General features: G+C 55.8%; 2 protein-coding genes across 2 annotated transcripts; both read left to right on the forward strand.

Moving 5' to 3' along the window:
• Nucleotides 1-30,202: 30,202 nt before the first annotated feature.
• CASQ1 (calsequestrin 1) lies at nucleotides 30,203-61,332 on the forward strand. The gene is made up of 11 exons (XM_065420191.1): nucleotides 30,203-30,790; nucleotides 41,835-41,919; nucleotides 44,214-44,314; nucleotides 44,900-45,011; nucleotides 48,224-48,297; nucleotides 48,785-48,915; nucleotides 52,588-52,633; nucleotides 55,954-56,008; nucleotides 56,670-56,770; nucleotides 60,419-60,493; nucleotides 61,177-61,332. The coding sequence occupies exons 1-11, from the start codon at nucleotides 30,203-30,205 to the stop codon at nucleotides 61,330-61,332; spliced, it is 1,524 nt and encodes a 507-aa protein (XP_065276263.1).
• Nucleotides 61,333-71,868: 10,536 nt separating this feature from the next.
• On the forward strand, nucleotides 71,869-112,011 carry PEA15 (proliferation and apoptosis adaptor protein 15). The gene is given in 5 exon segments (XM_065420533.1): nucleotides 71,869-72,006; nucleotides 72,008-72,104; nucleotides 106,438-106,611; nucleotides 109,874-110,029; nucleotides 111,947-112,011. Coding segments are annotated over 5 exon segments (630 nt in total).
• Nucleotides 112,012-121,549: the final 9,538 nt, after the last annotated feature.

A 121,549-nucleotide genomic window follows, 5' to 3' on the forward strand; every position in this document is an offset into this window, starting at 1 on the left:
TTGGGGTGTGGCCCCAGCTCTGCCTGCTTTCCTAAGCAGCCCGGGGTTTTCCTTACAGCCCCAGCCCTCTCCCAGGGCTGGCCTTAACCTTGTCAGGGCTGAAGCGGGTAACCACCCCGCTACAGTTGGATATTAGGAAACACTATTTCACTAGGAGGGTGGTGAACCACTGGAATGGGTTACCTAGGGAGGTGGTGGAATCTCCATCCTTAGAGGTTTTTAAGGTCAGGCTTGACAAAGCCCTGGCTGGGATGATTTAGTTGGTGTTGGTCCTGCTTTGAGCAGGGGATTGGACTAGATGATCTCCTGAGGTCTCTTCCAACCCTAATATTCTATGATTCTATGATCACCTGTTCTGTTAATTTCCTCTGAAGCACCTGGCATTGGCCACTACTGGGAGACAGGATATTGGGCTAGATGGACCATTGGTCTGACCCCAGTCTGGCTGTTCTTATATTCTTAGCAGGGCAGTAGGCTGTGGGTATCAGTAGTGACGTGCAATATGAGGGTGTCTGTGGATTAATGATGGGCAGGGGAAGATACAGGTGTAGGTGGTATCCTGTGTTCTGGTGTGAAGGTGTTGTAAAAGGGGATGAAGAGGTTGTTAAATGCTACGAGGGTGGGACTCTGTCAGGGAAGTAGGCTCAGTATTCGATCGCAGGGCACATACAGGTAGCAGCTGCCCGTTACAATGACAAGGAGAGGGGGAGTGTGTGTTACTGGCGTATTTGAGCGTCATTCGAAGAGGGCAGAGTTACAGTTACGTGGGCTTTTACCTTCATGCTGTATTTCCTGGTTCTCAGGAGTCTGAGTTTTGCTGCACGTGCCACTCAGGAAGGGCACGAGCTATCACCAGGCACCCTTAACTCTGCGTTAACAAAGTTTTTTGACATTTAATTCCCTACTTCTTTAAAAAGAAAAAGAAATGTTTGTTGCAGGAGTTAGTGTCATTTAGACAGTTGTAGTTCTCATCCGGGTTTGCAGTTCATATGACTTCTATGGCTAGGTAATAATCAAAAGACCTGACTTTTATATAGTGCTTTTCATCAGTAGAAGAAATTCACAAAGAATTTTACATCTTTATCCCCATTTTACAGGTTGGAATCTGAGACACAGAGAGGTGAAGAGACTTGCCCAAGGTCACCCAGCGGCAGAGCCAGGAATAGTCCCAGTCCAGTGGTCTTTCCACTAGGCCACACAGTGGCTCTATGATTCCTCAGGGCTCTCCCCGCATACAACTTGTTAGAGTGGACGAGGCATAGTGGCCGTGCTTTGAAATGTTTGCAGTACACAGCTGCTAACAGGGCTAGTGAGAGAAATCTCATCCATGGGCCATGTCCCAAAACCTCGACAGTTTTATTACATGGTGGTTACAGTAACTTTAAGCGTGTGAGAGAAGCCTGGTGTGTCTCCCTCCTTCTGCACCTCCTGCCCCACCATTCCCTGCAACATGTAGGCCCCCACCAACATTTCCAGCTCCCCCTCCCCTTCCTGTCCTGTTAAGCCATTAGCTGGCCCTGTAGAAGCCATTAGCATGGAAGATGTTGCTCCTGGCTGCCTCCAGCCCCATGCGGCTATGCACATGTCTCACAGGCAGCAGCTTGCTGGAGGGCCACATGCTGCTTTGGTTAATAGCTAGAGCTGCCCACTGAGCTGGGCCTCCCGCTCCCACTACCCACCCCCAGCTGGGGCTGCTGCCCTGCTTCATCCAGGCTTCCCCAGCCACCCCAAGGTTTTCCCAGTCCACCCTTCCTCCAAACCAGGCCCTTCACCCACATTCTGGCCAGCCCCCACGCCCCACAGGGGTGACGTGTATCTTTGCTATTCATTTGCTGGATTTCAGTTGTTTAAATGTGCTTTTCCTTTGTTCCCCCCACCCCAGATCCCAGCTCACATGGGGGGGCAGGGAGAGGGGCTCAGACACTCACAAGGAGCAGGGTTCCCCAGATCCCAGAACACACAGGGAAGGGGAGAATTTGCGTCTGACATCCCCCTAAAACACCCTAATTTCTGCTACCTCTCACATTCCCCATCCCCTCCCATCTCCTCATCTCCCACTCTCCCTAATCCCTACTCCCTTCTTCTACCACCCATTTACCCCCTCCCCTTAATAACCCCATCCCTAGCTACAGACCCAAACTTCTCTTCCCCATTACCACATACTCTAGCACCCCGATCACCCCTCCCTTTCCAGGGAGCATTCACCTGTGTCGTTTATTTTCTTTTCAACAATATTCAAAAATTCAGCGCCCCAAATCCTGAATATTCTTCTGTGCTCAGAAAAACAAACCCACACAACTTGACCGCGGCTGATCATCCCTAACTGTTCACAGTTCATCCTCAGATTCCTGCCCAACTTCACAGTTGCTAGAATCTGTGAACTTAACAAAGAACATAATGGTTCCCCCCCACAATCGTGGGGGGGGGGGGGGGCTGCAGCAAGGGAGGTCTAGGTTGGACATTAGGAAAAAGTTCCTAACTGTCAGGGTGGTTAAACACTGGAATAAATTGCCTAGGGAGGTTGTGGAATCTCCATCTCTGGAGATATTTAAGAATAGGTTAGATAAATGTCTATCAGGGATGGTCTAGACAGTATTTGGTCCTGCCATGCGGGCAGGGGACTGGACTCGATGACCTCTCGAGGTCCCTTCCAGTCCTAGAATCTATGAACTTGAGAACCTCCTGCCCGACGGACCCCACATTTGGATCATGACACTAACTTCCGCATATACTCCCATCCGGCATAGAAAAATTCAAGCCAATCAATGTAAGCAAGCAGATTTTAGAGCACAAAGGGTACATCTACACTGCAATACACAGCGCCCAGGCTCAGAGCCCGGGTCCATTGGCTCAGCCTTGCAGGGCTCAGGCTGCGGGGCTAATAATAGCAGTGCGGATGTTAGGGCTCAGGCTGAGATTTGCTGGGAGGCGTCTTGGCTCTAGTCATTGTCCCCTTTCTGGTCACCCCAATAACCTGCTATTAAGGTAACCTAGCACAGTCATCCAGTGATGCCCCTGACAGCAACCAGACAGACACGGAAACGATCACAGAACAGCCCCACGTGCTGCCCAGCTGTGACTGGCTGCTGTTCCCCAGGAGGCCAGAAAGAGTTGCTGGACAGGCCTGGAAATTGATAACAACCCCTACTTAGCCCCTCCACCTACTTCCTGAACCACAGTGTCCCTTACTGAGCCCCCACCCCTCTACCTACAGCACAGCGCCCCCTACTGAGCCCCCACCCCTCTACCTACAGCACAGCGCCCCCTACTGAACCCTGCACCACTCCTTGCAGCACAGCGCTCCCTACCATGCCACCACCCTGCCCCCTGCAGCACCGTGCCCCCTACCGAGCCCCCACCCCGCCCCCTGCTTCGCAGAGCCCCCTGCTGAGCCCCGGCCCTGCTCCCTACAGCACAGCGCCCCCTGCTGAATTCTCACCCAATCCCTACAGCACAGCTCCCCCTACTGAGCCCCCGCACCCTGCAGTACAACGCCCCCTACTGAGCCCACAGCACCCCTCCCTGCAGCACAGTGCTCTACTATGTCCCCACCTCGCCCCCTGCGGCACAGCACCCCCTATTCCTCCCTGTCCTGCTCCCTGCAGTGCAGCACCTCCTAGCACCATGCTGGGGCATGTGGGGTCAGTACTTGATCATTACCTGTTAGGTTCACTCCCTCTGGGGCACCTGGCATCGGCCACTGTCGGTAGACAGGATACTGGGCTAGATGGACCTTTGGTCTGACCCAGTATGGCCGTTCTTCTGTTCTTATGTAGTCTTATGTTCTTATGTTCTACTGACTGTGAGGGGAAAGCGCCCCCTTCTGGTTCACACACTGCCTGCATCACCCAGACGTTCCTGGGGGGCCCAAATCTGTTTGTCCCAGGTGGTCAGGGAGGATCCCAGCGCAGGGCAACCCAGCCCGAGAATCAGTGGGGTGGGGACCCCAGAGATCACAGCTGTGAGTCCCACTTGAACCTGACCTGTGGCCCCTAAAAGACCCCTTGGCCATGGGGGATGGAGGTGGGCCGACACGCTCCAGACCCAGCGATATTTCCCGGCCATGGAACCACCTGGGATGACTCCGCCCGGCAGCCAGCTGGCTCCTTGGCATAGAGCAGAGTGGTGAGATCAGAGCTGCCATACAGGGCCTGCGACCAGGCAGCGGGGGGGCTGAGTTTGGGTGGGGGGCTTCACCCTCCCTCATCAGTCACCTAACAGAGTCCCCCACCTGGCTGGTGGGGATAGGGGGCTGGGAAGGGGATCAGGATTATAAATCCCTGTGGGGGTGGGGGGAAGAGGCTGATGCCACCAGCTCCCCTCCCTGCTGCACATCTCCTTCCCTACTAAGTATATATATGTGTGTGTGTGGGGGGGGGGGGGGTTTCATGGCAAAATAACTGGGGACCCTTAGGAGTGAGATCATGCCTGGCTCAGGAGAAACAGCTGTGTCTAATGGCTATTGCAGAGGGCCGGGAGCCAGGATGCTTGGGTTCTGTTTCTGGCTCTGGGTGTGAAGTGAGGTCTTGTGGGCGGGGGGCTGGGAGTCAGGACTCCTGGGTTCTATTTCCAGGCTGTGAAGGGCCTGACGAGTTGCTCACAGACCCTCTGGCTTCTGCCTCCAGCTGGGGCTGAGGGCTGCAGAATGGAGGAATTTCTCTCGCTTGGGGGGAGCTATGCAACCCCCCCGCTGTAGACAGGTTGCTTGGCTCTGGTTCCTTCCCCTCCCAGCATTCCAGCTGCGCAGACTGGGGGCTGCTGACTCCAGCAAACCCAAAATAGAGAGTCAGAGAGAGAGAGGGAGGCGGGGGAGGGCCTCCTAAGGAGGCTGAGAGGTTTGGCGCACTGCTCGGGTTTCACTTGCAGGAGGGGTGGGGTGGTTAAATATCCACCATGGTTTAAAAATAAGGAGGCCCAGACTCAGGGTCATTCGAAACCAGGGCCAGCACCTCAGGGCTGGGCGGTGGGGTGGGTGTGCTGCCAGGGGCCTGGGAGGAAGGATTGAGGTGTTAAGGAGCAGTTGCCAGGCTGGAGGGAGTAATAGGGACACCCCCCATCCCTCTCTCTGGGGGACCCTGTCCAGCTTCGAACAGATTAAATGCTCATCCCCAAACAGACTCCTCCCACTCCAATGCCCCCCCATCACAATTCCTTGTGACTCTCCCCATCCAGCACCCCAACCCTCCCCCAATCCCCTTGTGGCTCCCCACATCCCTCCTGATTCCTCTGGCCACCTCCAAAACAAAGTTCACTTATCACACATGTGGTTCTGGCCACGCGTGGCCTCGGTGTGGACCATGGGTGCTTTTTACAGCTTGGCTCACACAATCTCAGAGCAACACGTGCCGACTGCATGCAGGACACACCCCGAAGTCACACATGTAATCGCATGCAATGGCATGTAAATGACGGGAGGCACCGATGAACCACGTGCGACCCTTGCCGAGGTCACGTGTCCCATCAACGGCACAAACATGCAACGTGAGCCGTGTACGTGAATCCCCATGAGACACATGAGTGCCACTTTTCAAAGCTGTCACTGACCCACCATACATGTCCCATCTGCAGGAACCTCACGTGTGGCACATCATTGCCATGCATCCGACACATGAGCCACACGTGAATCCTGGAGGAGCCACACCAAGGCCAGGCTGGCCCATGGGGCCCAAATGTTAAACAACGAGGTGGCTGCAGAACACGTCCAACCACCACTGGGGTCATACGTGTGACGTCAGGGGCCTCATCTTCATTGCTTCACAGAGGTTAAAGCAGATGGGACGTTAGATCATCCAGCCTGGCCTCCTGCATCACACAGGCTAGAAAACGTCCCTCAGGTATGTCTGGACTGAGCCCAACAGAGGCGCCCTCCGTACCCTCCGACCGGAGGGGGCCCCGCAAGGAAGGGAGCCCCTAAAAGTGGCAAAATAAATACCGCATTCCAGTTTCTGCATTGTAAGGGGCCCCGCCCGGACGTATGTTCGGAGGGGGCCACCGTTCGGAGGGGGCCACGTTCTTTGTTGCTACGGCCCTGGAGCCCAATAACCTGTGTCTGGCTACAGCATCTCCCAGAACAGCCTCCAGGTGGGACAGGAAGCCATCAAGACATATGGATCCACCACTTACTTCCTGGGGGCATCTGTTGCCATGGTTACCCACCTTCACTGTTCTATATTTGGGCCTAATTTCCAACTGGAATTTGTCCAGCTTCAGCTTCCAGCTATTGGGTCATGGGCTGGCCTTACCATGAGGCGAACTGAGGCAGCCACCTCAGGTGCCAGACTGGGGGGGGGGGGGGGGGGGGGGCGGCGCCACTAGGACCCAGAGTGTAGAAAATTGTGTCTGCTGCTGGTGCATATGTATTCTCTATGCTCTAGATGCACAGAGATGGTGGAGTGCTGTGCTGGAGGAAGGAGGGCACAAGAGACATAACAGGCAGGCAGGAGAAAAGGTGAGAGGGAATAACAGAAAGCAGCAGGAGCTGCAGGGAGAGAGAGAGGGAGGAGCCTCTTATGTACCTCTCTAGCACCCCCAGGAACCTGGACTGATTAACACCAGCTTCTCAGGGAGCTTCCTGTTTCCTTCTGCTTCCCTGAACCCACTTGAGGAGAACAGGCAGTCAACTGAAGTAGTAGGAGCTAGTTAGGCCCTTAAGACGCTGATATCTTCCCTCACTCAGGCCCTGCTGCCAGCCTGCTTATTTGTCCCCTTCAACTGAGTGTTGTGAGCCACTGTAGCTGGCACAGAACAGCAGTCATGAGTGAAAGAAGAAAATGCCCCTAGTCTGGGGCAGCATTCAGGAAAAGAAAGAAAGCAAAGGAAGCTTTTCTATCTAAGCAGAAAGGAGCTCTCCTGAGATACATAGACACAAATGTTCACGGTGAGCCTTCCGGCCCCAGTGAGGATGTGAGTGGTGAGGAGATGCCTGATCTTCCAGTTAGTCAGAGTGCAGGTGACCTGGCAGCTACTGCAGCATCCATATCTCCATCTCAAATGGATGTAACCATGCACATTCCTGAAGAAAAGTGTAGATCAGAGAAGAGTGTGGTGGAAGCATAAGAAACAGCTGCTGCTGAGTTTAGTTCCTTAAGCAGGGCTGGCTCCAGGCACCAGCTTGTCAAGCAGGTGCTTGGGGCGGCCACTCCGGAGAGGGGCGGCACGTCCAGCTATTCGGCGGCAATTCGGTGGGAGGTCCTTCGCTCTGAGCCAGAGTGAGATCGCGGCTTTTTTTTTTTTTTTTTTTTTGTGTGTGTGGCTGCTTGGGGCGGCCAAAACCCTGGAGCCGGCCCTGTCCTTAAGTCTAGATGATCCAGGACTGTGGACCCACTTGAGCAGTAGCCTGAGGGACTTCCTTGTACTGCATGGCCACAGCAAGTGAAAAACTTCATGTTCCCCAAAGACAATGAAAATAGAAGTTTCCATCCAACACATTACTGGCATGAAATCCCCAATGGTGACAAAGTGGAGAGGCCATAGCTTATGTACTCAAAAACCCAGAATGCTGCATACTGTTTTTGTTGCAAACTCTTCCAGTCTAATGTTCCAGCCACATTGGGTTCTACAGGAACAAAGGACTGGAAGAATCTGGCTAGAAATCTGGTATGCCATGAGAAGGCAGCAAATCACCAGAGAGCATTCCATAGGTGGAAAGAGCTTGAGATGAGACTATGGTTAAAGGCCACCATAGATGATCAGCATCAAGAGAAGATTGCATCAGTCTCTTTACTGGCAAAATGTTCTGAAAAGGCTCATTGCCATTGTGAGAATGCTTGCTACCCAAAACCTAGCACTGCGTGGCACTTCAGATCAGCTGTATGTGCCAAAGAATGGAAACTTCCTTAAAATTGTGGAGCTGATGGCTGAGTTTGATGCTGTACTCCAGGAGCATCTAAGAAGAGTCACCACCCAAGAAATGTACACACACCACTACCTTGGAAAAACAATTCAAAATGAGATCATACAGTTACTGGCAACAAAAGTCAAACAGAAGATTGTGGCAGATCTGAAGTCAGCAAGATATTACTCTGTTATTCTGGACTGCACACCTGACATCAGCCATAAAGAACAAATGACTTTAATGGTGCATTTTGTAACAACAACAGAACCTAGTGAAAATGTCCCTGCAATGGTGACTGTCAGGGAGCATTTTCTAGAATGTATTGACATTGATGATACTACAGGAGCTGGTATGACAAATGTGCTTCTTAAAAAGCTGGAAGATACGGGCATTGCGATAGCTGACATGAGAGGTCAGGGCTACGATAATGGTGCCAACATGAGAGGAAGGAACAGAGGAGTGCAGACACGGATCCGAGAGTTAAACCCTGGAGCTTTTTTTGTCCCATGCAGTTCTCATTCATTGAACTTGGTGGTCAATGATGCAGCATCAGCTTCTAGTGAGGCTGCTGAATTTTTTAATGTAATTCAAAGCATTTATGCATTTTTCTCTGCATCAACTCATCGATGGCAAATTTTGAAGCAACATCTGGGAACATCCTCTCTGACACTGAAACCACTGAGTGCCACACGATGGGAAAGTTGAGTGAGGCAATAAAGCCTATCAACCACCAAATTGGGAAGATAGATGATGCCATAGTTGCCATTATGGAGGATAATGCTATGACAGGAACTGTTCGTGGGAGAACAGTGGCAGGGGGAAATAGAATCACCAGAAACATTCATAACTTCAAATGTCTGTGTGGCTTAGTGTTGTGGCATGACATTCTGTTTGAAATAAATGTTGTAAGCAAGAGACTCCAAGGATTTTGACCTTGATATATCTGGAGCAGTGGAAAAACTGGACAAAGCAAAGTCATACCTACAGTCTTACCGCTCAGATGAGGGATTTCAAAACGTTCTGAAGAGTGCACAGAAGTTGGCAGAGGAACTTCACACTGAAGCTATTTTCTCACCCATTCAAGAATACAAGAGTCACCAAAGAAAAAGGCATTTTGATTATGAGGCACAGGATAATCCCATAAGAGACCCCAAACAGCAATTCAAAGTTGAATTCTTTAACCAGGTGCTAGATTGTGCAATACAGTCAGTTGAAGAACATTTCATGCAGCTCAAGGAACACAGCAGTATATTTGGGATGTTGTATGATATCCCAAAACTCCTCACTATACCTGAAGAAGACCTACACCAGCAATGCAGGGCACTAGCGACAGTGTTGACACATGATGACATGCGCAATATTGATGCAAGTGATTTAGGTGATGAACTGAAAGCCCTTTCAAGATACATTTCAGCAGGATCAACTCCAAAGGCTGTTCTGGAATATATGGGCACAAATAAGATGACCACCCTCTTTCCAAATGCTTTTGTTGCTCTGCGCATACTTCTAACACTTCCTGTAACAGTTGCCAGTGGAGAACGCAGCTTCTCCAAGCTGAAGTTAATAAAAACATATCTACGCTCCATAATGACACAGGAGAGGCTGGTCGGCCTTGCAACCATCTCAATAGAGCATGAGCTGGCCCAGACTGTGGACCTTCAGGAAGCAGTTCAAATCTTTGCAACCAAGAAGGCACTGAAAGCACCACTTTGATTATTCAAACAGATAAAAATGCCAGTGTTTACTATGCAGACAAGAAAAGTTACATTTGCTGTTCAGGCGTTTGAAAGTTAAGTGTTACTTAAAATTTTTGAACAAGGCATTTTAAGTTGTTAGTTCTCCTTTATTGGGGTAGGTAGCAGAGCCGTACCATGAGAGGAGTAGAACAGGAAGAAGGCAGAATTGAGACCTTTCGAAGTTTTGGCCCAAGCGAGGGGGCATGGGGGCGTCATTTGAGCTCCCCGCCTCAGGTGCCAAAATGTTGTGGGCCGGCCCTGCGTGTTCTTCTGCCTTTCTCCACTCAATCAAAGAGCCCCTCCGGATCTGCTGGTTTCTCCCTGTGAGGGCGCTTGTATACGGCGATCAAGTCCCCTCTCAATCTGCTGTTTGATGGACCAGTGGTTCTCAACCCGGGGTACGTTGTAACTCGGGGGGTACACAGAGGTCTTCCAGGGGGCACGTCAACTCATCTAGCTATTTGCCTAGTTTTACAACAGGCGACATAAAAAGCACCAGCAAAGTCAGTACAAACCACAATTTCATACAGACAAAATGCAAACGTCAGCAATTGTTCAGTAACAGTGCGACTGTGACACTTGTGTACTTTTATGTCTGATTTTCTAGGCAAGTCATTTTTAAATGAGCTAAAACTTGGGGGTACGCAGGACAAATCAGCCTCCTGAAGGGGGTACACTAGTCTGGAAAGGTTGAGAGCCACTGAGCTGGAGTAGTGATACTCAGACCTCAGTGGTTCAGGAACCAAATTAGCAATCAGCATTACCCAACAGAGCCAGGGGAGTGTGAATTCATTGTTTCCTTTACTTTCTCTCTCTATATGTTATACTGTATATATTATTCTCACAGCAAAATGACTGAACAAGTATTATTATTTTATCAACTCCGATTAGTTACTAACATAGTAAAAGCATCCTGATTGGTTAATAACTTAGATTGGTTACCAGTCACATCACACAGAGTTTTCATATCATGTGCTGGAAAGAGCTGCAGGCGCCATGTTAAAGAGCCACGTGCGGCTCACGATTCTCCGTCCAAGTGTCACGGAGCTATACCGATTGAGTCCCTCGAGATGGGGAGAAGGGCAGGAGCCCTGGGCGGTTCTGTGCCCTGGGATCTCAGGGCGCCCGGCCGCCTCAGGCCGTCTCCCTCTGCACAGGGGAAAGAGATGAGACTGGGGGGCTTCCAGAGGGGGAAACCCAGAGCAGGCTGGAGTGGCCAGCAGGAGCTGTGGGAGCCAGGGCAGGCAGAGGTTCAAGTAAGGGGCTGCAGGGGGGATGCAGCTGAGAGTGGGCGAGGATGGGTAAGCAGCTCATTCACACACCCCCACACACACACTCCTCCTATTGGGTGGTGCTGTGCACACTCCCCCTCTCGCTTCACCTCTGGCACCCCATGTGTTGCCCAGCAGAGCAGAACATCCAGGACACATTGGGGGAGATGGGGGGAGGGCAGGCCCCAGGAGTTTCCCACTAGAGGGCAAGAGCAGCCCCCTCCCCACAGGCCCTGGCTCTGTCCAGGCTCCTCCATCTACTGCAAACTGGCACTGCCCCTCCCTCTCCCTGCCGGCCTGCCCTTCACTCACATACCCATGCACCCTGCCTGCTAGCGCGGCAGAGGAAGGGGGCAGGACTAGCTTTACTCCTTTTCCCAGCCACAGGCTCCAAGCAAAATCACACTGTGACTCAGTGGCAGAACTGGGACTAGAACTACTCCTGAGGGCATTCGGCACCAAAAAAATCTGTGCACAATATTTTAAAATTCTGCAAATTTTATTTGTCAGATAAATGTGGAGGCTCCAGCATGGCATTGGGGAGCACAGGCCACTGGCTGCGCAGAGGTGGGAGATCACTCTGCAGCTCCACGCACCCCCCAAGACACAGACTCAGCAGTAAGGCTGAACCTAACCCTGACAGCCCAAGGACCAGGCCTGCCTCAGAAACACCCTATGGCCTCGCCCCTCCATGCCAGGTGCACCAGGTGTGGGCAGGCAGGTTCAGCAAGGCAGGAGCCAAGTGTGGAGGGACTTCGTGTGGGGGGATCCAGATGTTGTTTGAGAGGGTTCTGTGTGGGGCAATCTTGATGCAAGTGGCTCAGTGGGGGATCCGAGTGCGGGGAGGATCTGGATGCTCAGGGGCTTGTTGGGGGGTTCTGGGTGCAATGGGAATGGGACTCTGCGGGGGGGTCCAGGTGAAGATGGTTGGGGCTCACCCGGGGGGGGGGCTGGGTGTGGAGGGTTCAGTGGGAGGGCCCAGATGCTGGGGAAGTGGGGCTCAGTGGGGTGGGGATCCAGGTGCAGGTGGCTCGTTGAGGTGGTGCAGGGAAAGTGGGACTCGTCTGGGGGTTTTCTGGGTGCAGGGAGGGGGGTGAGGCTCGGCGGAAGAGTCTAGGTATGAGGGGGTCTGGATGCACAGGGGTTAGGCGGATAGGGGAGCAGATCCCCGTACAGTGATCCCTCCCCCTGCAGCTGAGGAGCGATGGGTGCAGGAAGCGGGCAGGGAGGGGGGAATTTTCAGAGCTTCCTTCAGCCTGGGGAGAAATCTGGGCGTGGGTCTGACCCAGCCCTGGATGCAGTGCAGGGGAAGAGGAAGTCCCGTCCTCCCCAGCCCAGCCAGGACTAGCAGCTGAGCCCGGGGCAGGGTAGGAGCCACCAGCCGGGTCTTCCCCAGTCCTGCCTCCTGCCCCACAGTGATTTACCTCTCTGCCAGCTGCCCAGGGCACCCAAAACATTCTGCTGGGGACAGTCGCATGACTGCTCTTGTGGCTTCCCTTTGCTTCTCTGTCAGAAAGTCATTTTTCTGTGGGGAAGCAAATAAATCTGCGGGGAACATGAATTCTGCACATCTGCAATGGCGCAGAATTCCCCCAGGAGTATAGAACCCAGGAGTCCTGACTCTCAGCCCCTCCCCCTGTTCTATCCACTAGACCTCACTCCCATCTCAGAGCTGGGAATAGAACCCAGGAGTCCTAATGTCCACCCCCCCGATGTAACCACTAGACCCCACTCCCCTCCCAGAGCCAGAACCCAGGAGTCCTGATTCCCCACCCCTTGCTCCTCTAAAGGTTTAAACAGCACAGACTCAGTTGGACAGCAGTAGTGCGCTGCTGCGGGAGACAAAAATCTTCATAAAACCCTGAGCAATAAAAATGAGAATCTGAGACTGTTCAGCCTTGGCCCCATACAGCAGTCACTGCCCCTCTGTCTCTGCTCTGTTCTGGGTGTGTGGGGGTGGGGCAGGCCAGCACGACGCCTGAGAGGCAGGAGCCTGGAGCACATAGCAGCACTGTCAGCACACGGCACAGCCTTGGCTCTCAGCACCTGCGAGATCCGGGCTGGTCATACAGCAGGAGGCACAGGCTGGTCCTCGGGGAGCAGACGTGGGTCCCAAAGACTGGGTCTGGTGCCTCACTTTACAGGGGCATGCTCACCTTCACAGCTCATCCTGGGGGCAAAGCCACAGACAGACAGATAGAGGGGTGTGTATGGGGATAGGGGACATGTAACCCCCTTAGGAGTCTGCCAGCTCTTGGAAAGCTTGGGCCGTTCCACGGGGAGGGCGCTACAGATAGCTAGATAGATGCATACTAAAGATGGATGGATGGATGGATGGATAGAGGGCCAGACAGGGATACTAGGAGTGGATGGATGGATGGCCAGACAGGGATACCAGGGGTGGATGGATGGATGGCCAGATAGGGATACCAGGGTTGGATGGATGGATGGCCAGACAGGGATACCAGGGGTGGATGGATGGATGGCTAGTCAGAAGGGTTGTTAGATGTTCGTCTGCGTGTATGTGTTCTCCCTGTGTGCTGCCCCAGCTCTGCGCAGACAGCCGGCACAGCCGACCTTGAGCAAAACGCCCAATGACCACAAGATCCATTAAGGTACGAAGGCACCAGGCCAGGTTTATTGTCAATGGAGCACGTCCTCTATGAGGATACTAAGGCCTGGTCTACACTACGAGTTTAGGTCGACTTTAGCAGCGTTAAATCGAATTAAGCCTGGACACGTTCACACGACGAAACCCTTTCTTTCGACTTAAAGGGCCCTTTAAACCGGTTTCTTTACTCCACCTCCGACGAGGGGATTAGTGCTAAAATCGGCCTTAGCGGGTCGGAATTGGGGTAGTGTGAACGGAATTCAACGTTATTGGCCTCCGGGAGCTATCCCACAGTGCTTCATTGTGACTGCTCTAGACAGCACTCTCAACTCAGATGCACTGACCAGGTAGACAGGAAAAGCCCCATGAACGTTTGAATTTCATTTCCTGTTTGCTCAGCGTGGAGAGCACAGGTGACCACACAGAGCTCATCAGCACAGGTAACCGTGATGGAGTCCCAGGATTGCAAAAGAGCTCCATCATGGACCGAACGGGAGGTACAGGATCTGCTCGCCATATGGGGAGATGAATCAGTGCTAGCTGAACTCCGTAGCAGTAAACGAAATGGCAAAATATTAGAAAAGGTCTCCAAGGCCATGAAGGACAGAGGCCATAACAGGGACGCACAGCAGTGCCGCGTGAAAATTAAGGAGCTAAGGCAAGCCTACCACAAAGCCAGAGAAGCAAACGGAAGGTCCGGGGCAGAGCCGCAAATATGCCGCTTCTACGCGGAGCTGCATACCATTCTAGGGGGTGCAGCCACCACTACCCCAACCGTGTGCTATGACTCCTTCGCTGGAGAAACACACAGGGAAGCGGGTTCGGGGTACGAGGAAGATGAGGATGGAGATAATGTAGATAGCTCACAGCAGCAAGGAAGCGGAGAAACCGGTTTCCCCAACAGCCAGGATATGTTTATCACCCTGGACCTGGAACCAGTAACCCCCGAACTCACCCAAGGCGTGCTCCCAGACCCTGAGGGCACACAGGGGACCTCTGGTGAGTGTACCTTTGTAAATATTACACATGGTTTAAAAGCAAGCGTGTTTAATGATTAAACATTAATTTGCCCTGGCAATCGCGGCCAGTACAGCTACTGGAAAAGTCTGTTAACGTGTATGGGGATGGAGCGGAAATCCTCCAGGGACATCTCCAGAAAGCTCTCCTTCATGTACTCCCAAAGCCTTTGCAAAAGGTTTCTGGGGAGGGCTGCCTTATCCCGTCCGCCATGGTAGGACACTTTACCACGCCAGGCCAGTAGCACGTAGTCTGGAATCATTGCATAACAAAGCATGGCAGCGTATGGTCCCGGTGTTTGCTGGCATGCAGACAACATCCATTCCTTATCGCCCTTTGCTATCCTCAGGAGAGTGATATCATTCACGGTCACCTGGTTGAAATGGGGTGATTTTATTAAGGGGACATTCAGAGGTGCCCGTTCCTGCTCTGATGAACAGAAATGTTCCCCGCTGTTAGCCATGCGGTGGGGGGGAGGGGTGAAGTGATCATCCCCGAGAATTGGGTGTGGGAGGGAAGGGGAGTTAGTTGGGTTTGTGCTGCATGTTAACCCGGAAACTGCAGCCCCTCCTTTTACATTGCAAACCCATTTTAAATGGCCAACCCAACGGGTGCTTGGTATGGGAAATGAGGGCGCTACTGTTTGAAACCATTCCCACATGTTAAGAAGGTTAAAAAAGCCAAAAGACTGTGGCTTACCATGGCTGCCTGCAAGCCGAAATCTGTTGCCTGGAACTGCGTGAGTGATCTCTCACACCAAACCGGCAGGCCCTCAATATAAGAGGAAAAATGCGACATTGTAACGAAAGCACATGTGCTGTGTAATGTGAACAGCAAAATTTAACGTGAAAGAGTGTACCCATTGTTCTCTAAAATGTGTCTTTTTTAACCACCTCTCCCTTCTCCTCCACCAGCTGCAAATGTTTCTCCTTCACAGAGGCTAGTGAAGATTAGAAAGAGAAAACAGAGGATGCGGGACGATATGTTCACGGAACTCCAGATGTCCTCCCACGCTGACAGAGCACAGCAGAATGCGTGGAGGCAGTCAATGTCAGACTACAGAAAAGCACAATATGAACGAGAGGAGAGGTGGCGGGCTGAATCGAGGGATGAACAGAGCAAGTGGCGGGCTGAAGATGATAGGTGGCATCAGCTTGCAGACAGAAGGCAAGAGTCAATGCTCCGGCTGCTGGAGCATCAAACTGATATGCTCCAGTGTATGGTTGAGCTGCAGGAAAGGCAGCAGGAGCAGAGACCGCCGCTACAGCCCCTGTGTAACCAACAGCCCTCCTCCCCAAGTTCCATAGCCTCCTCACCCAGACGCCTAAGAACACGGTGGGGGGGGCCTCCGGCCACCCAGTCACTCCACCCCAGATGATTGCCCGAGCATCAGAAGGCTGGCCTTCAATAAGAGTTAAAGTTTTAAACTGCAGTGTGTCCTTTTCCTTCCCTCCTCCCGCACCCATCCCGGGCTACCTTGGCAATTATCCCCCTAGTTGTGTGATGAATTAATAAAGAATGAATGAATGTGAAGTAACAATGACTTTATTGCCTCTGCAAGCGGTGCTCGAGGGGGGGAGGGGAGGGTGGGGTGGTTGGTTTACAGGGAAGTAGAGTGAACCGGGTTGGGGGGGGCAGAGTGTTCATCAAGGAGAAACAAACAGAAGTTTCACACCATAGCCTGGCCAGTCACAAAACTCGTTTTCAAAGCTTCTCTGATGCGCACCGCGCCCTGCTGTGCTCTTCTAACCGCCCTGGTGTCTGGCTGCGCGTAATCAGCAGGCAGGCGATTTGCCTCAACCTCCCACCCCGCCATAAATGTCTCCCCCTTACTCTCACAGATATTGTGGAGCGCACAGCAAGCAGCAATAACAATGGGGATATTCTTTTCGCTGAGGTCTGAGCGAGTCAGTAAGCTGCGCCAGCGCGCTTTTAAACGTCCAAATGCACATTCCACCACCATTCGGCACTTGCTCAGCCTGTAGTTGAACAGGTCCTGACTCCTGTCCAGGCTGCCTGTGTATGGCTTCATGAGCCATGGCATTAAGGGGTAGGCTGGGTCCCCAAGGATCACGATAGGCATTTCAACATCCCCAACGGTTATTTTCTGGTCCGGGAAGAAAGTCCCTTCCTCCAGCTTTCGAAACAGACCAGAGTGCCTGAAGACGCGAGCATCATGTACCTTTCCCGGCCATCCCACGTTGATGTTGGTGAAATGTCCCTTGTGATCCACCAGGGCTTGCAGCAGCATTGAAAAGTACCCCTTGCGGTTTATGTACTCGGTGGCTTGGTGCTCCGGTGACAAGATAGGGATATGGGTTCCATCTATCGCCCCACCACAGTTTGGGAATCCCATTGCAGCAAAGCCATCCACTATGGCCTGCACGTTTCCCAGAGTCACTACCCTTGATATCACCAGGTCTTTCATTGCCCTGGCAACTTGGATCACAGCAGCCCCCACAGTAGATTTGCCCACTCCAAATTGATTCCCGACTGACCGGTAGCTGTCTGGCGTTGCAAGCTTCCACAGGGCTATCGCCACTCGCTTCTCAACTGTGAGGGCTGCTCTCATCCTGGTATTCTGGTGCTTCAGGGCAGGGGAAAGCAAGTCACAAAGTTCCATGAAAGTGCCCTTACGCATGCGAAAGTTTCGCAGCCACTGGGAATCATCCCACACCTGCAACACGATGCGGTCCCACCAGTCTGTGCTTGTTTCCCGGGCCCAGAATCGGCGTTCCATGGCATGAACCTGCCCCAGTAACACCATGATTTGCACATTGCTGGGGCCTGTGCCTTGTGTGAGGTCTATGTCCATGTCAATTTCCTCATCACTCTCGTCGCCGCGCTGCAATCGCCTCCTCGGCTGGTCCTGGTTTTGCTTTGGCATGTCCTGGCTCTGCATATACTCCAGGACAATGCGCGTGGTGTTCATAGTGCTCATAATTGCCGCGGTGATCTGAGCGGGCTCCATGATCCCAGTGCTATGGCGTCTGGTCTGAAAAAAGGCGCGAAACTAGTATCTGACGGACGGAGGGAGGGAGGGAGGGGCGAGTGACGACATGGCGTACAGGTACAGGGAATTAAAATCAACAAAGGTGGCTGTGCATCAGGGAGAAACACAAACAACTGTCACACAGAATGGCCCCCCCAAAGATTGAACTCAAAACCCTGGGTTTAGCAGGCCGTTGATTTCACGGAGGGAGGGGGAAGCAAATGAATACAGAACAAATCTATTTTTTACATCTTAAGCTGGCAGACGACGGTGCAGCATGACTGATAGCCCTCGGCATCTTCTGGGTGCTTGGCAGAAAATACTGGGCGCTTGGCAGAAAATAGCATACTACGACTGATAGCCATCATCGTCATTGGGAAGGCAGTACGACGACGACAGATACCAGTCGTAATATACCATCTTCTACCAAAAGGCAAGGGGCTGCTGCTGTGTAGCAATGTAGCCCCACGTCTGCCAGCCCCACGTCTGCCAGCACCCAGATCGCTGATGAAGGCTACCAGTCGTACTGCACCGTCCACTGCCAATAGGCAATTAGCTGCTGCTGTGTAGCAATGCAGTACCACGTCTGCCGGCACCCAGATGACATATGGTGACGGTGAGCTGAGCTGAGTTGAGCGGGCTCCATGCTTGGCGTGGTATGTTGTCTGCACAGGTAACCCAGGTAAAAAGGCGCGAATCGATTGTCTGCCGTTGCTCTGATGGAGGGGGAGGGGCCTGACGACATGTACCCAGAACCCCCCGCGACACTGTTTTGCATCATTCAGGCATTGGGATCTCAACCCAGAATTCCAATGGGCGGCGGAGACTGCGGGAACTGTGGGATAGCTACCCATAGTGCAACGCTCCAGAAGTCGACGCTAGCCTCGGTACTGTGGACGCGGTCCGCCGACTTAATGCACTTAGAGCATTTTATGTGGGGACACACACAATCGGCTGTATACAACCGATTTCTATAAAACCGGCTTCTATAAATTCGAGTAAATTCTAATTTTGTAGTGTAGACATATAAGACATGTATGCCCATGACAATGGACGCAGCTCAGTGAATGGCAGGACTTTCCATTCCCCCCTCGGCTGGACAAAGATACTTCCTCTGAGATACATCTTTATACCCTGATACAGACAAGTTACATACTGCCTCTGACATAGTCACTGCCCTCTGGACATGGCTAGTTATCACCCATCTCCTTGTACATGTTGGTTTGATCAAAACATTTCTATTTATTACACTGTCATCCTGACCTTACCTTTTAGGAGGGGTCAGTGTGTTCCTGTTATCCCTGGGAAATGTTTTTGTACCATTCTTAATATCAGGATGTTCTGGTACCACTCTTCTGAAATGTGTTTGCGTGAGTGCTCTGTGACTAGCACTCCTTAGGAAGATCTGCAAGATCGGCCCTGTGCTTGCCAGGTTCTGTGAACTTGCACGCAGGCAGAGCCTGACGTTTGCTCACAGCCTGACTTTTGCTAACTTTGCTTTATATCAGCAGAGCTCGACCACTACTTTAGCTCAGGCCTCATACCAGACCTCTGATACAAGGGCTTATATCTCAGGCTCTCTTCCGACTACAAGGGGTATGATGGATGGATGGCCAGACAGGAATACCAGGGTGGATGGATTGATGGCCAGACAGAATACAAGGGGTGGATGGATGGCCAGACAGGGATAGCAGGGGTGGATGGATGGATGGCTAGACAGAATACCAGGGGAGGGCGGATAGATGGCCAGACAGGGATAGCAGGGGTGGATGGATGGATGGCCAGACAGAATACCAGGGGTGGATGAATGGCCAGACAGGGATAGCAGGGGTGGATGGACGGCCAGACAGGGATACCAGGAGTGGACGGATGGATGGCCAGTCTGCACTTGGGGACGGGCCCAGGGTCTTGTCTGCACTGGTCTTTGCTAGGAATCTGCCATGACTGTTCTTGCTAGCAATGGCAGGAGCTCTCGGAGTGGTGTGGGCTGGGGTCTATTCCTGGCTCTGCCCCTGCCCTGCAGCAAGTTCCTTCCCTGTTCTGTGCCTCAGTTTCCCCTCTCACCCTATGTTTATTTACATGTGAGCTCTATGGGGGCAGGGCCTGTGTGTTTGTGCAGGGCCCTGGGGGCTCTAGGTGTTATCGAAATACACCGAATAATCACAGTAACAGAGACAGCCCCCCAGTCAGGTTGACTCCAGTGTCCAGCACTGCATTTCTATTGGGCTTCTTCAATTGTGGGATCCAATCACATGCCACCAGCCTCCCAGTGCTACCCATCAGGGCTCTGCCCGGCCGCAAGGACTCGGCAGCGCTACTCTGCCCCACCCGTGTCTTGATGCCTCTGGGCCTCCTCACACTTTGGGTTTCTCTAGCACTGGGGACCCCAAAGTGCCTCGCAGCCATCAATGAGCAAAATAAGCAGCCACCAGCCCTTCCACCCCTAGCTCTCTGAGTGTTTTACAGGAGGGGGTGAGTGTGATCAACCCCCTAAAATGCACAGCCCCCCTTCCCCAACAGGAAGTGACTGGCCTAAGATCATGCAGCCAATTAGGGAAAAGAACCCAGGAGTCCTGATGTGCAGCTCACCCTCGTTCTAACCACTAGGCCACAGTCCCTCCTGGACCTTTGAATAGAACCTACAAATTGTGACCCCCACTCCCCCACCCCCAAACCTGGAAACAGAACCCCAAAGTCCTGACTCCTACACCCCATTCCCTCCACATGCCTCCCTAGACTGTGTCCAAGATGGGCTGCTTGTAGCTGAGTGGGAGAGTGCCCTGGGGTCTCCCCTCCCTCGGGCGGTCCGGCTGCTGCCCATTTGACCCCCGAGGTGTCCCTCCCCTGGCTGGCCCGGCAGTCAGACAACACCGCTGCTCACGTAGCGGGGCGGGCGGCTGAGGCTCAGCCGAGTTCCTGAATTAGGCCTGTGATTTATGGCTTCTCCCCTGGCTGCGGGGCTGCTGCCGCTGTGGGGACGGAGCCAGCGGGGGCTGCATCACCAGCCCGGCTGTCACGGCAGGGCCCGCCGCCCACCACACGCACTGCACAGCCTCTGCCAGGGGATGGCAACTGGGGCGGGAGCAGGCGTAATATCTCAGCGCCGCCCTGCGCCTCCAGCCAGAGGGCAGAGACATCACCTGTGAGGCCCAGGGAGACGCAGATCAGCTCTGCTTCAGAACCCAGCCACCAGCCCCTCTATCCTCCCCAGAGAAGTGGGGGCAGGGATGAGACAGCTTCAGCCAGGTTTCCTCTGGGGGAAGCTTCTGGACCCCTCTACAAAGGCTCCCCCTCACCCCCCCCCCACCCGAAACAATTAATCTAATAATCATCAGAAGTCACAGCAGCTTCCATCCCTCTGCCCTTGGCAAATGGAACATTAGCATGGCTTAGCCCAGCACTGAAATGCAGCCACTTCTGGGGTGGAGCACAGCAGCTGTTTAACAGCCATGCTGCACAATGGTTTGGGAGAATACTGAGTCCAACCGCCGGGGGCCTTGGAGGTGGAGTTTGGCCAGGACATTCGCGTGACCAGCCCTCACTCTTGGGAAAAGAACCATGGGATCTTCACTGAACCCCAGGAGGCCGGATCTCACATTCATAGCTCACGTGGGAGATGGTAGCACAGCCCCCACCCCTGCAAGGGCTCTGAGTCAGTGCTGAGATGGAAAAGCATCACCCTGGGCCAGCAAGCACAGCCTGCAGCGTCCCTACTGTCTATTTTCCTTGGAGCTCTCCCATGCAGCCCACAGCCCAACCTGGGCCTGCATAGCTTATCGCCCAGCACCTGGTGCCAGGGCAGCAGAACCCGAGCCAGGGCAGGACTGGGCCCCAGCAGGGCCTCTCAGGTCAGGATCTCAAAGCACATGGCAGACGTTCTCCTGCCTCCCCCGCCAGGGTGACCCCATGGCCCTGATACCATAAGAGTCCGGCTTCCACCTCCAAACTGGACCGGCCTCCCTTTGTGGGAGGGGGCACCATGCCCGCGCAGGGGCACAGGGCTACCCACACCCACACAGCCAGGGAACAGAGCACTGTAACGCCAAGGGAAGGAGCGGGGTCTCTGCCAGCCCCACACCGGAGCGAGCCCGCGAGATCTCTGCACTGCAAGCCCCTGCAGTCCCTCTCGGAATGCCTGACCACCGATCCCCATCTAATCTGCAGGGCGATCCGGTTACTCCCTCCCTCTGGCATGTGCTGACCTCCTCAGAAGCAGAGCAGATTTTCATTGACTCCCCGGAGCTTTTCCAAGGGGCAGGGGGGTCCAAGAAACCTTCCCAGGCCCCTGGCCAGCCACAAGCAGCCCAGCCTGGATAAAGGCATCAGCACTGTGGGGAGGGAGGGGAGTGGGGGCCAGTGGTTAGAACAGGGGAGCTGAGAGTCAGGATTCCTGCATCCTATCTGCAGCTTTGGTCCTTTCCTAGGGCCAGATCCTTGACTGGTGTAAATCGATGTCACCCGGCTGACTTCAGCAAAGCTGCCCTGGCTGATGCCAGCTTAGTGTCTGGCCCTGTTGATAGTGTTCTCTGGGGTATGGAGACACCCTGCTTCCCAGGCCGTGCAAACCACAGCAGGATTCTTGCTTCCCTGTGATCCCCAGGGGGCAGACCCACTCCCAGGAGGGCCAGAGCCTGTACAAGTCCCACTGAAGTCAGTGGAGTCCTGGGCCATGAGCGCTTCCCGGGATCAGATGGGACCAGAGAGTTCAGAGAAGCATCCAAGCCTCTGGGTGCTCCCACCCACCAGAGCTTCTGAGATTGCCCATGTCTCTCGGCTGGGCCAGCAGCCCAGAGAAGATGGGGATGGGTGCTCTAGGACGCCCTGGGATGGAGAGGTGGCCTGGTGGTCTCATGAAATCTGTGGACTCTATGAAATATTTTGACTCCTGGTGGGCTCAGCTAGGCCTGCAGTCTTGTGGAGGAGCCATGCTGAGCGCTGCGGAGATGGCTCTGAGTGGCCCTTCCAGGCCAGACGTCAGCTTCCCGGGCTCCCTGTGGCCACAGGTTGTCCTGTGGCTGTTGCCACCTCCTGTCTCCACCCCTCGGGCAGCTCCATTGTGCCCTGTGAATCGGTGATAAGCCCTGAACTTTCCTCCCAAAACATGATCTGAGCCGGGATCCCCCATCCCCACACTCTAACCCCCCTGAATCTTCACCCAACCTTCCAGCCAGGCTCTGACCCCTGATCCCCCAAACTGAACCCCCAAACCTTCATCCAAAATTCTACACAGCCCACTGGCTGCCACCCCAGATCTCCCCTTCCCATCTGGCCAGAGCATTCACCCCAAACTTTGAACATCACCCTGTCACCCTTAACCTCCTCCCTCCGGCCCCCCAAGTTTAGCCTGCCTCTGAAGGAAGAGTCAGGATGGCAGATTTGGATTCTTAACCCTGGAGGCTGGAGTCCTGGGGAAACCTGGGGGCAGCCCTGCCCTGGAGGGACCCCTGGGATGGGAGCTCAGTGTCCGTGGCCCGCTCAGTGGCCTCTCTATCCACGATTACACTTTGGAAAACACAGACCCACACGGAGGCCTGAGACCTGCCCAACTCATGACACTCCAGCTCCCAAGCAGCCATCAAGTGGGAACAATGGTTGGTCCCCACCCTGGGGCTGGATCCAAGCAGTGCCAGGCTTCATCTCCCATTACTAATCCCGTGAGTGATACTGGGCCAGCTGCCCCCTGCCCTGCCCTGCCCCCCAGCGATGGCCTGGTTTGAGTTACGTGAATCACTTTGCCTTTGACCCTGATTACTTTTTTTTGTCAGCAATCCCAGCTGTTATGTGATACGGATGGGACGTATGTGTCAAAATATTCTAACCCCCCATCCCGACACACACACACCTCACTCCTTCCCCTCCCGCCCCGGCCCCATTCTTGCTGGCTCTGCAAGGACACAGCTCGGTGGCTGGACTCAGAGCGAGGACTGGGACTGTTTGAACTGCCCCAGGCTCATCAGTCAACCGGCCAGAGAAGCAGCCAGAGTTTTTCCACTCAGAACTAGCCCCTGCCCCAGAGGCACATGCAGGCAGCCTGGAGGGGCTGCTGCTGGCTGTCCCCAGGCCACGGGGTCACCTTGTCAAACTTGAGGCATCAGATTGGGACGTAGATGCGCAGAACCCCAGTGCAAGATGGCCTGCGCCGGACGCTTAACCATTTTAAAGATGGTGGGTCAGTTTCTGATCTTGTTTAACCGGGGTCAATCCAGAGACACCCACTGACTGCAATGGGGTCAGGGCTGGATTCTGATCTCGGTTACACCAGTCAATCCGGAGACACCCACTGACTGCAATGGGGTCAGGGCCAGATTCAGATCTCGGTTACACCAGTCAATCCGGAGACACCCACTGACTGCAATGGGGTCAGGGCCAGATTCAGATCTCGGTTACACCAGTCAATCCGGAGACACCCACTGACTGCAATGGGGTCAGGGCCAGATTCTGATCTCGGTTACACCAGGGTCAATCCGGAGACACCCACTGACTGCAATGGGGTCAGGGCCAGATTCTGATCTCGGTTACACCAGGGTCAATCCGGAGACACCCACTGACTGCAATGGGTCAGGGCCGGATTCTGATCTCGGTTACACCAGGGTCAATCCGGAGACACTCACTGACTGCAATGGGGCCAGGGCCGGATTCAGATCTCGGTTACACCAGGGACAATCTGGGGTCACCCCAGATATACACTGACCAGAGCTGGGCCTGATGAATTACAGTCAGCTTCCCATCCCCTGCTTTCCTTGGTGGGCAGCGCCTCAACCGTTGTTCTCCCTCCCTCACCCTTAGGTTTCTTTGCCCCCATCCTATGGGCCAACCCTTCTGAGGTGAGGGCTGGGGGTTGCTGTTGACTTTAGCGGGAGCAGGACTTGCCCACAAACCCCCCCTCTCCCCTCCACTCCTCTGGCTCCCTCTGCTCTAACTCCATATTGGCCACACTCCCCGAGCTCCGGGTTCTTTGCACACAGGTCTCTAGGCCCCATTGCAGACTAGGGGCTGGCTCCAATGTTCAGATCCAATTCTGAGCATCCCCAGAGGGTGAAACCCTCCCCTTGGGGCTGAGCGTCAGGGCCGGTGCTACCATTTAGGCAAACTAGGCAGTTGCCTAGGGCGCCAAGATTTGGGGGCGCCAAAAAGCGGTGCCCCCAATTTTTTTTACAGCGTTCCTACGCCCCCTCCCCGAGCGTGCGGTCACCGCTCCACTTCTCCCGCCTCCCAGGCTTGCAGTGCCAATCAGCTGTTTGGCGCCGCAAGCCTGGGAGGGGAGGAGAATTAGAGCGGGGGCGGCGTGCTCGGGGAGGAGGAGCAGCAGAGGTGAGCTGGGGTGGGGAGCTGCCGCACGGCTCCCCGGGCCGGGGGGGGGGGCTGCCGCGGGGGTGCCTCAGGGAGGGGGGGGGAGCTGCCGCAGGGCTCCCCATCCCAGCTCACCTCTGCTCCACCTCCTCCCCGAGCACTCCGTCACTGCTCCACTTCTCCCACCTCCCAGGCTTGCGGCACCAATCAGCTGTTTGGCGCCGCAAGCCTGGGAGGGGAGGAGAATTAGAGCGGGAGCGGCGTGCTCGGGGAGGAGGTGGAGCAGAGGTGAGCTGGGGTGAGGAGCTGCCGCACGGCTCCTCGGGGGGGAGCTGCCGTGGGGGGGGGGTGCCTCAGAGCAGGGGGGGAGCTGCCATGGAGGGGGGCACCTCAGGGCTGGGGGGGGGTGCGCAAGGTGGAAGCATCTCTTTAAGTGGCATGAAAAAAGCGTGTTGTATTATACACACCCAAACTGGGAAACGACTGCCCAGGAAGGAGTCCTGCGGAAAGGGAGCTGGGGGTCAGAGTGGATCACAAGCTAAAAATGAGTCAACAGTGTAACACTGTTGCAAAAAGAGCAAACATCCTTCTGGGATGTATTAGCAGGAGTGTTGTAAGCAAGACACGAGTAGTAATTCTTCCGCTCTGCTCCATGCTGATTGGGCCTCAATTGGAGAATTGTGTCCAGTTCTGGGAGCCACATTTCAGGAAAGATGTGGCCAAATTGGAGAAAGTCCAGAGAAGAGCGACAAAATGATGAAAGGTCTAAGAAACATGACCTATGAGGGAAGATTGAAAAAATTGGGTTTGTTTATTCTGGAGAAGAGAAGACTGAGAGGGGACATGATCACAGTTTTCAAGTACATAAAAGGTTGTTACAAGGAGGAGGGAGAAAAATTGTTTTTCTTAACCTCTGAGGCTAGGACAAGAAGCAATGGGCTTAAATTGCAGCAAGGGAGGTTTAGGTTGGACATTAGGAAAAACTTCCTAACTGTCAGGGTGGTTAAGCACTGGAATAAATTGTCTAGGGAGGTGGTGGAATCTCCAGCATTGGAGATTTTTAAGAGCAGGTTAGACAAACACCTGTCAGGGATGGATAATAGTCCTGCCATGAGTGCAGGGGACTGGACTAGATGACCTCTCGAGGTCCCTTCCAGTCCTGTGAGTCTATGAACCGGGGTGCGTTCCTAATTCAGGTTATTTCTCTGACACAGACCATCTCCAGTGGATGTTAGCCAGGACCATGGTGCAAGAGGCCCCTAGGCAGTGGGTGCAGAGCCAATGTCACCCTCAAATCCCCCGGCGATTCCTACCGCTAACTGGGAGGAGCTGTGTGCTGTGATAGTGGGTTGAGGCTGCTGGCTGTGGCTGCTGTACATATTCCATTCAAAACGTCCTGTGCTAAAAGAACATCCAGGTGGCAAAGTCAAGCGCTCCAAAGCTAGAAAATTCACTAAGGTGGCCTATGCCACCTTAATTCCGCCCCCTTGTGCGAATGCATTATGAGACAGTCATTAATTACAGGATCACCTGCTAGTTTGGCCACAGGACCCCTGCCTCGTTCAGTGTGCTGCACGGACGGTGCTCATTGAATGGGTAGCTGTTCAATCATTCTTTTTAGCCTCCCCGTGCCGTGTGGCTCGAAATATTCTTTCCCGCACACCATCCCAACCCTGCTCTGAATACAGACTCATTCATTTCCTCCGGTGTTTTGCCGTGGCACGCTCATCATTGCATCTTAGCGCCTTACAAACATTGACAATTTCAGATTCACAACACGCCCGTGAGAAGAGGGGGGTCTTATTTTCCTCATTTGACACCTGGAGAACGGACACAGAGAGAAATTAAGATCCTAACCGTCCACTAAAATTTGAGGGCTCAGTGTGGGCTGCCCAGGGCCCGCTTCTTCAGGGCACTTAGCATTTATGCTGCCCTTTATACGCTCAAAGCTCAGCTCCCCACGGCTTCCGCCTGGCACTTCTGCACATCAGACCCCAGGGTCTCAAGACAGGCAGCCAGGAAATGGGCAACACACCATTAGTGACCACCTGGGAGAAGTTTAGTTTAAGTGACTTGCCCAGCGTCCTACAGGGACAGAATCCAATTCTCCAGGGCAGCCTCAACACACCTCCCAACATCTGCGAGAAATGAGGCAGGGATCCTACAGACAACAGCCTCCTTCACTGCAATGCCCTGCTCCATCCCCACAGTGCTGCCTCTCCTTCTCCACAGACCCCCCCCCACCACATTTGTGCCCCTTCTGAGTTCAAGTCTGGCTGTCCCTCCTCCCGCTCCAGCTGCCTGGATGCTAGCATGGAGAGACAAGTTCCCTGCTCTCCAATCCTGTGTCTGTCTCGCCAGTGTCCCCCAGCAGAGGGAAGAGCAATTGCAGGGGAAATCCCGCTTGACCCCACAGCCCCACGGTGGAGCGCACTCATTCGCTCTTTAGGGGTAGCATGTGCAGTCTGGTTGGGACATAGGAGCTGTGAGGGGCTGGAGAAAGCTCAGTGAAGATGGAATCTTTGGAGAATTTAGTTGCCAAATTCTAACAAGTCTCTACTGAGCATGTGCAAACTGAGCTGTTTCAGAGGCTTATCACTGAGCCAAATGTGGGTGGATTTTCAGGGCAATGTCAAAAGGCAGATCCCCGACCCCAAGGCGACCGCCGGGAAAGATGTCAAGTCCTTGCTCCAAAGTGTGTGGGGGATGCTAGAAATGTCACCACTATTTTTTACCATGGGCAAAACAACATATTTCCCCCCAACCTCGTTCTCGGAAACGTCTGAACCTTTTTATCTGAAATAGTCAAAGGAAATCATTAAATGATCAACATGAGGCAGGCACCTGACATGGAAAAATTCAGCCCAAACAGTTACAGTTTGGCGAAGTTAGTGGCAACTGAAAACAAGGTCTTATAATGGGATGTGTGGACAACCCTCAGCCACCTATGATATTGTAGGGAGCACTAGTAGTGACCCTATAGTTAGGCAGCCTCACACTTTCCAATATAAAGGCCTGTTGCAACCTTCTGGGTTTTTTTTTTTTTTTTTTTTTTTTTTGAGAATACACCTCTACCCCGATATAACGCTGTCCTCGGGAGCCAAAAAATCTTACCGCGTTATAGGTGAAACCGCGTTATATCGAACCTGCTTTGATCCGCCGGAGTGTGCAGCGCCACCCCCCCGGAGCACTGCTTTACCGCGTTATAACTGAATTCGTGTTATATCGGGTCGCGTTATATCGGGGTAGAGGTGTACTTGAATAGTGCGTGCAGATGTGTCGCCCCATCTCAAAAAAGATCTATTGGAATTGGAAAAGGTTCAGGAAAGGTCAACAAAATGATTAGGGCTTCCGTATGAGGAGAGATTAATGAGACTGGGACTTTTCAGCTTGGAAAAGAGACAACTAAGGGGGGGATATGATAGAGGTCTATAAAATCATGACTGGTGTAGAGAAAGTAAATAAGGAAGTGTTATTTACTCCTTCTCATAACACAAGAACTAGGGGTCACTAAATGAAATTAATAGGCAGCAGGTTTAAAACAAGCAAAAGGAAGTATTTCTTCACATAACGCGCAGTCAACATGTGGAACTCCTTGCCAGAGGATGTTGTGAAGGCCAAGACTATAACAGGGTTCAAAAAAGAACTAGATAAGTCTGTGGAGGATAGGTCCATCAATGGCTATTAGCCAGGATGGGCAGGGATGGTGTCCCTAGCCTCTGTTTGCCAGAAGCTGGGAATGAGTGACAGGGGATGGATCACTTGATGATTGCCTGTTCTGTTCATTCCCTCTGGGGCACCTGGCATTGGCCGCTGTCAGAAGACAGGACACTGGGCTATATGGACCTTTGGTCTAACCCAATATGGCTGTTCTTATGTTCTTATTAAGATCCCGCACCTCCATTTTTGCAGCAGGCCTTTGATATCTGGCAGAGAGAAGGCCCTGGGGTTGGGGAAGTGCTTTTCCTTTGTCCCATGAAATTCTGTTCAGCTTTTGCTGACAAATAAACTGTTAAAAATCACCATTTCCCATCACTTGCCTTCCTCTGGGAAATGCTGGAAGCAACCAAAATAACAACTGAGCAGCGACTACCTTTGGGTTCATTTTAAACTATCACAGTGTCACAGAACTGTGCATCAGAGGCCTATTCTAAATTTCCCGACCTATTCTGTCCTGGTTCAGTTCCCCTGCCCATCACCATGGTATCTGGTCACCTAGATTGTGCGCATCCAAGCCCGCTGAGGGACCAGGATTGCTGGAATCTTTCCAAGTAAAGCAACTTTTTTTTAACATGCAAAATGGCTTTCAAAACAGCTTCAAAAATTGATCCCCAAATGTATACAGTGTTTATATACAGAGGTCTCCCCTGGCAGCCAGTCCTCCTGTCCCACTTCCTATAGTGCCTCTTGCTGGGAGAGGCTTGGACTGGAGTAGCCAGGAGCTTCCCCCCACAGCCAGAGCTCCCACCCCACTCCCCACAGCGCCCCCTGCTGGGAGAGGCTGGGGCAGCTGGGAACTCCCCCCAGAACCAGGGCTCCACTCCACTTCCTGCAGCGCCCCCTGCTGGGAGAGGCTGGCCGATTAGTGGCTGGACCTGAGCTCCCTTCCATACAGATCCTAGCTAGAGCCAGCTGCCCTTGAGCGGGCTCTGAGCTCTCCTGCAGCCTATCCCACACGGACACTGCCCGTGCAGTCAATCCCCAGGCTGGCGGGCTCGTTTGAAAACGCTCATGCTCTTGAATGGGCAGAATCCCTTTCCAGCGCGATCCAGAGCCCACGGCCTGGGAATCTGGCAGTGACGGCTCAGTGTCTCCGTTACCACCGCCTGGATGTCGCACGCAGCGAGGATGAGGGGCCCGGGCGGGTGCTGGAGACAATGAACGGAAATGATCAGAGTCCAATCCCCACCCACGTCCACCCCACCCTCTCCCCCATGTAACTCAAGAGCCCCCGAGATTCTCCAGTCTGGGCCATGCAGCATTTCCCCCCTCCTTGGCCCCTCCCTCCTGCTCTCTCTAATTACCCACCATCCGCACAAGCCCATCTTCATTTACCTCCGACTCATCTTATCTTATTTTTAGCCTCCCCTTCTTCCCTCACCCCCCCCCCCCCAGCCTCCCAGTCTTGTCTCCTTTTTCCTTTCTTAATATGGTGATCAAGATGCCATCAAGTTGGACTGGAGGAGGAAAGGGGGCTGGGTGGGAGAAGAGAGGGAGAGAGAGAGAGAGAAGGATCAAAAGGAGAAACTCTATCCACCCCCCCTTTTTTTTTGCTGCATTAAAGTGGGTCTTTGGGGGTGGGGTTGGCGATGGAGGCATGAAACCATTGCCTGTATATAAGGCTATACGTCTGCCATATACATATATAGTCAGGGAGTGACGCAGGTGGGGCCAGGCTGCGTGGGATATGACAGCCCTCCCCCCCAGGCCCTCCCCCCACCAGCCTTTTTTATGCCCTGCCTGTCTCTTTTCTTCTTTGCTTTTGAGGCTCCGTGCCCCTCAGTGCAGCTGTCGCCACCCCAGCGCTGCCCCTCGGACGCCGCCAGCCTGTGCCAGCTGACAGCCAAGGCAGCCTCCCACCCTGGTTCCCCGCCCACCTCCCACCATAAAGAGAGCCGGACAGCAGGCCAGAGGAGCAAGGGGACAAGACAGGAGGGAAAGAAAGAGAGAGGAGGGGAGCTCCAGGGCAACTTCTTTTTTCCCGCGTGGGGGGAGGGGGCAGGAAAGACGACCGTTTCCCCCACTGGGAACTGCGACCCGAGCGTCTTTCCTTCTCCGCCGGACCTGCCCCGCATCGGGATGAAGTGGTTCGGGCTGCTGCTGGCGCTGCTGCTGGCTGCGGCGGGCCCCGGGGCCCGGGGCCAGGAAGGGCTGGATTTCCCCGAGTACGACGGCATCGACCGCGTCGTCGACGTCAACGCCAAGAACTACAAGTCGGTGCTGAAAAAGTTCAGCGTGCTGGCGCTGCTCTACCACGAGCCGGTGGGCGACGACAAGGCCTCGCAGAAGCAGTTCGAGCTGGAGGAGCTGATTTTAGAGGTAACGTTGGGGGCTCGGTGGGGCGGGGAGAGAGGACGGATGGGGAGAAGGGACGAAAGAATGAAAGGTTGATGCTTCCCAATGCTAGAGCCCTTTGAAATGGACCCAGCACCTTTGATCCATAACTGGATCAAGCTCTGGACCATACATGCATGAGCCAGTCCTGCCCTGGCTGCCTATATAGGATCTGATGGGCTTTTTCTATATGTAGACCACTCTGCCTGCCTCTGAAATGCAGCTGCCTCTGGGGTGGAAGGTGGCAACTGGAAGCAGGGCGGGGGGGAGAAGCTGCTGGAGCTGGAGGTGGAATTTAGGGAGGCCAATGAAAGTAATTATTCCCCTGGCTGGAATGTGGCCCGGGACTCTCGCATCTTGTCTGCACTTGGGAGAAAGAGCCCTGGGATTGTAAATGGCCAGATGGCGTTAGGTTCAAATACGTGGGGGTGAGAGCTGGGAAAGTGACACCTGCCAGTTAACAAAGCTACCAATGAGGGTAATTATAAGTGAGCTTTTGTGTCGAAAGCCCCTTGAAATACATGTCACAATGTGAGGTTTCCACCCCAGAACTGCCTCCGGCCATACTATAAAGGGTCCTCATCCCCCCTCCTCTCTCTCTCACACACACACAAACAATTGCCCCCATAGCTGGCCCAGGACCCCGGCTCATGCTGGCAGACCCGGCCTATGGTGCGCCTACTCAGTTAGCAGACCTTCTGTCTGTATTTGTGCCTGGCTTTTCTTCAAGCGCAAGTCTTGTGCTCTCTGGGGGCACCGAGATTCACTTTAACCCAGTGACATTTATTTCCCTTTTAACTTGATTGATGCTGACAGGGCAAGCGATTTGGAAAGAAATGTGAAAGGAAGTGAGACCCCGGATTCTGAAACATCTGGAGAGAGTAGAAATGTCTGGTGCAGTCAAGTTATGCAAAAAGAACAGGAGTACTTGTTAGTCTCTAAGGTGCCACAAGTACTCCTGTTCTTTTTGCGGATACAGACTAACACGGCTGCTGCTCTGAAACCTGTCAAGTTATGCGTCACCCTTATAAAATATTTGAAAGCAAGGCCTGAAATGCTAGTGTTACTGCAACGTTACTGCAGTGATACCACTGTTTTATTACAATATTATTGCAGTGTCACTATAATGTTACTACAGTGTAATTAGAATGTTACCACAGTCTTATTACAGTATTACTACAACGTTACTACAGTGTTACTAGCATTTTGTTACTATATTATTGCAGCGTTACTACAATGTCATTATAATGTCGCTACAGTGTTACTAGTTTTATTACAATATTACTGAAGTGTTGCTAAAGCGTCACTATAGCATTATTACAGTGTTAGCAGTGTCACTATAATATCATTGCAAGGGTATTACAGTATTTTGGAGACCTTTACTGTAATATTTTTATAGGGGCTAATAGGGACATTGGGTGCCCAGTGCAGAAGAAGGCCCCTCCCAAGTGCGTGTGAAAGGACAGCAGTATCTGCACATTATGTACCGAACCAGAAGGGGGCGTTCTCCTAGGGAGGGTTGGGTTTCACTGGCTGGCGTTCCTGCCTGGGGCTCAGCTGTGGGTGCCTCTCTGGGTCTATGAACCATTCCCAGAAGAAGGCTCTAAATTTGCAGCTTCCATACTTGGGATGGGTGCAGGAATGAGGCACAGCCTGGCCACCCCCCCGTCCCCTGCCCTGGAAGGCTTGTCTCCTGGAATAGTGTCCCGCTGGATCCTGAGACTGGGAGGATGTGTGACTGCTGTCGCGTCTGGCCAGCAGCCTGCCCTGAAACAGAATCCAGGCAAGAGTTGGTTCAAGAGATGATGCACAGTTAGGTGCAATGTTTTGTGCGTTCCTCTCATGCATCCGGCATCTGCCATGTTGTAGATGGGTCTAGCTGAACCATGGGTCTGAACCACTAAGACAGGAGTCAGCTGATGGATTGCGAGGCTGTTAGGGTGTATGGCATGAGACCCGATATCAAACAAGATGGACCATTGGCCTCTTCCAATAGGCCAAGAGCTGGGATACTTTACTAAATGGATCCCTGATGCATTTCAATATGGCAAGAGTGGGGCTACCAGGCTAAGAGGGGCCACTGTTCTCTGCAGATGTGGCCAGTGCAATGTGCTTGTGAATGGGAGAGAACAGCTGGTGGTAGGGAAACTCTGGGTGCCTCTGAGCCCCAATACTCTATCCCATAGAGCCCAGCGTGATCGGGTTCTTCTCCCCAGAGTGAGATGTAGCAGATCCATCCTGCTCTGGGGTGCCCTGGGGAGACTCGGCGCCAGGGGACCCCTGACAGAGCACCCACAGACACCCAGGGGAATCCCCCAGGACTCAGTGCCAGGACCTTGGCTACCAGCTTCTCTTCAGATGCTGAGCATCTCTGGTGCAAATTTCTGGGGATCTGCAGTGGTGAGACATTGAAGGGTTCAGTGCCTAGATTAGAGAGATAGAGAGATAGACAGATGGGGTGTATGGGGATAGATAGATAGATAGATGTAACCCACACATCTATTTGCTCTACAACCTTAGCTAACAGTCAACTGGCTTATAGCTCATGTGGTAGAGGCGCATGCACTAAGCTCCAGAAGTCCTAGGTTCAATCCTGCCGATGACCGGGGTCTGTTGGCGTTACAGATAGATAGATGGGGGGTGTATGGGGATAGATAGATGTGTTTAGGGGAGAGTCATGTACAAGGGCCTTCTCTGTGGGGAAGGGGTGATCAGAAGAGCTTGAGGTTTCTGCATCCAGCCTTGCACCCAACCAGAGGAAACTGCCTTCAGCTGTGGCCCAGAAGGGCAGGTGACGGGCAACCTGCTGCCCCAGAGACTGGGGAGGGAGGAGACAAGAGGCAGTGCTGGCTCCCTCCAGCATCAATTCTCTGCTTGCTGTGCCAAGGGCCCATCTCTGATCCACAGGAGGATGGGACAACTTGAGGGACTCGTTATGGGGGCCTGGAACCTTTCTCCTCTAGGTCACTCAGCCCAAGGTGGCACTGACTGAATGGAGCTTCCTGTTGGCTGGTGTGAAATGGGACTATTTCCAGGTGTCCACAGCACAAAATCCCGGCCCCAGCCCAGCGGAGAGGCGGGATGAGCTAGCGAATAGGGAACAAGGCTGGGAGCTGCCAAACCTGGGTGCTATTCCTGTGCGATGTCACACACACACCCCTCTCTTTTCACTCCCTCCCTTTGTCAGTCTGTGAGCTCTGTGGGGCAGGGACTGTCTCTCACTCTGTCGATGGGCTCCACCCTGCACACTGGGGCGCTGACCTTCGCTGGCGGCTCTAGGTGCTACCATAATGGCCCTGTATATTGGACTCCTCCAAGTGATGGGTAGGGCCCTGTGGCAGAGCCGTGGGGGCAAAGCTGCCCATGCTGTCCTTGACGTGTGGGGAGACACAGGCCTCAGCCCCCCACGGCTGCCAATCTAATGCCTTCTATGAGCACCCTCTTCTGTACAGTCTTGCATCAACTCTGCAATGTATTTATATCTCTGAACTGACCACAGGTCTAATTATATCCTGCTCTTTAACTGCACGAGTCCCTGGCACTAGTAGGTTTGCAGCATGTGTTGTGAGCCGAGTGGTTTCCTGTGAAGCCCTGCGGCTGGACGGTAATTAGCTCAGTGGTTGTTCGCTCTGGGAGGGAGGGGTTTCGTACAGTTTGGAGGCTGTTGCCATGTTTTGGAGACATGTTATGGAGGTATCGTGTCGGGTGGAGAGGTTCTGAGGAGGAATCAGCTGTTGCCATGGGCTTAGCAAGGGTCTGATGGGTCTTGCAGGACCGGGCCAACAAGATACTTGCTCGTGGGAGATTGGGATGGAGGGTTGTGGGGGATTGGGATGGAGTTAGTGCCTGGGACCTGCTGCAGAGATGTCACATCGCCCAGGGCCACCGCAGGGAGGAGGGACCACTCTAGGGGCAGGCAACAGCAATGGCTGCTGGAGGGGAGCCCCAAAATGGCAGAGATGGGAGCTGAGTCCTGGCCATCCATCTCCAGAGTGCACTTCTGTCCTGCAAAGCTCTCACTGGAGCCACTTTGGCTATGTGCCCTCCCCTCTGGACGGATCCAGCTGACCCCTTGGTGCTCAGCTTTCCTGGCTCTCTCTGAATGATCCTAGCTATGAGTGAGACCAGAGAACACTTGGAAGATCTAGCTGAGATGAGGACCTGGTGCAGCTTATGCGCTGCCCAAATCTCTCCGGCTGCAAACCTCTTGCCAGTGCAGGGTCTCTCGCGGGACCTTCAGTGCCTCCTGCTTCTGGCCTGTGGGAAGGACTGAATGGGCCACAGAGACCCAACTCCCCTGCCATCCCTCCAGGGCAGGTCTGAGGCAGACGGTATGGCTCGGAGGTTAGCTATCAGACCTTTCCCTCTGACTACGCCCCAGCCATGGGGCCTTGTCTCCTGCTTCTGGGTCAAAGTTCTGAGGCAGCAGCACAGTGCAAAGGACATCAGCCCTACCCCCCTTCCCTGCCCCCAGGGTCTGCAGCCCAGGGCTGTTCTCCTTCGCATGTCGCTGAGACTCGAATTCACAGGGCATAAGTAATGTTTGCGTAGGGCTGCATGGCTGCTTGGATTGGGGCGCTGGAGACAGGCAGGGTGGATTTCCAGGAACACTCAACATTCTCCTAATGCTGCTTCCATTGACATCAACAGGGAGATTTACCAATGGGATGTCAAGGGAGCGGGGTCGGGCCAACACCGTTGACGTCACTGGGAGTGGGAACGGGCCGACGCCGTTGACGACACTGGGAGCAGGGTCGGGCCGACGCCATTGACGTCACTGGGAGTGGGGTCGGGCCGACGCCGTTGACGACACTGGGAGCGGAAGCGGGCCGACGCCGTTGACGTCACTAGGAGCGGGCTCGGGCCGACGCCGTTGACGACACTGGGAGCGGGCTCGGGCCGACGCCGTTGACGACACTGGGAGCGGGGTCGGGCCGACGCCGTTGACGTCACTGGGAGGGGGAGCGGGCCGACGCCATTGACGACACTGGGAGCGGGGTCGGGCCGACGCCGTTGGCGTCACTGGGAGCGGGGTCGGGCCGACGCCGTTGACATCACTGGGAGGGAGGTTGGGCCGACGCCGTTGACGACACTGGGAGCGGGAGCGGGCCGACGCCGTTGACGTCACTGGGAGCGGGGTCGGGCCGGCACTGAGGGCTTCTGAAAATCCCCCCCATAAATGATGCTGTACAGATGGGCCTGGTTCTCCTAGGTCAGCTCCAGAGCCCCTTCATGTTTGGACGAGTTACTGGTTCGATCCTGGATTTTGGTCCAGCCCGTTCTATCGTTACAGACAAAGCGCAGAATCAGGATTCCAATCCGGGCTCAGATTCCAGCTCCTCCCCCCACCCCACCCCCACCATGTTTGGGCCACTCGGACTCAGGCACCTGATGGCAGCATCCCGCTGATGCTGTGCCTTGAAATTCCTGCCTCACCTCCAACATTATAGGCCCGATTCAGTGACAGCACTGGGAAGGCCCTTTGGTTCAACAGACTTTGCAAAAAAACTTCTAAGAAAATGACCGAGCCATTCTTGAAACGCAACTGTAGCATTATCCTCTCAGACACCCAGCAGCAGGGAGTACCAAAGGTTATCTCCATGCTATGTCAATTTCCACAGGCTGACCTCTACCAGCCTTTTAATTTCACAACACACCCTGCTCGATCTCCTATAATGGGCCATTTTAAACCGATCGTTCTTCACTACACTCTGTATGACAATACACTCACTTTATTGGATAGAACACCGGAGCTGTGGAAAATTATTTTGTCGGCAGACTTCAAGGGGAAAATGTGTCACTTCACATACTGGAAACGTTGTCATATTTCGCAGGGTTTCCCTGCTGTGGCTGTTTTGACCTCAAAAGCATGGGGGGTGGGGGGTTCTGAACAGGATCAAATGGGTTTTTGTCAAAATATGAGAAATTGTCATTTCCAAATTTCAGTGGGTTGTTTTTTGGCATGAGTAGCACCAGTTTTGACTGAAATGTTTGTATCTATGTGCGTGTATATGTGTGTGTGTGTTTGTGTGAATGTGTCTTGTGTCTATGTAAGTATGAGTGGACTCAAGTGACTTGGGCATGTTGTGTGTCTATGTGTGTGTGTTGTGTGTGGTGGGGTAAATGTATTGTGTGTTTGTGTGGGTGAGTGTGTGTTGTGTGTCTATGTGCGTGTTGTGTGTCTGTGTTGGTTAGTGTGTGGTTTGTGTGGGTGAGCATGTGTTGTGTTTGTGTGTGTGTGTGTGTATTCTGTGTTTGTGTGGGTGAGCATGCATTGTATGTCTGTGTGTGTATTGTGTGTTTGTGTGGATGAGCATGTGTTGTATGTCTATGTGCGTGTTGTCTGTTGTCTGTTTGTGTGGGTGAGAGTGTGTTGTATATCTATTTGCATGTTGTGTGTCTGTGTGTCGGTGAGTGTGTTGTTTGTGTGGGTGAGCATGCGTTGTTTCTCTGTGTGTGGCGTGTGTCTGTGGGCGTGTTGTATATCAGTGAGTGTATTGTGTGTTTGTGTGGGTAAGCATGTCTTGTGTTTCTATGTGTAGGCGGCAGGTGTGTTGGGTGTGACAATCTCATAGAGCGAAAGCTCAGTCAAAGTCCTCTGCTCTAATCACTAGTCCTTGCGACCTCCCCTGTCCCCTGCATTGTGCTGTGCGGTTCACTGCTCACCCCAGTGCACGGGCTGCCTGGCATAGCTGTGAATAGTCACCTGGGCAGGGCTCACCCAGCTGCAGCAGATGCTTGACTCAACCCTGGCAGCTCAAAGCACAGTGTATCTGATCCCTCAGTGAGCAGTCAGACACCTGTGAGATCCTGGGTGCCAGTTATCCATTGACCCAATGCACCAGTGTGCTGCTAGGGGGCGCTCTCCCCTCTGGCTCCATCCTGGCCACAGTTACCTAACACATTGTTAGGGGGCGCTCTCCCCTCTGGGTCTGTCCTAGCCCCAGTTCCCTAGCACAGTGCTAGGGGGCGCTCTCCCCTCTGGCTCCATCCTGGCCACAGTTCCCTAGCACACTGCTAGGGGGCGCTCTCCCCTCTGGGTCTGTCCTAGCCCCAGTTCCCAGCACAGTGCTAGGGGGCGCTCTCCCCTCTGGCTCCATCCTGGCCACAGTTCCCTAGCACAGTGCTAGGGGGCGCGCTCCCCTCTGGCTCCATCCTGGCCACAGTTCCCTAACACAGTGCTAGGGGGCGCTCTCCCCTCTGGCTCCATCCTGGCCACAGTTCCCTAACACAGTGCTAGGGGGCGCTCTCCCCTCTGGGTCTGTCCTAGCCCCAGTTCCCTGGCACAATGCTAGGGGGCGCTCTCCTCTCTGGGTCCATCCCGGCCCCAGTTCCCTGGCACAGTGCTACCTACGGGTACTGTGCTGCAAGGAGAAGAGTGGGTGACTCAGCAGGGAGCGCTTGGATTCACTAATGACCCAATGTGCCCATGCCACACTAGTGGGCGCTGTGCTGCAGGGAGGTCCCAGCTTTGGGATGAGACAAAACCACAGTGCTCAGTACAGAGCCTGTGGCATTGATCCCTGGAGTCAGTGTTAGTCCTAGTGTCCTGGCCAAATTATTTAGGGATAAACACAGTCCACCTTTGTAAACTTACCCTCCAGTTTCGGCAGAATAGGGATTTTTCTTCCCTCCCCGTCCCCGACAGCAGGGTAAGGCTGTTCTGTGCTGGTGTTAAATAGCAGCTCTGTTACTCCCCACTCCCCAGTGGCTGTATTTCAGAGCAGGTGAAATGACACATACAGTTCTACAGCCCTTTAGGTTTGTTTCGACATAAAAGCCAAATCAAAGTAGGATAACGAGACTCTGCATCCCGCAGATATCCCCCCATCCACTGTGTATGGCCCAGATTGCGGAGTCGATTCTGACAGTAAAATCGAACCACTGGCAGGAATGATGCAGGGTTTAAAGTGGGTGAAACGTTCAGTGGTGGCTAAGTCGGGCTCTCACCACTAGAGGGCACTGTGATCTCTCTCTCTCTCACACACACACACACCTAATAGCCTGCTCCACACATTTGCACTGCTGGACCCCTTTGCTCCCTTCTTCTTTTGGCCTCTGAGTTCATAAGCAGAAGATGCAGTTGTTGTTCCCTATTCTAGCCGCCCTGCTCCCCCTTGCACAGCATAGCCACCTCACAGATGATTGGAGTTCTGGTTCCCAGCAAAGGTTGGGGACCACACTAGTTTCTGCGTTAATAATGTAACCCTTCTGCTTGGCGTAGTCGGCAGTGCCAAGGGCTGGGTTCAATATGTATTTTAACAATACAACACAAAACTGGCTCAAGCCGCCACCCAGTTCACCTCCCGCCCTGGGGGGAAAAGGCACCTCGGCCGCTCACTAAGCCATCAGCCGCTCGCTCTGCCCCTGCCTTCTCTACTGTAACCTCTGGGATGGCTTGAGGTCCCATCACTTAACACAGCTCTCAGTGATTTCAGGTGGTAGCAGGGCACCCTCAGTGCAGACTGGGCAGTCTCTTTCACCAGAGACAATGCCCCATAGCAGGTCTAATGCTTAGACCTGATTATCAGTGATTTCAGCTGTAGTGATCCACAGCAAAAGACTCTTAATTGAGCCTTAATCAGCTCTGTCATTACACAGTGGAGAGGAAGAGAGTCACAGGATGTCTAGACAAAACCCAACCCAACCGCCAAGTAGAAACACCTTACTCCCCTGGGCTTATGCACCCCTACTCCCTGCTTAGCGAGTGCAGTTCAGTTGAGGGTGAACACCTCAATCAGGGCATGCCATGCACAGTTCTGCTCTCCTTCATTCACACAACCAGGATAATACTTTAAGACAACTAAGGGGGGATATGATAGAGGTCTATAAAATCATGACTGGCGTGGAGAAAGTAAATGAGGAACTGTTATTTACTCCTTCTCATAACACAAGAACTAGGGGTCACTAAATGAAATTAATAGGCAGCAGGTTTAAAACAAACAAAAGGAAGTATTTTTTCACACAGTGCACAGTCAACTTGTGGAACTCCTTGCCAGAGGACGTTGTGAAGGCCAAGACTATAACAGGGTTCAAAAAAGAACTAGATAAGTTCATGGAGGATCAAAAAAGAACTAGATAAGTTGATGAAGGATAGGTCCATCAATGGCTATTAGCCAGGTTGGGCAGGGATGGTGTCCCTAGCCTCTGTTTGCCAGAATCTGGGGATGGATCACTTGATCATTACCTGATCTGTTCATTCCCTCTGGGGAACCTGGCATTGTCCACTGTCAGGAGACAAGATACTGGGCTAGATGGATCTTTGGTCTGACCCAGTCTGGCTGTTCTTATGGTCTTATGTTCTTATTACCCCTGCACCCAGTGCCAAAGTGACTTGCAATCCAACCCCAGCCAAAAGTGATCATTTGGGCAAAGCAGCTCCGTCATGCTGCGCCCCTAGCAGAGTGGGTGTGTCTATGCAAACAAGGTCAGTTCCTGAAGTCTTCTCCCCCAGCTCATCACTAGTTGTCAGGGGAGAGCTCATTTAGACCCTGCTTACAATTATTATTAGTAGTATTATGGTCGGGCCTTAGGGTCCTTGTCATAGATGAAGAGCCCATGGTGCTAGGCCCTGTACAAACACAGAATCAAACGATGGTCCCTGTCCCCATGAGTTTACAATCTAAATGCAAGAGACAACAGATGGCTACAGGCAGACAGATGTTGCACAAGGAAACAATGAGACAGTACTGCTCAACATAAGAGACAGTGCTCTGAGATCCCAATCAACGACAGGCGCTGACTTTCCAAAGTGTCAGGGGGTGCTCGAGCCTCGGCTCTGCCCCAGGCCCCACCCCCCACTCCACCCCTTCCCCCAAGGCCCCACCCCACCTCTTCCCGCCCCCGCTCCACCCCCGCCCCACCTCTTCCAACCTAGTTCTGCCCCCTCCCCCGAGCGCACCATGTCCTCACTTCTCCCCCCTCCCCCCAGAGCCTCCTGAATGCCACAAAACAGCTGATTGCGGCGGGCGGGAGGCGCAGGGAGGGAGGTGACGGCGCTGATCCAGGAGGTGCTGGAGGGAGCTGATAGGGGGGCTGCTGGTGGGTGCTCAGCACCCACCATTTTTTCCCCATGGGTGCTCCAGCCCCGCAGCACCCACAGAGTCGGTGCCTATGCAATCAATGGTCTAGGAATGGATTCTAGGCTGGAGGTCAGGGCAAGGTTCTAGCTTTGGGTTTGAGGTGATGGTTCTTGGTGCAAAATCTAGATGAAGGTTCAGTGGGTTCAAGTTCCAGGTGAAGTTTTGGGGCGTCTGGAGTCTGAATTCTAGATGATGGTTCTGGAATTTCTGGTGGTGCTGGGTTTGGGTTCTTGGCAACAGTGTTGCAGTCCTGGCTTTGGGTTGGTGGTGACTCTGGTCTGGGTTTGGGTTGTTGGTGCTGGTTCTGGTGATGCTGGGTTTTAGTTGTTGGTATTGGTTCTGGCAGTTCTGGGTTCAGGTTGTTAGCACTGGGTCAGGGTTTGGTTTGCTGGTGCTGGTTGGGGTGGGTGGCTCCTGTCGCTTGTCCCTGTCTCACCCGCAGCTGGGTAATGACCCCACAGCCAGACTCGGTTTGCAGCCTCAGAAATGCCCCCCCACAAGCTCGCTGGGGCTGGTACCTTTAGAGCCAGGGCTCCCTGGTCCTCATTCCTGACCCCATGCACTGGGAGCCTTCACTGGGTGGGGGAATGGAAAACCCAGGGCACGGCCTGGCCCCCCCCAAGCCCTGGCATAGGGTGTGCATAGATGATCCACTAGCTGATCGGTGGCAAAGGGCCCAGCTGCGGGCACCTCGAGGGGAGCTGGGGGCTCCTACAGCCCCCTCCAGTCTCTTCTTGCAAAGGCATCAACTGCCTATTATGCCTTTGTCACTCCCGCCTCCAAGATCTGACCCCATCCTTACCCAGCCTGGGGGGAAGGGGGTGAGAAAGTCCAGCCCTGATCCCCACGCCCAGAGTCTGACCCAGTCTGGCTGCCCCACCCCCGACCTTACCCCTCTCTGAAAGCCTCTCCCTCTCTCTCTTCTCTGTCTCTGCTCTTCTTCCTAGTTAGCAGCCCAAGTCCTGGAGGAGAAGGGAGTGGGGTTTGGCCTGGTGGATTCGGAGAAGGACGCAGCAGTGGCCAAGAAGCTAGGTAAGGACTGAGCGGGGACCCCTGGGGGAGAGAACCCAGGGCCCACAACTCAGCCCCTCCTGATGGCCTCCCAGCCCATCCCAGGGCCCCTGGCTCACATCAGGACAGATCTGGTAGCTTCCTTCCTGCTTCTGATGCCACACAGGGGACTCGGGTGGAGCTGATGCCACATGGGGCGCTCGGTCCCTGTGCCTGCCCCACCCCGGCCCCAGGTACGAAACAGCTGGATACACACCCAGGGAGGCAGAGTAGGGGTCTCTCCCTCCCCCTCTCCTCGGCCCTGTCCCCGCCTACGGCCTAGCATGGAGGCTTCAGGGTCCCTGAGCTCCAGGTTTTGAGGAGGCGAAGCCCCCTTGAAGTTTTGCCCCTTGCTGGGACCCAGAGAGTCTAGCTCAGCGGTGGGACATTTGACTGCAGATCACCCGGTCGCTGGTTCAGATCAACCCATCCCCTGAGCTGTTGCTTTTTCAGCCACAAGCCACTGAGCAGCTGCAGCAATCCCCAGGGGAGGGTCTGCAGCTCGGACCGGATGGGCCCAGTCCCTTGTGCCCTTAACATCGTGGGAAGGTCCTGGGGAACGTGCAGGGCCAGGAGCCTTCATTCAGTCCCACTCAAAACTCTCCTTTGTTCAGATCTGGGAACCTGCTGGCTTCCTCCCTGTTCGATTCGGGGGGAGAGGGAAGGTTTCCAGGCTAGGCCTGGCCTCTGCCGGCACCTCTGTGTAGGCTTCAGTGGAGGTCGGAGGGTTTCCCAACGTCTGGGTGCATGTCTGAACCAGCCCCAAGTCCCCATGGCTGGGGAAACGCAGGGGCGAGCTGTGGGTTGTGTTCCCCATCAGCTGCTCCCTGGGGTGCAGCGGGCAGCCTCACCGAAGGGTGTTCAGGCCAGGGGAAGCAGTGGGGGCGTCTGGGCTGTGGCTGCGCAGGGCCTGATGGTGGGTCCAGGCTCAGCCGGACAGCGCCCCATGGAGGGAGGGTGCCCAGACAGGCCAAGGTTTCTGCAGGGAAGTTTGCCTCCGACGAGATCAGCTGTTCACCCAAGGAGGAGCGTGCAGTGCGGGGAGAGGGAGCCCAGAGTCCAGCCTGCACTGAGGGGGCTCCACAGCCTCTTTCATATTATCCCCCGTGCCCCTGGAGAGCCCCTCAGGGCACAGGGGGCCAGAACCAGCCAGGAAGCAAAGGGGCTGAGCCTGCTTGCTGCTCTGCTCAGCAGCCACCAGAGGGCGCAGGGAGCTCACGGATGGGCACAGGGCAGGTGATGCCACAGTAAGGGCAGCTGGGAGCATCAGTGGGGGCTAGTCAGGCCTCTGGCTCCCCCTGCCCCTGTTCTCCACAGGCACAAACCCCAGAGGACCCCTGTTCCTCCTGCCCTCACCCCACAGATCCCCTTCTCCCCTGACCCAGACACCACAGACCCTCCCCCAACCCCATAGACACCCCCCTGTTCCTCCTGCCCTCACCCCACAGATCCCCTTCTCCCCTGACCCTGACACCACAGACACACACCCCCGCTCTCCCAACCCCATAGACACCCCCCGTTCCCCTCCCCTGGACCCCCTGCTCCCCCAACACTGACACCACCAAGATGCTCTCCTCCTGTCCCAGTGTGAGGCGCACACACACACACACACACACACACACACACACACACACACACACACACACGATTCCCTCCAGCAGGGGGAGCTGAGCACACACACACACACACAATTCCCTCCAGCAGGGGGAGCTGAGCACACACACACACACACACAATTCCCTCCAGCAGGGGGAGCTGAGCGCACACACACACACACACACACACACACACACACACACACACGATTCCCTCCAGCAGGGGGAGCTGAGCACACACACTCACACACAATTCCCTCCAGCAGGGGGAGCTGAGCGCACACACACACACACACACACACACACACACACACACACGATTCCCCCCAGCAGGGGAAGCTGAGCGCACACACACACACACACACACACACACACACACACACATGATTCTCCCCAGCAGGGGGAGCTGAGCACACACACACATACACACACACACACACACACACACACACACACACACACACACAATTCCCTCCAGCAGGGGGAGCTGAGCACACACACACACACACACACACACACACACACACACACACACACAATTCCCCCAGCAGGGGGAGCTGAGCACACACACACACACGTTGCAGTGCCCCAGCCCTGGGGCGATTCCCCGGCGGCTCAGGGGGGTCGGGAGCTGTAACGCCCCCGCGTCCGTGGCCCCTCTCACCGCTGTTTCCCTGGCAGGGCTGACGGAGGAGGACAGCGTGTACGTGTTCAAGGAGGATGAGATGATCGAGTACGACGGGGAGTTTGCGGCCGACACCCTGGTGGAGTTTCTCCTGGATGTGAGTGGCGTCCCCCGGTCCCTCGCCCTGCCCCCCTTCACTGACCGGCCCAGAGACACTGCCTGGGGGGGTTGGGGGAGACACGGCTCCCTGCCTCTGGAGGTGCTGCCCAGGCGCTTTTCCCTTACGCTGCATATCACAGCCAGCATGCTCAGGGCCTCTCGCCAGCCTGACAAACCCCTCCCACCCCCCGGGTCGGCCTGTATCACTGTCTCCATTTACAGGGGAGAAACTGAGGCAGGGTCACATGGTGAGTGAATGGTGGAGCTGGGAATAGAACCCAGGAGTCCTGGCTCCATGTCCTCTGCTCTAACCACTAGCCACCACTCCCTCCCAGTGCTGAAACTAGAACCCAGGAGCCCTGACTTCCATGCCTGGGCCTTCCCCACTAGCGCATGCTGGGTCCCCTCCTTTGGCCTGGACGGCAGAAGAATGCAGGCTGTGCACGACCCACAGGCCTTGTCCCGTGTCCCCAGAGGTGGGACTTGCCACGCCCCACCCTCCCCTCCTGCAGAGCCGGCTCCCTGGGTGTGGGGAGTGGGTTTCCCAGGGTCGGGTGCTGAGCTCCCTCTGCCCCCCTTGCAGGTGCTGGAAGACCCGGTGGAGTTCATCGAGGGAGACCGTGAGCTCCAGGCCTTCGATAACATTGAAGACGAGCCCAAACTCATCGGCTACTTCAAGAACGAGGAATCAGAACGTACGTAGGCGGCGACTGGGGTCCCTCCGCCGGTGGGACTCCCCCCTCCCCGGGCCCAGCTCCCCAGCCCAAGCTGCGCTGTTGCTATCGGCTGCAGAGGGCTGTGAGCTTCCTCCAAGCAGTGCCGGGGGAGTCATTAGCAGGCTGGCTAAGGGCTGCTGGGGAAGTGTGAGTGGTTGGATAAAAGCGGCCCAATGGCAAACCTCCACGGCAGGGCAGCAGGAGCCACAGCGGGTCTAGGAGTTTCTTCCGGGGCGGGGAGCTGGTTCCTGTGCTCCCAGTGTCAACTACAGGAAAATCTCTCATCGCTGCCAGGGGCAGGGCTTGCCCCCTCTGCAGCCACTAGGAGGTGACGTAACCAGACACAGCCGCTGAGGAGGTGGGGCTGATAATACAGTAGGGGGTGCTCTTCTCTCTGACTCAGTGCTGTCCTCAGTGCCCCAGTGAGTTGCTAGGGGGCGCTGTGCAGCTGGGAGTGGTGTGGGTGACTCAGGAGGGGGTGCTCTCTCCTCTGAGGCTGACCCAAATGCCCCAGCATGGGGCTAGGGGTTGCTGTGCTGTGCTGATGGAGGTGCTGCCTGATGCCAAATACAAACTGGGGCCCTGACCACGTGTAAGTCATTTAAGATTCCCTGGCCCTTTTTGTAAGAGCTGAGCTGTCATTCCTTGTGTCCAGGCCAAACCCCAGCCAGGTGATTCCACGGTCCCACCTCCATCACCCCAATCTCCTGCAGCTTCACTTCCTGCACTGAACTGTGGTGTAGCGTTTTGTGTGGCTGTTAAACAGCTGCCACATCCCACCCCAGAGGTGGCTGCATTGCAGTGCTGGGTGAGCGATCCCTGTGCAGCGTTGCTGTGCGCTGTTAAACAGATGCCACATCCCACCCCAGAGGTGGCTGCATTGCAGTGCTGGGTGAGCGATCCCTGTGCAGCGTTGCTGTGCGCTGTTAAACAGATGCCATGCTCTACCCCTGAAGCAGGAACTCACCCTTCTTTGTAAGCTCCTTGTGAACTTTCTGGAGACAAAATGCTATGGAAAAGTCTCCCCTGTTGGAGCCAGTCCCTGAGCTCTTCCTGGTGCAGCCCCAGTGCAGTGACAGCAGGGCCAATTTCGTCCCATCCAACAACCCAGCCAGGAGGTGACCGAGAGCAAATTCTCGTCGCTGCCGTTTTGAATTCAGACATGTTGTGAGCTAACAGCCCAGCAGCCTCTTGCCAAGCTCCGGTTAGGGCCTGCCGTCTCGCCAGCATTAAGTGAGCGTAACCCGTCAGCCCCGCGGCTGTCACAGCTCCGCTCACCCGGCACCGAGTGAGGTGCCCGGCCCCAGAGCTATGGTGCCTGTGACCATTCCAGGCACAGTTCCCCTCCTGGTCGGACAAGTTGCATCACCGAGGATGGGGGGATCTGCCTGCCCGCTCTAGATTAACCCTCGCTTCAGATCCCGCACCCCCTACCCTGCCAGCCTCAGCAGTTCCATTACTTTCCAGCCCACATGCTCCTCTCTCTCTCCTACGGGCTCCCAGCCCGATTCTCCCCATCCCCTCCAGAGGCCCAGGCCCAGTCTCCTTTATGGCTAGCTTCACCGCTGCTCAGCTAAGAACTGAGCCAGATGTGCACCCCAAATCTAACGAGTCTGAAAGAGTCGACACATTTAAAACAGAGGAAACCCAGGTCATGCCTGGACGCGGCACATGGTTCACCCATGGAACTCATTGCCACATGGTTTCATTGAGGTCAGCGGTTATCAGGATTGAAATAAAGGGTTGGGCATTGATATGGGAGGAAAATAAAGAGGGGATCGACAATGAACTCTCCTGCTTCACTGACGGTGCTGGGGCAAGGGTAAGTTACTCCATAAATTATCCCCTGGGTGGGGTCTCTTACTCCTTCCTGCAAGGCAGCTGGGACCGGCCATTGTTGCAGATGCTCTGACGCGGTTGGAGTGCTCTGAGCTGTGGCACGGAGGCTGTAATGACGACGAGCGCTCGGGGTCTCATTAGAATGTCCCATCTGTTCCGGCAGGGGGCCCACCCTGACTGAGAGGGGGAGAACGCCTCCCTCTGCCATTGCCACCACTTCCCATCCAGTCCTGGCTGCTTCTCTGGGCATCTCCCAGACACAAGGGGCCCAGCACCAGGCCGTGAGCAGAGTCCGGTCCCCCCCGTGCTGGTGCTGCTTCAGAGGGGCTCTGGCAGGGTGAGCAGAACGCACACGTGTAGCCGGCTAATAAGGTCAGGGGAGGCTAAACCCAGCCACACCATTGTCCAGACGGCAGAGCAGCGGGCCACCCAGCTTCCCTAACTGGGGCAACCCAGCAGCTGGGGTGTGAGCCCAGCAGGGGGATCCCGGAGTGCCCAAAGTGGGACAGATTTCCCCCGTCAGTGCCTTGGAGGGCTGGAGGGAATGGCTGAGCAGAGATCTGTCCCGGGCAGCCAGGGAGACCCTGCAAATTAGGCATCAGGCATGGGGAGCAGGCGCTAGAAATACTCAGAAATCTACCAGTCACCACTCTGGGCAGGAGAGGGGTCTAGCCAGAGTCTGGCCTCCTGCGTTCTCTGTGCAGAGTATGAATTGGTGGCTGGGGTCAGGGCGGGGAGGCAAGGCTGGTGAGTTCTGTCCCCGTCTCTGGGAAGAAAGTGTGGTCATAAAAGTGGAACCCGGTGCTCTTGGGCTTCTTCCCCTCTGTGTGACCTTAGACAAGTCCCTGCCCAGCTCTGTGCCTCGGTTTCCCTCATGGGTGAGGTCTCAATGGAGGATGTGGGAGCCAGGAGTACTGCGTAATTCAGAAGAAGTTTTACGGATGAATTCATGGGTTGATCTTTGAGACGTGTAGGTGGGAGACGCAGCAGAAGTAGGTGTTGTTATGTTTAATAATCAGTAATTAATGAATTGGCTAATCAATCAACACATGCGAAGCATGCCAGTCCTGAGAGGAGAGGAGGCATAGAGAGAGGAAGGGATGTTATGACTGGAGTGCCCCCCACGTTAGGAGTGAGCAGGCCTTTGTCCCCTCTAGTGGCTGACATCTGGCAGGAGATAAGAGTCTACTACAGCTGCTTGTTAAGAGTTGCTGGAGGCTCACGCTGTTAGTACAGAAGGTCCTGAGTTCAGGCCTGGGTGATGACCCTAGTTTGGGGCGGTTGCTGGTCCAGCCCTGGCCGTGGGTGTTCACAGCCCTATAACCATGACCCCATGGCTCTGGCTCTTTCAGATTTCAAGGCCTTTGTGGATGCCGCTGAGGAGTTCCACCCATACATCCCTTTCTTTGCAACCTTTGACGGCAAGGTAGGCGCAAGGGGGAGCGTCCAGCTAGTGATGGGGCAGGGCCAAGGGATGTCAAATGGGGAAGGGGAAGCCTGTGTAACCCTCAGGAAGCAAAAGACCCTCATTTGGAGGGAGGGGATCCTTCCTTCTCCCTCTGCCTATCTCCAAGCTCTATGGACAGCTGCTGCCAAAGCGAATGGGCCTGGAATAACCCTGTTGGTTACTGGGGTGAGGCAGGGCAGAATCAGGCATGATTCCCCTGCTGCCAAGCACAAACTGCTCCGGCTGCGATGGGGGGAAGGGGGATTAGAGCCAACAGACCCATCCCACGCCAGCTCCTTGGCAGATCAGCCTCAGGGTCAGGCCCCATCTCTCCCGCCCCTTCCGCAGCAGCAAGGGAAGGAGCCTGTGGGGCTGAGGCGATTGCTGGGGGGGTGTTCTGTGGGTCATGGTAACCGAGCCATGGACACCCCTTGCTCACTGGCCACCTGCCCTCGCCCCATCGCAGGTGGCCAAGAAGCTGACCCTGAAGCTGAACGAGATCGATTACTACGAGCCATTCATGGACAAGCCCGTCACCATCCCTGACAAGCCCAACAGCGAGGAGGAGATCGTGCAGTTCATCGAGGAGCACAAGAGGTAGGGGGCTGCCAGCCGCGGGATGGGTCGGAGCCCCAGTAAGGCAGGAGGGTGGTCTAGTGCTTCAGACGCTGGGCTGGGACTCCGGACGCCTGGCTTCCAGTCCGACTCCCTGTGAGATCTTGGGAGAGCCACTCAGGCCTACGTTTTCCGGCATGACTGGTGATTTGGGGAATCTCCACTGCTGCTAGACACCCGCCCCTTGGAAACCAGACCCCAATACAGTGTCCAAATGCCTGAAGTCACCAGGCTTTAGAAAATTGCCATCTTAAGCACTACGTGCCTCAGTTTCCCCACCTGTCACCTGGGGAAACTTTTCCTGAAGGGCAAAGAGGCCCGAAGCTCCCCTACACCGGGGCTCCTGTAGGCAGCCAGGGCTGGGGAAAGTGGGCAGAGTTGGCTGAAGGGGCGCACAGCTAGGGAGACATAATCATTAAACTTCCCAGCTGGGAAGCTAAGGAAACCACGTCCGCGCTCGTGGTGGGGGCAGCACGTCTCCAGGGGCGAATGCCACCCTGGCAGGGGTGGGTCTGGCTGTGAGGAGTTTGCTGCTGGGTGTGGCAGGGACGAGCCGGTTCCATAGACAGAGAATACAGGTTGTACCCCTCAGCCCCTTGGGCCGCAGTGCTGGTCTGGAACAGGCTGGCTGCTGGGATCCCTCCGAGAAGGGTCTCGGGGGGGGGGGGGGGGGGGTTCTGGCCTGGAACCAGGAAGCAAAGCAATCAGCAAAAAAAATAACTTAAAGCACGGGCCCACTTCTGCCAACTGGGCTGGGTGGGTGGGGCTTACTGGCGACGGGGGGAGGGGGGAGGGTATAGGGCAACACCTGGCGATGGGGGTAGGTGGGCCAGGTGGGAGCTTGTGATGGGGGACAGCTCTCAGGGGGGTGAGGTTCCTCGGACAGAGAGAGAAGTGATTGGGTGTGGAAGGGCACAGTCGGTCGTGCCATGGAGCCAGTCAGTCACTAGGGGGAGTTACAGTCAGGCACAGTAAGGAGCTGCAGTGGCTCATGACAGGGAGCTACAGTTCATTTTGACCTACAGCTACAGTCGGTCACCTTGGGGAGCTGCATTCAGTTGTAACAGGGAGCTACAGTCGGTCATGAGGGTCACCATGAGAAGCTACAGCCAGTTAGGATTTCGAGCTGCAGTTGAACTTGATGAGGAGGGAGCTACCACTGGCTACCATGGGGCATTGGGCAGCTGCCCCGAGGAGTCAGTTGCCATGGGGAGTTAGTTGCCATGGAGAATTAGTTGCCGTGGGGAGTTAGGGTTGATGGTGAGAGGGAGCGATCCCAATGGGGAGATACCACGGCTGGCTTGCCATGGGGGGCAGAGCTGCCCGGCACAGCCTGGCACAGACGCTGGTTTCCCCATTGGATGCCTGTGGCTAGGGATGGAATAAAACGTTTGCCCAGCCTGACAACAGCTCCGTTTCTATGGCTGCGGCAGAGCAAGGAAATTCTCCTGCTGCCATAGAAACATGGCACTGGGTTGGCGCAGAGTCTGTCTCCCAGGAGGGGGCTCAGCTCCTGGTTACTTCTGGGGGCTCCATGGAGCGAGAGCCCCCTCCTCCCCCTAAAGGACCCTCCTCCCGCAAAGGCAGTGATGTGATCCACACCCAGCCACTAGCCCGTCATGACCAGATCCACTCCTGCTGGGGGATTTGCCCCGAGACACCTCCTGCCCCTGCCCTCCACTAGGGGGAGCTGCTGTGATTTTCAGGGGGTGGGGCCATTGGAGCTTAATTATTGTCTTCCCCAGGTGCCTAAGCCACGCCCCCTCCTCAGACAGCTCCGCCCATTTTTTCCCAGCCCAGGCTGCCCCTGGGGTCCTGGTGGGAGAGGGGGTTTCAGCTGCTTTGTCCTTCTGTGGCCTCCCCCATGACAGACTTTCCTGGAGCCAGTCCTATTGTCCTCCTCCATGTCCCCTCTAAAGCCGTCTCTGCTGAGATTCAACTCCAAGGCTCTGACCACTTGTCACTAAATATCCTGTGGCACTTACGCAAGGAGTGGGGATGTTACTCTAGGGTCCTGGCCTAATTCTCACTTGGATCATTACAGCCCTGCTGCACACGGTCAGTTAGAGACAGGATTCCCCTTCATTTCCTGCTCTAAACTGCTGTGCTGTGTGGCTGTGACACAGCAGCTGTGTCCCACCCCAGAGACGGCTGCATTTTCAGTAGTGGGTGAGTGATGCCTCTGCAGCATAGCTGTGTGGCTGTTAAATGACTACACTGCCTCACCCCAGAGGTGGCTGCATTTCAGCAGCAGCCAAATCATAACCTTGGCAAGCAGGGCGCAGAAAGCACAGTGGATGGGGGCAGCTTGCCTGGCTTCTGCCCATGCTGTCTGAGTATAAAGGGACTCCAGCACCCTACAGAAGAGAGAGGAGTTGCTGTGGAGATTCATCCAGCTTGTTTCTCACTTATGCTGTCAAGCCCCCCCCCCCACACACACACACACAATAGGCCTCTCCAGAGGGCATGGAGCAGACACAAGGGTCCTGTTCCCAGGGTAACGGGTGGAGCAGGGCGTGCTGCACTGTGGCTATTCCCTGCTTCTTGGGGAGTAGAGTGTAGATTAGAGCAGCCCTGAGGCTTCTCTAACTGACACTGGAGCTGAAAGCCAGTTGTCGTCCCGTCCCCCCCCCCACCCCGGGCACTGGGAGCTAAGGGGTTAACAGCCCAGCCACCCCCCCCCACCCCCCCAGCAGATTGCATTTCTGGACAAGGATGTTCCTGACACATTGTCCTGGCTGCCTGTTCACGCTAATCCCCTCGGATCAAACTGCCGCTCCCCTCCCTCCCCCACCCAGCGACCTCAATACAGAGCAGCCGGGAGACGGGACAGGCAAGGGGACGGGAGCAATTCAGGGGTGACGTTCCCCCGGCACAGAGGCCCAGGAGCACAGGGCATGGCTCTGCGAAGGGCGGTAGATCCCCAGGGCCAGATCTCTGCTTTTGTTCCATTTTACTGCCATGGTGCGTGAGGCCCTGCCCCTCCCTGACTCATGCTAAACGCTGGCAGATCAGGGACTTTGGTTGCCATGGCAGCTGCTCTTTATTCCATCAAATAGCTCGGCAGTTACTTCCCCGACTGGATTGTGTTTGATTTTGTGCTGCTTTGTTCCCTTTTGTATCTCTCCATCCGCCTTTGTCTCTCTCACTGTCTCTCCCCTACTTGTTGCAAAAATTTGGCTCAGGGTTTCAAACACCCAAAGCTTAGCACCACACAGACTGTGTTCTCCCACCGCAGGGTACAAGAACTGAACCTTAGGAGTCCTGTTCTCTAACCACTAGACCACACTTCCACCTAGAGCTGGCAATACAACCTAGGAGTCCTGCCTCCAGCTCCCTTTCACTAACCACTACCCCACATTTCTACCTGTGGTGGGGTATAGAACCCAGTAGTCTTGACTTGCATGCCCCCTGCTCTAACCATTATACAACTCTCCCTTTCAATGCTAGGAGCAGAATCCAGGCACCATGGCATTCAGTCCCCTGCTCTGCCCAAGAGTAATTAAACTCTGAGGACCACTCTTGCACCATGGAGGAGCATGGACTTAGCAGATGCCACCTGATTGCCCGGGGCATGCCTGATGGGGGCTGGGTTTCTGCAGGGCTCCATCCCTCACACACTCCCTCAAAGCAGCCTCTGTTGTTATCTTGCAGGTCAACACTGAGGAAGCTGAAGCCAGACAGCATGTATGAGACCTGGGTGAGTCCAGAGAAGGCCTGGTGTCTCGTGAGCTTAATGCTGTGCATGGCCAGACAGGGGCCCAGCTCCTTGCCAACCAGCCATCTAACCCACCCAAGCATGGCGCTGAACCGTCACCATGAGCCCTCTAACGTCCCGCCAGCCCGCCCCCCAGAATGACACACTGGGGTGCCTGAAACCGTACTGCACCGAACCCTGGAAAACGTCCCTGGGGCGCAGTCCTGGATTGGCCCCCCAGGATGGACTAGGCAAGATTGAATAGTTCTTTCCCTAGCTCTGATTTCTTTCAACTCCTGAAGTTCGTGCTAGTTTCTCCCATGTTCCTTAACTCGGGCAAATCTCCCGTGGACGTCACCTGGCCCAATCCTTGCTGAACGCGTAACTCTTTGGGCCTGATTCTCCCATGCCCTATATCTTGTACCATCCTTTACATCTGTGCAAAGTGGGTAAGGAATGTTACCAGATCAGCACTTTACCCCCATTTTGCGCTGATGTATATGTCTGCAGAAAAGTCAGGGCAACGGAGAATCAGACCCGATGAGTGAAGGACTCAGCTGGGATTGGGTCTATTCTTTAGTCAGTTCCTTAAAAATGCACCACACACACATTTGTGACCAGATTCTTAGCTGACGTAGAGCAGGGTAGTTCCAGCGACATAAATGCAGCTACGCTGATTTACACCAGCTGAGGATCTGGCTCTTAAAACCTTTATGAAAAATATATGAAAAAAATCCCACGAAACTGGACACATTTATGCCCTTTCATTAAAGCATTCAGCTGACTCGTTAAATAGTCAGTGGATGTTAGATGCCTAAATACCTTAGGGTCTGGGCCTCAGTGTCCAGCTGTTTGGGCCCACAGTTATACGTTGGTTTGGGGAAGGGCGCGGGGTGGGATGTTAAAGATTTTAGAAAACGAATGTTAATAGAAATGATTTCGTGGATTTTTTCCTCGTTTCCATCAAAACACTTTTCTGTTTTGATTTAGACACTTTTCTGTTTCTTCAGCAGCTAAAAGGCATCAGCTTTGGGCTGGTGCAGGAAAAGCAGAAAGTGAAATTGACTAGACAATGAAATTGACTAGAAAGTGAAATTGACGAGCAAGTGAAAATGAGCAGAAACTGACAGCACAAATTAGATGTTTCACATGCTTTCTGTTTTAACAACCTGCTGTGGTGTCTTTAGCACCGGGAAGGGAATTTGTTTTCTAAACAATATAGGGGCCAAATTTTCAAACTATAATCAGGCATCAGAATCTAGACATAGGCAACTGAATAATTGGCTTAATTTTTCAGAAGTTCTGATCCTAACTTCAATGGCAGTTCTGCACGCTCAGAAAAATCAAAGCACCCAAGATTGAAAATGTGGGCTCTCATTTTTAGCCTAGCCATGTCCCATTATGTATTTGACATTTTTTTTAAATCACAAAGATGGGGGTGATTTTGTAAGATATTTTCCCCCTTTAATAGTCTATTGTCACCTCTGCCTTTCATATGTGTGCCTATTGCCAATATGTTTTATAGTACATATAACAAATAACATTTCCTGCATGTGCCAACATCCGGTAATAAACACTAACCCTAAAATATCACTGGTCCTGTTACTTTCTAAGCTGCATTATTCTTTGGTTTGTAGGTGTTCTCTCTGTGTGTCTATTGGAGGGAGAGGTTAATGCTATGGGGTATATGTATGTGTGTGTGGTGTATCCAATATGTGTGTCTGCGCACATGTAATTGTGCTTCTGCATGTGTGTATATGTGTGTGCACATACGCTGTGTGTGTGTCTGGTTTGTGCAGAATGTGTGTACCTGTGATTTGCATGTGTGTGGTGTGTTTGCATATCTGAGACGATGTCGATACATGTCTCTTTCTTTGGGTGGGACGTGTATTCCTGCAGTTATCTGCATGTATTGCGCATGTATGCATGCACAGAGATCTGTGTGTGTCTGTGTACACTTGCCAAGGTGTGTGCATGCGTGTGTACATATATCCTTTTATGCGTGTGTGCCCAACAAAGTAGAGCCACTTCCATAACGGCCTGTGTGTATATTTGTGTGTGTGTTTTGACACGTGTATTTCGAGTTCTGTGCATGTAAATCTTTCGGTGCACCTGGGTGCGTAGGTGTATTTTCACAGGAGGCTGTGAGCATACGGTGCGCACATGGTACTCGTGAATGTACATGAGTATGGTGGTGTGGGGGTAGGCGTGTGGATGTGGGCAGGGAGTGTCCTTGGGAGCTTTGATATGACTATGTATGGATGTGTCTGTACCGGAGTGTGAATGGGCTGTGTTCATTTGCATTCAGGTGTGTACTGGGCTGTGAAAGTCTGTGTTGGGGTGAATGAGATGTGTGAGCTTGCACTAGGGTTTGCATTGGGGCACTGATGAGTGTGCATGGGGTGTGTGAATGAGGTTGTGAGCCTGCACAAGGGTTTGCATTGGGGCACTGATGAGTGTGCATGGGGTGTGTGAATGGGGGTGTGAGCTTGCACTAGGGTTTGTATTGGGGCACTGAGTGTGCACGGGGTGTGTGAATGGGGGTGTGAGCTTGCACTAGGGTTTGCATTGGGGCACTGATGAGTGTGCACGGGGTGTGTGAATGGGGGTGTGAGCTTGCACTAGGGTTTGTACTAGGTTACTGATGAGTGTGCATGAGGTGTGTGAATGGGGGTGTGAGCTTGCACTAGGGTTTGCATTGGGGCACTGATGAGTGTGCAGGGGTGTGTGAATGGGGGTGTGAGCTTGCACTACGGTTTGCATTGGGGCACTGAGGAGTGTGCACAGGAGGTGTGAATGGGGGTGTGAGCTTGCACTAGGGTTTGCATTGAGGCACTGATGAGTGTGCATGGGGTGTGTGAATGGGGGTGTGAGCTTGCACTACGGTTTGCATTGGGGCACTGAGGAGTGTGCACAGGAGGTGTGAATGGGGGTGTGAGCTTGCACTAGGGTTTGCATTGAGGCACTGATGAGTGTGCATGGGGTGTGTGAATGGGGGTGTGAGCTTGCACTAGGGTTTGCATCAGGGCATTGATGAGTGTGCGTGGGGGTGTGAATGGGGGAGCTTGCACTAGGGTTTGCACTGGGGCACTGATGGGTGTGAATGGGGGTGTGAATGGCGTATGTGCACCTGCCTTCACGTGCGAGTGGGGCTGTGGTGAGTGTGCAGACCTGTCCATCTCCCAGCTGATCCTCTGACCCGAACATACTCTGCACCCCACTCCTCCCTATTTGCACGGGGGGGGAGAGGGGTCTGACACCCCCACATAACAGGAAGGTGGATGCACCTGGTGACCGGTGACTCTCTCTGCTCCACTCCCCAGGAAGATGACATGGACGGAATCCACATTGTGGCCTTTGCAGAGGAGGACGACCCTGGTAAGAGCTGCCGCTGATCACTGCGCAGAGACCCAGAGTGGCTGAGCAGAGCGCCAGGGGCACTGCATCACCCCAGGGGGACACGCTATGGGCCGGGGTGCAGCATCCTCCAATGAGGGGTGCTTGACGGCCCCAGGAGGGGCCCTCTATGCTCTGAAGGGCACAGCTCCATTATGGGGCCGGGTGGGATGCAGAAGTCTGGCTGCTGGGAAGGGCGCACGGCAGGGGGAGGGGGCAGCGGGAGCAGGTGGGGCTGAAGGTCGGGCAGGTGAAATAGACACATGAAGGTGGCACCAGGGCAAAGGAGCGGCAGCAGGTGGGGATCAGGCTGTGTCTGATTCATTGCAGGGCAGGCACGGCCCCCTCCCGCTCCTCCCCAACCTGCCTCTGAGCTGGGATGCTCAGCTCTTGGGGGAGGACGAGGCAGGAGCTGGAGCAGGGTGCGTGGGAGGGGGTGTTGGGGGTGTTACTGTGTAGGGAGAGGGGGTTCAGGCTGGGGCGCTTGGCATGCAGCGGGGGGTGGCAGGTTAGAGGGAGGTTGGGCGGGGAGGTGGCCTTTCTCCCCTGGAGCTCACCGTGTTCAGCTCAGCGGCCACTCCCTGGGGCAGTGGCCGCTTGCCCTTGTCCTGGTCTCTCACCCACCTGCTCTCTCCGGGCGCAGACGGTTACGAGTTCCTGGAGATCCTGAAGGATGTTGCCCAGGACAATACGGACAATCCCGACCTGAGCATCATCTGGATCGACCCGGAGGACTTTCCCCTGGTACGTGGCGTCCACGCGTTCCAGAGCCACTGTCCGGAGTCAGGGGCTCGCTGGTGGCCAGCGTGAGGGATCGCGTAGCTGCAGGCTGAGGGTGGAATCGGCGAGAGACCCTCCCCCACCTTTCCGAGGGCCTGTCTGCCCAGGAACGAAACACCCCGCCAGGGGACCCTGCCGTAAGGCAGCTGGATCTTGCCTACTCCGGCCTCCCCAGACCAGGTCGCAGCCATGGGCGGGGCCACAGGGCAGGAGGGTAAAGAGGAAGGGCCAGATCCAGCCCTGGTGTAATGGCACGGACTCCAGCGCCCTTACCCCAGGGATGAACTCGGCCTCAGAGCTATAACAAAATCACTGGTACTGTGAGGAGAAGGGCTGTGTAAGTTCTGCCTGCAACGGAGCACCGGCCTCAGGGCAGTTATCGAGTGGGAACTCCTCACGCACTGTTTTCACACGGAGTCACACACCCAGATCTACCTCACCAGCCAGGTGCGCTTACCTCTATGATAGCTGGTCCCTTGCACCAAGAATCACAGCAATAGTCAGGTGATGCCCAGTCCCAAAGGGCCAGTCACTTGCCCCAGGTCACTTGCACCTTAGATCTCACACCAAAGACAACGCTTGTAGCATTGTTGCCAATCCAATCATAAACAATATGAAGATATATATTAAACAGGAAAAGGAAACGAGAGATATTTACAGGGTTAATCCAGGTGAACAAAGATACACAAATGAGGTACAATCTTAATTGTCAAAGGTAATAGAAGCTTCTACCATAAGCAAGCTCTGTACGTCCTTCAGGGCTAAGCAGCTGGGGATCTCTTGCTTATGCCTAGAACACCTTGCCCCCCCAGAGTCTGAGCAGCACAGAGATCCAGTTCCTTCTTGTTAGGGGCTTTTATCCCTTAGCTGAAAACTCTGGGAGGAATCCACTTGCATGACTCGTCTTCACGGGGGGAGACAACCAACGTCTTTTGTCCTCTTTAACATCCCACAATCGGGTGTCGATGGACCTTTCCTGTTGGGCAGAATGTGACACCTTCTGCAGCAGATCAGCACGTCACACTAGTTCATGTCTCTCTCCTGTCTGGTGATTTACACAGTCACAGAGGCTCACAATACCACCGCTCAGATATTACCTTATAATGTAGGATACAGATGTTATAAGGGAGATTAATGCTGGCAGCATCTCACCAGCATTCAATAACGTCTAAACACTAAACACATTCTTCTAATCCCATTTTAACAATACTAACACACAGGTGAGCCAGACTGATTCAAGCTGGGTATTTGGCAGGGGGGACGTTGTCATGAGCTGGCACCTTGTTTGCCAGCGTCACAATAGATAGATAAACAGACAGACTTCCTGCCTCTAAGCATCGTTAATGCACAGTTCTGGCTGGCTGGCAGGGCCTCGCGCCTTTCCAGAATACTGACTGCACGGCACCTCTTCTGTGACAGCCAGGAAATACTGCGTTAAGGTACATGCCAGCCCCGCCAGCCAGAGCTGAGTGATGCCCCTCCCTACCCCTGGCAGACGCAGTCGTGTTCTCTCATCCCGGGTGCTTTGGGGCTCGGTGGGGACACAGAGTAGGAGAAATGGTCAGACCTTGTCCTCACTAAGGTAAAAGTCCCATTCAGGGCAGACTTGGTGAACTGCAGCTGGCTGTGCCTGGGTGCTGCCCAGCCAACACAGTCAGAGCTGCCAGACATTACCGCCCCCTGATCCTTGTCCCAAGGATCCCTCGGGGAAAATCCCCTGCACTTCCCTGTGCCCGGTAGGGACCTGTCACCTCTGCCCCAGAGCTCCACAGCAGGAACACCCCATTGTGCTGCTGTACTCCCACAGAGCTCAGCCCAGAAACGAGGGGTCCCACTGGGTGCAGATGCCCCTTTCCACATATCACAGCCTGAGCTGTGGCAACCTTCCCCCATCAAACCAGCTGTCCCTGGCCCAGCCAATCCTAGTGTCCGTCCCCCAGTCAGTCCTGCTGTCCCTGGCCCAGCCGCTCCAGGTGTCCCTCCCCCAGCCAGTCCTGCTGTCCCTGGCCCAGCCGCTCCAGGTGTCCCTCCCCCAGCCAGTCCAGCCATCCCAGGCCACTATCTGGGGCACCAGGCACTGGCCACTGTCGGAAGACAGCATACTACGTTAGATGGACCTTTGGTCTGACCCAGTGTGGCCGTTCGTATGTTCAGCCATTCCAGCCACCCCTAACACAGAGAGGGTCAGTTGTGGTGCACACAGGGCCGGCTCCAGGGTTTTGGCCGCCCCAAGCAGCCAAACAAACAAACAAAAAAGCTGCGATCGCGATCTGCGGTGGCAATTCAGCGGAAGGTCCTTCGCTCCGAGCAGGAGTGAGGGACAGTCCGCCGAATTGCCGCCGAACAGCTGGACGTGCCGCCCCTCTCGGAAGTGGCCGCACCAAGCACCTGCTTGGTAAGCTGGTGCCTGGAGCCGGCCCTGGGTGCACACAGACCAATGAGAGAGTCCAGGGCTGTGGGATTCGCCGGCCACATAAAAATAGCACATGTACTTAGTCATTCCTCCCATCTGCGTGTCACAGGGCAGCCCTGTCTGAGACACGCTGACAGGGCATCCCAGGGGCTCTTGCCCGGTCCAGGAGGCACAGTTAAGGTTGTGGGGCAGGGCTGGTGTTAACTCTGTGTTTCCTGGTTTTTCGGTGGATTAAATGGAGCAGAACTTGATGTTTTGAAAGGGCAAAAAGCAGCAATGGGAAACCTTAACTCTGGATTAACAACGTTTTGGGCAGTGGATGGATAGATGGAGAGTGACAGAGAGATGGGTGTGTCTGGGGATAGATAGATAGATAGATCGAGGGGGTGTATAGAGATAGATAGATAGATAGATAGATAGATAGATAGATAGATAGATAGATAGATAGATAGATAGATAGATGATGGGGTGTATGGGGATAGATAGATAGATAGATAGATAGATAGATAGATAGATAGATAGTGGGGGTATATGGGAATAGATAGATAGATAGATAGATAGATAGATAGATAGATAGATAGATAGATAGATAGATAGATAGATAGATAGATAGATCCTATTTCACAGGTGATAGTGGACTGTGTTATGCTCCACAGAGCTGTTCTTTGCCAGCAGACCCTCCCGAGAGAGCCGCTGTTCCCAAGTCCACCTCCTGCCCTTCGGGGTGGCTCTGCCTTGGGGGCGGGAAGGCTAGCTGGGGGGCAGTCCAGTGTGCTCAGCCCACTCTGGGCAGCACAGGCTGGGAGCTGGAGCCGCAGGGAACCACAGGGTCTGTCTGTGCCTGGCAGCCTCCATAACAAATCCCCTTTCTTATTTCATCTACTTGCCTTTGCCGGTCCCAAGGGAGGCTCCGTCCTGGGGCCCAACGTTCTCACATTAGGCCTTGAGGCCATGCCAAGCCGGTCAGTGTCTGGGTGCAGATGGTGCTTTTAGAATGTGGAATAAAATGAATAGGGGTGTGTGTCACCGCTGCCCTCTGCTGGATGAAACCTGAACAGTTTGATGGTGCATCATAAGCCCTATTGTGCTAACAACTAATGGGGAGTCTCCGTTAGCTCAGGTGGTGGGTGCCATGGTGCAGAGCAGGCATGGCTTTGTTGCAGCGCTCATGCACCTTTGCTCTTCTTCTCCCGCTCCAGCTGATCCCATACTGGGAGAAGACGTTCGATATCGACCTGTCCCAGCCCCAGATTGGTGTGGTCAACGTCACAGATGTGAGTATACAGACACGCAGGGGCCGCCCGTGTGTCGGGGCCAGTCTGGCTGGGAGTCAGTCTCTCTGCAGTCCCTGGGGATGTGACCCCTGCTGGGTCGAGGGAGCCCAGTGCCCCGCCTCCCCGCAGCCTGTGTTTCAAACGTGTGCCGGAGCCATGGGGAAATCAGCACGGCTGTAGCCCAGCTCGGGGACACGCTTCCAACATGCTTTGGTCCTGTGTGTTCTGCACGGATTGGTCTGTGTCAGAAATGCCCCAACACTGGCTCCACAGACTTAGCATCCTGGCCTCCTCTGTGCAGCTGCTGATCTCTGTGCCCTGCGGAGTGCACTGGGCCACAGAGATCCAGCCTGGAGCCTGAATGAATTATGGGCCAGGTCTGGAGGCCCTGGTTTATGCCCAGAGCTGCCCCAGGCCAGCTTCCCCTGGCGCCCGGTCAGCTTGCTCCAGCCTTGAGGCTCACAGGGACCAGGATCGCTCAGGCCAGGGCCTGATCCTTGGTAGCAATGGGGGTGGGGCAGCTGTACAGTACGAACACTGGGATCCGAGACCTGCGCCGCTCGTCACACAGAGAGCCTGGCCACGCTGGATCCAGCACCGGGGGTGACCCTGTCTCTGGCCTCCTGCCCTCCCACCCACTCCTTCCCTCCCCCGCAACTCACCGCTCCCCCCTTCCCCCTCAGGCTGACAGCATCTGGATGCAGATGGACAACGAGGAGGACCTGCCATCCACGGAGGAGCTGGAGGACTGGCTCGAGGACGTGCTGGAGGGGGAGATCAACACGGAGGATGATGACGACGACGACGACGACGATGACGATGACGATGATGACGATTAGCTGCCTCTCTGTGGGCGTCCCCAGCCTGCCTGACACACAAGGCCAGGCCCCGCCCGGGTCGCACCCGTGCCACCCCACTGGGGGCTCAGGGGTGGGAGTGACGGGCCCGCGGCCGCGCCGGAGTGAAGAACGCCACCAGACTCTAACGATAACGCCTTTTTACATGGATCTGACCGCAGCCAACGTCCCCCAGCCCCACACTACCCCCTGCAGGACACTGACTCCAGGGGGGAGACTGGGCCCCCTGGGGACGAATCCCCCCCAATAGAGTCCGTCTGCCCCCTCCCCCTCCATCTCTGTCTGCAGCGGCCCATCTGGATTTTGATCTCAGCACGTGTGAGTCGGGAGCTGCCAGGTCCCCTGCCCTGAGCGTCCCACTCTGCCCTTGCATGTCACGAGCGCCTCCTGGCCACTCCCTTCCCCGCGGTAGAGCTGAGAGAGTTTGCCCTTTCCCTGCCGAGGGGCAGGTGTTCACCCAGCCTGAGCCAAACATCGAAGGGGGAGAGTTTCAAAAGCACCGGAAGAGCCCAAGTCTCATCGGCTTTCATTATGCTCTTAAATCCCTCCCCTGAATTTGTGGAGGGGAAGTTACAGCCCAGCTGGAACGTCGCGGGTAATAACTGAGTCTCTCCCCTCATAAAAGCCAAATGCCTGGAGCTAGAGGAGAATCCCCATTCTCTCTCGGCATTATAGGGCCCATGACACACAGTAGAGCAGCTCCCGTCCCAACCACTAGAGGGCAACTGTGTCCTGTAGAGACATAGTCAGTCCATTACAAAGCATAAATAAGCCTGCAGGCAAACTGAAGGCCAAATCAGAGGAAATCTGTCCCTTAAAATTGCTGTTTGCCAACCTGAGATAAAAATCCATTCTGCATGTTTCCCTTCCTCCACCGGCAGCTCGTCCCTTTCCCAGTGTCCCTGTGTGGACTTTTAATCAGCGATCTCCGCTGGTTTCGTCGCAGCACAACGCACCCTTACCTCCTCCCACGGAACAACACGGCGCCACCCCACACACACGCACACACGCCCTCCCTCGCAGGGGGCAGCCAATGTACAATTTGTATATTTTTAAACAACTTTGTACAGATCAATATTGTAACAACCAACGTGATTAAAAATGAACAGTGAGAACCACAAGGGGCTTCTGGATTGTTTTGTTTATTTGGTTCAAACAATGAGGTGGGTTTTTCCGGGATCTGGCTGAAAATGTCAGGACGGGACTCTCACGCCACGAGAGACTAGTCCATCGGGGTCTGGATGGGAAGAAAGCACTGAGCCCACGTCTGGAGGACGTAGGACCCAGCTGCTTCCGAGAAGGACTGAACTGGGATCTGTACTAAGACTGTCCTGTGCATGAGACGGTGGAGGGCTCCCCTCCAGATAATCAGTACTTGAGCTCATCAGTGGGTTCATTTGTCATCATCAGGAGTTCGTTTAACCAAGTCGGGAGCAGAGCTGTGGTGACTGGGTTTTCCTGCGGTGGGCTTTGAAAAGCACCACACCCTGTATCAGCCAGCTCCCTGCTCCAGGGGCCAGGGTCCTTGGAGCCAAACGAGGGGGTGAAGTGGTATAAAAAAGTCCAAGTGCAAAACATGGTGGTGGCAGGAGCTACCCAAGCCCAGGGCATAGGAAACCCAGGGGCGCGACCATTTGAATTTGGCAATTAAGAACGTGCTGGGAAAAATTTCGAACGGCATTCACCAGTTTCCTGGGGTTACAGATATTTTTTTCGTGGAAACGTTTGGGTTATTTTGAGAGTCAAAATGGAAAAATTTCAGTTTCCCGTTTCCCTCCCTCCCTCCCCCCTTTGCACACCTGGGGAAACAAGGAGGAAAAACAAAAAAACCAAAAAACCGAATGGATTTTTTGTTTGGAATCTAAATGATACAATTTTTCATTTTGCTTCGTTTCAGCACCAAAATGTCGCATCCGAGCAGGTTGCGCTTCAGATTTTCACGTGATTCAAAAAGTCGTTTTCCCACCCAAACAACTGGTCAATGAAAGAATTTTGACCGGCTCTAACCCACCGCTGAACGTTCCACTCGATTTTGGGTGTGGAATAAAACGCAGGAATTGTGCCGGCAGCACCCATTGGTGCTGGCACGTTGCATTTCTGAGCCAGCTGGACCTAGGATCCAGCCCTTGTCCTGCTCGGCGCTGACACCTCCCAGTCCCCTGTGTTTGGGCCTGGAGCCTTCGGCCTCGTTGGGCCCCCTGGCAGCCCCTGCATCGAGGATGAGGAGGAGCACGCTGCACCCTGCCGCCCGTGCCAAGCCTCCAGCTAAGTGGCGGGTGGGAGAACCTGAGCCGGAACGACTCCGCGCTGTTCCCATGCGGCTGCCGTTGCCAAGGATACCAGGTCTACGCTACATTAACTGCAGGCTGCAAGCGATGGCCCAGCTGGGGAGTGCAGACAGACCAGCATGATGGGCCTGAGAAGCGCGCGGGGGTGGGGGGGGCGGGGGAATGGAGGTTGTCTGCGTCAGGGGTGGGTTGCACATATGCATCCATGCATGTACTTGTACAGGTGTGTGTGTGTGCATGGGTATTTGTGTGCACCTGGATGGGGCCATGGGGACAAGAGGGGCAAGTGAAGAGGACTCGTAGGAGCCTTGAATACCTGAATCCAGGTCCTACCTGTATCCTCAGCTCAAAGGTCGCCTGGATTGGCAGCCTCAGCCCCTCTCCTTAAAGGGGATCCAGATCCCCTTGTCCCGCGCGGGCTTAGTGTCTGTGCGCTGCCGCTCGCTTCCGGGTGGAATCAGGACGACTCCAGTGGGCGCCCTGGTCCCTGCGCTGGGCACCACAATTCTCCTGTAGCGCACGGGACCTTTTCGAGCACGAGGATCCGGGTTCTATCTTCGTGCCGCTGCCATGAAGCTCTGAACAGCTTCTCATCTTCTCCTGGGGGCGATTCAAGGATACGGCTGGGGAGTTTGGTACCGGAGAGCCCCAGCCGTGCCCCCTGCCCACAGCGTCTCACCTCTAGACCGAGGGCTGCAGGCTGGGCTGTGCCCATGATGCCCCTCCCGCTGGCAAACCTTGTGTGCCCCCTGGTCGCAGGGCGATGGCTCTCTCGCCAGCCCAGCATTGGCTTCACCTTGGGCTGGGGCGACGGAGGGTTTCGTTGTCCCGTCTTGTGGGTCAAGGTGACCTGCATTACTGCTAACCGCGAGCTGGGCCCACCCTTCATGTACTTAACGTCGCCAGAAGCCACAGCAAGGCTGGTGCACAACAAATGGCAGCATCTGTCCCTGGGTGACTCCTCCCTCCCCTGCATCCATGAGCAGGAGGCCCAGGGCAGTCAGTGCCAGAGATGCACTGGGGAGGGGCTAGCACCAACGGGGTCAGGAGGGGATTTCCCCCACGGGCAGGTCCTCCCACCGCCCCAGGGACTCCTCTGGCCACTGTCAGACACAGAACACCTGGTCTGAGTCTGAGTCTATCTTAGGCCTAGTCAATGTCACCTGCCGCGCCTAGTCAGGTTCACCTTCCACTGCTCATGCTCCAGCCCAAAGCGCTCGCTGAGGTCGGCTTCCCAGCACCAAGGCAGGGTTACATTTGAATAAATAAATACATACAGAAAAAACCTCCAGTATAGAAAAGGATTTTAAAATTAAAAATTCATGAACCCATCTCTGCTGTATTAACGTCAGGCTCTGTAAAGCCTTTTAGGTGTTGAGCCAGTTGGTTACAGCAGGGGACTGGCAGACGACATTTGTGGGTTGGGGCAGGGGCGGGGCCAGGGGTGCTGGGGTAGAAGAGGGGAAGTTGGCGCCTATACACGGTATTCCAGGTGAGATCTCACCAGCGCCTTGTATAATGGTACTAACACTTCCCTGTCTCTACTGGAAATACCTCGCCTGCTCACATTAGCCTTTTTCACATTGGCGGCTCAAAGTCATCCTGTGATCAAGCAATACACCCAGGTACTTCTCCTCCTCTGCTGTACCCCACAGATACGTCCCCAGCTTATAGCAAAAATTCTTGTTGTTAGTCCCTAAATGCCAGGGCTGCCCGGGGAGGGGGCAAGTGGGGCAATTTGCCCCAGGACTCAGGCCCTGCAGGGGCCCCCACGAGACTATAGTATTCTATAGTATTGCAATTTTTTTTTATGGAAGGGGCCCCCGAAATTGCTTTGTCCCAGGCCCCCTGAATCCTCTGGGCGGCCCTGCTAAATGCATAACCTCGCACTTGGTATTATTAAATTTCATCCCATTTCTATTACTCCAGTTTTCAAGGTCACCCTCCAGATCTTCTTGTATGCTCATAGAATCACAGGACTGGAAGGGACCTCGAGAGGTCATCTAGTCCAGTCCCCCACACTCATGGCAGGACTAAGCATTATCTAGACCATTATCTACATATTATCTAGTATTACCCATCCCTGACAGATGTTTGTCGAACCTGCTCTTAAAAATCCCCTGTGACAGAGAGTCCACAACCTCCCTAGGCAATTTATTCCAGTGCTTAACCACCCTGAGAGTGAGGAAGTTTTTCCTAATGTCCAACTTAAACTGCCCTTGCTGCAATTTAAGCCCATTGCTTCTTGTCCTAGCTTCAGAGGTTAAGAAAAACAATTTTTCTCCCTCCTCCTTGTAACAACCTTTTATGTACTTGAAAACTGTTATCATGTCCCCTCTCGGTCTTCTCTTCTCCAGACTAACGATGTTCCGGTCCTCCTCTGTAGTGGCAATACTGCCCAACTTTGTGTTATCTGCAAACTTTATTAGCACACTCCCACTTATTGTGCCCAGGTCATGAATGAAAATGTTAAATGGGATTGGCCCCAAGAGGGGAGGGGAGTCGTGTCCATAGGTTGGAATGGGAGGGGAGTGGGAGTCAGGACGCCTGGGTTTTACTGAAGCCTGAGGCCAAACTCCGAGGATCAGGCCCAGTTGGTATAGAATTGGGACCAAGGGGAGCACAACTGGGCCAAACAGGAAACATGGGGCTCAACACCTGGATGGGGCGGGGGGGGGGAGGGGGTCTTTAGAAAACTCCTATTGGCCACATTTGCTACAGGTTCCCCTCCCTCTCCCCTGTTTGCTGCCCCCTGGTGGCTGCTGTGCTAATTCACCCGGAGAACCCCACAGCCTGGCTGATATGCAATAGTGACGCTTCCTTCCTAGCGTCTCCTGCCGCTGATCCCCAGCCCCTGGCAGCTGTCTCAGTCTCCCCCTTGGAGTCTGCGTCCACAGCTTCCACAGGCCGCTTCTTGCAAACCATTTGTCCAGGGAGCGCGGGGTAGAGAGGACAGCGTGTGCAGCAGCGGCTGGGAAATGCCCAAGATCTCGCTCTGCCCTGGGGCAGGATGTGGGCGAGGCGGATGGCAGCACACAGGAATGACTGATCTCGTGATCCTCCAGCAGTCACAACGGTGGAAAGCGGGTGACACTAACATTCACTTGGAAGGAAAGATCTTAATGAAGCGGCATGTGAAATTTTGGTGCCATCAGATCCAAAACCTGGGCTCAGGGTTGGAGTTGAGATGGCAGAGCTGTGTATGAGGGGGGAGCTCAAAGCTGGGCTAGAAGGGGCTTGCAGGTCGGGATTGAGGGGCATCGGCAGAGCTGTGGGGGGGGACGACCCAGGGCTGGGATAGTAGGGGGCTGCGGGTTTGGGACTGAGGAGCATCAGCAGAGCTGTTGGGGGGGGGACCCAAGGCCGGGGTAGCAGGGGGCTGCGGGTTGGTATTGAGGGGCATCGGCAGAGCTGTGGGGGGGACCCAGGGCTGGGCTAGCAGGGGGCTGCGGGTCGGGACTGAGGGGCATTGGTAGAGCTGTGGCAAGGTGCTGCCCTGCAGTCCCTGGGGCGCGTAGGCGGTTGAGTTTCCATCACTGCATTGCTGTTTAACCCAGCATGGCCGCGTCTGGCTGGAGCACTCGCTGTCAGAGGCATTTCCTGCAACACCACAGGTCCATTCACACACACACTGAGCATGGAGATGGCTCCCAGGAGACACGCCAGCCCCATTGTTTTCCTTCCCCTGCACATGGGACCAGCGAATTCTCCGCAGGGGATCACGATCCCGCCGGGGCTCTCACCAGCCAGCAGGGCCTGCGCCTGGCAGGTGAGCTCAGCTGAGCCTGCAGCCAGACACCGCCTGCTCTCCAGGCAGCAGCATCGTCAGGTACGGGGGCAGAGGCCCACCTGAGTCAGTCCCGTGGCGCCAGGCAGGCAAAAGGGCATCCAGGCTCCCACGAACCTACAGGGAGACACAGCTGCAGGCCCTAGCCACGGGGAGCCCTGAGCTTGGAGAGATGAAGCTGGGAAAACCCCGTAGCTAGTGGTGAGGGGAGTGAGAGGAGAGAGTGGGCGGCAGCCAGCGCACAGGGACTGTGCCCCCCACATGGACCATCAGAACCGCACCCTGATCTGCTCCCAGGCTTTGCCCAGCCTCATCCGTGGCTCTGAAGGACTGAGATCCAGGGTCCAGACACCCAGAGGCAGGATTTCTGTGCTGCCCTGGGAGGGGCAATGCATGAGGAGAGGGGCCTCCAGGACGAGGCAAAGGGATCATGCCGTATGGCTGTAGCAGGTGCTCTGGCCTGGCTTAGCTTCCACCAGCCCCCAGCACCGTGGGGCCAGGCTGGCCTGGAAGGGATCTGAGAGTCCCTCAATCCAGCCGGTAGCGAGGCTGCTTCTCTCCGATCCCCTATTCAGGGACCCTCCCACAGAGAGATGGGCTGATCTCTGACCTTTCCCAGGTGGGAGCAACTTCCTGAGGGATCCCCCGACCTGTGGGAGCTTTCCCTGGAGCCTGGGTATGAATGTCCTGCTCAGGCTCAGGCACAAGCCATTGGAGCTGGCTGCAGGAATCCCGGGGGGCAGGGTTCCCGGCCTGGTTTATATAGGCCAGACTAGATAAGACCGGTCCTTAATGTCCATGTCTCTGTGACGGGGGAGTGCCAGCCAGACGGCCCAGGCGAAGGGCCTTTCCCAGGGCTGTGGGACAACAGGCCTGATGAGGCCTGAGTTGAAGGGGCCAGGCCAGGAGGACAGTGGGGGGAGATAGAGGGAGAGAGGCTGGGCGTGACAGGGAAGCGGGGTTCAGGCAGGTACGAGGGCCCGTGGGGCCGCTCACAGCCCCGTGCCCATTCCCAACACAATGCCCCTCCTGTGGTGCCAGCCCAGCGCGCGGCAGCGTGGCATCTCGCCCCTGCCCAGGAGACACCGCGGTGGCAGCTTGGGGGCCTGAGAACAGCCACAGAGACAAGGGGGACTGAGGGGTTTGGGTCCTTCGAGCTGCCGGGAGGGAGGCCAAGGAGAAATCCCGCTCCCAGGAGCTGGCACATGGCATCTGGCGCTGGCAGGAAATTTCTAACCTGGGGGACAGATGCGTTTCCAAGGGGGGTGCTGTGCTGCAGGGACCAGAGCAGGGGGCTCATAGGAGATTCGCTCCTTCAGTGAGTGCTGATCCCAATGCCCCAGTGCGACACTAGGGGGCGCTGTGCTGCAGGGCATGGGGAAGGGGGCTCAATAGGGGGCGCGCTCCCCTGAGTCAGTGCTGACCCCACAGTGGTGCTGGACCTGCTGTCTGCTGGGTCAGACGCATAACTCCATGATCCTGCCTTCCCACCTTCATTTTCACAAGCACTGAGGTTTTAGGCTGCACCCCAGCCAGGGCCACTGGGTAATTACATTCTGCCAGAGTAAATTCACTCAGACATTTACACTGGACACAAGACTCTTCTTCACTTCTTGTCCTAAACTGTTATATTGTTCTGTGCTGTTAGGCAGCTGCCATGCCCCGCCCCAGAGGTGGCTGCATATCAGTGCTGCGTGAGTGAGTCCAGTGCAGAGTTGTTGTGAGGCTGTTAAGCAGCTGCAATGCCCCGCCCCAGAGGTGGCTGCATTTTTTCAGCATTGGGAGGCAGGACCAATTTCCCCCACTTCCCAGTGAGGCTCTAGCAGTGTTTGTGAAGCTCTGTGCGGCCCTAGGCTGGAAGCAGCGTCCAGGGCCGGCTCCAGGCACCAGCCCACCAAGCGTGTGCTTGGGGCGGCGCCTGGAGGGGGGCGGCGTGGCGGGGCGCTCTGACCCGAGAGCAGGGCCGCGACTGGGCTCTCCGCCCTCCCGCCGGTGCTCTGGCCGCCGGGGAGAGCGGAGAGCCCCAGCCGGGCTCTCCGCCCTGCTCCCGGCCGCTCAGGGACTGCGGGCCCGCGGCCGGGCTCGGCGCCCTCCCGTGCCGCAATGGGGGGGGGGGGGGGCCGGCCCTGGCAGCGTCCCCAGGGCAGGGTTGGGTGATGCTGGCTGAGCAGATGGCTATAGCGGGGCAGCAGGCAATGCCAGAGGATGTCTCATTATGCTCTCATATGGAAATGCTTGGAGATTAAGCAGGGGGGTCTCAAACTTCATTGACCCCCTTCTGACAACAAAAATTACTACACGGCCCCAGGATGGGGGACAGAAGCCTGAGCGGGGGGGGAGGGGCAAAGCCAAAGCCCGAGCCCCACCGCCCTGGGTTGCGGGGGGTGCAAAGCTGAAGTCCAAGAGCTTCAGCCCCAGGCAGGGGTCCTGTAACCTGAGCCCTGCTGCCCCGGGGCTGAATCCCTCGGGCTTCGGCCCTGGGCCGCAGCAAGTCTAAGCCAGCCCTGGCGACCCCATTAAAACGGGGTCATGACCCACCTTGGGGTCGTGACCCACAGTTTGAGAACTGCCGGATTAGGGTTTTGTGCAACACCCTAATGGAATAGCTCTGAGCGCAGACGGCAGGAGGCCAGGGGCAGCAGACAACACCCAGCTGCAGGCCTGCCCGGAGCTCCCAGAGAGACCCAGCTCCCCCGGGGTGTCCACCCACGGATGACAGCCCACACAAGCACTGCCGCCCACCCTCTCCCAGGGATAGACCCCAGGGGACCCAGTTATGACACAGAGAGAGAGAGAGCACAACCCTAGATAACTACAGTACATGGTCTTCCTATTTGGGTCGAATCTTGTTAATGTACCTGGTCGAGTTTAACCCCTTGATGGCTTTGCTCCCTGCATGCGCCCCCTGGATGCATTCCTATCCCACTGCCCACAACACCCCCTGCTGGAAGAAGTTGGGACTGGAGCAGCTGGGAGCTCCCTCCACAGCCAGCTCTCCTGCCCCGCTTCCTACAGCGCTCCCTGCTGGGAGAGGCCAGGACTGGAGTAGCTGGGAGCTCCCTTCCTGGCCAGCCCTCCTGCCCTGCTCCCTGCGGTGCGCCCCCTGCTGGGAGAGGCGGGGACTGGAGCTGCTGGGAGTGCTGCATAGCGAGCACCTCCTACACCATTCCCAAGGGCGGCAGTGGCAGCCTTCCAAACAGCTGCAGCTCTGGGTTCACATCGTCTAGGAACTGCAGCTGGCAGCCACACAGGAACTGATTCTGGCCTCTCCCGGCCAGAGCAGGCAGCCGATCCCTGCGCTGCAGAGCAGAAGCAAGTGCAGCCAGGCCGCTCCCTCTCCCCTGGTGCCCCAAAACTCAGCCAGAAACCTGGGCCCCACAGTCATGCCCCTGCCAGGGGCACTGCCCAGGCCTGGGCCCAAGGGCCCCACCAGCAACCAGATGGGCAAACCCACAGGGTCTGAGCTGCTTGCTAAAATAAACCCTGATGTCATGTTTCCAGTCCCCCACCCCCCTCCTTGGGGGGGAAGCGAAAGGCCCCAGTTCCTCCTTTTGATTTCATTCTTACACTGCTCAGATTGGGATGCGGTTTGTTGGCCCCTCCCGTGGGGCGGCGTGGCGGGGGAGGAGGGCTGTCCCTGTGGGGAACACAGGAGTGGCTCCTGCAATCGTGAAGGGGCTGTGAGGAAGCAGGCTTGGGGGGAGCCAGGCTCAGGGATGCAGAAGAGGGGGGAAGGTGCCAGGTTGGGAGCTGCACCTCCTGGCAGCTGGTTGCAGAGTCTGTGTTGTTCTTTAGATGCTTCTTTTTCACTTCCCAGCTCCCTGGGTCAGGGCTAGCAGTGGAGAAACTCATAAGTGACCCTACAATAACACACCCATGAGTGCAGCCTTTCATTGCCGGGTGACCCTACAATAACACACCGGTGAGTGCAGCCAGGGGTAACTAACGGCCCTGTGTGAAGGGATGATGGCAAGTGGCCAAAGGGTGGGGATGCCCTTCTGGGATACTGGCAGGTTCTCTCCTCTGGGGATCGGAGCTGGCCTGGGTCACCCTTTGGACGTAGGTTCTGCCCCACTGGGTCTGGGCCCTGCTGAAACGAGATGCAAAAATCAACCGGCTGATGCAGCTGGAGTTTGCACCTCAGCCCCTTCCCCAGAGAACGGGTCAGTTTCGCTTTCTGTTTGGCGCCGCGAGCCCCGGCTCTTGGCCACCCTGTTGTGTTTGGGTCGCTCAGCCCCTGGGCGGGAATATGCTGGATTTCCAAAGGCACCTGGGCTGATCCCAGCAAGCACCGCGTGCTCCCCTGAAACTCCCCCTCGGGCCAAGCAGCCGCGCGCACCCCCCGGGCTCTGGGGCCGCCAGCCCTGAGCTCCGGTGTCTCGGCGAAGGGGGCGGGCGCAGGGGGGGCGGCGCGTGGCAGGGGCGTGGGATGCGAAGGGTTAAATGCGCTGGCGGAGGTTCCTGCGCTCCGCGCTCCCCAGCCCGGCGAGCCAGGAGGATGCAGACAAAGGCTCCGTCTCCCTCGCTCGCACTCCGGCGCTGACATCACGCTGCCTCCGCCAGGCGAGCCCAGAGCGCAGCCAGGCGCGGCGGGACCGCCCCGAGCCCCAGCCCCGAGCGGACCGGCCCCGGCTCAGCCCCCCTCCCAGCGCCCGGTGCCAGAGCCAGCCCCGGAGCCGGTAAGTTGCTGCCGCCGGGCTGGGCGGGGGGGCGTCACGGCTGGACCCGGGAGGATTTCCGCGGAGCGGGGCGGGAGGAATCGGGGGTTGATTCCCCGGGTCGCACCCCGGCAAAGTGCCGGGCCTCTCCCAGCTCCTGCTCCGGGCCAGCCGCTGGCTCTCTCCGGAGCGCCCGGCCTCACGCAACTGGCAGGGACCCACCCTGCGCCGGGCAGATGAACCCCGACGCGCCCGGCCGCCGTTCCCCTCCGCCCCCCCCCCCCCAGTACACACACACCCCGGGCGGGACAAGGGCTGGGGCGAGATTTCGGTCCCCGCCGCCCCCAAGGAGCCCTGCCCGGCGCTCACGCCCTAGGGGCTCTGGGGGTCTCCGAGCAGCGCTGAGCTGGCTCCAGGGACAGCTGGGAGCAGACGCTGGAGGCGGCACTGTAAGATTTAAAGACTGGTCTCTCTAACCCCGCGAAAGCACCAGGCTCCTGGCTCCCCTTCCCTGTGCCTAGCTGGTGCAGCCCCCCACTCCGGGTGTTGGGTATTAGGGTAGTGCCCCCGGAGCTCCGCCTGCCTTGTGCTCGGCGCTGTACAAACACCGCTCCTATCCCCGGGAGCTGGCGAGCGTGGGAAATCCCTTCTGCTCCCTCTCCCCTGGGGACCAGGCCTGTCCCTCCCCACCCTACTGGAGCTGCAAACCCGCCCCAGACCCAAGCACCAGAGCTTCTGTTCTGGCAGCTCCCTGGGCTTGGTTCCCCTTCCTCTCCCCCCATGGTCAGTTTCCATTTCTGTGGCTGCCTTTGCTAGTGCCCCAGCCCAGCTGCAGGGGGCGTCCCCCAAAGATCTGGAGGGGATTGCAGGGCTGGGGCTGCCCGGAGGGGAAGTGGTGAAATCTAGGCAGGCAATGCCCACGCCAACGAACAGCCATGTCACGGCCCGCCAGCGTGATTCAGTGGCTGACCATGGGAGCTGTTGGATCGGGCTCTTTTCTGCTGGGGAAGGGAGGCTGTTTCAGGGCAGAGGTTTGGGCTGCCCTGGGACCCATTTTCAAAGGAAATCTCTGGGCAACACGGCAAACGGGAGCCCGGGAGGCAGCGTGGGAACCCCGGGAAGTGTGGAAAGGGCTGGGTTGGTGGGAGATTTGGGTTCAGTCCCTGCCTCTGCCACCTGGTCTGACTCCTTTAATCTCCCCACCTGTAACATGGGGGCAGCGTCTCTCCTGTGTCGTTTCACTTGTGAGCTGGTTGGGGCAGGGACTCTGTCCCTGGGCAGTGCCTGGCACGGTGGGGACCGGCTCTCGGCTGCCGGAGCACAGGCAGTAAACGGTGTTGTTAATAAGAGCTCACCTCTGCAAACTGAGAGCGGCTGATGAAAAGTGTTCAGGCAGAGCTAAGTAGTGGTGGTGGCAGCATTATCTTCCCAGCAGAAAACCCACCTGGCTGAGCTCTCCAGGCCAGATGTGAAGGGGCGAGAAGGGGGAAAGGATGCACCGGGCACTGCGCCATTCACAGCACAGGGGCATGGGCCTCCATGCCAACTTTTCCAGCTGTTCTGTCTGCCCCTTAATGCTATTTACTGTGAGTGCAGTAGGTACCCTGGGGTGATGCTCCTAACTGTGCCTAATCTCTGGCCACTAGAAGGCAACTGTGGGTTGCTGGAGGCATGGTCAGTATGAGGCAGTGGGCTGCAGGGGTTAGATTGGGTGGAGCTGTCAGGACTCCTGGGTTCTATCTCCAGCCCTGGAAGGGAGTAGGGTCTAGATGCTAGGGCACAGGGTGGAGTCAGGTTGCCTGGGTTCTAGCCCCACCTCTGCTGCTGACTCTGTGCGTGGCCTTGGGCATGTCATGTCCTCTGTGCCTCGGTTTACTCGCCCGTCACATAGGAACTGTAATTGACAACCCCCCTGTGTCCTGTGATGGAGAATCCGGGGCCCTGTGTATCTAGAGCTAGAGATGCCCCCCGCCCCCTCCTGGCACGCACACCCACAGCAGACACTCAGCTGTTCAGCAAGCAGTGGAAGTGCCTGGAACTAGAATGAGACTCCAGCTCTTGGTCTAGACGCACTGGTGCACACAGGACGCCAGGTAACCCAGCCCCTCGGTTATCCACAGCCTGGCCGTGCTCCTGGTGCCTGATCTCTGCACCGGAGCCCTGCAGGAGTGCACCGGCTGCGCTCCCAAGAGCTCAGGGCTGGGCTTTCCAAAGACCTCGCTCCTATCCAGGCACATGAACCGACTTTTCTGCGCCCAGTGTGCTGAAAATCCTGCCCCCCCCCCCAGTGCCCTTCCCCCAGGGCTGTCCCCTCTCTCCTGGCAGCTGACACAGACTCTAATCTGGTGGCTCTTTGGCTGTCTGTGGCAGCGGGGGGGAGGGCGGGCTGGTCGCTTGTCCCACTGCCCCCCAGCGAAAGTTGCTGTGGCCGCGATTGTCAACAGAGATGCGGGTTTTCGGGGAGCACTTCCTGAAAATCCGAGCTCTTTAAGGCACCCCAAACTGGGGCTCCTAAACCCCACACCACTTGGGAAACCCACTGGCCTGAGCATGCTCACCCTGAGCAAAAGAGTTCCCAGGGCCCTCATCTTCTTGTTCCCCCCCCCCGCCCCCAATGCCCACCGTCCATCAGCCCCTCCCCAACCTCCCAGCCCTGCACTGGTGGATACTGGCTTCATCCTTCCTAGGGCAGCTATGACCCCTGCGGTGAGAGCCCGAGCCCTCCCGCAGGACCTGGTTCCGCCATCGTGGGAGGAAAGGGAGGTTGCTGAGGGTAAGGGGTGAAAGGAAGCAGAGCCTGGGTCTCATCAGTCACGCTCCAGCCAGCAGCAGAAAGCCTGCGTTCTCGAGCCGGCTCCATGTGCTTTAATGGGGCAGGAGCTGGCAGGTGAACTCCAGCGCCGGGATCCGGGCCGCTTGTCTCTGAGCCGAAACAAGTGGCAGTGCTGCGGAGACCCCTTGAGAGCAGCCATCCGGGCCTCTGCGCAGAGACTGGTCACCTGGTGTGGAGCCGAATGAAGGGGCAGGGGGGTGGGCTTCTGGAGGGAGGTTAAGGAGAGATTTCCCAGCTGTCAGGCCAAGGGGGAGCGGGGAAGAGGTGGGGAGAAGGAGTGCAGGGAAAAGGGGACAGATTGGAAGTGTGAGTGTGATGCGGGCGTTGGCCGGGCTGCGTCATGTGACGGGCACAGAAAGTTGCCGTTCTATAATCTCCTCCCCTCACAGGCATCCCACCCACCCCCACACACCCTCGTGCCTCTGGCGATTAAACAATCGCATCGGAAATTGCTAGCGGCTCTCATCACATCCCCTCTGTATGTCTCATCGGCACACGGGCTGTGGTGCACGGCAGAGAACCCCTTCCCCATCCCCATGCGGCTGCTGCCCAGTCTCTATCCCAGTGTGATCGCCGGCTCCTCTCCCACCCCACAGAGCTAGGGCTGTGCCCTGGTGCTCTCACAATCACGTGCACGCTGCTGCCGTGACCCTTGCCAGGAGGGCAGGTACTTGTGCAGACAGGGGCTGGGGGTGTGTGCAGTCTTACCCAGCCCCACTGTTGGCTGTTTTGGATTCTTGGACCTGCAGATCAGCCAGCTATAAACCCTGAGCCCCATCCTCTCCCATGGGCTACGAGTCACTCCCTTGGAAGTCTGACTACTGGGAGTAGACCCCTTTCCCCTTCTGTCATTGCCAACTGTCTGTGTTCGCCGTCAGAAACTGCTGCAGGCCAGCTGGAGTTCTGACTGTGTGTCTGACAGTACATAGAAGCCCCAAGGGCACTGCACAGACACAGTCCCTGCTCTCAAGAATCTGAATAAACCAGACAGACAAGTATGGGAGGGGAAACTGAGTCCCAGAGAGGGGAAGTGACCTGCCCAAGGGCAAGCCAGGCATAGAATCCAGATCTGAGTCCCGGCTCTGTGCCCTCCCCACCATACCTCTTGTTATACAGTCCCCATCTGTGGGCCACGACAGGACCTTTGGCATTAAAGACACGGTCTTCTACCACTAGAGCTAAAGGAGCAGCCCTGTTAGCAGGCGGCAGTAGTAGGGCCTTATCCTCATCCACTGATCAGCCACTAGAGGGAGACATGTCACTCATGCCGTCCACATGTCAAGATGGCCCCGAAGCTGCAAACACAGGGGGAACTGTTGAGAATTTCACCAGGAGTTTAATGGTGGAGGAATCCGGGAGCCAAAATGTCTGTGTTTCCCATCATCTGTGTCATCGCTCCTGCCCTTTCTGAAAGCTCCACACCCAAGTGCCCTGCCCCTTATCTCTGTGAGTCCTGGGCTCTGCTCCCCACTCCCTGGACCTCTCTGCTGTCCATGGAGCCCCTGGGCAGCCAGCCCCACAAGCCGCACAGTCATTTGCTCTCTCTCTTGTGAGTTGGTCCCTTCGGCGGCCTCCCCGTCAGTGCCTCTGTCGGCTCCTGATCTGTCGCTCTGGGAGTTTGCTCACCTCCCAGACTGTTAGCAGGGCTGTCCCTCATTCCCCAGCCAGGCACCTCCATCGCTCACTTTAGTGGGGTAAATCCTTGGCTGGCTGTGACTGTAGCCACGCAATGACAGTGTCTATCCATCTCCATATATGTATGTCCCCTTATATCCCATCCCCACACGCACCCAGGAGCACCGCCAGCTTTAGCGGAAGGTCCCGTCCCGAAATGCCGCCCCCTCACAGAGGCGGCGGAAGGTCCCGCCGCAGAAATACCGCCGCGGTTGCCGCCCCCCAAATCGCAGTGCCCTAGGCGACCGCCTAGGTCGCCTAATGGGTTGCGTCGGCCCTGCACGCACCCCTTTAACATTCCTCTAGTTTTCTAGCTAATCCAGTGGTTTTCAACCTGTGGTCTGCAGCAGTTAGTTGGTGTTGGTCCTGCTTTGAGCAGGGGGTTGGACTAGATGACCTCCTGAGGTCCCTTCCAACCCTGATATTCTATGATTCTATGACACCTGGGGGTTTGCAGATTTCCTAGGGGCCCGCACCTCCGTTCAAAAGTTTGTAAGGGTCTGACAATGAAAAAAGGCTGAAAACCACTGATCTAAACGATTACGTTAGGGACACTGTCCGTTAAGCCCCAATGCTGGGGTCCCCGCCCATGTTTGGAGCTCGGCTGCTGGGTTCCCTTCTCCCCCATGTTTGAAACGGCAGCTGCCACCCCCAGAGCTGGTTTGGGTGTAATTGTCAGCTGGAGAGCTTCACGTTGGTGCTGTCTGGGTGCTGAGGAGTCGTCCTGGGGGGTGGTTCATGGGTGTGTGCAGGGGAGGAATCTGGGGCACCCATGGGGGCTGACTCTGAGAGGACATGGCTGCCAAGGGTGCCCAAGGGCATTGCTCAGCCCTGCTTTGCCAGCCTATCTCAGTCTATAACTCTGCTGTGCAGCCCGCCCATATTGGCAACACCAGGGTAGATGTGTCAGCACAGGGCAGGGAGCAGAGCGCCCGGCCCTTGCTGAGCAGGGAGGGGAGATGCCAGGAAAGGAGGAAGGAGCGTTGCCATCATCCCCCCTGCAGACCCTAGTGTCTGATGCCTGCTGGCCGTCCCCTCCGCCCCACACTCTGGGCAGGACCCGGGTGGGTCAGTGGTGAAAGGCAGAGGGGGCCCCTCCATGCAGCCTCGCTCTATTCAGGGAGATAAGGAGGCCAAGGCCAGGGAGGGGAGGGGGCACTGAACCCATAACACCCCCCCTCCCCGAACTGGGCCTGATTCCTGCTGCCAGACATGCCCACACACTCAAGTGCATCCACACACAACATGCTCGTCACACACTCAGGCTCCCTGAGACACACCCTCCCTGACCTCCACGGAGAGGCACACAACACACTGACTGCACACGCATTGCATCTGCACACACAAGTGCAGCATCCTCATCCGGACAGCCATCCACGCGGTGCATTCACCCCCATTCACCATGCGCGTGAATGCACCCTCCCGCACAGCACCCCACTACTGCGCACACAACTATGCACACTCGCGCTCGTGACACCCATGTGCAAGACACACCCCGCCCAACACATCCCTCTATTCCCCACGGCACACGCTCACCACAATCACCCCCACAGTCACACTCATTGCACACTCAGCGCACGCTCACCGTGTACCCACTCCCCACCCACCCCCACACTGATTACACAGACAAGCTCCTCACGCACACACACACGCGCGCACACCCTCGCCTAGCAGAAAATGAACCTTACTCTCTTTGTGAGTCGCTGGGACCTTGGTGCCCCCCCGACCATGTCCTGACTGGGCTGAAATGGTGCAGCTCTCTCCCCCAACAGCGAATGGGGCCATTGGCTCCTCTGCTCTGCTAGTCCCCAGGCCACGGATTTTGCCCCAAAATGACCACTGAGGATTTGGGAGTGGGTGGGGGTGGGACAAACCCTAGTGAAACTGCCTCCCCCCCCCGGTGCAATGAGACGTGACCAGAAGTGCTAGCTGGGCAGGCTGAAGCCTGGCTCCCTAGAGCAGGCAGAGAGGAGCCTCTGGGGGCCCTGCCCTGCCGTCCCCTAGGGAGCCAGGTTTTAAAAGAGGGAGGGATAGCTCAGTGGTTTGAGCATTGGCCTGCTAAACCCAGCGTTGTGAGTTCAATCCTTGAGGGGGCCATTTAGGGATCTGTCTGGGGATTGGTCCTGCTTTGAGCAGGGGGTTGGACTAGATGACCTCCTGAGGTCCCTTCCAACCCTGATATTCTATGATTCTAGGACAGGACAGGCCTTGCCTCCACTTTACGGGCATCTGGGCAGGGACCAAGACGAGTGCCAAAGACTCTGTGAAATGGACGAGACGTTCCCCTCAATCTGCTCTGGGGACACTGGATGGTCGCTGGCAAGGCTGCTAAACCCGGCCAGGGATAGGCAAGGCAGGCCGGGAGCCAGCGACAGCCCTGGGATCTGTCTGTGTCCGTCATCACCCCCTCCCCCCCTTATAACCATCACGGTGTGGCGTGGCGTGTATTGTCCTTCCAGAGCGAGGTCTCGGGGGCTGGCGGAGATGAGGGGTTCGCAGCAGATTCTCTCCCCCCTCAGCGGCAACTGTGCCAGTTTGTCGGTCAGGGATGGTGTTTTCTAATCCCAGCTAAGAGCAGAGCTGACAGTTGTGTGGGGGAAGAGGCAATGGATCTATCTATCCCCAGACACCCCTTCGACGTGATCTAGTGATCGACCTGTGTATGTCGTACCTACCGCTAAGGCTGCTGTCATCTGACCCTGCCCGGTGTATCACTCGTCTGGGATGGTGGTCTCGAGTCCCGTCACCGGGGGGACAGGGTGTGTCAGGATCTGGTCCCCTGGAGTCTCTATCTAATGTCTCCCAGGGGAAAGCGGCGGACGCCAGCCAGGCAGGGCTGAGTCTGTGATTAGAACGATGCTTCCCGCAGCAATTGTCGTCTGAGCACTTCCCAGTGCTTTAGAAACAGTCACTAAGGCCTCTCTGGTAGATGCCAAGATCCTTATTTCCATATTACAGAGAGAGAAACTGAGGCACGGGGAGACTGTGAGTTTGCCCAAGGTGACAGAGCAAGTCAGAGCTGGGAATGGAACCCAGGAGTCCTGACTCCCAGCTCCAGCACTGGACTCCACTTCCCTCTGTGTATAGACCTAATGACACCCGCCGTGTGTCTTGTCCCAGCCAGCAGCTCATCTGGTGTACGACCTGGTACTGGCCCTGTGCGCATTGCAGGTTTGCCTGGGGCACGGCTCGGTCTATGCCTGCCAAGCAACAATCTCTCCCTGACAGGGCTCCCTCCCAGCATCACAGCCTCACCACATGGGCTAAAGGAGGCTCCCCCAACCGCTGTCACTAGTAGTAGGGCTTTTATCTTCATTGCAAGGCCTTCAGTTGGGAGAAACCATTACGTGTGTGGAGGGGAGGATGTGGAGACCAATGTCTGACAGCTCCCAATGCCACTTGGCTCCTCTAGCAGCATGAAGTCATGTGTGGCAGCCAGCCCACGGGAGGTTAACCCAGCAGCAGCCCCACTCCTGGCTCGGGATGGGGGGCTGTGGCCCCTGGTTTAGCACCTCCCCCCAGAGCGGGGGGGGGCATAGACAAGGATTGGGCACAGCACCAGCCTGTCACCTCCACCCAGGGGCACCAAGGCCTGGTCAACTTCCCTGCAGGCCAGGCACACGTGGTGAGGCCTGGCAGTGTAGCCTCCTCAGGAGCAAGGCCAGTACTGGGGGCTGGCACAGGCAGCCCCCGGATGTAGCCTCAGAACAGGGCCACCGTCCCCACAAAGCGTCCCCTACTGCTGCACCCCTGCACTGCTATGCTGCGGCCATGGGCCCATCTAGCTGGGTATCCTGTCTCCAGCAACAGCTGGCACCAGCCGCTTCAGAGGAAGGAGCATGCAGTGATGGGAGAACCTGCTGCGCCCTGGTCAGTTCCCTCCTGACCCCTTGGCTTTTGCCCTGAAGCATGATACTGCTGGTGATTTGCGTAGCAAAATATTCCACCAATGGGCTTGCCATTTCCCCACTAAAGAGAGTTGGCCGATCACATCAGGCGTTTTCTTTGCCCTTCCCCAGTGTCGCTCGCTGGGAAATCTGCCCAAATGGCTCTTTTCACATCAAAACTATGAGAGAATCTGAACCACCTGTCCCAATTTTTCCTTGGTGGGGGGGGGCAAGAAGGGGAGGTTGGGGAGACGTTACTTGGCTGCAGGTGCAGAACAGGGTCGTGACCACTAGAGCTGGGTGAATCGTTTTCTTTTTTTGTCCCCATCCCCTCCTTACACACTGGTCATTTTGAAAATCGGGGGTGGGGGAAGAATTGTTCTGGGTCGGATGGAAAACGAACATTTTCAAAATTACTAGTGAAACAAGAAGTCAAAAAAACCCCAACCTGACATTTTCGGTCAAACAAAACATTTTTGCTTTGACAAAAATCAGCCTGATTCATTTCGATGTTGAGCATTGTTAGATGGGTTTGCATTTTTTCTAAATGAAACTGAAGGAAATTTTGAAAGTCATTTTTAAATTGGGGGAAAAAAAGGAGTTCTCTCCTTCCCCTCCCCGCCCCCAAATTTGTTTTGTTGTGAAGGGAACAATTTCAGTGCAAGTGACACGAAATGAGCGAAACATTTGTTTGGTTGAATTGGCATTTACCTCCCAAGTTTTGGCCAAAAACTGTCATCCATTTCTAGTGATAGCTGAGAAAGGAGCAAAGTGGTTCCAGAATAGGGTGGATTTGCCAGCCCAGTGGGCTCATGTTTAAACTGTGGTGAAATGGGCTGGGAAAACCCTCTCTGTTTTGTGTAGTTCCCCCTTTGGTTTTAAAAATTTTCTTCTGACCAGGACTCGCAGCGGAAGTGGGATCCAGGGTTTAAAGCGGGGGGGGGGGGGGGGGAGGGGCAGGAACATGTGGGCTCTATTCCCATCTCTGGGAGGGAGGGTGGTCTCATCATTATATCAAAGGAGCTGGAGTCAGAACGCCTGGGTCCCACTGGCTCTAGGAGGGGACGCGGGGCTAGTGTCTCGAGCAGGGGGCTGGCGGTAAGAACTGGTTTCTATTCCTGATTCAGCCGTAGGTTTTCAGCAAACCCTTGGGTGAGTCACCCTCTGACTCAGTTTCCTTACCCGTTCAACATGTCCCCTTACTCAGCAGCTTTGGCAGGCTTAGTTCAGGAATGTTTGGAAAGTGCTTGGAGAGAAGTGGCTGCATCATTGCAAAGTCCTGTGCTGAGCTGGGCTAGTGCGTGAGTGCACCCCCACTGCCCTCTACTGGATGAATTAGAGCTGCTCATCCATGTGTCATAGGCCCTGTAGTGCTGACAGCTGATGGTGATTCCCCGGCAGGGGGCTGTGCTTTTGGAGCAGGAGGATCTGAGTTCTGTCCCTCTGAATTTCCCCAGCATGCAGCGTCCCAGAAACAGTTAACCATCAGGCCTGTCTCTGAAAGGCCTCTCTCTCTCCGGGTGTCAGTGCTGTGCTTGCACTACAGGGCTGCCAGTCACTCGGCATTGTCCTGGGGATTTGGGTGCTTGGGATTGCCGAATAAAAGGCCCATTGTTTGGGGCACACACCAACCCCCCCCACACTCTGCTCGTCTTTTGTTTGTGTCCCTGAGCTTTTCTGCATGGCTCCAGCAGCCGACCGGACATTCCATTCCATTTCCGGGGGGGGCCGCTTGCTGGAGGATTTGCATTGACTGGCCAAGTTAGATCCAAAGTGTTTGTGTGTGAGGAGAGGTGCTGGGGGGGGGGGGGGGGGGGACACAACGCAGTGGCGGTGTGAAAAGAGCACGAGGGGCGCTGCTTCTTGGAGCTGAGGATGATGGAGCAAGATCAGAGGAAGGAAAGAAAGAAAGATGGGGAAAGAGCGAAGGAATAGGAAAGTGGGAGGAGAGAAGGAGAGGGAATCGGCTCCGTTGCCTTGTTCAACTTGATATTATTTCCAGCTGTCGGGAGGAAACTCGAACCTGCCAATGCTCTCAGCAGACACGGGGGATCTCAGTCCAGGGTCAGGTTAAACATTCCACATCTGCTACAGTGGGAATTCCACTGAGCCTGATCCCCCGCCCAGCCGCAAGGGGCTGAAACCCATGGCCCTACCCGGCGTCACGTGCCTGGTGGTGGCTGAGCCCCGGGTCCAAAATCTCTGCTCCTCTGGGCCCTGTGACACTCACAAGGAAGCAGCTGCCCTGGGAGGTCTCTGGTCCTGTGGGGGTTGGGGAATAAGTATGCCAAGAACCTGTGAGGGGGGTGAAGCAGGGCCGGAGGAAGCAGCGTGGAAGGAACCGGGATGCATGGAGTGACTGGCACTCCCCAGGCGCCCATGAGGCTGGGGAAATCGGGGAGCCATCGGGTCACTCAGGTCCCTGCATCCTGCCCCTTGCCAGCCCCCTCGTACAGAGAGCAGAGGGGAAGCACATTGTGCTGGCGAGACAGGGGGGCTAGCGGAGCAAGTAATGGGGCTCCTCAGTCACACTCAGGTCCCTCTGCAAGTGGTGACTGGGAATGGCCCTCCGAGAATCCCCCTGGGATGGCATGAAGGGTCTGAACTGACCCAACCCTCAGCACAGGGGGTGTGGCTGGAATGCCTTGGGCCCTGCCCGTTTTCTGCTTGCTGGGGCCATAGAGGCACTATGGGAAGCAGAGCATAGGTTAGAGCAGCCCCGAGGCTGCTCTAACTGACACTGGGGGCTGGGCCGGCCCCTGCACAGCCCTAGAATATGGAGAGTGCAAAGGTGGCTTAAAGCCTCCTGCTCTGGTGCAAGTAGGGAGCTGACTGAGAATCAGGCCGTAGAATCCCAGCCTTCGCTCCATGGAGTTCTCAGGGCATTATGGTTGGTGCCTTGTTAACAGGAAGATATTGACGTGCTGAAGTGGGCTGAGAGATGAGCCAGGGAAAGATCATGGGCTGGGGGAGATGGGAGCTGACAGAGAGAGGGCACGACAAGGGTCTGCAGGCAGGGAGAGGGATTTGCTGAGTGCTGTAACCAGGAGCAGGTGGTGAGGGAAACTAGCCCAAGCTGGGGAAAGTCTCCCAAGGGAATCTAGGTGGGAGGGGAAACTGAGGCACAGAGTGGGGAAGGGACTTGCCCAAGGCCATCCAGCATGGCAGTGGCACAGATGGAACCCAGGTCTCCTGACTTCCAGGCCAGGCACCGAGCCTCTTCCTTCCAAGAGGATGCGTTGAGCTTCTTGCTTTCATGTCCCTTGCTACGACCTAGCCTTGGGGGACACACGTGGGAATGATGCGGCAGGCGGCGTGCACAAATGGTCAGTGGCTGCAGAGGCCACCAAACGTCTGGCTGGCATGCAGGAGGCAGCGTGGAGCAGTGGTTAGGGGCTGCCGGGGCCTCAGAACTCCAGCTCTACCCAGGGCTGGCTGTGCGACCTCACCGGTTCGCCTCCCTTGTTATTTGCAAAGCTGGATGGAAAACAAACAACCTTCTTGCAACAATTTTTGCTGTTATTTATCGGAATTTAAAATGGAAAAAGTTCCGCAGGTCGGGATTGGGGGTAGCAGCAGAACTGGAGGAGGGGAAGCCCAGGGCTGGGATAGCAGGGGGATGTGGGTCGGGATTGAGGGGCACTGGCAGAACGGGGGGGGGGGGGGAGCCTGTACAGAGACACCCCGCGCTGTCCTAGGGGCGAGCCAGCCACATGATGCATTTACGGCTCGTGCGCTGGCATTGGCTTATTTTCCATTTACTAAGTTTTCGTTGTTTTTAAAAATTGCCTCTGGGGCGATTGGTTGTGTGACAAATGATGCTTTGCCATTGGGATGGCACCTCACCAGGGCCTGGGCGCTCTTCCAGCGCTTCCTGCCGAGGAATTGGCTCAACACGCTCTGTGCTGCTTCTGGAGACGTTTTCCTCCACGGAGATTTGCTCTGTGCAGGTGTGTGGGGCGGGGGGGGAGCGCAGCATGGAGCAGGGCACAGAACCCTGAGCTGGGAGTCGTGAGCTCTGATGTCAAGGGACCACTGGGATCATCTAGTTTGACCTCCTGGATACCCAGGGCAGAGAACGGCTCTGAGTTAATTCCTGTTGGAACCAGAGCAGATCTTCTAGGCAAACATCCAACCTTAATTTAAAGCTGGCCAGGGATGGAGAATCCACTGTGACCCTTGATCTCCATCATACCTGGTCACTCCACACCACAGCCAAGACCAGGTGGTGTCACTTATCTGGACTGGTTCTTCGGGCGTACGGGGTGCTGGCAGGGGTCACCGCATCAGGGAGAGTCCGTGTTTGCGCAGGCTCTGCATGTTCCCATTTGGGGTCGTTCCCCGGCTTCCACTTGGTTGGGTTGTCTCCGGTCTTTGCTGCCACAGGTCTCATGTGCACCAAGGTTTACATCCGAGGCCAGCGCCGGAAGACACCGGCTTCTCCACCGTCCTCGGCGCTCTCCCGATGGTTGAAAACGTGACCCTCGTTTCCAGTCGGAATTTGTCTCGCTTCATTGAGACCAGTGCGCCCCTCGGGTGCCCAGCTGGAGCTGTTCAAGTGAATGCATCCTAATGGCCTTTTACGTGCCAAAGGGCTGGTTCTCCCGCCTTGCTCGGACACACATCTCTGAGCACCTTGTTGGCTCTCCTGAAATCCCTTTGAGGAGGGGAGGATTATTGCTTAGACTGTCAACTTCTTGGGGCAGAGACTGTGTTTGTACAGCGCCTAGCACCCTGGGGTCCTGCTCCACGACTGAGGCAGCTACAGATCAATAGCACTGCTCTCCCATGTCACAGATGGGGGAGCCAAGGTAGAGGGGGAACTGAGGCCAAACCTTGGGCACCAGTGTTGCAAGGGCTTTGAGGATCTCAGTGGCACCGACATTTTGGACTTAGGTGGCAGAGGCAGCTGCGTTAGCCCAGTGCCTGAGCCACCTCTTCATCCCTCCTCCGTGCGCTGTGCCCAGTCTGAGATGTCTTCAGCTCACGCGGCTAGAAAAGCCTCTGTGTTAGCTGCTGCTGCATAGCATCCCCCAGAAATAATCCTAGCCAACCAACAGTCACTGAATCCGCCGAGGCTAAATCGGTTCTTCCCTTGGCCGCAATCAGCTGGCCGTGGCTTTGCCCCACAGATGCTCATCTGCAAATCTGTAAACAAGCAGCCGGAGGAAGAGCTCTTCCTGCTTTGGAGATTAAAAAAACCCTTTGGACTCAATCTCGGAACTTGCTGCAAAACTGAAAGGGTGGCAGGGCATGTGCCGTGGTTAAATCCACGTACAAACCCACCCAGCGCAGGATCGATATGAACGAGGGGGCTCAGCTCCCCTGTGGGACAGCAGTGACTTCCCCGATGCGATCCCCCAATCCGGGACTCGTGCCGAACAGCTCCGAGATCAACAGCCTGCTGGGGGCTGAGGACCTGTCTGTCTCCGGTGCTGGATGCTCTCCAAAGAAACGGACACCTTGCAGAAAGCTCCTGCATCACCCAGGACTGCCCGGAGAAAGCCAGCCTCGGGATATTTAAGGAAAAGCCCCCAAACAGCTGCATAATTACATCTCCAGACACCTAAAATGACATTTGCAAAGCACCTGGAGCACCTCGAATGCCAGGTGCCGTGGCTACACACAGAACGTTAGCGGCTGGAGGAGGAGTAACTAGGAGGATGTTTATCATGGACTGGGCATGTGATTGTACAGTGGCAGAATCAGTAACAGAACCCAGGAGTCCTGACTCCCAGTCACCTGCTCTAACCACTAGCGCCCACGCCAATCCCAGAGCTGGCCCAGAACCCAGGATTACTCGCCCCCCCATCCCTCTTCGCACACCTGTGTGTGCCGCGATGGATGGCGAGGGACAAAGACAGGAAGATGCGGAGGGAGAGAGGAAGGAAACGAGCGAGTGCCCTGTTTGGGTTGTTTCCACTGGTTACAAACCAGCTTCCTGCGTCCCCGTTCCTGTGCTACATCCTGTCAGAGCGACAGGCCCCACCCCAGCTGCCATCCCTCTCCCAACCCCCCAAGCCTTTGTATTTAGGGCAGCGCCAGCATTCAGGAGAGCAACAAGCCGGGGGATTACTTCTGCCCAAATGGGGTGAGCTGGTAGCAGAGCAATTCCCATCACGGCAGGTCTGGGCCGCGTGATCCACACTAAGCAGATTGTCCAGGGGAGATAAAGAGGGGCGGGGGGTATGGAATGGAGCTCGGATTCCCGCTGTCTCCAGGATGGGGGTCCTGGGGGTGTGTGGGAGGCAGTGTCTCCATCCACCCCCGGGGGGCTCTTCTTCCTGCTCAAGGTGGGCCAAGATAAGTGTGAGGACTGGCCCATCCTGCTCCCAGCAAAGCCAATAGATAGAACATCCTGAGACTCCTGCTCGGCGTCGGACTTGGCGCAGCCTGACATTTTGATTAAAAAACCACGAAGGATATAAAATGAACACGGCCCAGATTAAAGGGATTAAAAGCTGGTCTCAAAATGTAATTGTAACTGGGGAATCGTCATCGAGCGGGCGTGTTTCCAGCGGGGTCCTGCGGGGATCAGTTCTTGGGCCCACCCTATTGAACGTTTGTATGAATGACCCGGAAGAAAACCTAAAATCATCCCTGCTAAAGTTTGCAGGTGACACAAAGATTGGGGGAGCGGTAAATGAAGAGGACAGGTCACCGACAGAGCGATCTGCATTGCTTGGTCCATGGGCACAAGCAAACGATACGTTTTAATACGGCTGCATGTAAATGTACACAGCTAGGAACAAAGAGTGCAGCCGTACTTACAGGATGGGGGACTCGATCCTGGGAAGCAGGGACTGTGAGAAAGATCTTGGGGATCGTGGTGGATAATCAGCTGAACATGAGCTCCCAGTGGGATGCGGTGGCCAAAAGAGCTAATGTGATCCTGGGCTGGGGAGGCATAAACAGGGGAAGCGCGAGTAGGAGCAGAGAGGTTATTTTATCTCTGTATCTAGCACTGGTGCGACTGCTGCTGGGATCCTGTGTCCAGTTCCAGAGCCCCCTCTTCGAGAAGGACGTTGATAAATTGCACAGGGGTCAGAGAAGAGCCACGGAAATTATTAAAGGATGAGATAACCTGCCTGAGAGCGAGAGAGACAAAGAGAAGGTGAAGGGGGGGACTTGATCACAGTCTATAAATATCTGTCTGGGGAACAAATATTTAATAACGGGCTCTTCGGCCTAGCCGAGAAAGGTCCAACACGATCCAATGGCTGGAAGTTGAAGCTAGACCCATTCACACTGGAAATAAGGTGTACGTTTTTAACAGTCAGAGTAATTAACCACTGGATCAATTTCCCAAGGGTTGTGGGGGATTCTGCGTCGCCCACAATCTTTAACTCGAGAGGGGATATTTGTCTAAAAGCTCGGCGCTGGTTATTGTCTGAGTTATGCCGGTCAGAGGGATGATCACAGTGGTTCCTTTTGGCCTGGGAATCTATGACTCAATGGGAGTGTTTGCCCATGATCTCAGCGGGGCCAGAATTTCAGGGGTGATTGGAGTGGGCAGCCCCATCTCACCTCGGCGGAAAGGTCCCTGCTGTGAAATGACTTGTCCTGGGTCACGCAGCCAGTCATGGCAAAATCAGGAACAGAACCCCGAAGTCCTGGCCTCCAGCCCCTTTGCTCCCTCCTGGTCCGAGCCAGGCCCAGAGCTGCGAATGCCAGGACTGTGCTTTAGCCACGGGCCCGTCTTTCGTTTGTGTTTCTAGACGGCTGCAGCAGCCACTGGGTCAAATCTCCTGCCCCTGGCCACCAGCCAGCTGGCAGACTCGGTGTCTGGCTATGAGTGGCCGGCAGGGTCTGGCCGAGGTCGAAGGTCGGCTTGTCTTGCAGATGCTAGGTCACCTGTTAATGTGGTGGGTCCTTAGCTCAGCCAGCTGGAGGAGGCAGGAGGTGAGCACGAAGTCCCCTCTCCTCTGTGCTTGTGGAGCCGACAGGCTGGGCTGGGACGTTAAGGGAGTGCACAGATCATTCTAATGGCGGCAGCTGAGACAGGCAGGGAGAGACCGTCCCTGCCCCAGCTGAGATCAGGGCCCTCTTGGGCTGGGCGTTGTCCGGACACCCAGGGAGAGACCGTCCCTGCCCCAGCTGAGATCAGGGCCCTCTTGGGCTGGGCGTTGTCCGGACACCCAGGGAGAGACCGTCCCTGCCCCAGCTGAGATCAGGGCCCTCCTGGGCTGGGCGTTATCCGGACACCCAGGGAGAGACAGTCCCTGCCGCAGCTGAGAGGCACATCATGCTGGAGGCAGGACTGGGGCGGGTCATCTCTGGGGCCTGCTCCGTGATCCACCTGTGAACGCGCAGCGGGTGAGTCTCTAGCTGTGACAGCTGGTGCCCCCTGCTGGGCTGTTCAGGATAGCGGGTCGCTCCAGGGGACCAAATTCCCTGGGAATCTCAGGTGGGTCGGGCCTGCCGGGCTCTGAGGTACCACCCCCGAACCCCCTGCTGCCAGACAGTGCAGAAACAGGGACCATCGATATAGAGGTGGGGATGGGGGGCCAGGGTGGGGGGCTGGTTCAGTTACACCATTGCATGGAAAGGCTGGAGGGTATTTCTCCCCACGTGGCTGGGGGCTGGCTGAAGCTTCCCCGCTCCCAGCTGCTGCTGAACATCCCTGCCCACTCACTCCAAGCACCTCCTCTCGCCACTGCATCCTTTCCCCTCCCCCATCTCCTGCATCCTGGGTGGGAGGTAGAGCACACCTTTCAACCCTCCCACCCCAATCTACTCATTTATAAGAGGCAAATACTGCAGCAGACCTACAGCTGCTCACAGCTTCCCAGGTGTAGCAGGGAGTGACCCCAGGGCCTTCTATGCTGGAAACCTGACACCTGAACTAAAGGAGAATCCCCACTGGCTGTCAGTAGTGTGGGGGCTCTGACACACAGCCAGGCAGTTCTGCTTCCATCCAGTGGGAAGTGGTGATCTCTCTCTCTCTTACACGCACACACAGTTCAGACTGGTACCTAGAGACTGCTGCCATCCCCATACCCCCCTCCATCTTTGAGCCCATCTGCTCTGCCAAAGCAGGGCACAGCCGAGGTTGTGCTGGGTACTACCCTGGGCCTAGGCAGTGGGTGCACCTGTGCCCCAGCCTTGTACCCACCTGGTGCGGGGGGAGGTGGGGGAGGATGGCACCTGGCACCCCCAGGATCTCTTCAGTCAAAGAGAAGGGAACCAATCCTACCTAGCTAGTGAGGAGGGGATGCCAGGGTTAAAATAATGCTGGACTCGGCAGTTGCCATGGCGATTTCTTTGCGCCTAGAAACCCCACCACTGTTGCTTCCAGTCCCCTGGCGGGTCCCTCCTATGCCTCCCTCCCCCTCCCCCCCAATCAAGCTGCTCAGCCAATTTCACATTTCATCCAGGGCCACAAACTTTAATTTGCTCTGTCAAACCAGCCCCCACGTTTCCCAGCGGCTTGGGGGGAGGGGGGGACAGGGAGGAGAGTGTGGGGGGGAACCACATGCTGGGGAGAGACTGACCTGCAGAGGGTCTGTGTGGGGCAGCTTCTCTGACAGGGAATCAACTGCCCCCCACCCCAGAGGAACCTGTATCCATCCCCCTCCCCTGCCAGCTGCAGACTCTGCCCTGGGCATGATCTCCCCCCTGTTCTAGGGCCTTTCCTCCCCCAGTCGCAGGCTCAGGGCAGCTCTGCTGTTTCCAGCCCTCCCATCTCCTGCGCTGCACTCTCCCCTGCCCAAGAAAGCGGAGATCTTCTGAGTGGGGAGAATCAGACATTTCAGCCGCAGACACCTTTTCCCCCCCCCCCCCCGCCCAAGATTCACCAATGGAGCTGCTGCCGAACGCTGGCCCCCAATCCAAAGTCTTGTGTGCTTCTACAATGCCCTTCATCTGAGGAGCTCACAGCTCTTGATTTCCTGCTTCCTAATTTGCAGATAACAAAGGCACAGGAAGGGGAAGTGACTGGCCCAAGAGCTGGGAAAGGAACCCCGGAGTCCTAGCTCCCAATCTCCCTTCTCTAACCTCTAGAGAACCCAGGAGGCCTCCTGCTCTAAGCACTAGACTCCACTCCCTCGCCAGAGAGGTGTGTTGTGGAACCCAGGAGTCCTGGCTCCCAGACAATGCTCCGTTTTCCGGAGGGAGGGGCTGTGGCAGAGCAGTTCAGGAATGCGGACAGGGCCGAAGCCAGGGAGAACAAATTTAAATGTTTGATGTTAGTGGGGATGGACCCAAGCCGGCTGGATACACAGGAAGCATAAACCAAACTCCTTCTTGCTTTTTCCTTGTCACTCCACTGAGGAAATAGCCTGGCTGGGGAGAGAAAATAATTACTCTCATCACAGCATCCAGCTGGTGTGTGCGAGCTGCTTTTTGTGAATGGGGCTCCCTGAGCCACGCCCCTTCATGCATATTCAGGAAGCACTTTGCATGTAAGGCATGAATGGAGGCAGAAGGGGGTGGTCACTTGGCGCAGCCCTTTCATGGTCTTCCTCTTCCTATTGCAGGGTCTGGTTGGCCTCCCTCTCCTTGTCTTATTACTGACCCAGTAATCTCTGCCCACCATAGCACCAGCTGAATGCCTCCCCTGGCTTGCCATCCTGGGTCCTTTCCACCAGAGCTGAGCACACAGGCTGCCCCCCATGTGGTGACACTGGGCATGTGGGCTGGGAACTGGAGAGCCAGGAAGAACCACAGGGTCTGTCTGTGCCCAGCAGCCCGGATAAAGAATCCCCCTTTAGATCCAGTGTAGCCCTGTGCTGTGAGGGACGCTGAAGGTCCCAGTGTCCCCATGGGGAAGGCCACCGCATCCCCTAGCCCGTGTGATCTACTCCAGCTCCCCCACCACTCACTCCCCATTCCCCTACTAGATGCTTGAGTCCACATCTACCTCTCCAAGGTCATCCTTGCCCTCCAAAGGGATTTTGGCCCCTCTTGGCTCTGCCCCTGAATGGCCAGGAGGAAGCGCTGTCTAGCACCACTGAGACCCCACCAACCGGGCTCTGACACCCAGCAGCATCCAGCTGCTGGTTGGGAGGCTACCTGTCCTGTGACTGGCAGTCCCCAGGGGGAAGCCAGCAGTCTGAGGAGCAGGACCAGGGAAGATTCGAAGCAGAGGCAGATCATCTGGAGGGATGACCCTGTTTTCCTCATTCTAATAAAGTTCCTTGTTCAGGGTTGGAAGAAGGCAAGTCACTACTATTGTCACCTGACTCGAGTGCTGTGTGATGCTGTGCAATGCCCTGGGCGAGAGAAATCTCCATTGTGCGCAGCTATGGGGAAGGGAGTGAGAGAGTGTGTGTGTGTGTGTGTGTGTGTGTGTGAGAGAGAGAGAGAGAGAGAGAGAGAGAATTTTCCCTTCCTCATTTTTCTGCCAGCTACAGAAAATGTTGTAAAATTAAATAAAAAGGGGGGAGGGGGTGTAGGATGTAGAGTGGTATTTTGAAAAAAAACAAACCACAGAATTTCTCTCCCTTTTCCCAGCTAGTTCTAGAAATAATGTTACCGTGGGAGCTTTGTGCTTGGAGTTTATCTCAGTTCAGTCTGAGAATTGGAATATAGATTACAAACACACCCCCAAAGGAACAAATCACATTGCATTAGTCACTGGAATTATGACTAGCTGGGATGGAATGGATCCATCCAGCCCGCGACTGTAACACATTTAGCTACTGATAGCAATTAAATCTCCAATGTGTTCATTCACTGAGCAATGTATTTATTGATGCTGTTTATTTGCTGACCTCTTTACTGACCTGTCTTCCCTGGGGGAGAATGAATCTTAATTCATTAATGCTTCAGGGGCCTTAGAAGGTGTGAGAGCACTGTAACACAACAATTTGCAATATAATTTATGTATAAATATGTATTAAGTCTCCCAGCCCCTGCACTGGGGGTGGGGGGTGTCCTTTATAGATGGAGAAACTGAGCAACAGAGCAGAGAAGTGAGATTCCTAGTGGCATAGGTGGCTCCTGCTTGGGTTCAAACCCCCACGTGTACCTTTTGGGGGGACAAATCTGTGATAAGATGCCTAGATTCCAGGGCCAGAAGGGACCATCTAGTCTGACCTCCTGGATAACGTGGGCCAGAGAACTTCCCAAAACTAATTCCTAGAGCAGATCTGTTAGGAAAAAAATCCTCTCTTTATTTAAAAATGGTCAGTGATGGAGAATCCACCACAGCCCTTGGTAAATTGTTCCACCGGTTAATTGCTCACACTGGTACAAATTTACCCCTTTATTTCCGGTCTGAATGTGTCTAGCTTCAACTTCCAGCCATTGGATCGGGTTCGACCTTTCTCTGCTAGACTGAAGAGCCTGTTATTACATACTTGTTCCCAGGGTAGATATTTCAAGATGTCATCAGGTCACCTTTTAATCTTTGCTTTGTTAAACTAAAGAGATTGAGCTCTTTCAGTCTGTCACTGTAGGGTTTTTTTTTTTTTTAATCCTTTAATCATTCTTGTTGCTCTTCTCTGATCCCTCTCCAATTTATCAATATTCTTCTTGAACTGTGGACACCAGAACTGGCCACTGGATTCCAGCAGCAGTCGCCCCAGTGCAAAATATAGAGGTAAAATAATCTCTCTGCTTCTCCTCGAGATTCCCCTGTTTATGCCTTCCAGGGTCACATTAGCTCTTTTGCCTAATGAGCTCTTTAAATTAGTAGACAAAGACCTGGATGATGAAAATTCCCAACTGTTTGATAATGAGATCAGACTGGCCAACAAGAGTTCTAGAGCAATGTGATGCTGAAGTTGGATTGGCCCATTGGTGTTCTAGAGCAGTATGACAATAAGGTTGGATTGCCCCACTGGTGTTCTAGGACAGTGTGCTAAGGTTGGATTGGTCCATGGGTGTTCTAGAGTAGTGTGACAATAAGATAGGATTAGCCCATTTGGGTTCTAGGGCAGTGTGGCAATAAGGTTGGATTGGCCCACGGGGGTTTCAGAGCAGTGTAATGCTGAGGTCGGATTGGCCCATGGGTGTTCTAGAGCAGTGTGACAGTAAGGCCAGATTGGCCTGCGGGTGTTCTAGAGCAGTGTGACAGTAAGGTTGGATCGGCCCATTGGGGTTCTAGGGCAGTGTGATGCTGAGGTTGGATTGTCTGTCAGTGGTGTCACTGTATGTCCCCACTGTTTGTTCCTATGCCCCACACATGTCACCATCACCACTGTGTGCTGATGTCCCCCTGGGAGTGACGGTTTAATCATCGAGAGCCCAGCTGCTGATTGAATTTGGTCAGTCCCTGGGACTCCCCTGGAATTGCAGTGAGTATTGGGGTGGTGGTTGGGGTGTGGGAGACAATCCCTGGAATGCCGTTCCGGAGCCTCCTGCAGACTGCTCCCTGGGATCCCCCAGCCAGCCCCCTTCCTTCCAGCTCCACCACTCTCTCCTCTTCCCGAATGTCAGGCTGATGCCTCATGGCTTCAATTACCAGGAGCTTGAAAGGCTCGATTGTCTGGAGCAAAGTGAAACCATCAGCTTTCCTCACCCCATGCCCCTCCCTGCTGCTGCTTGGGGCCTGGGGGCCTCTCCTTTCATAACCCACCCCTCCCCTCAGTTAAACTCCTCCTCCCACCCCCATTGCTATGTGTTATTGCCCTGATGTGTCACTTTCCCCTCCTTGCTGAAATGCAGCCACCTCTGGGGTGGAATGGGGCAGCTGGGTAACAGCTGCTTGGCACTTTGGGACAGGAATTGAAGGAAAATCCTGTCTCCATGTGAAACAGCAGCGGGTTGCACAGGGTGAGATGGGCTCCTGCCACTGGAGGTTTCACCCACCCCTGTAGTGGAGTGAGTGTGCCCTCCCCCCAGCTCCCTTCCTCTGGGGCTGGCTCTGGGGGCCTCCTGTTCCTGAGCCCCCAAAGGGGAGCTGGAGCTTCCCCAGGCAGAGGCAGAGAGGAGAAGGGGACTTGGCCTCTGGCCTCCCTGCAGTTTGGGAGATGGGGAGACCCTGATCTCTACGTTCCCTGAGGGGGACAGGGCAGGGCTGCATCTTGTCTGCCTGCTCCAGGCCCTTCTGGTGGCTGGAGAAGCCAACGCTGTCCCAAGTGCCCTGAGTCATGGGGTGTGCAGGGGCCGCTGCTCGGACAGGCCTTGGGGAGCCCGTGAGTAGGCAGAGGCTGGGAGTGTGGGCTTGTTTTCCCTCCATGGCCCCCTGGGAGCTGTTGTCTCTGAGCCAGACTGTTATTGGGATCCAGTTAAATAGCAATAGATGAGGATCGCTTTGGAGATGCATTAAGCGGCGGTTAGAAGGGCCTGATTTATAGCTAGCCTCAGGGAACGCGCCGGCATTTAACTAACACACAATTACTGAGCTCGTCTGCCATGAGGGCCCCATGATAACCCACCTGACACATGGTAACTGACATGGGATAATGGACAGCACATGCCGCAACTACATACAGCATGTGGCATCATTGCAACGGCACATGTGATGACGGCACATCCCATAAATAGCATGCAATCATATGCAACTGGCATGTCCTACATGATCACACATGACATAGCAGACCCACACTAGCTGTCCTGATTGATGTGTGGGATACATGACATAGCTGATCTCACATGTCACCGTAGACAACTGGCGTGCCATAAATTACCCCACATGCCATAACAATGATAACTAACATGACACATGGTAACGGGCCTGGGATGACCAAAAGCACATGCCATAAATGACATGGGACTTCTGACAGCACATGCCATAGTTGATCTCACTTGTGATACCGTGGAACTGTCATTCCATAAATGACCACATTATCCTGCCATAACAGACAGGTGATAAGTTACCATGGGTAATATCATTTGGACTGCAGTAACTGAAAGCACATGTTGTAACTTATGTACAAAAATTGACTTGACACGTGTAACCCCAGAACATGCTGTAACAGATCTCCACATGTGATAACATACAACTGACATGCAATAAATGACCCAAAGTGCCCCCCCCCATCACTGACAAAATGTGTCACCTGTTATCCCCCGCACCACAGTTGTTGCAGCCAGAGGCTATTGGGCCTGATTCTTATTTGGGGCAGGCCCCTTTACCCTACCAGAGTGCTGCAAAGGGGCCTTCCTATAACGGCCAGTCAGACATTATTGGTCGCCTTCGGTTAAGCTGCCATGGAGTCATTTCTGGGATCTGTTTCTCATCCACCATCTTAGGCAGGGATACTAGTTCTATAGCATTTTTCCTCCACGGATCTCAAAGAGCTTTACAAGGAAGATCAGGTTTATTATCCCTGTTTTACCATGGGGAAACTGAGACACGGAGATTCACCCAAGGTCACCGAGCGAGTCCGTGGCCGAACTGAGAACAGAACCCAGGTACCCTGACTTAGCCAAAGCTGGTCCAATGCACCTGTCTGGTGGGTTTGCTGTCACAGAGAAGGTGCAGAGCATATGACTCTAATGGGCAGTAGGGGGTGCTGTGGAGCATCTTGTTTTGAGATTGGCTGGTGACCCCTTTCCTATTGGTTCAAGGCTATTGTCTGTTTGCTGTAACATTTGTATAAGACCACAGTAACCTGTACTGGCTTGGGAGCTGAGGGGGGGAGGTGATCTTTATCCCTCTATTTGAGAGCTTGTAGAGATTAACCCTAGAGGATTTTCTGTAGAACTTGCAAAGTGAAAGAGAAGCGCCATGAACTGGGATGCAGGTGGGACACGTACAGCCATGTCGCCCTGAAGCAGTTGTTTTGGGTCCAAATGCCCATGGAAGGCAATGGAGTTTGGCTCAGAGTGTACTAGCCATTCAGGGTTTGGGGCACGAGACTGGAAGGGTCAAGGCCTGGCCAGACTGACTTGGGAAAGGCAGATGGGAGCTGGAACAACATGGACTGCACTGGGCTGACTTGGGTTCAGAGAACTGAGATGAGTCTTTCCGGGCGTTCTTTGCACTAGTGAATACGTACTGCACTAGCATGAGGAGAGACTGGCATTGGGGCAGATTACCCCTGGGGAAGATAGGAACCACTCCTCTCCCAGATCCAGGCAGAGAACCTACAGAACCTGACTCCCCGTGTCCCCACTCTAACTGCTAGACCCCACTCCCCTCCCAAAGCTGGGAATAGAACCCACAAGTTCTAACCCACAGTCCCCCTCCTCTAACAGCACTTCCAGCCATCTCTGTACCATGCTCTGTTCTTCGTGCCACCCAGCTTGCCTGGGAAACGGGCAGGAAGCCAGGCTGGGCAGTTTATTACCCCTGAAGGGCTGTGTTACGCCGGCGGGACAAAAGGGAGAGAAAGGAATAAACAAAACAAAAAGAGGGGGAGAAGAGAGAAAACCAGTCAGAATGAAAGTGGCGGGGGGCGGGAAGGAGAAGTGAAAGGCGCGGATGAATGGGGAGGAAACCTTCCCTGGGATGGAGCGAATGGGAGAGACCGGCAGAGAAAGGATCCCCCTGTGCACTACACTCACAAGTTGCAGGGGCAGCCCGGAATACTGAGTGCAAAAAAATCCGCCTGGAACAACAGCGGAAAAAAGAACCCAGGAGACCGGGCCAAGAGCCGAGCCAGTGATTCATTGTTTCAGGAAGACGGGCCAGCTGGGAAACGTTTCCCTTTAAAGAAACACAACAGGAATTTCCCCTTCCCAGTGAAACCCGGAGAATAGAAAAACAGCCCTGAGAAAGGGGGTGGCCTGTGAGGTTTCTATGGAGAGAAAATGGGGCCAGGAAATGCACTTGCGTGCGCACGCTACACACACCCTTCTTCCCCCGCGGCCTGTGCACAGCTGGGGCATGACCGGCCTGCGGCAGGAGATGGGGTCGTGGCCACTTGAAATGAACAGATCGTGTAGTAGTGAGATGGGGCTGGTGGGAACAATCCCAGACTCTAGAAAGGGGTTAGATTGGATCCCTGAGCCCAACACTTGGGTAGATAACGTGATGTCTGGTGAGACAGATACAGCTCTGTCAGTGGAGAGATGCGAGGGAGGTGGGGGCTGCAGAGGAGGAGACTCTCATGCCTGCAGTGGGCAGAGGGTGTGGCTGGAGAGGAGGGAGGAGGCTGTTGCTAGAAGGACAGAAGATGCCTGGATATTCAGCGAGGGGTAAGGGCCCGGGGCCTGGCTGGATCACAGCCTGGAAGGAGTAGATGGGGGGAGATCCTGAACCGAGCAGGCAGACAGTGGGGTTATCTGGGGATGGGAGTGTCTCTGTTTAGCTAATTGTGTATAAAATTCCGGTCCTTCTCCTGGATCTAACATTTCCGGTCTACATCCGGCTGCCCTGTCCCAGTCTCGAGCACTCTTGAGCTCCCCGTAGCAAAAGGAGAGGGTGGGTGCGGCAGGGCAAAGGGCTTTGTAGGGATTGGCTTTGGGTGGAGGCCTGGGTTTCGGGCACCACCACTGCGGGCATGTTCGGCTCCAGGTTTGTGGCTTGGGTCTCTTGTACACTGAGGGGCCCTCTGTGAAAGTCGTGCTGGGATCCCAGTCTGGCTCCAGTGTTTGTTCTCAGTGAATCTGGTTATTCCAGAGGAGATGATGCTCTGTTGGGCAGTGTAGAGATAGGGGCATCCAGCTTTCAGCACCCTCTAGTGGTCATGCCAAGGACAGACTTTCTTAGCTCAGGAAATGCCTCTTGAGAGGGACAAAATAAACCCAGCTGGGCTGTTAGCAGTAAAGCCCGGGGTCTCTGTCCCAAATCTTTACCAAAATTAGGGGGGGTGTATCATGGGTGGGCCGGGACCGAGGTGAGAGTGCTATAGAAGCCCCAGAGACATGGGGATGGAGGGAGACGTTAGAGAGATGAAGGAGTTGGATGGATCCTGGAGAACGATGTGGGGATGGAGGAAGGGAGGGGTAGTTTCTGGGGATGGAGGAATTGGGGCATTGGATATTGGTGGCCAGACGTGATGGATAGATTACATATTGTGATAGGTGATCGCTGGCTGGTTACAATGAAAGGATTGATACTGTGGACAGATGTATGGATTGATGCATAGATTCTGTGGCAGATGGATACTGGGGATGGATGGACAGGTGGATACTGGGGATGGATGGATGGACAGATGGATACTGGGGATGGATGGATAGACAGGCGGATGCTGGGGATGGATGGATGGCTGGATGGATGGAGCCCCACTTTGCCCCCCCACCTGGCTGGCTGCTGGCCTCACTGCCCCCTTTCCATCAGGAAAAGTCAGAGACAATCTGGGCCCTGACAGAACCAACCCCCGCTGTCCTCCCCACATCCCCACCCCATGTCTCTCCAGGCGCCAGGTGTGCGGGATGGGGGGAGGAGGGGCTGCCCCAGGGGAGAAGGAGAGAAAGAAGAAAACAGTAAGTGAAAGAAATAGTGGTTGCCATGGCGACCGTCTTTACCGTCATGGTGGATGGCAGTGGTTTCCAGGGCAACGAAGAGGAAACGAGGCAGCTCAGTGAGAGGGATGGGGGGGCTGGGCTCTGGGGCAATATTGTGCCCTGTTGCCAGAGTTTGGATGCCAGATCTCAGGCCCGGGGAAGCCCCCACAGGTCCCATCTCCTCCCGCACCCAGGGCCCAGCACGAGGTCACCCCTACAGACTTCCCCAGCAGCCCTGTACCCAGCAGCCCAGGACCCCAATGGCACCTCCTTGGGGGGTCTGTACCCTGCAGCCAGATCTGTTCCCCTGTCATGGAGCAACAGGGCTGCCCACCCTTCCCCCGGGGGACTCGCATCAGGGCTCTGAAGATGCTTCTCCCCCTCTGCCATTGCCCAGCCGGGTGGATTTAACCCTTTTCCTCTCTCCCCATAACTCATGCTCCTCCCCTGCCCCCCCTGCCCGCCCCTCTCTGAACTCCCCTCGCTCGGCCGATGTCTTTGTGGCCCCACCGGGGCTGGAACGGGAGAGGGATGAGGCTGGGGGCAGGGGAAGGAGCAGGATACGGTTCCATAAATACCTGTGTGCGGTGCAGTTGTCACGAGGCGGGGGGGTGTTGGTGTCATTCTATTGGGGGGGCATCAGATGTGATGTGTGTGTACTGGGGAGTGTCAGTACGTCTGAGTGTGCTGGGGGTTTTGGGATATGTCTTTGGGGGTGTTAGTAGATGGAGTGCATGTATGCCTGCGTGTATGGGGGCTGTCAGTCGATGGTTTTGTGTGTGTTGGGCGTACTAGAATCTTTTGCCTTTGGGGGGTGTCAGTAGATGATGGGGTGTTGGGGATATCAGGATAGGTGTGAGTGCTTGGGCAGAATCGGTTCAGCCCTGTCTCTCTCTCCATAGGCAGATGGGGTGCTCAGCACTCGGGGGAAGGGAGGCACGTGTGGATAGGGGTGAGTGTGCAGTGAAGTATGACCTGATTGTGTGTGTCGCGGTGTCTCCAGCGCTCTGCTCTGTGCAGCTCCCATCTCTGTCAGAACCAATGAGTATCACATGAATCACAGCCCAGCCGGCCCGATCCCACTGATGCCACAGCCCTAGTGTGCTCGCTGCACTGTGTGTGTGTGCGTGGCCGTGTGTGCGCACACACGTGGAGTGACTGTGGAGGGTGTATGGCACTGTGTCAGGGTGTGTGTGCAGGGGAGTGATGGGCTAGGGAGAGCAGAGTGATGCTGTTTGCTCTGTGTGTGCGCCCACTTGGGCTTTGTGTCATTGTGTAGGGCGTGTGTTTGAGGGGTCAGTGTCTGAGCTCGGAAGAGTGCATCAGAGTAATGGTGTCTATGGTGTGTATGTCATTGTGTAGGGGTATGTGAGTGTGTGGCATTGTGCAGAGTTGTGTGTATGAGAATAATTGTGTAGGAATGTGTGTTGTGTACTGATGGGGGTATGAGTGTAAGTGAGCAGGGGTATGGGTGTGATTGTGCTGGGGTGCGAGTGTGATTTGACAGGGCTGTGGGAATGGGTGTGATTGTGATGGGGGGTGTAAGTGTGATTTGATAGGGCTGTGGGAATGGGTGTGATTGTGGGGGGGAGTTAGTGAGTGTGCAGGGCTCGGAGTATCCCACAAAATAGCAGTGTAGGTGTGCATGAGTGTGTGCGGTGGGGTGTACGAGCAAGCTGGGAGGACTGGGAGAGCTCCAGTGTCTGCCATGGGCTCCGTGTGTTGCTACTTGGGAAGATGAATGCCTGGGTCTGGTCACCAGCCCTGGCGTCTCCTCCCTACTGAGCAGCCTCCCAGCTAGGAACAAGTGTCACCAAATGGCGTGTTTATCAACGGGGGAGGGGGCGTCTTTCTTATCCAGGTCACTGGTTTGGTGCCTCGCCTTAATCTGCCAAAAACTGTCTGAAAATCCGGCCATTCCCCCAAATCCATGGGTCATTAGCAGCTGGATCGGAGCAGAAATAACAGGGTAGCAGTATAATGAGAGAGAGAGAGAGAGCAAGAATGCGGGGGAGGGGCAGTTCATTCCAACCGTTCCCTCCATTCTTGAAAATGAACAAACCCCTCCTCGGTGTGTGTACATGCACGCACACACACATACACATGCGCGCACACACACTTACATACGCATGCACGCACACTCACATACACACACACATGCGCGCGCACACACACACTCAATCACATACACACTCATTCACTCACATACTCACTCACTCGCACACACACACATACACACGCGCACACACTCATGCTCACCCCGCTCTGCCCCTCCCCCAGCTCCTGCTGGGCAGTCTCATCTGGATGACAAAACCAGTGACATTTTCCCCAGGAAATTGGCAGATTTCTGCCTCCTGGGACAAAACTCAGCAGCAGTAAAACCCTGGGCTCTGGCTGCGTTTGTCAGGAAAGCCAGGCTGGCCAGTGCCACTGGTGAAAATTGTGCCTGCAGAATCTTTATGTGTAGGGATTGTTTGGGCTCCAGGTCCCACATATCTGTGCGGATCCCAGAGCAAGCCCTGGGATTTGAACTCTGATCTCTAACCTGTGCCTCGGGCTGGGACTAACAGACCCCTCAGGAGTCTGTGCCAACCTGGAAGCAATGCAGAGTGCAGGTGGGGGTTATTAGGGGAGTTTGTCTGGACTAAGGTAAAATCAATGGAATAGGTTCAGAACCATGGGGAATCCAGCAGCCCCGAACTTCCTGCTTTAGGATTGAAAGTTCCCAGAGTGGCTGTTATCGGATTTGGAGCAAACTGATCTTCCTATGCCCCCCAGGCACGCTCAGCTGCCAGGCAGCCATCCACAGGTGCACGCACTTGTACCCATAGGCAAACACCTATAGAGAGACACCCACAGCCCTAGACATCTCCACTCATACACATGCTTATCACATAGGCCTGCTATAGACTGCTTACGTGCTGCTGCCTGACAGCCCGGTGCTCTCAAAGCTTTGCCGGAGTCTGCACCCAAAGGGCCGTGGTGCTCAGAGTGAGCTGCGTGGGCAGGTGGCAGACCTGTCAAACCTGCCCTTTAATCTTGTGCATAAGAAAGACGGGTCGGCGCCTGCTGGAATTGCTGAAGTGGAGGTGACAGAGCTAAGGAGGGTCCAGCTGCTGGCTTGGAAATCTCTAGGGATCTTGTTTTCCTTTTCATTACACACCTGCCCAGAATTGTGCCTGCTACCAAGGGCAATATCTGGAAAATACTGCCCAGTGTCTGCCCACCAACACCCTGTGCCCAAGGGGACATCTCACCCCCACCTGAGAGACCATTTCTTGCCTTTAGAGCTCTGGCTGCGGAGCATTTTATATCAGTCCCTCACAGAGACAGGGGTTAGCCACAAAGTCTCTGGTTTCTGAATGGATGCCACTACTGACACCATAGAGTTTAAGGTCAGAAGAGACCACCAGATCATCTAGTCCGACCTCCTCCATGGTACAGGCCGCCAACCCCACCAACACCCGCACATTAAACCCAACAGCCAAAGTTAAACCCCTCTGCAATGTCAGAGGGAAAGTTCCTTCCTGACTCAGTGAGACCCTGAGCAGGTGAGCAAGAACCAGCCAGTCTGGGAGAGAATGCTGGATGCCATCCCAGAGCCCTGGCCCTCCCCGTCCAGTGTCCTGTTCCCAGCTGTGGCCATCCCTGATGCTTCAGAGGAAGGAGATATAAAAAACAAACAGAGAATACATTGCAGGGGCAGCGGGGATGGGAGAATCCCTTCCTGACCCTTGCAGGCAGCCGTCTGAAACCCTGAAGCATGCCCTTTTAGGGACAGAAGACATGAACCAGAAGTGAGGCCCATGGCTGCTGAGCCCTGCCCCCCACCATCACAAGCAACCCCATCGTACGATCGCACTCGTAAATTTATCCAGCTCTCTCTTAATGTGAATTGTTTGCTCCCAGCCCCCAACTCCTAGGAGAGGCTGTTCCAGAACCTCCCCCTTCTGAGGGTTAGAGACCTTCTTCTAATTACCAGCCTGAATTTGTTCTTTAGTTTATATTCATTTGTTCTTATGGCAACATTGTTCTTTAGCCTAAAAGCTCTTCCCTGCCCTGGTATTAACCCCCCCCCCCCCCCGATGTATTTAGAGAGAGCGATCATAGCCCCCGTCAGCTTTCCTTTTGCTAAGAAAGCCCAACTCTTCCAGTCTCCTCTCCTAAGACAGGTCTCCATTTCCCTGTCCCCTGTCCCTCCTAGCAGCTCTGCTCTGCACCTGTCCAGGTCAAATTCATCTTTCTTGAACATGGGTGGCCAGAACTGGACACAGTATTCCAAAGGAGGTTTCCCCAGTGCCTTGTACACTGGCCCTAATACTTCTCTCTCTCTCTCTCTCTCTCTCTCTCTCCTGAAAATGCATCCACCCTGGCTATGTTGTTCCACTCGTTATTTATCCCCACTGTTAAAAATGCGCGCCTTATTTCCAGTCTGAATTTGTCCCACTTCATTTTCTAGCCATTGGATCGTGTTAGACCTTTCTCTGCTAGATTGAAAAGCCCGCTATTAAATATATGTTCTCAGTGTAGGTACTTATAGGCTGTAATCAAATCACCACGTAACCTTCTCTTTGTTAAGCTAAATAAATCGCGCTCCTTGAGTCTGTCACTGTCAGGCAGGTTTTCTAATCCTTTAATTGTTCTCGTGGCTCTTCTCTGAGCCCTCTCCAGTTTGTCAACATCCTTCGTGAACTGTGGGCACGAGAATTGGACACAGGATCCCAGCAACAGTCACACTAGTGCCAGATACAGAGATAACATAACCTCTCTGCTCCTACTCGAGATTCCCGTTTATGCCTCCAATGATCACATTAGCTCTTTTGGCCACAACATCACAGTGGGAGCTGTTTATGTTCTGCTGATTATCCACCACAGCCCCCAAATCTTTTTCAGTCACTGCTTCCCAGGGTAGTGTCCCCCATCCTGTAAGTACGGCTACACTCTTCCTAGATGTACACATTTACCTTTAGCCGTATTAAAATGCATATTGTTTGCTTGCACCCAGTTTATCAAGCGATCCAGATTGCGCTGTGACAGTGACCTGTCTTCTTCATTATTTACCACTTCACTTTTTGTGTCATCTGCAAACTTTATCAGTGAGGATTTGATGTTTTCGTCCAGGGCATTGATACAAATGTTAAATAGGGTAGGGCCAAGAACTGATCCCTGCGGGACCCCCATGAAAACACACCCACTTAATGATGATTCTCCATTTACAGTTACATTTTGAGACTAATCACTTAGCCAGCTTTTAATCCATTTACTGTTTGCAGTGTTAATTCTAGATCAGTCTAGTTTTTTTAATCAAAATGTCTTGCAGGATCACGTCAAACGCCTTGCAGAAGTCTCCGTATATTACAACAACACTGTTTACCTTTATCAACAAAACATGTAATCTCATCAAAAACCCGGCATCACGTTAGTCTGACAGGATCTATATTTCATAAACCCATGCTGATTGGCATTAATTATATTACCCTCCTTTCATTCTCTAAATTCTAAACTTAATTCTCTCTCCTCCTCTGTCGCTTCCAACTGATATGCCGCCAGCTCGTAGCAGAAATTATTATCATGAGCCCCTAAGTGCATGACTTCGCACTTGGTACAATTGAATTTCATCCCATTTCTGTCACTCTTGTCTCCAAGGTCATCTCACAATTCTTGTATAATATTCCGGCTCTCCTCTGTATGGGTGATGCCTCCCCTCTTTGAATCATCAGCAAAATAACCTCCCTCCAGCCTGATCTTTCACCTTTCAGCACATCCCATAGGAACAGGCTAATCACCCGTTCTGTGAAAAAGCATTTCCTCTGATCACTTGTGAATTTCACCCTTTCCCATGTCAGTGACTGTCTCTCGTTGAAACAGGGAGAACAGCCCTGGATCTCCCTTCTCGATCCCATTCAGGATTTTATCACATCCCCTCTCTAAGGGGAACAGTCCAGATCTCTTCAGTCTCTCCTCCGAGGGGTGTCCTCAGGCTCCTAGCATCCCCCAGTTGGTGTTGGACACAGAGACAAAACCCAAGAGGTTCAACCAATCCGCTGTTTACTGCAGCCTCCCAGAGACTGCACCACGACCGGATCCAGTCTGTTCCCTTGCTGGAGAGCGGGTCCCTTCGTAGCACAAAGCCCCAGGCATTGCAGGTCTAGTACACCAGGTCCTCAAGCGGAAACCGAGTCCCCAAAGCCATTGTAGTTGCTCCTCCGTCTGTACGGCAGTAGCAGGCTGTTGTAGGAGCGAGAGTCGGCCATGGCGGGGGGGGAGCGTGGGGGCCCACGGAGTGACCTCAGGGCGATATTAGTACAGAAGGGCTTTGGTGGTGAAGCACACCTTGCCTCCCAGCCCTGTTCCCCTGCCCCCTTGGCAGCGCCGTTCTGCCCCCCTGCCCCCCTCCTCCTGCTCGCTCAAGGCCTGTGCCTGTACCTGGAGCAGCCTCCTTCACGCACCCCCTGCTCGCGGAGGTGGAATTGAACCTGGGGGGATTCTGTGTGGGGGCTGTTGGGCACGGTCAGGCCTTGGGGTTCTCCCAGGCTCGGAGGAAGCCCCATAGATGGCCAGTGCAGGGACCTGGCTAGCGCTGTCTATGCTTAGCACAGTCTGCAAGGGGGGCTGGCATCACCCAGGGGATGGGCTTAGGGGTAAGGATGCCAGGAGCCAGTTCCCAGCTCTGCCATTGTTCTAAGGCGTGTCGGGGGGGAAATCCCGACCCCCTCAGAGCCTCAGTTTCCCCATCTGTAGCAGGGGATCGTGTCGCGCGCTCAGCGGTGCGGGGGCACGCAGAGTCAGAGGCTGCGTCTGAAAAGCTGGAGCAAAGTGACTGCGCAAACTGGGCTCCCTGTTTGTTGCCTTATCCACACCCCCGCCCCACCCCCACTGGTCTCAAAGCACCGTGCGGGGTGTGGGGGGGTGGGTCTCAATCCCCATGGCAGGTTTCGAGGGGGAGGGGGAGGCCAGGTCAGCGGGTGAGGGCTGCTAACCCTGCCTTCCCTCATCATTGCAGCCCAGATGCTCCCTGCCCTGGTGCTCCCGGCTCCTGGCACAGAGCCGCTGAATCTTTCTGCCAAGGGTTTAACTTTTAAAGGCCTTCGCAGCCACCAACCACCAGTGAGGCGGGACTGGAGGGGGAAGACAGGAGCCTGACAGTCCGTGGGCCCGATCCTGGGCCGAGTCCCCAGAGAGTTCCCCCACCAGCAGGCCTGTCTAGGGCAGAGTGGGGGGCTCAGTCTCTGTGGCCCAGTGGGTCCTTGGTCCCCTGTGCACCGGAGAAGTGCTGTGGTGTTGAGAGGGAGGGAGGCACTGGGCTGGGCGTCCTGGGGTGACCTAGGGAAGTCCCTATGCCTGTCTTCTCTGTCCAGATTGTCTGGGGCAGGGACTGTATCGGTACAGCGCCTGGCACAGTGGGGCCCTGGTGTCAGCCCCGGGCACTTCCAGGAGGTAGATCCCAGTGACAGTGTTAACGTATCTGGGGTCGGGGCTAACGGCGTTTCTGATGTGGACATGTGGGACCTGGGCCTAGACCGCCCCAAATTCATTGCCCTGGGCACTGGGCTGAAACCCCTCCCAGCTGGTTGCACCCGGGTGCCATTGGCAAGGGGAGGCGGCTCCCAGCTCGGGTCGGTAACTGGCCTGCCAGGGCTGGGTCTAACCGGGCTGCTGTCCGTGTGCTCCCCTGCAGCAATGGCGGAGTACTGCAGCCTGCTGAAGGAGCTGGCGGAGAACATCACCAATGAGGACCTGGACCAGCTGAAGTCGGCCTGCAAGGAGGACATCCCTAGTGAGAAGCACGAGGCGATCACCACGAGCAAAGACTGGTTCAGTTTCCTGGAGGAGCACAACAAGCTGGACAAAGGTGAGCGTGTGCACGGCTGGCGCCGCTCGGTCCTGCTAGCCCAGCCCTGCGCTGCCCCCGTGCACAGTTCGGCTCACGCCCCTCAGGCCCGAGCCCTGTTCCTGAATTGCGGGCGGCACTGCAGGCTGCTAAGTGAGCTTTGACTCCCCGACCCAGTGTCCGTGTTGCCCGACACAGTTATTGTCGGAGCCCCACTCCTCTCTAGGGCTTTGCCCAATGGCTGGGTCCCTGTTGGTAGATATTGGGGATGGAAGGACAGATAGATCCAATGGATGGGTGGATGCCTCAGAGATCCGTCCCTCTCCATCAATGCCCCCCTCCCCGTCTCTCTCTCTCTGAGAGATGGCTCCGGTTTATTTTATGCCCTGGGGCTGGTGCCTGCCCTCAGCGAATGGCTGGTGAGGATGGATATTTCCATAGCCCATTCATTTGTCCAAGGGTTGATCCCCTGGCCCAGCACTGAGATGCAGCCACTTCTGGGCTGGGACCTGGCAGATTGTTTCACCGATGCAGCACAGGAGTTCAGGTCGGGGAGAGAAAAATAGTCCACTGAACAACTGAAACCACCGTCTGATTCTCCCCTCCCAGAATGGGGCCAGGACACCTGGGTTCCTCCCTCCCAGTGCCATGGGACCCTTAATGACATCTTTTATAGGACAACACCCACCTGCCAAAGGAGGCTGGATCATCAACACTGCAGCTTGCAGGCCAAGGGGGGCTCCTATCCATGTGCAAGGGGGTGCCCCATTGGGGGGTAGGCGAGGGCGGTGTCCCTCCCAATTCCTGACTGAGGCTTCCAAGCAAAGTGACATGACCCACCCCACACCCTGAGAATCCATGTGGAGCCCAGTGCATGCTGGGACAGCCCTTTGCGGGGGGCTGGCACTTCAGCTCCTGGTGCAAATGGCCGATTCACACCAGCCACGGGCTGATCTCAGGAGCTCTGTGTCTGCGAGTGGCCCCTGCATCCACACGGCGATTTGCAGCAGCTGCAGGGAGAACACAGGCAGCGCCACCCCAGGAAGCAGATTGCCCCAGGGTCTCTACCAGCCCTCCTTCCCCAGCCAGGGAGACCTGAAGGTGAAAGCAGCCCAGCCCTGTGAGTCAGCCCAGCGGCCTTGGGAACAGCCAGTCCCAGTTCCCAGGAGAGACAGTGACTCAGCAGGCCCAGCCAGGAGACGTGTTCCTGGGAGGTGAAAGTGGTACATGGATGGCGCATGTGTGTGCGTCTGAAGGGGGCAGGGGGGCTCTGCTCCCCAGGGTGCAGAGGAGAACATGCACACCAGGCACTGACAGACTGAGCCCTTCCCTGTCCGTCTTCTGGGGGTCGGTCCCCTAGATGCAGGCTTTGCACTGTAAGGAGCTGGTTAGTTCTCACTGCTGCCTGGATGCAGAACTGAGCATGGGCTCTGTACGACAAGGTGCCAGTGGGGATTCTCCTGTAGCTCGGGCGAGGGGAGCAGGAGGAGCCGTCCCCCAGGTGGCCGTGGAGTTCCAAGTGAGCACGGCCCAGAAAGAGATGTGAAGTGCTAGGCAGGGCTGGGATTATTTGCAGTGGGGCAAAACGCAGCCCAGACCGGAGTGACTTCAGTTTCCCAAGCGAAAGGTGATGGTGTCCCCATTATACAGATGGGGAAACTGAGGCATAGCGGCTTGGTGGGTGCTGTGCTGCAGGAGGTGCTGCCATCTTTCAGATGAGAGAGAGAGAACAGCTGCCAAGGCCCTTTGCTGGGCTCAGAATATTAGCCCCTCTGGGTCGTTTCCGGCTCCCTGCAATCCCAGTCAGAGACGGGATTTGCCGATGCCCCTCAATCCCGACCCGTAACCCCCTGCTATCCCAGCCCTGGGTCCCCCATCCCCCCCCCAGCTCTGTCAGTGCCCCTCAATCCCCACCCGCAGCCCCCTGCTATCCCAGCCCTGGGTCCCCCCCCACAGCTCTGCCAGTGCCCCTCAATCCCGACCCGTAACCCCCTGCTATCCCAGCCCTGGGTCCCCCATCCCCCTGCTATCCCAGCCCTGGGTCCCCCATCCCCCTCACAGCTCTGCCAGTGCCCCTCAATCCTGCCCCGCGGCGCCCTGCTATCCCAGCCCTGGGCCCCCCATCTCCCCCACAGCTCTGCCAGTGCCCCTCAATCCCGCCCCGCGGCGCCCTGCTATCCCAGCCCTGAGCTTCCCCCACCACACACACACAGCTCTGCTGATGCCCCGCAATCCCGACCCACAGGCCCCTGCTATGCCAGTTCTGGGCTCCTCCTTCCACAGCTGTGCCAGTGCCCCCCAATCCCAACCTGCAGCCCCCCAGCTTTGTCAGTCTTTGCCCTATGCACAGATCCCCACTGGAGGGGCTGCTGGTTCCCTGGCAGACAGGGGCCTGTACTGAGCCCTTGTGGCTTTTCTCTCCCACTCCTGGGGAAACCACAGCATCTCCTGTCTCATTGTTAAAGGAAACTCAGATCAGTGCAACCTTTCTCCCGAGCGGGAGGGGACAGGCCGCTTCCCAAGCCCGCCCTGCGCCCACACGCACAGTATGCGTGGGTCAGTTCAGTGCGGCGAGCCGAGGCGCTGGGTGTGGGGGGACGGGACGACCCCCGGCCGGGCTCACACACTGTTTGGGGTCTAACCCCCCTGGCCCTCGGACCTCAGGCTCCGGCTCCAGCTCTGTTTGAGGTGGCGTCTGGTCTGATCCCTGTGTGTGTGTGGGACCCGCACCCCTCTCTGTGTGCGGGACCTTGGGTAGAGAGCGGCTGCAGCAGCTGCTCTCTGGCTCAGGCTGGGGGTTGGGCTCCCTCTCCCACCTCTGGGTCTCAGTCCCCGATTCTGGGTTTGGGGGGAGCCAGTTGCACCCAGCTCTCACCCCTCCCCCGCCCCTGCTGGGCTCTCACCCCCACCCCTCCTCCCCCACCCAGTTCTTATCCTCCCTCCCCCATCCCTGCCAGGCACGCACTCACCCTCCCTCCCCCGCCCTTGCCTCTCACCCCACCCCCATCCCTGCCGGGCTCTCACCCTCCCTCCCCCGCCCTTGCCTCTCACCCTGCCCCCATCCCTGCCGGGCTCTCACCCTCCCTCCCCCATCCCTGCCTCTCACCCCGCCCCCATCCCTGCCAGGCTCTCACCCCCACCCTCCCTCCCCCACCACTGCTGGGCTCTCACCCCCCTCCCCATCCCTGCCGGGCTCTCACCCCCACCCATCCTCCCCCACCCAGCTCTCACCTTCCCTCCCCCATCCCTGACCGGCTCTCACCCCCATGCTGTGCCCACACAGACAACCTCTCGTACATCGAGCACATCTTTGAGATCTCGCGGCGCCCGGACCTGCTGACCGTGGTGGTGGAGTACCGCACCCAGGTGCTGAAGATCTCCGAGGAGGACGAGGTGGACACCAAGCTGACCCGCATTCCCAGCGCCAAGAAGTACAAAGGTCAGAGCCCCCCCTACACACACAAGGGCAAGACCATCCCCCACCCATGGGACACGAGACCCCGGGCTCCCTCCCCTCAGGGTTTGGCTGGGGTGTGAGGTGCCCCTAGCGTCCCCTCTTGGGTGCTGCTGCAGAGGTGGCAGGAGACGTGGGGCGTTGGTCCCTGACTGGGGTTATTGGGAAAGGCCAGATGCTGGGGAGAAGGGCGTTTCCCAGTAGCCAGGGCACGGGGGAGCAGTGTGAGAGACTTGGGGCAGGGTGTTTGTGGGAGAATGCAGAGCGACAGTAGGGTTGGCAACTTTCTATTGGCACAAAACTGAACACCCTACCCTGCCCCTTCCCTGAGGCCCTGCCCCCTACCCCGCCCCTTCCCTGAGGCCCCATCCCCACTCACTACATTCCTCCTCCCTCAGTGGCTCGCTCTCCTCCGCCCTCACTCACTTTCACTGGGCTGGGGCAGGGGGTTGGGGTGTGGGAGGGAGGGAGGGCTCAGGCTGGGGGTCGGGGCTGAGGGATTTGGAGTATGGGAGGGGGCTGCGGGTGAGGGCTCTGGGGTGGGGCTGAGGGGTTCAGGGTGTGGGAGGATGCTCTGGGCTGGGGGTTGATGTGCTGGTGGGGTGAGGGCTCTGGGGTCCAGGAGGGGGACAGGAAGCTCCATGGTGTGCACTGCTCTCGCCCGCAGGCACCGCCCCCCCAGCTCCCATTGGCCGGAAACCGGCCAATGGAAGTGCAGAGCCGGTGCTTGGGGCAGGGGCAGCGTACGGAGCTCTGTGGTCCCCCCGCCCAGGAGCCGGACCTGCTGGCTGCTTCCGGGGCGCAGCGCAGTGCCCCAGGCCAGGTAGGGACTAGCCTGCCTTAGCTCCGCAGCACTGCCAACTGGACTTTTAACGGCCTGGTGGGCGGTGCTGACCGGAGCCGCCAGGGTCCCTTTTTGACCGGGTGTTTCGGTCAAAAACCGGACACCTGGTCACCCTAGGCAACAGGCACTAGGGAGACAGGGCTGGTCTTTGCCACAGTCTTTCCGCCCACCTCACCCCCCCTCACTGCGATAGTCCCGCCTTCCCCTCCGGGCCCCAGCAGGATGGCACCCACAGTAACCAGGCCAGCACCTCCTCCTCCCACGACACTCCCGGCACCTGCAGTTGCCAGTGGGGCTGAGGGACGGGATGGGGGTGGAGGGGCAGCGCTGCCTGGTGCTGGCTCCCTGGGCTTCAAGTAGCAGCAACGTCTCTCTAGGCTTGGATCCCCCCTGCGGGGGCTGAGTGACGGGGGTGAGGGGGAGCTGAGTGACTTTGCTGAAGGGGGACCAGACCTTCCAGTGAGGATCCAATGGCAAGGCCCAGGGGGACTCAGCCTGGACCTGGGAGCCTGAGCGCTGGGTTAGGGGATGGGGGGCCCCCCTCCGCTGCCCAAATTTAACCCTGCTCCTGCCGTTGTGGGAGCCCAAACACGGCAGGCAGCGTTGGGGTCGGCGGGGGGCTGTGACCGACGCGAACAGTCCCACAGGGCAGCGCGGGACCCGCCTGGCACCAGCCCCGTGGCCGCAGCGGGGTCACAAGGATGCATCTTTCCTCCATCTGCGATTTCCGCGGGGAGCCCCGCGTGGGTCTACGGGCAGCGGAGGAAGGGGCCATTCCTGGGGTTCCCCGGTCTGAGCCCCCCCTTGTTTCAGAGGCACGGAGCCACCTGCCGGCGCTCAAGCCCAGGACGTGTCCAGAACCGAGCAGGGCCCTGGGCCTGGACCCCCGCTCCTGGCACTGCCGGCCCTTAGCTGCTGTGTGGGATTCCCCCTGGGGGTGACATCCCTCACAGTCCTACAGAGCCCAGGGCAGGCCAGCCTATGGGTTAAATGGGGGGGGTAGTGAGGAAATCCCCCCCCAGCACCCCCATTCACTCTCCTCCCCTATCTCTCTGCAGACATCATCCGGCAGCCCTCGGAAGAAGAGATCATCAAACTGGCCCCCCCACCCAAGAAAGCCTGAGGGGGGGGGGAGGAGGAAGAAGGGGTCGGCTGCCAGGCCCACCACTTTACCCCACCCCCACCCCCGCTCCACCACCTTCATCCCCTCCCCCACCCCGCCAGCCCCGCTCGCCCCCCCTCCCCCGCCACTCCTCACCTCCTGCCACCCGATGGTGTGGGGAGAGCTTGGGTCACTAACACAGTCCTAATGCCCCCCTCCCCTGCATGTGTCTGGCCTTGGGGATGGGAGGGCTGATACGGATGAGCCCCGGGGGATGGGGGGGGGGGGACATTCCTATGCAAGCGGAGATCCATGCCTCCCCCGCTCCCAGGCTGGGTCTGCACTCATGCATGCCCTCTTGTTAGGGGAGATGGGGCTGGATCCGAAGGGAACATCCCCCAGAGGAGAGCCCGGAGGGGGGAGGGAGCTGAGGAAGGAAAAGAGAGAGGGGGGGAGGGCAGGGAAAGTAGGAATGGAGGGAGGGGGGGGAGGGGCCAGTGGGGTCCCCAAGCGGGTAACTCACTGTGAAGCAGTTAAAGGGCTCTGGTGTGATGAGAGCTGTGGGTTTCGGGGGCGGGGGGCTTGGGGAGAGCAGACTCACCCAGTTGGTGCGACTAGGGGCAGCTGTCCCACTGACCCAGCAGCTCCTCCCCCCTGCAGCTCCAGTTCCTCTCTCAGGATCAGGCCCTTCAACTGTTCCAGGACCCCAGCCCCAAAAGCACCCGGGGAGGCTGTGCTGCAGCAGGGGGCCAGGGACTGGAGCGTTGTGCCCGCTCCCCAGGGTCTGGGCTCAGCGTGTGAGCACCCACCCCGCTCCCCGCACCAAGGAGCCCGGCACGGGCAGACTGCCCCCCGGACACCATGCGAAGGAGCTGCCAGGCCCCTCCCAGTCACAGCTGAGGAAGGTGGGTGAGGGACGGGCCTGGGGTCAGGGTAGGGAATCCAGACCTGGGTAAAGCCCAGGGGCTAGGTTGGGACAGGGGTATTGGGTAGAGATACCAGCCCCCGCCCCGTCAGTGTCCGCTCCCCATCCTCTCTCCAGTCAGTCCTCCCCCAGAGCACACCCACAGACTCTCATGCGTGCACACCCTCCGGGGGCTTTGTGCACACGTGCTAGCACAAAAGCACCCTTCGTGCACACAGCCACTCACAACGCCTTTGCACACAGGCACATGCATACTTGTGCACAGGCACTCGTGTGCTCGCACACCCAAGCACACGCCCTCTTGCATTTGCGCCCTCGTGCACACAGTCACATGTGCACACACTTGTGCCTTTGCGCGCACGCAGACCTACCCACAACACACGTGCTCGTAAATTTGCACACACAGCCCCTCTCCTCCCCCGTTATTTCTCCCCACCCCTCATCATGGGGCTGGGAGGTGGGCCCTGCGAATGAGCTGGCCAGTCCCATGTTGGTATCGGCCATGCAGCTGACAGATCAGGGTCCCGGATGGAGAGAGGATGGGGTCCGCTAAGAGTTGGGAAGGGGGGGAGGGCTGGGGATGCCCCAGCTCTGCTGGTACCAGTTCAGTTTGTTTCTGGGGGTGTCAGCAAAAGGCAGCGGGAGCTGAGCACATGGGCCCTTGAAGGGGGATGTTCCATTGGGGATCTCCCCCAGCTCTGTTTGCTCAGGGTCAGCCTGCGTCAGTGCTTGTATCTGTATTTTGTTCACAGCAGCAACGCATGCCGGGGGGCGGGGGCCTCTGCCGTGACCCTGTTTATCCGCTCTTGACTCTGTGCCATTCCTCCATATCACGGGTGAAAACTGGCCACCCCCTCCCCTCTCACTCCCCCTGGCCTTCCTATCCAACCCGCTCTTCATCACCCCCTGCTGGTGGGGGCCCTTCCCCCGTGCCCCTTTGCTGGACAGAACTTTGGTGGCCTGAAGGTTCTGGAATGTTCAGCCAAAGTTCCTTCCACTTTGGAAATGGCCGGGGGCAGCAGCTGCTTGAGGTGTGGGGGGATTCCAGAAGGCAGGGGCCATGGGTTGGGGGGGGGGGGGGAGAGGAGAGGAGGATCAGCCAGGGCAAGGGCAAGGGCCAGGCTTTGCGTTCCTTCTCCATTTGGCAGCCCAACGCTGAACCTGCCCCCAAACACCCCCTTCTCCATTAGCCAGCTGACCCTGCCACGTGCTGAGCTGCTCCGGGTACCCTCTAGTGTGGCCCTTTGGGCCCACTCTGGTCTGGGATGCTGAGCTCTGAGCTGCCCTTATCTCCTAAGGACATGAAGGGGTTGAGGGTTCTCAGCCCTTCAGGGGACGAAGCCATGGGCTTAGGGGGCCTGGCCTGTAGGGCTAGCAGGGGAGCCAGTGCGTCATAACGGAGAGTCCACGCTCATGCAGCTGTCATGATATGGGGCCAGGGGCAGCCACCAAGATCCGGTGCCCTCTGGGGCAGCCGTCATGATGTTCCACCCTCTCCGGGGAGTGCCGAACGCTCCCCTAGTGCCAGGGAGAAGGGGTGCAGTCAGCTGACATCCTTGCGGGCTCCCCCTGGGTAGGAGCGGAGCCGTCACTTGGGAGCTGCACTTGGGAACCTACAGCCTGAGGCAGGGAGCGGGGACCAGCTTCCGTTCCTGCCTGCTTCCGAGCTGGAGATGGTTTCCCAGCCCCGTGCTGGAGGGAGGCCAGGATCCTTGTACACTGGCAGCGGGTTGTGGCTAGAAGCCTGAGCTGCTGGTAAGGCCCCCGTGGGTTTAATTACAAATGGCGATTGAAATTTACTGGTTGAACCTGACAGAGAGTTTGCAGACAAGGTTCTTCAGTTTTCCTGCCTGAGTCTAGAAACTCCGTTTCAGCAGGAAACATGGCCGAGGTCTGAGAATGGGGGGGAGGCAGGGTGGGAGCGGGGTCCCTGACAACGCACCACTTTCTAAAACAGAAGAGACCCCGTTGTGCCAGCAAATCCAACTTGTGCCTCGGCCCCAAGACACGATTCCTATTCGGGCGCAAAACTCTCCCACAGCCCAACTCGGTTTCCATTGCAAACGGAGCTAAAATTTGCACCCAAAATGGTGACAATTCCCAGGGGAAACCTCCCCTCCCCCCCAATCAGAGAAAAGGTGGGGCTTGCACAGCACTCCCAATCCGGCCTGCACCGGGGGCTGAGTGGTGGGGGGAGGAGCTGCTCGGGGAGGGAGACCAAAACCCTTTATTTAAAGCACAAAATATCCAGATGCTTTTCAAACCAGGGCAAGGAAAACGCTGAGTGTCTAGTGGGGCGGGGGCGGGTGGTTGTGGAATGGATCCCTCATCCCTTCAGCTGGGGGTGCCGAAGTAGCACCAAGCCAGTGTGTGGAGCCCCCTATGGATGTTTCTGTTACCTGATGCCTACACCTGAGCAACATCCTCATCTGGGCTAAATCGGCATCGCTCCATTGAAATCACTGCTAGTTTACACCAGCTGCACTTAATCAGTCATAAGGAGTGTGTGTGTATGTGGGGGGGTGTTTGATCTTAGCACAGAGCCTTCGGATCCCATTGCCATCTGAACTGCCTGCACACCCTTAGCTCAGCACACGCTAATGGCACCCAGCACCTTAACCACTCAGTGCCACGCAGGCCCAGCCCCGTGGCTTATAAAACCAGCGTGGTGGGCGTGCAGGGGAAGCTCAGATTCGAGTGGCCAGGTGAGGGGTGAGCGAGATTCGTGCTAACAGCTGGCTATTAACTAACAGCCCCCGGGAGAGGAGGGAGCCAGACGCGTGCGAAATCAATAGGGTCTTCTGGGCGACTGATTGAAAAGAATTTATGTTAATATATTTTATTTAATAAAAGCTAAAATCCGCAGTGTGCATCTTGCCTGTTAGCCAGATCTGTGTCTGCCTTAGTGCTCCCCTTGCCCAGCGTTGGTGTGTGTGTCATAGGCCTGCATCGCTATTCCTTACCGCACAGCGGGAAGGCCTGTTCCCCACAGGGCCTCCCCACGCCTCTTCTCTTTCTCACCTTCATCTGCTTCCCCTTAGCCGGAGCAGCCGGCTTGGCTAAGGCATCACCCTGGAGAGGCAAACCAGCCGATATTTATTTTCTGTTTAACGGCACTGGGCAGGGGCTGGCTGGTGGAGTCTTTGCCATGGTGACTCGGAGGCGGGGGACACGGCCATAGTGCAAACACCGTGTTGCGTTCCCCCTCATTCCTGGTGTCTGGCTGCAGGAAAGCTGCACCCCTGGGGGGTCAGAGCTGGCAGAAAGGCCCAGCTTAGCAGTGGACTCTTTGCATAGCAAGGCAACAGACTGGGAGCTAAGAGGTTGAGGGTTCAAATCCCACCCTGGACGCTAAGCTCAAACAAGCAAGTACTGTTCTGTGCCTCAGTTTCCCCATCTGTGACATGAGGATGATTGGGCAAACCCCCCCCTTTAGAGGAGGGTGCATGAGAGTTAATAAATAGTGTTAACGCACCACCCTGTTGGGGATCTAAATTCGCAGCTATGCTGTAAAGGGACCTCAGTATAAAGGAGACCCCAGGCTGGAACACCTGCCATCTGCTAGCCAGTATTAATTGAAATGCTCCAAACAGGTGACAAAAGGATGGAGTGGCTGCTCCCAAACCTACCAGCTGAGGAGTGCAACAAATTTGGGGCTGTTAGTGTCCTGCTTTTCCTAGCAGTGTTTGGGAAGAAGCCTTGAAACTTTCATATCACACAAGCTGCTGTTTCTAATTCCCGCCCCCCCAATCCAGGGGGCAGGTGCTGAATCCCAGCCTTGCTTTTCCCCTTTAAGGATCTCCCTAAGGGAGCCTCACACCTCTGGGGGGGCTGATTACTGGTTTAACCTTCGCTGTAATTAGTACTCTTTAGCAAGGCTGCTGAATACAGACAAACCCTGGAGTTCTCTTGGGCTCTTACTCCCAGAAGGTGTTGCCCAGTGTCACCCCATGGGGGCGCCCTGCTCTGAGCAGTCAGGGCAGGGCCAGATGTCCTGCAGTGGGAATCAGCTGCTGCCTGGCATTTGAATCGTCTCTGACGGGGCGTAGGAGAATCAGAGGAACCCAGCTGGGCTAAGGAGACAAGGGGCCACGGGAAAGGGGGTTGGGTTGCTATTGGTTGCTTTCTGCCAGCTCTCCCCCTCCGCCAGCGCCCATGCAGCCTCCAACGCTCAGACCGCGCTAACTGTGTGTACATATATATTATAAATATATGTATAGTAACTATAATGTTGAGTGTTTCCTTATTGTTGTTTAGTGTTAACTTATTTTGCCATCAAAAAAACAAACCAGGACTAGTGATGGAGGCAGAGGAAGGTTTGGGGGTTTTGTTTTGGATTTTTTTTCTAAAATAAACAGTATTATTACTAGAACCAGGTCTTCGCTTTAACGCAAAATAACAACTCTTTTGTAAAATGTTTTTTAACATGTCTGTTGAAATCTGTGGCTGGGGGACTTGGGGTTTCCTGGATTCCCCAGGGGCCTGATGCTGGCCTAGTCTCACTAGGGCTTGCACGTTATGCTGGGTTTGCCCATCCCTCTCCCCGTCGCAGCGACAAACCTGCCTTAAAGACACCTGCGCCTCTTAAAGGAGTCACCCAATCGTGACTGTTCAGACCTGGAACCTGCCTTAACTCCAGCCACCTGACAGCCATTTCCAGGAACACCCGCCCACCCCCCACCCCAACCGCAACCCAGCCACAAAACCCATCCAACTACTTTGGGGCTTAGCAGGCCAGCTGCTCATGGAGGCGCTGGCTGGCCCTGCTTTCTGCCAGGAAGGAGATGGGCAGGCCCAGCATTTCTAAGGGACTAGCTATTTTTGCAGAAGCTCCTCTCTGGCCAGAATCCTGTCCAGAGGTGCTGGTGTGACGGGCTCGCAGGGAGCACCAGCTGTGGCCCTGGCATGGGGTTGGGGCCAGATTCTGCCATGCTCAGTGGCACTTTACTCCACAGCCTGGTCCCATCCATTGCAATGGGAACGCAGCCGGTGGGGGCGGATCCTGCCATGCTGGAGTGGTCCCAATGATCTGATCCCAAGGAGCTGCTCCCCCCCCGAACCTTACAGCTAGGTCAGCTCAATGGGCCCATGGAGACACGGAGGTAGCTGCAGCCCAAAGGGCACAAGGCTGGCAGTAGCCTGGCCCTGGGACCAGCAGGGGGCAGTGCGGGCATCCTAAAATGTGAATAATACCACGTCTGTGAGGCTGTGGTTTTGATTTCCTTATTTGCACTGATTGTTTTTACGTGCCCCCAACTTCCAGCACAGCTCCTCGCCCCCTGACTGCAGCCACAGCTCAAAAATACAGCCAGGAACTAGAGCCAACGGTTCAAAAGCCGAATGAAACACAGAGTCCGCTTTGCGTTGTCCATCCAAATCTGATGTACAAACAACAGTCATTGTGCTAATGATCAAATAAAAATTTATTGTCTTGACCGTGACGTGTGTGTGACCATCGCTGCCTTTTCCGTGGGCCCAGCCAGGGGATTCACTAGGGGAGTGGGGGCTTTGTTGCTCCAGTTAATTCGGTAGCTTGTAGACTGGCTCTGCCCATGTGTCCAGCTACTCCATGCTTGGACAGTGAGCCGTCCCGGTTAACAGAACATACCACTGGCCCTACAGCCCAATGGTTCATTTAGCCCTATCTCTGACAGTGCTGCTGCCAGATGCTTCTGAGGGAAAGAACAGATCAAGGCAATTATCGGTTGATCCATCACCTGGCCTTCTGTCCCAGCTTCCGGCTGTCAGAGATTTAGGGACACTCAGAGCAGGGGTTGCATCTCTACCATCTTGGCTAACAGCCATTGATGGACCTATCCACCAGGAACTTGCCTAATTCTTTTTGAACTCAGTTATACTTTTGGCCTTCACAACATCCCCTGGCAATGAGTTCCACGGGTTGACAGTGCATTGTGTGAATCATAGAAGAAGATTAGGGTTGGAAGAGACCTCAGGAGGTCATCTAGTCCAATCCCCTGCTCAAAGCAGGACCAACCCCAACTAAATCATCCCAGCCAGGGCTTTATCAAGCCAGGCCTTAAAAACCTCTAAGGATGGAGATTCCACCACCACAAAAGGAAGTACTTCCCTTTGTTTGTTTTAAACCTGCTGCCTATTAATTTCATTGGGTGACCCCTGATTTGTGTGTTATGAGAAGGGATAAATAACACGCCCTTGTTCACTTTCTCTGCACCATTTATGATTTTATAGCCCTCTAACCCTAACCCTACCCCCCTTAGTCATCTCTTTTCCAATTTCACAGTCCCAGTCTTTTCAATCTCTCCTTGTGCAGAAGCTGTTCCAGACCCCTAATCAGCTGGCGTTAGCCCCTGTGGCAGTGGGGGCGAGCACAAGCCTGAGAGGGTGGTGACACACTGCTGAGATGTGGGGTGACCTTGGGGCAGTCACTGCCCCACCCTGGAGCTCCTCCCAGCCCTCTCGAGTCCTCTTTGGGGCAAGGAATCGTTCACACTCTGTGTCCATGCAGCGCCCGGCCTGCAGAGGCCCTGAGCTCAGCTGGGGCAGGGACCGTCTCTCTCCCTGGGTATCTGTGCAGGCCTGATGGGGCCTTAATCTCACATGGTGCCTCCAGGGCAGGATGCAATAATGAAAGGGGAGAGGCAATTGGCAGTGAGGTTACACCCCATCCACAGTTTGACTCCAAGCTGCCTAATGAACTCCTCAGCCCTGAATCTGATGTGCATGCAGGTGTTCTAATTACCCAACCAGGGCACCCACTGTATGGACATTGGACCCCCATGGCATCCTGGGGCAGGTAGTTCCAGAGGTTCCTATGAAACAGGCCTTTCCCCCATCTCTAGCGTCTGTGACTCTTCCCAGCTGACATGGTTGTGTGCTTGGGTTTTCCAAGTCCCTGCAGCGCGTGCCAAGCAGATCAGCCCTGTCCCTCCCTTGAGGCCGGGCTGCCTTCCAGAGCTCTCCTTGGGCAGGGGCAGCCTGTACGTCACCGGCCCCAAGTGCTGGTGCAGGATGACCAAGCAGAGCTGTGTTCCCAGGAAACGCTCCCGCCGTTTAGCAAATCAAAGGAACTCGGATAAAACAGCCACCAAAGCAAAACCGGGGCAGGGAGGAGGGGGGACGGCTGCAGCAGGAGGCAAAGGGACAAAGCTGAAAGGCACCAGGGAACATGCCAAGGGAAAGGCGGCGGAGGCTGCGTCTGGAACAAGGCACGGCAGCTGCACGGCTCCCACGGCCCTTGGATTCATAGTGCAATTAGAATGCCCCCAAAAGGGCTCAGAGCCGGGCACTGCCCACCCCAGGGGAGCTCTCTGGGGGCAGGCTAAGAAGGGTGGGGCTCAAGCTAAAGGGAGCCCATTGTGACTGAGGCAATAAGCAGCACCCCCAGCCCAGCAGAGCCACTGGCAGGGTTTATAGATGTAACCACACCCCCAGCTGGGACCCCAGCTCCAGCAGTATCAGCAGCCAATTAACTCTCAGGCAGGAGCAGACCTAGCTACCTGGCTCAGCTGCTGGAGGGAACCAAGGAGCCCCTCCCCCCCAGCACTGAGTTATTTGGCGAGGGGGGGGGGAGGGGCAGAGCAGAGGAGACATAACACCCCAGTAACGTGTTTCAGGGCTGCAGGTTCCAGCTGCAGGTGGGGTGGCTGGGAGCAGGAATTCATTTCTGGTTCTAGCAGTGGAGCACCACTGGACATGACCATAGCACAGATCAACCCCTGCTTGTGCCTCACTTTCCAATCAGAGACAATTAGGTTTGGAAAAGCCCACAGGAGGTCATCTAGTCTGACCCCCTGCTCAAAGCAGGTCCCACCCCAACTAAATCATCCCAGCCAGGGCTTTGTCAAGCCAGGCTTTAAAAACCTCTACGGTTGGAGATTCCACCACCTCCCTAGGGAACCCATTCCAGTGCTTCACCACCCTCCTAGTGAAATAGTGTTTCCTAATATCCAGCCTAGACCTCCCGCACTGCAACTTGAGACCATTGCTCCTTGTTCTGTCATCTGCCACCACTGAGAAGAGCCGAGCTCCATCCTCTTTGGAACCTCCCTTCAGGTAGTTGAAGGCTGCTATCAAATCCCCCCTCTTCTCTTCTGCAGCCTAAACAAGCCCAGTTCCCTCAGCCTCTCCTCGTAAGTCATGTGCCCCAGCTCCCAGACTAAAGTCACTGATGGGGTAAAGCCACTGCAGAGAGCAGTGGGGAACAAGCCAGGAAGGTAGCAATGGCAGAAGTTGAGTGCCAGCTGCCTCACCCTTGCTCCAACGCCCCAGGCTGCAGTGCCCTAGGTAAGGGGAGGAACATGTCCAAGAAGTGCAAGCAACTGGCTGAGCCCCAAACACTTGCCTGACCTGCATCCAGCCTGCCCGATTGTAGAGGGGGACTTAGCCCAGAGAGAGCGGAGGGGACTGGGGTGAGACAGGAGTGAACAGGGCCAGCCAGGGTGGGGAATACAGGTTCTACCCCTGCCCCTCAAAACCTCTGCGCTTCAGGGCACTGGGCCATGCCCTGAAGAGCAGAGGTAGAACCTGTATTACCCACACTCCATGCAGCCTCCCCCCCTCCCCAAACACAGGAGCCAGCACCTGCAGGCACCCTATTCTCTGTTACGTACCCCTGGCAGTGCAAAGGGGCAGAGGCTGGGCCCGGGCCCTGTA

This window comes from Emys orbicularis, chromosome 20, assembly GCF_028017835.1.
Source record: "Emys orbicularis isolate rEmyOrb1 chromosome 20, rEmyOrb1.hap1, whole genome shotgun sequence".
In the NCBI taxonomy this organism is placed as follows: Eukaryota; Metazoa; Chordata; order Testudines; family Emydidae; genus Emys; species Emys orbicularis.

Bases quoted from the DNA above. Each gene is read 5' to 3' on its own strand.
- CASQ1 (XM_065420191.1), top strand. From the start codon at position 30,203: ATGCCCTGCCTGTCTCTTTTCTTCTTTGCTTTTGAGGCTCCGTGCCCC. The intron at 44,315-44,899 runs GTGAGTGGCGTC...CCCCCCTTGCAG, and splicing joins TGGTGGAGTTTCTCCTGGAT to GTGCTGGAAGACCCGGTGGA. The intron at 48,916-52,587 runs GTAGGGGGCTGC...GTTATCTTGCAG, and splicing joins TTCATCGAGGAGCACAAGAG to GTCAACACTGAGGAAGCTGA.